Consider the following 144,179-nt stretch of genomic DNA (forward strand, 5'->3'; position numbering starts at 1 on the left):
TTTTTATTATGGGGTATTGTGTGTAGATTGGTGATAAAAAAATGTTTTAATCCATTTTAGATTAAGGCTGCAATGTATAAAAAGGTGAAGGGGTCTGAATACTTTCTGAATGCACTGTATAGCAATAATTACAAAGCAAAAATATAAGAAGAAAGATGTGTTTAAATGTACTGAACAGGATTGGTTAATTGGACCCAGATGCTTTGTTTAGAAATCAGCATAAGATATCAAGCTATGAAAAAGCTCGGCAGAAAATGCCAGAAATTTTCATCCTAATTCAGGATATTTTTTTTTTTCAAAAACACTTTTTCCAGCAGAACACTAGGATTTATTTGGGAAGTGTGGGCGTTATAATGAGGTATTTGCAGGATGGTTGATAGTACAAGAACATAGAGGTACATTGTTGAAAAGAATAGGTTTCAGAATAGTTGTGTGATGATTTAGCAACAGAAAGCAACTAACTAATGAAAGCAATGCATCAAAACACGCAAATGGTAGTTAAATTTATTGAGCAAACAGCATCAAGATACTGAAAGCAAGCATCGAGATTCTGAGAGCAAGGACTGTCAAGATTTTTCTTTACCTGCACTCTCACAGTTTTTAAGTCATTGTATGGCATCCATTTATTTCCTCGTTAGGGATTTAAGTACAGCTGTTGAAAACATTACAGCAAGAGTCTCACATTCTCTTCCTCCAGCTAAAATTCTTCTCCATTTTGTTCATTCCCTTATGCAAGCTGGCACTAATTTCAATAAAACGGAGGGGTGTTGTTACACCAAGACATAAAAGTACACAGCATTAAACACTTCATTACCAGATTTCTTTAAGTGGGTTGGGGGAGATGAGATGGTGCCAGGAACACATTGAACATGTTCCATAAGAGTATGAACTCATCTCTACAGTTAAATCAGAATATCACAAGTTCAGGGAACTGTGAAGAGAGTGAAACAACATCTCTGGAAGTCAGTCCAAGTATAGTTTTGTGGCTTCTTTTTTCTGTCTGCGTTGGAGCACTTTATACCTTGTAGAGAGCCATCACTGTAAACCGCAATTCATCAGGGTCACGTTGCATAAACTTCTTACAAACTTCTATTGCATCCTAGAAGGTAAATCGATAATTATGTCAGGAAACATTCTGAAACCTCAAGGAACAAAATCACCCTCGCAATGATCGAAAGTTGCACTGACTGAACACAATGATATTTTAATCAAGTTTGTGGCCAGGCAAGAGTGTCATGAGTGAAGTGCAGTAGAGTTGCTGCCTTACAGTGCAAGGGACCGGGTTCGACCCTGACTATAGGTGCTTGTATGTACAGAGTTTGCACGTTCTCCCTGTGACCTGCATGGGTTTTCCCCGGGATATCCGATTCCCCCCACACTCCAAGGACGTACAGGTTTGTAGGTTAATTGGCTTGGTATAATTGTAAATTGTCCCGAGTGTGTGTAGGATAGTGTTAGTGTGCGGGGATCGCCGGTCAGTGCAGATTCGGTGGGCCAAAGGTCCTATTTCCGCTCTGTTTCTCTAAACTAAACTAAGAAAGAAACCTTGATGGCAAACTAAATTGCAACAGTGAAATCATTCCAAAGCATTATCCAAATGTTCATGCCGAGTAATTCTAGTAAAATCGAAAAGGTGTGCTAAAATAAAATCAATACAACATACAGATTGGGAGTAAGAAGGGGCCATTCAGCCCTTTGAGTCTGTTCTGCCTTTCAATAACATCTTGGCTGATCTGGTTGCAACCTCAACTCCATTTTGCCATTTATCCTGGATAATCTTCCACCCAATCCTCTTGCTTATCCCACTACCACGACCCGTTGAATAATTGTTCCAAAAAAATGTCTGACAAAAGGTGGCACCTTGGCACAAATCGAGCTGTGCCCTACAGCTTCAATGACACAAATGTAATCCTGATTTTTGGTGCCATCTGCCTGGAGGTCTGCACATTTTTCCTATGCTATCATACACCGCAATCTCCGATATGGTGTGTACCGTACCTATTTGTGCTGCTTCAAGGAAGAATTTCATTGTTCCCTTTTGAAACCTATGACAATTAAACACACTGGACTTGTGATTGTGTGGTTTTCCTCCAGCTGCTCTGTATGCCTCCCACCTCCCAAAACGTGCAGGTTAGTGATAGAGTCTTACAGCAGGGAAAGAGATCCTTCAGTTCAAACCATCCACGCCAGCCAAAATGCCCTAACCAAGCTAGTCCCATAGAGAACATCTTTACTACAAGGATTAATAAATAATAATTAAAAAAACATTGAGTAAACTGAGTAAAACAACTAAAACTGCCAATGATAACCATCGTTCCAGCTAATGCTGTCCTAGAAATTTGAATGGTTCCAATTTCAGCCTCATATTGACAGCATGTCCAAAATAACATTATGTTCATTTTTAATTGTTAGTGTCTTTTGGGTTCATCTATCGGGAGTGGCTTTACCGATAACTGTGGGTTTTTTTTTAATAAAGTATGTAGATTTCTGAAGTATCCACGTCATTTGGAGTCCATCTCCATAATCTCAATAATTATTTTTTATTAATTCATTATTCATTTATTCATTCCATCTCCATTGACACAAACAAGGCTACTCTTACCCCAAGCAAGCTGTCAACGGTCGTGTCTCCATGATTTATGGGAAATGGTTTGCGTCCATCTGGTTAGGAAAAGAGATATGAAACAAAATGTAAATAATGGCACAGAGAGACTTGCATTTATATTATACCTTTCATGACATCCTTAGAAGAAGTTAGTGAATGAAGTAGTTTTCCAATGTAGAAAACACAGCTGCCAGTTTTCCCCACAGCAAGCTCCTGCAACAGCAATGACTAGATCATCAGGTGGACACAAAATACTGGAGTAACTCAGCGGGACAGGCAGCATCTCTGGAGAGAAGGAATGGGTGACGTTTTGGGTTGAGACCCTTCTTCCGACTGATGTCAGGGGAGTGGGCAGTGTAGAGATAAGCGAGAGAATCAGTTTCTGAGTGAGAGTTTTGACATGGAGAGCAAGGGCAAGGTCTGGTACTTCTTCACGTTGGCTCCTCTGGGCATGTTCATCTGACAGGACTGTATGATCCATCCCCCAAGATGAAAATGCAGCACTCTCCTGGTACTGGAGATGAGCACTAGCCCAGCCTCTGCTGCTAGGTTTGAGCCCATAACCGTTTAGACTGGCGTGGGCTACCCAACAAGCTACAGCTGCTGCACCTGCAATCAACACTATGATCCATTAACTGATTTACTGATCAACTACGAAGGGAAAAAGTCTATGTTTTCTGGTTTCACCCTGCTATGGTCAGCAAGAAATTACCTTTTTATAATTATCGGCTCTGACACCCAGGTTGACATTGAGTTGAGTTGGTCATAAGGTCTTACAGCATGGAAACAAGCCCTATGAATCAACACATCCATGCCAACCAAGATGCCCATCTACGCTAATCCCATTTGCTTCATGCTCCTCCAAACATCTCCTATTAATGTATAGATCCAAATGCCTTTTAATGTTGTCATTGTACCTGCCTCAACCCGTTCCTCTGGCAAGTTGTTCCAAATATGTACAGTCCTCCGTATTAGAAAGCCGTTTCTCAGGCTCCTTTTAAATCTTCTCCCTCTCACCAGGTGCCAGTTGCTATTGGGAACCACGTCTGGGTGGACTTCTTGCACATGATTCTGCAGATCATTCTACCATCTTATAGTGCACAGGGGACATACCTTGCCACACAGGGGACATGCAAGCTTCTTCAGTACACCACCCAGCCTGCCAAATTGCAGGAAGAGAAGACGGAGTTGGCAGCCGCCCCCCACACCCAGAGGTAGTGAAGCAACATTAGATGTGCTTCTGAAAGCAGCCAAAGTCATTGGGTGCTTCTGAGCAGGATGTGCAACAGTAAAGCATGGCAGGGTGGAAGGAACTGCCTGTGGCCTAACTTGCAACCTTGGTGCTGACATTCTTAATGGTTGCAGAGGGCCGGCAAGGTATAGAAGCAGAGCAGGCGTCCGACTGGGGTTGCCAAGGTGGCTTGTGTGGGACGGACAGGCTGCATAGACCTGGTGTGGTGAACGCAGAGGGAGGTGGGCCCCGAGTATAGTCCACAGTCACCACACGCCAGCTGCTGCTGTGGTGATTGAGCGCGAGTCTGCATTATCTGTGCTATAGCACTGTCCCCCTTCCATTTATTAAGAGCCAACAACAATATCAATTACTGCGGTAAAGCTCTGATCATCCGCTGGCTTTTCAGAAGTCTCCACAGATTGTCATCTGGCTCACTAGTGGTGATGGCTGCCGTGCTGCCTATTCATCCATTAAACTGGCTGATGTCTCATTTCCCTGCACTCCCTTTAAACTAACTGGGTTAATTAAACGGAACAATACAGCACAGGAACCAGCTCTTTATCTCACAATCTCTATGCCAAACATGATGCCAAGTTAAACTAATCTCTTCTGCCTGCACATGATCTATTTCCCTCCATTTTCTGCAAAGGAAAAATTATAATTCTGGAGAGATATAATTTATCTTCCTCCACCTTCTGCTCATCACTCACCCTTACACTCTCCAGGTCCCCCATTCCCCCCTCCTCATCTGCCCACCATCCCTCCATTTCACTCCTTGTCTTACTTTATCAGATTCCACATCTGCAGCCTTTGTATCTTCATCGACGTCAACCTCAGTCGTTATCGCCACTCTTCTTCCCTCCACCTGGCTCATCTGCCGCACACCCCCTCCTTATCTGGATCCACCCATCGTTCGTCAACTCTTGCCGCACTAGCCACCAGGATAAGCCTGAGACCACCAGTGCCTCCTCTCAAGGCAAGGGTGAAGTGCAGGGAGAAGCCTGAGATCGCCATGCCCCCTCCTCCTCCTCCTTTGAGACCAGGACTGAGCTGACGGGACAAGCCCTAGATCGCCAGCTGCACTGCACATGCGCACTGACGACGAGTCACAGCGTCCCTATGCAGTCCTTGACTTCCTTATCACTGTAAATAAACCATATCATGCGAGTTCACTCCACTAGGGGTGCCAGTGTGGTAATTGCCAAAGCCCGTGTCATCCCCGACACCACTATCTATATTACTAAAAGTCTGTTCTTGACCGCTTTTGGCCATCTTTGCTGTGATTTCCGAGAGAATGCTGCCACCTACGGCCGTCATTTTTGGCCACCTTGCTCTGAGCCCCCCTCCGCCGCATGTGTGCTGAGGATTTTTCCCGTCGATTAAAAATGACAGAGATATTAATGTTTTTACAAAATTCCCCATTCTCTCTGCTGCCCCCGCTGGCGGCAGGGGGAGGGACTATAAAACCAGGAAGTGGTGTGCCTCACTCACTCTTCAAGATGAAGGAAGGCAGAGGGTCACGTTTCTCTGGGCTGTGAATAACACTGAACACATGTACACTCAAATGTAAGTGTCCTTAGTGGTTCTAATAATGCTTGCAGAATGTGTCTATTGGTTCTAAAATGTTTGCAAAAAGTGTCTCTTTTGGTTCTACAATGCAGAATGTGTCTATTGGTTCTAAAGCTTGCAAAAAAAGTCTATTGGTTCTAAAGCTTGCAAAAAAATGTCTATTGGTTCTAAAGCTTGCAAAATAAATGTCTATTGGTTCTAAAGCTTGCAAAAAAATGTCTATTGGTTCTAAAGCTTGCAAAAAGTGTCTATTGGTTCTAAAGCTGTTAAAACAATGACTATTGGTTCTAAAGCTTGGGTGTGGCTTGAAGTTGAAAGGCACTACTTACTGCAGATGGGGGCATGGGTGCATTAGCTTGAAGTTGAAAGGCACTACTTACTGCAAATTGTGGCTTGAAGTTGAAAGGCAATACTTACTGCAAATGGTGGCATGAAGTTGAAAGGCACTACTTATTGCAAATGGTGGCTTGGGTGCTTTGGCTTGAAGTTGAAAGGCACCTCTTACTGCAAATGGTGGCATGAAGTTGAAAGGCACTACTTACTGCAAATGGTGGCTTGGGAGCTTTGGCTTGAAGTTGAAAGGCACTATTACTGCAAATGGTGGCTTGGTTGCTTTGGCTTGAAGTTGAAAGGCACTACTTCCTGCAGATGGTGGCTTGGGTGCTTTGGCTTGAAGTTGAAAGGCACTACTTACTGCAAATGGTGGCTTGGTTGCTTTGGCTTGAAGTTGAAAGGCACTACTTACTGCAAATGGTGGCTTGGTTGCTTTGAAGTTGAAAGGCACTACTTACGGCAAATGATGGCTTGGGTGTGGCTTGAAGTTGAAAGACACCACTTACTGCAAATGATGGCTTGGGTGTGGCTTGGGTGTGGCTTGAAGTTGAAAGACACCACTTACTGCAAATGGTGGCATGAAGTTGAAAGGCACTACTTACTGCAAATGGTGGCTTGGGAGCTTTGGCTTGGTTGAAAGGCACTATTACTGCAAATGGTGGCTTGGTTGCTTTGGCTTGAAGTTGAAAGGCACTACTTCCTGCCGATGGTGGCTTGGGTGCTTTGGCTTGAAGTTGAAAGGCACCTCTTACTGCTAATGGTGGCTTGGGTGTGGTTTGAAGTTGAAAGCCACTACTTACTGCAAACGGTGGCTTGGATGCAATGGCTTGAAGTTAAAAGGCATTACTTACTGCAAATGGCGGCTTGGGTGCATTGGCTTGAAGTTGAAATGCACCACTTACTGCAAATGGTGGCATGGAGTTGAAATGCACTACTGACTGCAAATGGTGGCGTGGGTGCATTGGCTTGAAGTTGAAAAGCACTACTGTAAATGCACTTACTTCCTGTTTGCACTGTATATTGATTTTAGATAAAACGCTACCACTTACGGCTGTGATTTTTGGCCATCTTACTCAGTCCCCCCTCCGCTGAGCAGATGCAGGGAATTCTTCCCATCAATGAAAAATAAAAGTGTTCTTAGTTTAAATTTTTTTTTGAGAATCTCTCTCCTGTCAATCACGCCATGAAAGCCACACCTTTTCCGGTGGGGGGGGGGGGGGGGGGAGGGGTTATAAAACCCGGAAATGTGGGTGTGGCTCAGTCTCTGCAAGATGGAGGAGGGAGAGGTCACGACTCGCTGTCTTTAGTGGCTTTGCACCCTACTTCAAATGGTATGAAACTGCACTTGAATTTGGTGGCCTTGCACCCTGCTAGAAGTGGTAGGAAACTGCACTTGAATTTGGTGGCCTTATAGAAACATAGAAATTAGGTGCAGGAGTAGGCCATTATACCCTGCTTGAAATAGAATTTCAAGGATTAGCCGTGAGTCAACTACCAGCCCACCAGCCGTGAGTGAGTGAGTTGCCAGCACAACAGGCTTGATTGACTGAGACGCCAGCCCAAGAATCCATTTGGCGCACAATTTGCATACTAGCCCTCTGGAAACCAGTCCCTTCAGCCCACAACACCCATACTAGCGCTCCAGAAAGCCCCCCCCCCCCAAACTGGCCACCAATATTAGAATTGGTGGAGAGGTGGAATATTGCGTTGGATGACCAGCTCTCCTGTGTGATGCTGGGACCCAACAGGTCCCACTTAGTCTAGTATCTATATATATATATATATATATCAAGTACAGATGAGCTCTATCCCTGTACTCTTGCCGCCAGTGGCATATCTCAACGCCTCAATGGGGTGGGAGATTGCAACCTTCAAGTGGTCCGCCCTGTTTCGACGAATGCAATCAACCTGGCGTGCACAATCAAATAACCTCAAATAGAACAAGTTGTCCTTTGTGCACATCATACGCAAGAAGAAGAAGAATTCTCAATGAATTATTGGCTCAAAATCTAGGTAGGCAACGAAATAGACATATTCACAATGGTCACATGCTTTCAGCTTGACCAGCACCCTTCAAATATTGCAGCTTTACTGATCAAGGATTATGTGGTTTGGTACAGTGAGAAATACACTATGTGCCAGTCCATTCCTAAGCTCACAAAATGGGTAGGAAGGAACTACAGATGCTGGTTTAAATCAAAGATAGGCACATTCATTTGTTCTTTATTATAGTCTATATCTTTTGTCTCCCTTTCCCGACTCTCAGTCTGAAGAAGGGTCTCTACCCGAAACGTCACCTATTCCTTTCCTCCAAATGATGCCCAACCCGCAGAGTTACTCCCACTTTTTCTGTCTATCTTCAATTCTTAAGCTCATATGTTCTTCAGCTTTAACGGGAATTAAATGTAGATCAATTTTAGATACTTGAAGATAAGCAAATGGTCAATGGGATAATAACTAACTGAAACTTATTACACACTGGGGGAGGAGCAAACTTCATACCATGCACTTTGTATGGGTCAATGACCTCCTGAACAAAATTCAGGCACACGATCATGAGCAGGCTTTGAGGGATGAGACTGCCAGTTATGTTACTGCTTCCTATGATGATGGACTGTGCTAAGCTATGGGAGAGCAATAGAGCACAATTCACTCAACCAACCTAGCCTACCCAATAACAAGCCAGAAAATAAATACTGGCTTTGATTCAATCCAGGGCAGCACCAACAAGGCCTCTCAACAGATCCGCTCCAGAAACCCTCAGGGAAGTATGGTAGATTGAATTGATAGGGATTGATTGAACAAAAGCAGTTCTATTGTTCCAAACTGCAATGGTGCATTCCGATGCCATAAATCATTGTGGTCATGCATTGTCTTTTTATTAAAGCAAAGGAACCAACGGTGCGGCAGCTAAGTGGTACTTCAAGGTAACATTGCCGCTGTATCTTAATCAATAAACCGCTGATCCAGCATTCACGAGGTCACTCAATACAAAACCCCCAAACAAGTACTGGTAATAATTCTTGTTTTCATTTTTCTGTCAGATTTCCTTAGTTTCAGGAATACCAGTTTGATTGCTTCTATTCTTTGCACTTCAACGTGCCTATCTAGAAACCTCTTAAAGCTCATAAGCGATAGGGGTAGAATTAGGCCGTTCGGCCCATCAAGTCTACTCTGCCATTCAATCATGGCTGATCTATCTCTCCCTCCTAACCCCATTCTCCTGCCTTCTCCCCATAACCTCTGGCATCTGTTCTAATCAAGAATCTATCTATCTCTGCCTTAAAAATGTCCACTGACTTGGACTCCACAGTGGCAAAGAATTTCACAGATTCACCACCCTCTGAAAAAATAAATTTCTCCCCATCTCCTTCCTAAAAGAACATCCTTTAATTCTGAGGCTCTGATCTCTAGTCCTAAACATCACTATCGTATCTGCCTCCACCACCACCCCACCCGGGGAAAAGGGAATTAGGGTGGTGAAGAGGGCATTTGACACGCTGGCCTTCATCAGTCAGGACAATGAACACTGGAATTGGGTCATTACGCTGCAATTGCACAGAACATTGGTGAAGCCACACTTGGAGCACCGTGTTCCGTTTTTATCACCCTGCTGTAAGAAATACACCATTAAGCGGGCAAATGCGACTGGGTTAGATGGATGGGTTGGGTCAAAGATAGAAGCATTGGTTGTGAATATCAGTAGCAAGGACAGTATTTTTTGACCCCTCTCTATAATAAACTGATGTGAAGTGAAGGTACTCCTTCCCTGTTCTTGGGAGAGGAGATCTAGGACTTATCTAGGACTGGTAATGAAGGAGCAGTGGTTTATTTCCAAGATAGGCTGGAGTCTGACTTGGAGGGGGATTTGTATTCCAATACATGGTTGCCCCTGGCCTTCCAGGTAGCGGAGCTCACAGGGTTTGACAAAGATTTCATTGATCTAGCAAAGAATTTTAGTTATATTCGAACAAAGCAAAATATACCAGGTTATTGACTTCAGTAATCAATACTAAGGTCATATATGTGAAAAGCTATCATAACGGCATACTGACGGAACAACCAATTGAAATCTTTGGGCTGACAGAACTCTGGTTCTGGTCCGACAGGTCTGATTTGGAAATCCACAGAATGTTTACAGAACACGGTGTCTTCTTTCTGAGAAAGAATGGCCAAGACAGGGTGGAGACGGGCATGTGATTGTGGCTGAAAACAAATTGAGAAAGAGGTACAAAAGAAAGGAAGTAAAGGAAATTTGCAAATGGATTGTCTTTCGATTAAATAAATAAAATTTCTAGCATGGTGATGATTATTATTGTGCATGTTTCTCATAATCAGTTTAGCGCAATGAAATATCAGTCCACCAGTTTGACAATTAACGATTGTGTTCACTATAGGAAGAGCCTGACTAATTTACCTAACCTGTTCAAACAAGCCCAGCAACCAAACTGCAAGCTAACAGTTAAGGCTGTGTTTCACAACATCCCCATTCCCACATCTTGACTTCCAATGGTATGAAATAATGTGTAATGGGAACACACAACTTTTGATTGCATGATCATCATGACATTTGTATGTCATTTACCTAATACTAAGTTGGGTTGCTTATTGTTGAGACCTTTGATTCTAAGTTCCCAGCCAGCCGCCACCAGGTGAGAAATTCCAAAAACAAGATATCATGAGCTCATAGTATTTTGCAATCCATTATGCAAATACAGGTAGTCCTGCTGTTCCTAAGGAACCTAACGTATTAGAAAATCACATAGCAAAAACAATTGTGTCAATGGGAAAAGGGTTAGCCAGCTAGAGAGTTTGCAAACTCGTAAAATCAAAGTTATTTTTTCCGAAAGGATTTTCAAAAATCAAATATTTATAGCCATGTTTATTTCTGTAACTGAAAACTAAAAATATTAAAGGCTGTGTTACATTATTTAACATAGTATCATTGCACAAGAGTCTGTAGTAACAGTTGCTAGTCAATTTCAATGGCCACCTGCAATAAAACTGACAGACTGCAATCCCAAGAGACAATGGTGTCTGATTACTGCAAGGAGATTACATGTAGATGTTTTTCTTCCAACACTTACTTTTTTCCTAAGGTAGGTTTTTTTTCCAGCTTGTCAATTTCCAACACAACCTTTGGAACTCTAGTTCCTGATTGAAATTGCATTATAACCAAATTGGCCATCGTTAAATAGTATTTCCCAATTCATGACCCACTTATATCCCAATTCTCATATGGGAATGCACATTATAGCTGAACCACTCGCACCTGCATCTCAATTAATGTTACCCTATATGCTATCCCTTAAACCCCCCCCTGTGTTATTGTGTTATTGTTCTGTTATGAAGTGCTATTTATGGGGCAAATCAAAGATATCCAACTTTTTCCAAGAGTTAATAACATATTAAGGAGAAAATTTGTTTGTGGGTTCACGGAATAACACAGAACAGATAAAGGACATTCAGCAACCCTCTATCCCTGTCCTTGCTCTTTGAAAGGGCTGGTAATCACCCTCAGTCTCTGATCGTCATGCAGTACATTATCTTGGAGCTGTATCTTACAAAATAAATCTTAATTAAAAAAAGCTCATCGTACTATGGATAGTTTACTAATCAGTTTTGAACAGCATTCTTAGCTGCTGACCTAACTTTGAGAAAAATGGTCCCCAATATATGTATGCAAAACCCTTTATGATTTTAGGCACACCTCCTTTGAGCCTCAAAAAAGGGAATATCTGCAACATCTCTCCTCGAAATGAAAGCCCACTGGCTCTTGTAAATCACATCTCCCCTTTCACCAAATCCATGCAATTGTTTATAAAGCTCTTTTTTTTTTAAAACAATGAACAGTACAAATTCCACAAATCGGCAGATTTCACTGCATTGATGTGTTTCTTTGGACAATGTTTCAAGGAGAAAAATATGTTTCTTTGTTTTCAATAAGATAGAAGGAGGGAACATTAAGGTCAGTTAATAGAACAATATTTCAACTGATAGTTCAAACAACCTCAGTCTTGTGGTCAATTCCATCAAACATCAGTCACTTACCCAGTTCATAAAGATGTCCGTCAACGTTTACAAAACTTATAAAATGCAAGTCTACTTTCTCATCTAAACTTGGAGCCTGAAAGGGAACAAAATTGATACAAAATGTTTAAAGGTTCGAGAACATATTGATATTACAGCCATGTATGCACACCATGCTTCGGTAATTTTGCTTTCCAAAATATTTATTCTATCAAATTACAAAAAAAATAATTTTAAATTAGGCAAACAATAATCCCAAAGAACCACATCTTAACAGAAACAAAAGTGCCAAGAAGTTCCAGTGATCATGAATTAGAGTTGGTGAACAGGTACAACAAAAGCCACATAAATGAATCATCAGTGAGGTTGAGATGAGGTTCCGCTTAGAATAACAGAAAGCATGGCATTCTGTGGTCATGTGGACTTTGATGAGGCATGAGCAATGGGTCAGTTTTGCCTATTTAGCAAAAAGGACATACGAGTTGATGCCTGGGGTTGAAGGGATCGCCTGAGAGGAAATTGAAGTGCAAAGGGACTTTATTTTCTTAAATATCTTTGAAACAAATGCCCAAATATACCACAGCGAAAATGCCAAGAAGCTTCTTCCCCAGACTAAATGGCTGAAAACAGGTCAATCTCAAATATTGATGGCAGGCAAATAAGTCTTAGTGTGCAAGGCTTGAAAATTGATATTAATAAATCTAGCTATAGTGGGGGAAAATGGTATGTTAAAAAGATATCATACACCAGACACATTTAAAAATGACATGCCAATCTGATAAAAAAATTACAACACAGGACTATCAGCCAGAATGAAGATAGCAAAATAATGCAAAGATTAGATTGGAAGTAATAAATATGAAGAGTTTTTAAAGATAATTTAATTATATTTTAAAAAGCCTCTAAAAGGCTAAGATTGAAGGTGTTTGGCCTCACACTTAAAGTAAAATTGATTGGCGTGAACGCAACACTGAATACTTAATTATTTCTTCAAATGAGTCCTTTGTGGAATAAAACAAATTGTAAATGCAACTGTAGCATCATTCAGATGTACTGACAAATGCTCCTCTCAGGAAGAATTCCATGTTCGTTCTAGCATCATTCAAGGAAGAATGCATTTTGTACCTAATCAATACAATCTACTTTATAAATAAACTTGGAAACTTTTCAAAGAACAACAGGTTCATTTTATGAAACAAACTTCCCAATTTAGCATGAAACATGCATTTATTGCTAATTTACCTCACAGCTGTGTGGAAGGGGGAGTTGACCTTATCCTAAAACAGGCAACATTGCAAAACACATGTCCCCCTCTGCTCATCTGGTGCTGAGGATTTTTCCCATCGATGAAAAATAGAAGAGTTATTAGTGTTTAAAAAATGTTGAGATTATCTCCCCTGAAGGCCACGCCCTTCCGGAGGGACTATAAAACCCGGAAGTGTGGAGGTGCCTCAGTTCTCTACAAGATGGGGGGAGCGAGAGGTCGCAATTCTCCGTCTGAGCCGTGAATAACACTGAACACATGTCTACTAAACTGTGGGTACACAAAATTACTGGAGGCCCTCATATTCCGCCTGGGGACCTTACGTCTGGATGGCATTAACATTGAATTCTCCCAATTTTGCTAGCCCTTGCTGTCTTCTCCCCTTCCTTAACCCTCTAGCTGTCTCCTCCCACCCTCCCATCCGCCCGCCCTCGGGCTCCTCCTCCTCCTCCCCTTTTCCTTCCTTCTCCCCCCCACCCCCCATCAGTCTGAAGAAGGGTTTCAGCCCGAAATGTCGCCTATTTCCTTCGCTCCATAGATGCTGCTGCACCCGCTGAGTTTCTCCAGCAATTTTGTGTACCTTCGATCTTCCAGCATCTGCAGTTCCTTCTTGAACACTTTGTCTACTAAACTGTGAGTGGTTTTACTGACCTGTCAGTGCCCTTAGTGTGGTTTGAAAATGTAGTTTGAAAATGCTAAAGTGTGTTTTTGTTTGAAAGTGCTAAAGCTGTGTTGCCTTTGGTTTTGAAAGTGCTAAAGCAAGCTGTGTTGCCTTTGGTTTTGAAAGTGCTAAAGTAAGCTGCGTTGCCTTTGGTTTTGAAAGTGCCTTCCTTCTGCCTCATTCTAAGTCTGCATCTAAGAGGCAGCACCTCAGACAGTGCAGGACTCTTCCAATAATATATTTAAATACTAGCATGGATTTTGGTGCTTGGATCTCTGGAATAGGACTTGAAGACTTCTGGTTCAGAGGTATGTGCTATCAAATGAACATCGCTAACACCTGTTAATAAGTGACCATCTGCTTTTGGGAACAAAGCAGAAATCCAGGAGGCATTATTGGCAGCCTTCGGAGTTCAGTAAAATGTAACTTGAAAGAAATCATGCGCCCACAACAAATACACACTCATAAACACTGGCAATTCCTTGCTTAAAATCTTATTCTTGCATGAAATGAGATCACAGGAATTTCAAACAGATCTGTTAATATGCCCAAGGACAGTGTAAATCAACAGTGAACTGAATAAACATACCTCAGTTTGGCCTTCTTGTGCACTGAACTCATGTGTAACACGAATACTCTGAAAAGAACAAACACAAAGCACTTCTTTTTGTCTCCATCCCCATTCACAAACAAACAGCATTTTAATCTCAAACTCATTAACATCTGTGTAGATCCTTTCATATTATTTACTGTAGTTTGTTAGACTACCACGTATGTTGCAAGTATACAGTCTTTACAAAAATAACACGTGTTTATGTTGTCCCTTAAAATATAACATCCCTCAAAGGAGCATAACCAAACAAAATTCAACACAGCTTCTTCAGGAGATCAAAAAGAGAAAGTCGAGAATCTAAAGACTTTTAGTAAATACTTTAAAGGAGAAGGTGTTGGAGAAGTTTAATGGGTAGCACTTTCCACAGTTGATGCAAAGTCACCAATGGTAAGAATTAAATCTAGAGATAATTTTGGAGCTCAATTGAGGGAAATGTTGTGAGGTAGCATGTTACCACCAGACTGATTCCTGGGATGGCAGGACTTTCATATGAAGAAAGACTGGATAGACTCGGCTTGTACTCGCTAGAATTTAGGAGATTGAGGGGGGATCTTATAGAAACTTACAACATTCTTAAGGGGTTGGACAGGCTAGATGCAGGAAGATTGTTCCCGATGTTGGGGAAGTCCAGAACAAGGGGTCACAGTTTAAGGATAAAGGGAAAATCCTTTAGGACCGAGATGAGAAAAACATTTTTCACACAGAGAGTGGTGAATCTCTGGAACTCTCTGCCACAGAAGGTAGTTGAGGCCAGTTCATTGGCTATATTTAAGAGGGAGTTAGATGTGGCCCTTGTGGCTAAAGGGATCAGGGGGTATGGAGAGAAGGCAGGTACAGGATACTGAGTTGGATGATCAGCCATGATCATATTGAATTGGAGCTCAGAATTGAGGGAAATGTTGTGAGGTAGCATGTTACAGAAGTAGGGAGAAGAGAGAGATTTGAAAATTAGGATGAGAAATTTAGGGGAAGAAAAAAGGTATTATTTAACCAGGACTTTGATGATTTATGGTTTATCTGTTATAATCTGTTATAAATGAATTTCTGATATGTACATTAATTTACTGTACAATATGAAAAAGTGAGAAAAAATAAAATCACCTCATCTTTTTCCAGGTATTTTCCTTTATCTTCAGGACTTAAGTTGGCTGAATCCTCCAAAAACCTTTTCATAACTGAATTGCATTCTAGAAAAGCAACACAAACTTATTACTACATTAAAAATGGCATCCATTCAAATGATTACAACAGTCTTTCTAGTGATAATGATGCGAGAACCATCAACGTTCCATCATCATCGTTACTCTGCAAAACTGACAGCAACTTGTACAGAAAGCAACTATGCAGCTAAGGGCTGAATTCCTGCAGTTACCCCCAGTGAATCCCTCGCATTCACCACCAATGCGTGAAGAGTGGTTGTGGTGGAGTGTGACTAAATGCGTCTCCTTATAAAATGAAAAAGGACCAGGAAGCAGCAAGAGTACCAACAAGATAGCAAATGGTGCAGGTTATAACAACCCAGGAGAGCACCTCGCAATTCAGGTCATGCACTCTGAATAAAATTGCAAAATGGAGATGAGGGTGGCACTTTTCTGTCCCAATACTTGAAAACTGGTAAACATAACATTGAATAATGGTGAATCTGTGGAATTCATTGCCACAGACGGTGGTGGAGGCCAAGTCAATGGATATTTTTAAGGCGGAGATTGATAGATTCTTGTTTAGTAAGGGTGTCAAGGGTTATGGGGAGAAGGCAGGAGAATAGGATTGAGAGGGCAAGAAAGATCAGCCATGATTGAATGGCGGAGTGGTCGTGATGGGCCAAATTACCTAATCTTGCCCCTTGAACATGAATTTATGAATATAATTCATACCATTGATTTTGCATGTTATACCGAAATGAAAATTAAACTTAAAGTTCAGTTAAAATATTTAATCTTACATGTCTTTGACTCTCTGCACATGACTTACAAATGAGAATAAGTTTCTACTAAGCCTCACTTAAAAACTGTAAAGCAAGAACCGGCAATAGGGACCATCTTATTGACAGTGGTACAAATGATTAATTCTACAAAATATACGCCAACAAACTGAGAATTACCTTCTGCTCTTCGAAATTACCTTCTGCTCTTAGAAATATATTAGTTGAGACAAATTATAAGATTAGCTAACTAATGAAAAGTTCATAAGCCATAGGAGCAGTATAAGGCCATTCAGCCCCTTGAGTCTACTCCATTCAATCACGACTGATATATCTTTATCTCACTACCCCATTCTCCCCTTAGAATCTTTCTTGCTCTTTGGGATGAAAATATCCTGCATCTTAATTTAGTTTAGTTTATTATTGTCACATGCACTGAAGTACATTAAAAAAGCTTTGTGTTGCGTGCTATCCAGTCAATGGTTATACATGATTACAATCAATCAAGCCATTCACGGTGTACTGATACAGGATAAAAGGGCAGAACATTTAGTACACGATAAAGTCCATAAAAGACAGTTTCAAGGTCTTCAATTAGGTAGATGGGAGGTCAGGACCGCACTCTAGCTGGTGTGAGAAAATAAACTGTCAATGAATCTATGCATTTTCCAACTTCTGTAATTCTTGCCTGATTGGAGGGGGGAGGGGGGGAGAAGAGGGAGGGACTGTGGTGAGACCGTTCATTGATTATGCTGTGCCCCTGCTGAGGCAGCGTGAAATGCAGATGGAGTTCACGGAAGGGAAGTTGGTTTGCGAGATGATCTGGGCTGCATCCACAACTCTCTACAATTTCCTGCCGTCATGGATGGAACTGTTCCCAAACCATGCTGTGATGCATCTCGATAAAATATTTTCTGTGGCGCATCTGTAGACATTGGTGATGGTTCTTGGAGACATGTCTAACTTCCTCAGCGTTCTAAGGAAATAGAGGCATTAGTGTGTTTTCTTGGCCTCTGCATCGATGTTTCTGAATAACTCCCAGAAACTCCTGTCTTTGTTGATAACAGTCTTCGCTATCTACGATACTACCCACTTAAGTGTGATCTGCAAATTTATTAATAATGCCTTCTACATTCTCACCTAAATCATTGGTATAAACCACAGCCATTGGCCCAGCATTGATCCCCGAGGTACACCACTAGTCACAGGTCTCTAGCCCGAAAAATAACTTTCCACCCTCTTCCTCCTTCCATGTAGTCAATTCTCATGTGATATCATGCTTTGCCCTCATCAACATTTTTGGTTATTTCTTTAAAAAAAATCATATTTGTCAGACACTTTCTCCCACGTAGAAAACACTGCCGACCATCCCTTATCAGCTCCCGTCTATTCAAATGCATATAGATATCTTATTCTTCAGAACACTCTCCAGTAAGTTGCCTGCCACAGATGTTGGGCTCACAGACCTATAGTTCCCTGGCAGGCAAAAGTGCGGGAGCGAAGGAAATAGGCAAGGTTTTGGGCCGAAACCCTTCTTTAGACTCATTGGCTTTCTTTGCAGCTCTTCTTAAATAGAGGCACAACGTTAGCCACCCTCCAGCCTCCACCCTCCGGCACCTCATCCATATCTAATGATAATTCGTATACCTCAGCCAGGATGCCTGTAATTTCTTCTCTAGCTTCCCACAGTGGCCTTGGATATTACATAGTAACAGAACAATAAACCTGCTAAGTTTTAAGAGACCACGGGAGGCAGTGACCTGCTGAGTAGACATTGCAAACATCCCCTGGTGAGCCATATGCCAAATTATTGGATTTCTAAATGTCGCACAGCAGATTGATTGCAGTCTTATTGTACTATTTGTATATTTAATTGCTCTATCAGTGGTGCCAGTGCCTTTAGCTTCTGAGTGTCTTGGCTCTTATATTTCCCTCCCCAAACCTTTCTATCTCTCAACATAGAAACATAGGTGCAGGAGTAGGCCATTCGGCCCTTTGAGCCAGCACCGCATTCAATATAATCATGGCTGATCATCTAAAATCAGTACCCCGTTCCTGCTTTTTCCCCTATTTCCCTTGATTCCTTTAGCCCCAAGAGCTAAATCTAACTCTCTTTTGAAAACATCCATGAATTAGCCGCCACTGTCGTCTGAAGCAGAGAATTCCACAGATTCACAACTCTTTGGGTGAAAACCTTGTTACCTCTTTAAGATCTTGCTCGAAATCTATCTATTTGATCAAGCGTTTAGTCGTTATCCCATATCTCGGCATCAAGCTTTCTTTGATGATGCTCCATTGCAGAGTCTTGTTACATTACAAGGCACTACAGCAAATCAAGTTATTATCGTAACCAATCTTTATCCTATTGCAAGTTTGTATCTTAATAGGAAAACTAGGCAGCAAACAAAAATAAAAAATAAATGGTTCAGTTTATTTTCTTAATGACTGAATTGCTAGATGACTTTGTTCCTGTTATGATTTTGTTTTAATGCATGGGTGCTTTCTTTGTACTTAATTACTCTCCCCGTTCTTTTCAGTCCTTTTCTAATTTTTGGTTATTAACATTTGTGTTCACAGGGGCAATATCACAAACATATGCAAAAAGGAGGAAATATTTGTTTGACATTCCCACGGCAGTCAAGGCTTCAACCCCAATGTAGATTTTACTCACAAACACTCACCAAATCCCAATTTATCTTGATTGTTCGCCAGTGCATGTATTAGCCCAATAGTCCCACAGGCATTACTGATGGTTTGTTTCATGAAATAAACACGTGGGTTGACTTTTTGCCCTTCAGCTTTTATTTTTGCTTCCTCTTCTTGTTTGTAGGCTTCATACTGGAGAGAAAAAAGAATCATGAACCAACAGTTTCTAAAACGTGGGCTTCCATTTGCAAATCGAATAAAATTTCTGAAGGTAGACACAAAATGCTGGAGTAACTCAGCGGGACAGGCAGCATCTTTGGAGAGAAGAAATGGATGACGTTTTGGGCCGAGAGCATTCATCAGACGTCAGATATAGAAGATGATGTAGAGAGAGATATAGAACAAATGAATGAAAGATATGCTAAAAAGTAGTGATGATAAAGTAAATAGCTGTTTGCTAAGTGAGAACAAGAAGCTGGTGCGACTAGGGTGGGGGAAGGATGGAGAGAGAGGGAGTGCAGGGGTTACTTGAAGTTGGAGAAATCAATATTCACACCACTGGGTTGCAAGGTGCCCAAGCAAAATATGAGATGCTGTTCCTCCAATTTGCGTTTAGCCTCACTCTGACAATGGAGGAGCCCTAGGACAGAAAGGTCTGAGGGAATGGGAATGGGAATTAAAGTGTTTGGCAATCAGATCATTTAGGTCTAGGTGGACTGTACGAAGGTGTTCAGTGAAACGATTGCCCAGTCCAGGTTTGGTCTCAATGCTAACTTCTATTTGCCTCTTGGATTCCTTTAGCTTTGGTCTGCAGAAGGCAATGTTCTGTCTTACACATTCACTTTGGGATGTGCCTGTTACAACCAAAGATATAACATAGGAAAAGCACCAGGTAATAAGATGATCAGATCCAAGCAAAGTCTCAGATCCTCTATAGTTTTCACTTTGTCCATTATCTCAGATAAACTTACCATCATATATACCAAGGAGCAATAAAATTCCTCATTCACATGAAACATATGAAGTAAACAGTATTCATAGCAATGACAAATTAAACAATAAATATGACAGTGCAAAATAGCTGAACAGTGTAAAGATTGTAGTGTAAAAAATACTGAAGTGCAATAGCAGAATGGGGTAGAATAATATGGCAACACCTCTGTGAAGAGGGTGTGAAAGAGGTGATTGATTCAGAATGCTGCTATCAGTGGGGAAGAGGCTTTTCTGGATGTCCGAGCTTTCAAGTAACTATATCTACTTCCAGAAGGTAGAAGGGAGAGCAGGGAATGGCCAGGGAAGCAGGCATCTTTCACAATGCGAATGACATACATTTTAAAGTACGATTAGCAGTGTAATGTCAGACATGTGGTGCCCAATGGGAGTCAGGGGTTATGGAGAGAAAGACAGGAGAATGCGGTTAGGAGGGAGAGTTATGGGCCTATCCCACTGAGTCGATTTTTTGGGCGACTACAGGCGACTGCCGCAAAAATTTCAACATGTTAGCGTCAATTTTTGCTGTCATAGGTTGTCGTAGGTTGACGTGTCATAGGTTAGTTCCATTAAAACTAGTCCCTGGCAGTCGCCTAAAAAGTCACCTAAGTGGGCAGGCCCATTAGATCAGGCAAGATTGAATGGCGGAGTAGACTTGATGGGCCAAATGGCATCATTCTGCTCTTATTACTTATGACCTTATGTCCAACCTGTGCATAGCAAACTCCCAGAAACAGTAAATTATGATATCCAGATAATCTATTTTAGGCAGTATTGTCCAAGTGGTTAATGCTGCTCAGGACATCAGGGAGAATTTACCTGCTTTTTTAAAGGACAGAATTGATGTTGTGGTAAATTATAGATTATTTAAGTTGGAGGAGGTCTGTAGTTACTTTGATTTGCAAGTGCCTCCATGTTCAGTTATCTGTCATTACACTTCTCTTTCACACAACTTGTTCCCACGGATAATATTCTAAACAATAAATTCCTATTGCCTTAAGCATAATAAAGGCTAAATGCAAATGTGTCAACATTGCATAGCTCATGTTCCCACTTGCATTCAACTAGAACTGGAGGAATATTTACGCAACATTCTGGTTCTTTTACAAATACTAGAATTAGTATCTTGCAGCAAGACAACATCTCAAATGCTGAGGAAGGGTCAGAAGAAAGGTTCTGATCTGAAACTTCACTTATCCATGTTCTCCTGAGATGCTGTCTGGCCCGCTGAATTACTCCAGGCACTTTGACTCTTTAAAAAAAATCTCAAATGCTTCATGGACAAAACATGATACCAAGGCATGCCATGATTTATTTCTGCAGATAACTAAATTCTGAGTCAAATTCAGTCAAAAGAGAGAGATGATGGTTAAGAGGTCTAGTAAAGGGATTCTAAGTCAACCTAGAAAGGAATCTTTGCCTCATATGCTCATCATTACCGTTCAGTGTTCCATATTTAACGGCATCCTAAATACTGTTTTGGACTATCCTTTGCGAGTAACTGCAATGCATTTTGAGACTGGCACAAACTGCAACCACTGTGCGACAGAATCATCGAGGGTGCTCGATGAGGAAATATCAGGCATATTTGTCCTGGACAGCATTGGGCTTCAAGCATTGTTGGAACTGCACTCGCCCAGGCAAGTACAGAATGTTCCAACACTCTCCTAACATGTACCTTGTAGGTAGCAGAAAGGCTTTGAGGTGTTGGGAGTTGCGTTATTCACCACAAGATAGCCTTTGATCTGATCTTGTTGCCACCATATTTATGAGCTGTATAAAATCATAAGAATAGATAGATGGGTGGATGCACATTCGTTTACCCAGGGTAGGACAATCAAGAAGCAAGGATTACATGTTTAAGTGAGAGGGACAATATTTATAAGGAACCTGAGGGGAAATTCTTTCACTCAGAGGGTGGTGGGTATTTAAAAGACACTTGGACAGGTACATGGATAGGAAAGATCATCTTTGTTGGCACGGATAAGTTGGGCCAATTAGTCTGTTTCCGTGTTGCGTGACTCTACGACAGGTCCCATCGTCTTCTGATCAGTGACGATCTCGAAGATGTTAATAATCAGGGATTCCATCATGTACCTGAACCAACACTCTCAAGATGATTCTAGTCATTTTTACTAGGGTCTGTCAGTGGGACAAGTGTAACCCTACAATTCAACATGGCTGTGTTTTATGCAAATCTGACTCAGATCTGATCAGCCAAAGCAGCAACCTGACACCTGTAGCCAGACAAATGCTGGCTTGCTGATCTGAACCATTCCCAAGCTGTGCTCTCCCATCAAACAGTGTGTGGCCCAAACCCAGATCTTCACTATCGCCATGGGTGATACATTTGGGATGGTATCCAACCTGCCCAAATGTATCTAAATGGTTCATCTGTCTGGGTGGTTGAGCCAAAGGTAGGGGTGAGAAACACATCTGTTCGCACAGCTATCTTTTAAGGTAGGAAATTCATTCCATGCACTAATGGTCATTTGAAATGTCAACTTTGAAAGGAGGTTAGATGGTTTAAACCAATTTTATCAGATCAAATTTCAAAACTAGCTTAACTATAAAATGACAAAAAATACATTTTTGCCACCTCCAACGGGATCCCACCACCGGACACATCTTCCCATCTCCTCCCCTTTCGGCTTTCCGCAAAGATCGATCCCCCCGTGACTCCCTGGTCCATGTGTCCCTCCCCCCTCGACTCCATCCAAGGACCCAAGCAGTCTTTACAGATGAGGAAGAGGTTCACCTGCACCTCCTCCAAACTCATCTATTGCATCCGCTGTTCTAGATGTCAACTGCTTTACATCAGTGAGACCAAGCGTAGGCTTGGGGATCGCTTCGCCCAACACCTCCGCTCAGTTTGCATTAACCAACCTGAACTCCTGGTGGCTCAGCACTTCAACTCCCCCTCCCATTCCGAATCCGACCTTTCTGTCCTGGGCCTCCTCCATGGCCAGAGTGAGTCCCACTGCAAGTTGGAGGAGCAGCACCTCATATTTTGCTTGGGTAGTTTACACCCCAGCGGTATGAACATTGCCTTCTCCAATTTCAGGTAGTCCTTGCTTTCTCCCTCCTTCCCGCCTTCCCAGCTCTCCCACAACCTACTGTCTCCTCCTCTTCCTTTCTTCTCCCTCCTCCGCCCCCCCACCCCCACATCAGACTGATGATGGGTCTCGACCTGAAACGTGACCTATTCTTTCGCTCCATAGATGCTGCCTCACCTGCTGAGTTTCTCCAGCATTTTTGTCTCCCTTCAATTTTTCCAGCATCTGCAGTTCTTTCTTAAAAATATTCTGAGAATCATCTAATCCATAACACATGCAAATCAGGGGTGTGCTTTGAAGAAGAAAAGAACAGGGAAAATTGTCACAATGTTTGTTCACTTTGTTCAGTATCAGTCTGATGGCTCTTATACCTGTGGTAGAGCGGTTGAAGTAGAAAAAAAAGTTGAGTCAGGTTAAAATATGTAGACAGTTTCATCATTTAAACTGTCTGGGAATGGCAAGTTCCTGATGTGTTGAAAGGCCAAGTTTTTTTCCCCCATGTAGAATGCGGAGCCAGACAGACTCTCAACAAATCAACTAGCCCAAGGACATCAACAAGACTTAAAATGCACGTGCACACAAATCAAAGACCTCCCAACCCCATAATCTTCCTATAGTTTCATAAACATCAGTGATAGATCCTCAATGTTCTAAAAACATTCTGACTTTGACACAGCATATAAACATGACAGACTAATTTCTTTTCTTAAACTTACAATTTAAACAACAGACGACAAGCGCCTGTGACCTGTCTTTGCGTTTAAAGACAGACCTCAAACAAGTTCATACAACCCAACACTTAACATTTTCAAAACAGATTGAAGCTTCATTCTTTCCCCCATTTATAATTATTGAGACTTGTTAACTGTTTTTAAAGTTCCACTTTGCTTTCCCCCCACCTCTTCAAGAATGTCATTCTTCCAGAATTTCCATTCTTGAAACATCTTTAATGTATCAAAGTATTTTTTCAAACTCAATAAAATGGTACCAGGCGACTTAAGGAGACACTAGTTCAATTTCACATTTATTGTCACATGCACCAATTAAGGTACGGTGATACTTGAGTTACCTTACAGCCATACAAGTAAAAAACACAATAAATTTAACAGAAACATCCACCACAGTGGAATCCACATTCCTCACTGTGATGGAAGTTAATAAAGTTCAGTCATCTTCCTCCTTTGTTCACCCGTGGTCGGGGTCTTTGAACCCTCTGCAGTTTGCCGCTGCTGATGGTCTGATGTTCAAGCCATCTTGTCAGGATGATTGAAACTCCGGCGTTGGGATCAAAGATCTTATAGAATAGAATAGAATGCTATTTATTGTCATTCAAACCTAGGTTTGAACGAAATTTCATTTCTACAGATTTTTACATTACAAAACAATCCAAGACCCACACTTAACACAGTTTACATAAACAACCATCACAGTGAGTCTCTAACATCTCCTCACTGTGATGGAAGGCAAAGTCTTTATCTCTTCCCTTTGTTCCTTCTCCCGCGGTTCAGCAGTCCAACTGCAGTGTTGAGGCTCCAATGTTAAAGCCCCCGGCGGGCGATGGTAAGTCCTGAGGCCGTTTAAGCCACGCCGGGCGATGTTAGGCCCCGGCTCCATGTCCTTAAACCCGCGATTCCAGCGGGAGTAGTCGCCGTTGCGGAGCTCGGAAAAGCGGTCTCCCACCAGGGACCTGCGAGCTCCCGATGTTCCCGTCCACCGGGTTTGCTGATGGCGTCTCCGAACTCCAAAAGTCGGGTCGCAGCCGCACGCCACCACAGCTCTTCCCGCTCCGAAGTTGGCCAGCTCCGCGATGTCAGTTCCGCAGGCTCTGCAACTGGAGCCCTCAGGTTAGTCCCGGCCGGAGGTCGCCGCCGGCTCCACGATGTTAGGCCCAACGACATCCGAGACCCGACAGGGAATAGTCGGGTCCCCGCACAGGGAAGAGATTTAAACGGTTTCCCCCACAGCCCCCCCCACCACCCCCCACATATACTCAGCTAAAAAAAGAATAAAAACTAACTCAAAGACATACATTTGACAAGACAAAAAAAAAAAAAAAAAAAAAAAAAAAAAAAAGACAGTCGACTGTAGTCGAGCCGTTGCCGTTAGGCGCCGCCACTCCCATATAGCAGAGCAAGATGGCCTACTCTCACACAAACACGTAGTACGGTCATGGGCAGATTCATGGGTGATTATAGGACCCATTTTAGCAACCAGCCTCCGCCATCTTGTTCCGCCATCTTGCTTCGCCATCTTGTTTCGCCATCTTGCTTCCGGCCAAAGATCGGATCTTTGCTTCCGCCTCCGCTCCCGTATCTTCACAAGTCTTTGACTTGGGCGGGGAGAAGGGGGGGTGCGGGGCCCGGGGAGAGGAGGGGTGCGCGGCCCGGGGAGAGGGGGGGTGCGCGGCCTGGGGAGAGGGGGGGTGCGCGGCCCGGGGAGAGGGGGGGTGGGCGGCCCGGGGAGAGGGGGGGTGCGCGGCCCGGGGAGGGGGGGGTGCGCGGCCCGGGGAGGGGGGGGGGTGCGCGGCCCGGGGAGGGGGGGGGGGTGCGCGGCCCGGGGAGGGGGGGTGCGGCTCGGGGAGGGGGGGGTGCGCGGCACGGGGAGGAGGGGGGGGTTGCGCGGCACGGGGAGGGGGGGGTGAGTGGCCCGGGGAGGGGGGGGTGCGCGGCACGGGGAGGGGGGGGTGCGCGGCCCGGGGAGGGGGGGGGTGTGGGGCCCGGGGAGGGGGGGGGGGTGTGGGGCCCGGGGAGGGGGGGGGGGTGGGGGGCCCGGGGAGGGGGGGGTTTTTGATAGGGGGGGGTATAGGATCTTTGGTTGGGATGGATCAAAACACTCTGTGGCATGGAGTACCCGAGTCGGCCTCTTCTTACCGGAGACCGCGGTTTCACGGTGTTAAAGTCCACTGGCCCCGGGGTCAGAGCACTTCCACAGTGATCCTCGGCAAACGATCGCTCACTCCACGATGGTAACTCCGTGCCGTGCTTGCGGCTTGAAGCTCTGGACCGGTCCTCAGGAAAGGCCGCACCACTCCACGTTGTAGACCGCAAGGGGGGGAAACAATAGACAATAGGTGCAGGAGTAGGCCATAAGGCCTTTCAAGCCAGCACCGCTATTCAATGTGATCATGGCTGATCATCCACAATCAATACCCCGTTCCTGCTGTCTCCCCACTATCTTTTCAAGTCCTATCTAGCTCTCTCTTGAAAGTATCAAGAGAACCGGCCTCCACGACCCTCTGAGGCAGAGAATTCCAGACTCACAACTCTCTGTGTGTAAAAGTGTTTCCTCATCTCCATCGTAAATGGCTTACCCCTTATTCTTAAACTGTGGCCCCTGGTTCTGGACTCCCCCAACATCAGGAACATGTTTCCTGCCTCTAGCGTGTTCAAACCCTTAATAATCTTATATGTTTCAATCACACCCGCTCTCATCCTTCTAAACTCCAGAGTGTACAAGCCCAGCCGATCCATTCTCTCAGCATACGACAGTCCCGCCATCCCGGGAATTAACCTCGTGAACCTACCCTGCGCACTGTCAACAGCAAGAATGTCCTTCCTCAAATTTGGGGACCAAAACTGCACACAATACTCCAGGTGTGGTCTTGCTAGGGCCCTGTACAACTGCAGAATGAATAATCTCTTTGCTCCTATACTCAACTCCTCTTGTTATGAAGACCAACATGCCATTCGCTTTCTTCACTGCCTGCTGTACCTGCCTGCTTACTTTCAATGACTGATGAACAAGGACCCCCAGATCCCATTGTACTTCCCTTTTCCCAATTTGACACCATTTAGATACTAATCTGCCTTCCTGTTTTTGCTACTAAAGTGGATAACCTCCCATTGATCCACTAATCTGCCCACTCACCCGACCTGTCCAAGTCACCCTGCATTCTCATAGCATCCTCCTCACAGTTCACACTGCCACCTAGCTTTGTGTCATCTGCAAATTTGCTAATGTTACTTTGAATCCCTTCATCTAAATCATTGATGTATATTGTAAATAGCTGTGGTCCCAGCACCGAACCTTGCGGTACCCCTCTAGTCACTGCCTGCCATTCTGAAAGGGACTTGTTTATCCCTGCTCTTTGCGAAAGATCACATCTCCATCGAGGTAAGTGACTGAGAAAGGTTTCCCACTATTCCCCCCCCCCGGGCAGGTTGTGTTGATCTTTAATTTGCGTCAGGTGATATAAATCACAGCAATTATGGTGCTCTGCAATGGCTTACCCGGAGATTCTTCTTTGGACTGCTGTCCATTACACCATCACCATCCATCCATAGGTTGGATCATGCCTGACAAGGCCCACATCTCAAGCTTACTCTCCACCAGGGCTGCACAAACCTTCTGTGACTCCACACATCCAATCAATCTGCAGACCTCAACACTGTAGTCACCTCACCAGCAATTAGGCAACAGGAACGGGACTCCCGAGGCCCTACCCCTGACCACACTAAAACCCCGTTGAGCCGTCAAAGGCCTTCTTCACTCTTTCAAAACATCTCAAATGATTTAGTTTAGTTTACTTCAGAGATACAGCGCGAGAACAGGCTCTTCAGCCCACCTAGTCCACTCCGGCCAGCGATCCCCGCATACTAACACTTTCCTACATACACTAGGGACAACTTACATTTTTATACAAAGCCAATTAACCTACAAACCTGTACGTCTTTGGAGTGTGGGAGGAAACCAAAGATCTTGGAGGAAACCCAGGCGGTCACGGGGAGAACGTACAAACTCCGTACAGACCGCACCTTTAGTCGGGATTGAACCTGGGTCTCTGACGCTGAAAGTGCTGTAAGGCAGCAACTCTACCGCGTCGCCACCGTGCCACCCAATCAGACTCATTTAAAAACAATTGATATATATATATATATATATATACACATATTAAATGAAACTTAGGAACATTTTTAACATTACGTCTGGTAAATAAAATTGTTGAAGAAAGTAATCACTTAATGCTTTTCAATCCAGGTTGGCGCTTCTATTTAATAAACGGGACCATGCTCTATAAAGAGGTGGCTAGATGTGAATGCATCTGGCCTCTTGTCTCAGCCCCTAGATTCAGTATTGAGTCCAGTGGAAGCGCAGAGGTCAGCTGTGCTGGCATCTAACCTCCAGCACATCTTTAACCGCTCATTACGGCACAGAAGTCAGAGAAGCTAGGAAAATACTGACCTGCAAAGGGCCAGTGTCATCCGAGCTGAGAGCAAAAGGCAAGTTTTTGGCCCCATATTTCAACACTGACCACTACCGACATGCAAGAAGGCTGAAGTGTACAAGAGTCAGGAAACAGTGAATCTGGCCCTGTTCTGACTGTTACATTTCAGAATCTGCCGAATACCAGTTCAATCCTCAGTAATTTGCTGACCTTCCATACAAAAATCACACTCATTACAAAGCAGAAGATGAAACAACAATCAGGAGAAACAAGGATGGAATATTCACATCTACATAATTGAAGGATATGTAATACAGGAATTGAAGGAATATGTAATAATGTGCCTCAGTTCGAAAGCCCCACATTTTTGATTGGTAAACTTACTATTTTATTTTCTAAACATACCTTTTCTGTCACTGGGAAGAGCAGGAGAATTGAGCAGACAGGTCTTGGCACCAGGCTGAGAAGTTCAGGATCCATTCCAAAGACGTCGCCAAACTGCCAGGTGGGAATCAATCCGAGCTGCTGCAGGAACTGGTGGGAAAATACCACGGGTCAGTTCTGTAAGTGAAATCTTCCTTCCACACTCATCAAACACACAATTAAAGGGACTGGGCAGAAACAAGGCTGCATAGCTGACACACAAAGGTAGATGATTTTAAATCGAGCATCTTCAAGGGTGCAAGGAAGTGAGAAACAGGTACAGAAATGGGCCATCTGGTCGCTTTAACCTAATTTGTCATTTTGCCGAGTCAAGTTTGTTCATCTACCTCAATATTATTTTCTTGCTTTGTCCTGCAATTATCCATAAATGAAACAATTTCTGCATTCAGAAAGGAATATATTAAACCACCACAAAATTCTTTGGACAACAAAGAATTGTTTTGATATTATAAATCATACATAGCCACATGCATATCTCAAGATTAAAGTGTAGTCACCTCTGTCATGGTGGAAATATGGCAACCAATTTGGCTACAGCAAAGTCCCACTAACCAAAACGTTATAACCCCATTGTTGGTCAACGGATACAAACCTGCACATCTTTGGACTATAGGAGGAAACCGGAGCAGCCAGGGAAAACCCATGCAGTAACAGGGAGAACATCCAAACTCCTACAGACAGGGTGGCACATTGGTTTAGTTTAGTTAAGAGATACAGTGCGGAAACAGGCCCTTCGGCCCACCGAGTCCGCGCCGACCAGTGATCCTCACACATTAGCACTATTCTACACACACTAGGGACAATTTACACATACACCAAGCCAATTAACCTACATCGCTGTATGTCTTTGGAGTGTGGGAGAAACCGAAGATCTCGGAGAAAACCCACGCAGTCTCGGGAAGAACGTACAAACTCTGTATAGACAGTACCGGTAGTCAGGATCAAACCTGGGTCTCTGGCGCTGCAAGGCAGCAACTCTGTTTTTGTTCATTTCCGACTTACGAAAAGATCAAGTTAATGTATGGTTCAGGTACGGAACCGTCATAACTGGGGACATAGAAACATAGAAAATAGGTGCAGGAGTAGGCCATTCGGCCTTTCGATTCAGCACCGCCATTCAATATGGTCATGGTTATCATCCAAAATCAGTACCCGTTCCTGTTTTTCCCCCCATATCTCTTGATTCCATTAGCACCAAGAGCTAAATCTAGCTCTCTCTTGTAAACATCCAGTGAATTGGCCTCCACTGCCTTCTGTGTTGGGAAAAGGCAGGGAAATGGTATTGATGTAGGAGGTCAATGTTAACCGCACAGAACAGTGGATCAGGACTAAATAGCTTATTCCTGTTCCTATAAGACATATCCTTTTGTCTTTTGTTTTCAGCTATGAAAATGCTCCAACCAAGCTTCTGCTCATCTGCTCTACCATTTACTAGAATGTTATTTCCTTCGAGAATTTGTCAAATTCTGTTGACGGTCCGGTGAAGCACCTTGGAGAGATTTTCAATGATTAACGTGCTTTACACGTACACCAACTTCGTACTGGTGAGCTTTCCCTGTGCCTACAACTGTCTGGCTCAAACAGGAGTCACTCACCCAAGAAAGGATAAGTAACAAGTAATCTTTTTTTTTTAAACACCGAAAATTTTATCCAAATTTCTGTATCTGTTACTAACCATCAACTATCTTTCAATTTCCAACTGGTGTTCAAACAGTATAAAAGGTCAACTCTTACCCGATTCTAAGAAGGTTTTATACATTGGATGCCAAGAGGCATGGGGTTAGGTTAGGCAATGGGGTTAGGTTAGGTAAGGGAGAGGTACAGCGAGACCTGGGTATCCTTGTACACCGGTCACTGAAAGTTGGCGTGCAGGTACAGCAGGCAGTGAAGAAAGCTAATGGCCTTCATAACAAGAGGATTTCAGTATAGGAGGTTCTTCTGCAGTTGTATAGGGCTCTGGTAAGACCACATCTGGAGTATTGCGTACAGTTTTGGTCTCCTAATTTGAGGAAGGACATCCTTGTGATTGAGGCAGTGCAGCGTAGGTTCACAAGATTGATTCCTGGGATGGCGGGACTGTCATATGAGGAAAGATTGAAAAGACTAGGCTTGTATTCACTGGAGTTTAGAAGGATGAGGGGGATCTTATAGAAACATATAAAATTATAAAAGGACTGGACAAGCTAGATGCAGGAAAAATGTTCCCAATGTTGGGCGAGTCCAGATCCAGGGGCCACAGTCTTAGAATAAAGGGGAGGCCATTTAAGACCGAAGTGAGAAAAAACTTTTTCACCCAGAGAGTTGTGAATTTGTGGAATTCCCTGCCACAGAGGACAGTGGAGGCCAAATCACTGGATGGATTTAGGAGAGAGTTAGATAGAGCTCTAGGGGCTAGTGGAGTCAAAGGATATGGGGAGAAGGCAGGCACGGGTTATTGATAGGGGACGATCAGCCATGATCACAATGAATGGCGGTGCTGACTCCAAGGGCCAAATGGCCTCCTCCAGCACCTATTTTCTATGTAGGCCACTTGCTCAGGCTGGATCAACCAGAGCAGGGAGTGGGAGATAAGGGGGCAGAGTCCCCGCACAGTAACATGTCAAACATTTGCTATCCAGCTAGAATCATAGTGATAAAGTGTGCAAATAGGCCCTTCGGCCCAACTTGCCCAACCAGCCAACATGTCCCAGCTACACTAATCCCAACTGCCTGCGCTTGGTCCATATCCCTCCAAAGCTGTCCTATACATGTACATGTCTAACTGTTTCTTAGATTTTGGGATAGTCCCAGCCTCATGTACCTCCTCTGGCAGTTTGTTCCATACACCCACCACCCTTTGTGTGAAAAAATTACCCCTTGAACCGATGTCCTCTGATCCTCGATTCCCCTACTCTGGGCAAGAGATTCTGTGCATCTGTTTGGATATTTATGACGATAGACACAAAAAGCTGGAGTAACTCAGCGGGTCTCGACCCGAAATGTCACCTGTTCTTTTTCTCCAGAGATGCTGCCTGACCCGCAGAATTACTCCAAAATGTTGTGTCTGCCTTTAGTGTAAATCAGCATCTGCAGTTCCTTCCTGCACATTTTTGGATATTATGTCAGTTCAGCAACTGACTCGGTGAACACTTGCCTTAAACTCACCAAGTTCTGTTTTTCACACTCCCATGAAACTTACAAAAGCCTGTTTTCCAGTGCTCGCTTGAAACTTCCCATGGTCACTGGAACATGTGATGCTCTATGTATCATTTAATAAAACAGTGAATTAAAAGTGATTTGGAGTGTTAATTTTAGTCTGGACTATCTACTAATGCAGCACCAAAGGGCCAAGCATGCCAGAGTGATGGAGATTTACTGTGTGAAGGAGTCAGCTGCTTAGAACCAACGTAAAGAGAACACTAAAGGTACACAAAATTGCTGGGGAAACTCAGCGGGTGCAGCAGCATCTATGGAGCGAAGGAAATAGGCGACGTTTCGGGCCGAAACCCTTCTTCTAAAGAGAACACTAGCTTACTCGAGGGATTTACATATTTGGAATTCCCTATCCTATCGGACAGTAGATATCATCCCAATCCATTCAAGGCCAAAATTAAGAGACTTTTGGAGATGGGGAAAGAAAAATATCAAGCGACATAGGAAAACACACAGACTTGGATTTGAGCCTCTGATCTTATCAACTGATGCAGAAAAGTCAAGGGGACATTTGACCCATCATCTCTTCCATTTTGTTCATTCGACAATCACTCAGCACTGTCTGGTGAAATTAATGCTTACGGTTAAAGTACCCTTGTTTAAGCATCCCTATCTTATCGAATAGCTGTCATATGTTTAAGGCGTTGTGGCAAAATCCTCTTCTGTTGTTATTCCAAGATGACATGAAATGACAGGTTAACACTGCCACCTTGTGTTTGTTAATGAAACAACTGTGCTGCCGACTACTAATGCCAAATGATGCATTCCACAACTCTACTCTCAAAACTATGTCGGAAAGAACTGCAGAAGCTGGTTTAAATCGACAGTGGTCGCAAAATGTTGGAGTAACTCAGCGGGACAGGCAGCATCTATGGAGAGACCCTTCTCGACCCGAAACGTCACCCATTCGTTCTCTCCATAGATGCTGCCTGTCCCGCTGAGTTACTCCAGCATTTTGTGTCTATTAAAGATCTACTCTCAAAACTCCCTTCAAGGCCAAAGCACCACTTTAGCTAGAAAATGGTGCAGACCAGAATTATTGGTGGGGTGTTTTCAAACCAAGAAGTCGTCACACCCAGCAATGTGTGGGATAATGCTGGAAACACCCAACAGGTCAGGAGGGAGCTGTGGGGTGAGAAAGAGCTTGTACCCCAGGTGAAAAACCTTTCTTCAGAACTAGTAAAGGGAGGAAATAACTTTCAAGTAGGGGAGGGATGTATAGGGTAGAGCTCTCTGAGGGATTGGGATTGAGATTGGCCAAGTGATTCTGCTGAATACAGAGTCATTTGTTTGATAAACAAATCCATTTGGAAAGTGAGAAAATAAACACACAACAAAGTTTGGAGCCGTTGCCGAAACCTGAAATCAAAATGGGAATGTTGAAAATTCACAATAGATCAGGCAGAGTCTGTGGAGAGAAAATCTGGCCTTTTATTACATTTAGTTAGACAGCTTTACATTAAAGCTGTAGGAAGGAACTGCAGATGTTGGTTGAAACCGAAGATAGACATAAAATGCTGCAGCCACTCAGAGGGACAGGCAAGCATCTCTGGATAGAACGAATCGGTGAAGTTTCAGGTTGAGAACCTTCTTCAGACAGTTCAGACAGAGTTTGAAGAAGGGTCTTGGCCCGAAATAGTTATGGACGGTTCAGGGATGGAACCGTCATAACTGGGGACATAGAAACATAGAAAATAGCTGGAGTAGGCCAATTGGCCCTTCGAGCCAGCACAGCCATTCAACATGATCATGGCTGATCGTCTAAACACGTACCCCGTTTCTGCTTTTTCCCCATATTCCTTAATTCCTTTAGCCCCAAGAGCTAAATCTAAAGCCCGTCCCACTTACGTGTCCTTGGCATGCTAATTACGCGACCTCGTCGTCTCATTGAGGAGCGACGGTCCCACGAAGGTCGCGCGCGTTTTCATGCGTCCGCACAGCTCTCTGGAGCGTGTGACTTTATTTGAAGATGGACACAAAATGCTGGAGTAACTTAGCGGGACAGGCAGCATCTCTGGAGAGAAGGAATGGATGTTTCGGGTCGAGACTCTTCTTCAGTCTGAAAGAAGGGTCTTGACCCGAAATGTCATCCATTGCTTCTCTCCAGAGATGCTGCCGGTCCCGCTGAGTTACTCCTGCATTCTGTGTCTATCTTCAATTTTCTTGGCCTCGCTCTGGGAGTAGAAGTGGGGGCAGATCCGGATCAGCAACGGCCGTGAGCCCCAGACCGAGTTCAACGATCGTTTGCCTGCTTCTGCTGCTGTTGGAGGTGAGACGTTGCGTTGCGCCGCGCCAGGGTCTTGGGCCTGTCCCACTTTGGCCGTCAGTTACGCGACAGGCCAGTGACGCGCGAAGATTTTGTTCGGTACAAAATCCCGGAGCGCCGCGCGATACGGCGCACAACTCCATACCCCTCCGCGCTTCTCAGTGAGACCGGCCCCGCGCGGCCACACGATGCCCGTGCGCCTCAATGCGACGACGAGGTCGCGTAATTTGCGTGCCAAGGACACTAAGTTGGACAGGGCCTTAACTCTCTCTTGATAACATCCAGTGAGTTGACCTCCGGTGCCTTCTGTGGCAGAGAATTCCACAGATTCACAATTATCTGGGTGATAAGGCCTATCCCTTTATCTTAAACTGTGACTCCTAGTTCTGGACTCACCCAACATCGGAAACATTTTTCCTGCATCTAGCCTGTCCAATCCTTTAAGAATTTTATGTTTCTATAAGATACCCTCTCATCCTTTCAAATTCCAATGAATACAAGCCAGTCGAACCATTCTTTCACATGTCAGTCCCGCCATCCCGGGAATTAACCTGGTGAACCTACGCTGCACTCCCTCAATAGCAATAATGTCCTTCCTCAAATTAGACTAAAATTGCACACAATACTCCGAGGTGTGGTCTCACCAGGGCTCTGTACAACTGCAGTAGGACGTCCTTGCTCCTGAACTCAAATCCTCTCGCAATGAAGGATAACATGCCATTAGCTTTCTCTTTCACTGCCTGCTGTACCTGCATGTTTACTTTCAGTACAAGCACACCCAGGTCTCATTGCACATCCCCCTTTTCAAATTTGACAGCATTCAAACTATAATCTGCCTTCCTGTTCTTGCCACCAAAGTGGATAACCTCACATTTATCCAAATTATACCGCATCTGCCATTTAACCAACCTATCCAAGTCACCCTGCAGCCTCATAGCATCCTCCTCGCAACTTACACTGCCACACAGCTATGTGTCATCCTCAAACATGGAGATGTTACATTTAATTCCTTCATCTAAATCGTTAATATATATTGTAAATAACTGGGGTCCCAGCACTGAGCCTTGCACTACCCATTCTTTCTATCCAGAGATGCTGCCTATCCCGCTGAGTTACTCCAGAATTTTGTGTCTATCTTACATTATAGCTGGCCAGTTCTGATAGAGAAACCACACAATTGTTCAATTCCATCTTGTCCTAAAAATGTTAACTTGCCCAGTCGGAATATGGGGTACTGTTCCTCAAGCTTATGTTAGGTCCCATTGGAACGAGGCAGCAAGTCAGAAAAGTCAGAGAGTGAGTGGAAGGCAAATTAGAGTGACAAGCAGTATAATGTGGATAAGTGTGAGGTTATCCACTTTGGTGGCAAGAACGGGAAGGCAGATTATTATCTGAATGGTGTCAGGTTAGGAAAAGGGGAAGTACAACAAGACCTTGGTGTCCTTGTACATCAGTCACTGAAAGTAAGCATGCAGGTACAGCATTCATAATGGCCTTCATAATGGGAGGAGTTGAGTATAGGAGCAAAGAGGTCCTTCTGCAGTTGTACAGGGCCCAGGTGAGACCACACCTGGAGTATTGTGTGCAGTTTTGGTCTCCTAATTTGAGGAAGGACATTATCACTATTGAGGGAGTGCAGCGTAGGTTCACGAGGTTAATTCCCAGGATGGCGGGACTGTCATAAGTTGAAAGAATGAAGTGACTGGGCTTGTATTCACAGGAATTTAGGAGAGGGGATCTTATACGGATATAAGATTATTAAGGAATTGGACACGCTAGATGCAGGAAACATGTTCCCGATGAGGGAGTCCAGAACCAGGGGGCACAGTTTAAGAATAAGGGATAGGTCATTTAGAACTGAGATGAGAAAAAACTTTTTCACACAGAGTTGTGAATTTGTGGAATTCTCTGCCACAGAAGGCAGTGATGGTCGATTCACTGGATGCGTTCAAAAGAGAGTTAGATAGAGCTCTTAGCGCTAGTGGATTCAATGGATATGAGGAGAAGGCAGGAATGGGGTACCGATTGTGGATGATCAGCCATGATCACATTGAATGGCGGTGCTGGCTCGAAGGGCCAAATGGCCTACTCCTGCACCTATTCTCTATATATCTATGAAGCGCAGGGATCGAGAATATGCAAGTGAACCACCAGGCATATCTTCCCTCTCCTCCCTTTCAGCCTCCTGAAGAAATTATTTCCTTTGCTGGTTTTCCAGCTCTACCCAACTCTTCACTTGGTGTTTTCCCATGCAATAACTCTGTGACTCTAACAGGAGATGCAAACTCTGTCCCTTCACCTCATCCCTTTTCCACATCTGGGGATCCACATATTATTTCCAGATGATCCAGCATTTCACTATAGACCATGGGCCGAGGTGCCTTTTCGTTTTATGTTGTGAACCCACATCCCATATCTACCTGCATTTATAACATATCGTGTAAAAATATTATAGAAATTATATCTGAAACTCATCAAGAACAAAACCTGCACATATTTTTAACATATGGAAAAAGCCTCCAAACTTTTTTCAATTTTCCAAGTAGTAATTGTCCAATCAAAGTACGTTTGACATTGAGTTGGACGCAATTGACCAATCACGCACTTAGTTTCAGGCTAGCTAGGCAGGGAGCCCACTGGGATCATGGCGGAGAGTATTTCGTCTGATGCTCGTGTGACGGAAGATTCTGTGCAATACATGTCGTCGAAACCCATAGCAAGGTCATTGCATTTACTGAGAAAAGCTTTAAGAAGTCTGAAGAATATGCAGCTAAGTGGATAGAAGTGGAAGAAAGTCTGGGATGCAAAGTCGCTGCAACACAAACACGACAGCCAAGGCGTGGGACCAGTGAAACTTGCGGACAAAGTCCATGCAGTTTCAGGGGATGATGATGATGATGATGATGATAGCCATTCTCATGGACATTGTGAAGCAACTGGAACTGGAAGGTATGATCTAACGTCAAAATTTATGAAAATTAACCCAATCGTGACAACTAGTATCATTGATGCATCTTATAATATGAGATACGAGATCTTGAAGCTGAAGTTGTGGACTTAAACTTTGTCTTTCTTGAACAAATTAAATTAAATGTTGTCACTAATGTAGCTATCATTTTATGAATCCACTGGGCTCAACTCGTAAAAGAACTTTCAAAACGCCTCTGCCCCATCACTCTTCAGAGCCCTATACACATTCATACACGTGTTGTGTGTGAACATGCACTGAGCCATATAATGAACACTAATCTGATCATTTGCTGACTTGCCATCCCATCAACCTGGACATGCGTACAGGTATATTGTTCCAGTGATATATGGATTTTACTCCCTTACACATTTTATCTTCAATTATAGGAGGCAGCAGAAAATCAGAAATTGACTGACAGTCTGAAATGTTCTATTATAAATTTCTAGTGTATATTTTCACATATTCTAACAGAGAAAAGGTCCCTTAAACTTAGTTAGGCCAATGGCACATCTGTCAATGTATGCTTTGAAGTCAGTATTGTATAGAATGATGTATTAATTTTATCTTTGTAAAGTTATGATGATGTGAATTGTGAAATAAAAATGATCAATAAAGAGGTAGAGCTCATCAAGCGTTAAGTATGCTTACATACATTTCACTATATGAAATAAAATGTAACACTAGAATTTCTAGTTACAGAAATTATGTCAAAAGATCAATGTTATGTGTGAAATTTGTGTCCCTATTAAAAGCTTTTAAACATCAACTGGGGCATAGTGACCAAGGTTCATGTAAATAAAAATTTTAACAAATATGCTATATGCACTTAAATGTAGTTTTGGATGATGCTCAACGTTTGTTACTAATAGCCTTGAAATATATGATAGGACTCAATCAACATTTATTTGTATTTATGGTCATATTCTGTTGTTTTGTACAATGACATTTTATTTGAGGATGTTGAATTATTTTACTTCTCTTCCATTGTCTGTTTTCTTTTTTCTCTTCTAATTTTGTTCAATCCAGACGCTGAAAAGTCTAAAGCAGGTGAATCCCCTCAAGAAGCAGTTCCTGATGGCGAACCACATGAGCCGGCCCCAAAGAGACTGTTTCGGTCCATGACAAGTGATGGTCAACAAACAGCTACTGTCGAGTAGCCTGACCGCAAGCATGTCCGACCAGTGCATTGCATCATCCGTAAAGGCTTAAAGTACATCAAAGAACAAGTCACGGGTAAAGGAAAAGTAGAGAAATTAGTACGATGTGAAACAAAACATGGGGGGCAGTTACTAACTGCTGCTATCATGAAGCAAGATGAAGCATTGCTCCTACACATAAGTGATAGCGATCTTGTAGCTATTGAAGCAAGATACCATAAATTATGCTACCTTAGATACACTAAAGTTGTAACAAGATAATCAGCAGCAGGTGTATGAGAAGTCCTACTCTAGTTTCTGCAAGAGAGTCGTCGAGGAGAGAATCATCCGTGGCAAAGAGATCTTAAAACTTGCAAAACTTAACCAACCTCATCAAAGAGGTTCGAGAAGTTGAGGGCTTGGATGCATCATCTCACAAGGCAGTCTGCTTGAAAGCAAGGTTGAAGAGATCCCATCTTGTCTTATGTTTTACAAGGCCTTAGAGGCAAGTAGAAAGTGATATTGTATTCGTAGAATCACTTGCTGTTGAAGAGCTGGTTGTAGGTGTTGTAGAAGATAATTCAAGTGAGGACAGTGAGAGCAGCGAAATTGTCGATGAAAATCAACAAGGAGGATCATCGTCCCATCACCTCAGAGACATGCTTCATGCAGCCCAGATTGTGGAGAACAGCATTGTCAACTCACCAAACCCCATCCAATGGCCCCCAACTTCTGAAGACGCAACATTAGATCAGGCTGAAGAGATTGTTCCAGCTGAACTGTACAGCTTTTTGGCATGGACCACCAGAGCGAGCAGTCAGCCCAAAGAATCTGGGAAAGATGATTTGCCTGATGAGCTGCATCATCGTCTGCTGTCAGTTGCCCAGGATGTCATGTACCTGAAAGCCAAAGTTGGAATCTGATGAAGAAGATTCAGATGAAGAGTAGATGGTTCCTTGACATAACTTAGTCATGAATATTATTTTCTTTGATACCACTGAGCTTTTACATCAGTATAGATAGAAGATCTATTAATCAGCTTAATTAATTAGTGCACAACGTTTTGCACTGACGAGTTATGAATACCAGTGATGGGTCACAATCGTTAAAATCTAGACCCAATTTGGGTGTACGGCCCACGGTCTACTAGGACTTTTCCAGTCCAGTTTACGGTGCTTGGTGTTCGCAATGTGGTCGCCTCTACAAACCAAAGAATGGACGATTGCTTTGTGCAACGCTAGTGTTCAGTCCATAGGGGCAACCTTGAGCTGACATTTGCCTGCCACATTAATTTGCTAACCCGCTCTGACGAGCTATCTGTAGCCTCTTGCACTATTCCAATGATGGCAACGTTTTCCACCTGAGTTTATTGTAGTCATCCGGGTCGGTATACAAGTCAATGATATCAGATAACTTGCAGTAAGGATATCCATCTCTAGTAAATGCACAGCTTTCCTTGCTCTGCATGGTATTTTCACCAGGATAAGAGAGTCTAAAACAAAAGAGTACTTGACTAAGTGGGACCCGTTGGGTCCCAGCATCACACAGGAGGGCTGGTCATCCAACGCAATATTCCACCTATCCACCAATTCTAATATTGGTGGCCAGTTGGGGGGGGCGCTTTCTGGAGCGCTAGTATGGGTGTTGTGGGCTGAAGGGACTGGTTTCCAGAGGGCTAGTATGCAAATTGTGCGCCAAATGGATTCTTGGGCTGGCGTCTCAGTCAATCAAGCCTGTTGTGCTGGCAACTCACTCACTCACGGCTGGTGGGCTGGTAGTTGACTCACGGCTAATCCTTGAAATTCTATTTCAAGCAGGGTATAATGGCCTACTCCTGCACCTAATTTCTATGTTTCTATAAGGCCACCAAATTCAAGTGCAGTTTCCTACCACTTCTAGCATGGTGCAAGGCCACCAAATTCAAGTGCAGTTTCATACCATTTGAAGTAGGGTGCAAAGCCACTAAAGACAGCGAGTCGTGACCTCTCCCTCCTCCATCTTGCAGAGACTGAGCCACACCCACATTTCCGGGTTTTATAACCCCCTCCCCCCCACCGGAAAAGGTGTGGCTTTCATGGCGTGATTGACAGGAGAGAGATTCTCAACATTTAAAAAAAACTAATAACACTTTTATTTTTCATTGATGGGAAGAATTCTCTGCATCTGCTCAGCGGAGGGGGGACTGAGTAAGATGGCCAAAAATCACAGCCGTAAGTGGTAGCGTTTTATCTAAAATCAATATACAGTGCAAACAGGAATTAAGTGCATTTACAGTAGTGCCTTTCAACTTCAAGCCAATGCACCCACGGCACCATTTGCAGTAACTAGAGCATTTCAACTTCATGCCACCATTTGCAGGAAGTGGTGCCTTTCAACTTCAAGCCAATGCACCCAAGCTACCATTTGCAGTAAGTAGTGCCTTTTAACTTCAAGCCATTGCATCCAAGCCACCATTTGCAGTAAGTAGTGGCTTTCAACTTCAAACCACACCCAAGCCACCATTAGCAGTAAGAGGTGCCTTTCAACTTCAAGCCAAAGCAACCAAGCCACCATTTGCAGTAATAGTGCCTTTCAACTTCAAGCCAAAGCTCCCAAGCCACCATTTGCAGTAAGTAGTGCCTTTCAATTTCATGCCACCATTTGCAGTAAGTGGTGTCTTTCAAGTTCAAGCCACACCCAAGCCATCATTTGCAGTAAGTAGTGCCTTTCAACTTCAAGCCACACCCAAGCCATCATTTGCAGTAAGTGGTCTTTCAACTTCAAGCCACACCCAAGCCATCATTTGCAGTAAGTAGTGCCTTTCAACTTCAAACCAACCAAGCCACCATTTGCAGTAAGGAGTGCCTTTCAACTTCAAGCCAAAGCAACTAAGCCACCATTTGCAGTAAGTAGTGCCTTTCAACTTCAAGCCACCATTTGCAGTAAGAGGTGCCTTTCAACTTCACGCCAGAGCACCCAAGCCACCATCTACAGGAAGTAGTGCCTTTCAACTTCAAGCCAACGCACCCATGCCCCCATTTGCAGTAAGTAATGCATTTTAACTTCATGCCACCATTTGCAGTAAGTGGTGTCTTTCAACTTCAAGCCACACCCAAGCCACCATTTGCAGTAAGTAATGCCTTTCAACTTCAAGCCAAAGCAACCAAGCCACCATTTGATTTAAGTAAGTAGTGCCTTTCAACTTCAAGCCAAAGCAACCAAGCCACCATTTGCAGTAATAGTGCCTTTCAACTTCAAGCCAAAGCTCCCAAGCCACCATTTGCAGTAAGTAGTGCCTTTCAACTTCATGCCACCATTTGCAGTAAGTATTGCCTTTCAACTTCAAGCCACAATTTGCAGTAAGTAATGCATTTTAACTTCAAGCCACACCCAAGCTTTAGAACCAATAGTCATTTTTTGCCAGCTTTAGAACCAATAGACACTTTTTGCAAGCTTTAGAACCAATAGACATTTTTTTGCACGCTTTAGAACCAATAGACATTTTTTTGCACGCTTTAGAACCGATAGACATTTTTTTGCACGCTTTAGAACCAATAGACATTTTTTTGCAAGCTTTAGAACCAATAGACATTTGTTTGCAAGCTTTAGAACCAATAGACATATTTTTGCCAGCTTTAGAACCAATAGACATATTTTTGCCAGCTTTAGAACCAATAGACATATTTTTGCCAGCTTTAGAACCTATAGACATATTTTTGCCAGCTTTAGAACCAATAGACATATTTTTGCCAGCTTTAGAACCAATAGACATATTTTTGCAAGCTTTAGAACCGATAGACACATATTGCAAGCATTTTAGAACCACTAAGGACATTTACATTTGAGTAGACATGTGTTCAGTGTTAGTCACAGCTCAGAGAAACGTCACCCTCTGCCTTCCTCCATCTTGAAGAGTGAGTGAGGCACACCACTTCCTGGTTTTATAGTCCCTCCCCCCTGCCGCCATTGGTGGAGAGGTGGAATATTTTGTTGGATGACCAGCCCTCCTGTGTGATGCTGGGACCCAATGGGTCCCACTTAGTCTAGTCTATATTACTAAAAGTCTGTTCATGACCGGTTTTGGCCAGCAGAGAGAATGGGGAATTTTGTAAAAACATTAATATCTCTGTCATTTTTAATCGACGGGAAAAATCCTCGGCACACATGCGGCGGAGGGGGGGCTCAGAGCAAGGTGGCCAAAAATGATGGCCGTAGGTGGCAGCGTTCTCTCGGAAATCGCAGCACAGATGGCCAAAACCGGTCATGAACAGACTTTTAGTAATATAGACTAGACTAAGTGGGACCCGTTGGGTCCCAGCATCACACAGGAGGGCTGGTCATCCAACGCAACATTCTACCTCTCCACCAATTCTAATATTGGTGGCCTGGGGGGGGGGGGGGCTTTCTGGAGCGCTAGTATGGGTGTTGTGGGCTGAAGGGACTGGTTTCCAGAGGGCTAGTATGCAAATTGTGCGTCAAATGGATTCTTGGGCTGGCGTCTCAGTCAATCAAGCCTGTTGTGCTGGCAACTCACTCACTCACGGCTGGTGGGCTGGTAGTTGACTCACGGCTAATCCTTGAAATTCTATTTCAAGCAGGGTATAATGGCCTACTCCTGCACCTAATTTCTACGTTTCTATAAGGCCACCAAATTCAAGTGCAGTTTCCTACCACTTCTAGCAGGGTGCAAGGCCACCAAATTCAAGTGCAGTTTCATACCATTTGAAGTAGGGTGCAAAGCCACTAAAGACAGCGAGTCGTGACCTCTCCCTCCTCCATCTTGCAGAGACTGAGCCACACCCACATTTCCGGGTTTTATAACCCCTCCCCCCCACCGGAAAAGGTGTGGCTTTCATGGCGTGATTGACAGGAGAGAGATTCTCAAATTTTTTTTTTAACTAATAACACTTTTATTTTTCATTGATAGGAAGAATTCTCTGCTTCTGCTCAGCGGAGGGGGGACTGAGTAAGATGGCCAAAAATCACAGCCGTAAGTGGTAGCGTTTTATCTAAAATCAATATACAGTGCAAACAGGAAGTAAGTGCATTTACAGTAGTGCCTTTCAACTTCAAGCCAATGCACACACACCACCATTTGCAGTAAGTAGTACATTTCAACTTCATGCCACCATTTGCAGTAAGTGGTGCCTTTCAACTTCAAGCCATTGCATCCAAGCCACCATTTGCAGTAAGTAGTGGCTTTCAACTTCAAACCACACCCAAGCCACCATTAGCAGTAAGAGGTGCCTTTCAACTTCAAGCCAAAGTACCCAAGCCACCATCTGCAGGAAGTAGTGCCTTACAACTTCAAGCCAAAGCAACCAAGCCACCATTTGCAGTAATAGTGCCATTCAACTTCAAGCCAAAGCTCCCAAGCCACCATTTGCAGTAAATAGTGCCTTTCAACTTCATGCCACCATTTGCAGTAAGTGGTGTCTTTCAAGTTCAAGCCACACCCAAGCCATCATTTGCAGTAAGTAGTGCCTTTCAACTTCAAGCCACACCCAAGCCATCATTTGCAGTAAGTGGTCTTTCAACTACAAGCCACACTCAAGCCATCATTTGCAGTAAGTAGTGCCTTTCAACTTCAAAGCAACCAAGCCACCATTTGCAAAGTAGTGCCTTTCAACTTCAAGCCAAAGCACCCAAGCCACCATCTGCAGGAAGTAGTGCCTTTCAACTTCAAGCCAAAGCAACCAAGCCACCATTTGCAGTAATAGTGTCTTTCAACTTCAAGCCAAAGCTCCCAAGCCACCATTTGCAGTAAATAGTGCCCTTCAACTACATGCCACCATTTGCAGTAAGTGGTGTCTTTCAACTTCAAGCCACACCCAAGCCACCATTTGCAGTAAGTATTGCCTTTCAACTTCAAGCCACAATTTGCAGTAAGTAGTGCCTTTCAACTTCAAGCCAATGCACCCACGCCCCCATTTGCAGTAAGTAATGCATTTTAACTTCAAGCCATTGCACCCAAGCCACCATCTGCAGTAAGTAGTGCCTTTCAACTTCAAGCCACACCCAAGCTTTAGAACCAACAGTCATTTTTTTGCCAGCTTTAGAACCAATAGACACTTTTTGCAAGCTTTAGAACCAATAGACATTTTTTTGCAAGCTTTAGAACCAATAGACATTTTTTTGCAAGCTTTAGAACCAATAGACATTTTTTGCAAGCTTTAGAACCAATAGACATTTTTTTTGCAAGCTTTAGAACCAATAGACATTTTTTTTGCAAGCTTTAGAACCAATAGACATTTTTTTTGCAAGCTTTAGAACCAATAGACATTTTTTTGCCAGCTTTAGAACCAATAGACATATTTTTGCCAGCTTTAGAACCTATAGACATATTTTTGCCAGCTTTAGAACCTATAGACATATTTTTGCCAGCTTTAGAACCAATAGACATATTTTTGCCAGCTTTAGAACCAATAGACACATTCTGCAAGCATTGTAGAACCAAAAGAGACACTTTTTGCAAACATTTTAGAACCAATAGACACATTCTGCAAGCATTTTAGAACCACTAAGGACACTTACATTTTAGTAGACGTGTGTTCAGTGTTATTCACAGCTCAGAGAAACGTGACCCTCTGCCTTCCTCCATCTTGAAGCGTGAGTGAGGCACACCACTTCCTAGTTTTATAGTCCCTCCCCCCTGCCACCAACGGGGGCAGCAGAGAGAATGGGGAATTTTGTAAAAACATTAATATCTCTGTCATTTTTAATCGACGGGAAAAATCCTCGGCACACATGCGGCGGAGGGGGGCTCAGAGCAAGGTGGCCAAAAATGACGGCCGTAGGTGGCAGCGTTCTCTCGGAAATTGCAGCACAGATGGCCAAAACCGGTCATGAACAGACTTTTAGTAATATAGATAGATAGATATGTTTCTATAAGAGCCCCCCCTCATCCTTCTAAACTCCAGTGAATACAAGCCGTCTTTTCAACCTTTCCTCATATGACAGTCCCGCCATCCCAGGGATCAATCTCGTGAACCTACGCTGCACTGCCTCAATCACAAGGATGTCCTTCCTCAAATTAGGAGACCAAAACTGTACACAATACTCCAGATGTTATCTCTCCAGAGCCCTATACAACTGCAGAAGAACCTCTCTACTCCTGGAAACACAACTAGATACATGATGAGTGGAAAGTCCAGGATTTGGGAAGGGCAAAGATTGGGGAAGGGGTGGGGTAGGAGAAGGGGAATCAGTCTATCCCATGACAGAAGGGGGAGGAGTTTGTACAGTATAATGAGGTATATGGGTAGAATTAATTATACCCATATATCTATCCTATATATTATTGGTAGAATGAATTCATGGTGAAATATATTTTCAAGTGATCGGAGCATTTTGCAAATGTCATTTAGAAAATTATTTTTTCTTATTGCTCCTCCCTACTTCCTGCCTCATCCCTGAGTAATGTTAGTCAGCTCTGGAGACATTATTCCAATGATCATCAGGAGCACACGAGTCTTGGCGGTGGTTTGTTGAGAGAGTGTTTTGTCACAAAGCAGATTCTTTAAAAAAAAAAAGGATTCCTTGCATTAGAAAAGTAACACAAAGTGCTGGAGGAACTCGGTGATTCAGGGCAGTAATTGTGGAGGGAAATGGACACAACATTTCGGGTCAGGACCCTGCTTCAGATGCTTTTGGGCCGAGATCTTTCCACTGAATGAATCCAGCATTTGCAGCCTCTTGCATCTCCATGTGCATTAATATTATGCATTTCACTCCTTCAAAAGGTCATAAATGATAGGAATAGAATTAGGCCATTCGGCCCATCAAATCTACTCTGCCATTCAATCATGGCTGATCTATCTCTCTCTCCTAAGACCATTCTCCTGCTTTCACCCCAATAATCTTAAATAACCTTAACCTTAAAAATATCCACTGACTTGGCCTCCACAGCCTTCTGTGGCCTTCTTTCCCAACATATATAAAACAATGAGTCATAGTTGTGCTGAATGCAGTCACAACTGTACTCCTGTAAGTAGCTTATGGGCAGCAAGCTCCCTTCAATGTCAATGTAAGTTGTGGCAGAATAGTGCTGGGTAATGCCCACTTCCAAGAAGATGAAGTTAAAATACTTACCATTGCAACTTTTCAATTGATTTAAACTTATTTTTTAAACCAATCTCTCCCTTTCCACACATATTTATAACAGATTCCTAGGTTGTTCTTACTCGTCCTTGATATATGGGAATCAACAGCAAGTCAGCAGTCAATGCCCACATTTTAATGAACAACTTCTAAAACATTCCCGCTTTCCCCTCCATATCCTGAAGAGTAGTCTCGAAACAGGCTCCTCTTTCATTGAAATAGCAATTGCCTAAAATGCAGAAACACCCTCACTCCTCCAATGCCATGTAAGTGAATTCTCCAGCTAACATCTTAATTGTCTCCGTCTCAGTTTTGTAATTCATTTCTTAATAAACAGGCACTTTAGAAGTGCAAGTTAGAAGAAGTAATGCAATAGTTAAGGTGTGGAGAAGAAATGTCAAAAATATCCCTAAAGTCAAACAAGAAGACTTGGATGGTATCCCAGCTAATTGCAACAAGGAATGGGAATCTTAACCAGTTATGAATTCCCTTCAGCCCCAAGGATCCGACTAGATTGTTTAATACAAAATATCTGCACATTCCTGCAGACACAACACATTGGGCCAAGAGTCAGTGTCTCACATGTGTGTAGATCAACTGCCTTTTAAGTTTACTACTCAGCACATTCCTATTTTGTTATGTAGTTTAAATAAAATAGATTTATTAATATACACACACACACATGATGAATTCCACTCTGTAAGAATACAATTGAATTGATTTCACTTTTGGCTGTGGTCATTGAGATGATGATTCAATTCTCTGAATTTCTACAAAAACCTTCCGAGTGTTTCCCAATCAGAAACCTTGGATGAACGTTGAGATCCGCACTCTTCTGAAGTCCAGACACAGGGCATTCACTTCCAACGATACAGCGGCCTACATGAAGTCCAGATACGACCTTGGTAAGGCCATCAAAAAGGCCAAAAGGGACCTGCTCCAAACTGGAGGATGAGACAGATGTTCGGCAGCTGTGGCGGGGCTTGAATGCAATCACCTCCCAATCACCCCAAGGCGAAACCAGGAGGCAGCTCGAATGTCGGCGAAACATCACTCCCTGACGAGCTCAATGCGTTTTACGCACGCTTTAATAGGGAGAACACTGATGTGCCTTCCCAATCCCCCATTCGCTGTGATGGCATTTCAGTCTCAGTCACAGAGGCCGACGTCAGGAAATCCTTCAGAGGGGTGAACCCCCGAAAAGCACCTGGACCTGATGGTATACCCGGTCATGTTCTAAAAACCTGTGCGGACCAACTGGCTGGAGTTTTTACGGACATTTTCAACCTCTCACTTCTGAGGTCTGAGGTCCCCACCTGCTTTAAAAGGGCATCAATTATACCGGTGCCCAAGAAGAGTAAGGTGACGTGCCTCAATGACTATCGACCAGTGGCACTAACGCCGATGGTGATGAAGTGCTATGAGAGGTTGATCATGGAGCAAATCAACTCCTACCTCGACAAAAACCTGGACCCACTGCAGTTCGCTTACCGCCACAACAGATCAACGGTGGATGCGATCTCGCTGGCCCCCCACTCCGCTCTGGACCACTTGGACAACAAAAACTCATATGTCAGGCTGTTATTCATCGATTACAGCTCGGCATTTAACTCAATCATCCCCTCCAAGCTGGTTACCAAACTCGCAGAACTGGGTCTCTGCGCATCCCTCTGCAATTGGATCCTCGACTTCCTCATTCACAGACCACAGTCTGTTCGTATTGGTGGAAATGTGTCAGCCTCGATAACAATCAGCATGGGAGCACCTCAAGGCTGCGTGCTCAGCCCCCTGCTATACTCACTCTATACTCATGACTGCGTAACCAGTCACAGTGCGAACTCCATCATCAAGTTCGCTGACGGCACCACTGTTGTGGGGCGTATCACTGATGGGGATGAGTGAGACTATAGAAGAGAGATCGAGCAACTGTCCATATGGTGCTAGCGCAATAACCTGGCCCTCAACACCAGCAAAACCAAGGAACTGATTGTGGACTTTGGAAGGAGTAGGAGGGGGACCCACAACCCCATTTATATCAACGGTCGATGGTTGAAAAGGTCAAGAGCTTCAAATTCCTGGGCGTGCACATCTCTGAAGATCTTTCCTGGTCCGAGAACACTAATGCAATTATCAAGAAAGCTCATCAGCGCCTCTACTTCCTGAGAAGATTACGGAGAGTCGGTTTGTCAAGGAAGACTCTCTCTAACTTCTACAGGTGCACAGTAGAGAGCATGCTGGCGGTTGCATCATGGCTTGGTTTGGCAATTTGAGCGCCCTGGAGAGGAAAAGACTTCAAAAAGTAGTAACTGCCCAGTCCATCATCGGCTCTGACCTTCCTTCCATCGAGGGGATTTATCGCAGTCGCCGCCTCAAAAAGGCTGGCAGTATCATCAAAGACCCACACCATCCTGGCCACACACTCATCTCCCTGCTACCTTCAGGTAGAAGGTACAGGAGCCTGAAGACTGCAACAACCAGGTTCAGGAATAGCTACTTCCCCACAGCCATCAGGCTATTAAACCTGGCTCGGACAAAACTCTGATTATTAATAACCCATTTTCTGTTATTTGCACTTTATCAGTTTATTTATTCATGTGTGTATATATTTATATTATGGTATATGGACACTTATCTGTTTTGTAGTAAATGCCTACTATGTTCTGTGCGCTGAAGCAAAGCAAGAATTTCATTGTCCTATACAGGGACACATGACAATAAACTCACTTGAACTTGAGTTTTAAACATGATTTTGATGCTCCAATTTTTACTGCTGCTAAAGGGTAGTCAGGATATGAACTTAGTTGGCAAACATTTTGAATAGTTGTTTTGTTAAAACTTACTGCTAGAACGTTTTTAAACAGAAGAAGTAGAAAAAAATATTTAGGTCAAGTCCTGGAATGCCTTCCTTAAATTTCACGTATCATTTCAATTCATTCCTTAATGCCTTAACCAAGGTATAGGCACTATCAAAGGGTTCAACAGGTATTTATTGTCACATGTACCAATTAAGATACTGTGATACTCGATTTACCATACAGCATACTAAAAAAGGCAACAAGACACACAACTACATAAAAGTTAACATAAACATCCACCACAGCAGATTCCCCATATTCTTCACTGTGATGGAAGGCAATAAAGTCTAATCTTCTTCACTCTTTACTCTTCAATCATATTAAATATAAGGGTGCAAGATAGTAGACCTCACTGAGTCATTATGCAAGAGCCACCATGTTTTAGGTGCCATCCTGTACCTTTCTAGTCTGAAATTTCATTAAGAGCCTTTGGATATTTTGATCTCTATATTCCAGGTTGAATAAAATAATTCTGAGACTTTAAACTAACTGTCTTAGAGAGTCATAGAGTTGTACAGCTCATAAACAAACTCTTCAGGCCAACTCGCACATCACCATTATGCCTACTTGAGCTAGTCTCATTTAGACAATAGGTGCAGGAGTAGGCCATTCGGCCCCTCGAGTCAGCACCGCCATTCAATGTGATCATGACTGATCATCCGCTATCAGTACCCCGCTCCTGCCTTCTCCCCATATCCCTTGACTCTGCTATCTTTGAGCTCTAACTCTCTTGAAAGCATCCAGAGAATTGACCTCCAGTCTTCTGAGGCAGACAATTCCACAGATTCACAACTCTGTGTTTTGCCTGTTTGTTCCATATACTTGTCCTAATGTCTTTTAAATATTGTATTTCTACCTACCTCTACCAGCTATTTCCACATACCCACAACCTTCTGTGTGAAAAGGTTGCTCCTCAGGTTCCCTTGAAATCTTTCCCCTCTCACCTTAAACTATCTATCTATCTATCTATCTATCTTCTATATATCTATGTTCTATCTTCTATCTTACTAAAAGTCTGTTCTTGACCGGTTTTGGCCATCTGTGCTGCAATTTCCGAGAGAACGCTGCCACCTACAGCCATCATTTTTGGCCACCTTGCTCTGAGCCCCCCTCCGCCGCATGTGTGCCGAGGATTTTTCCCGTCGATTAAAAATGACAGAGATATTAATGTTTTTACAAAATTCCCCATTCTCTCTGCTGCCCCTGCTGGCGGCAGGGGGGAGGGACTATAAAACCAGGAAGTGGTGTGCCTCACTCACTCTTCAAGATGGAGGAAGGCAGAGGGTCACGTTTGTCTGAGCTGTGAATAACACTGAACACATGTCTACTCAAATGTAAGTGTCCTTTGTGGTTCTACAATGCTTGCAGAATGTGTCTATTGGTTCTAAAGCTGGCAAAAATATGTCTATTGGTTCTAAAGCTTGCAAAAAGTGTCTCTATTGGTTCTAAAGCTTGCAAAAGGTGTCTCTATTGGTTCTAAAGCTTGGGTGTGGCTTGAAGTTGAAAGACACTACTTACTGCAGATGGTGGCTTGGGTGCAATGGCTTGAAGTTAAAATGCATTACTTACTGCAAATGGGGGCGTGGGTATATTGGCTTGAAGTTGAAAGGCACTACTTACTGCAAATTGTGGCTTGAGTTGAAAGGCAATACTTACTGCAAGTGGTGGCATGAAGTTGAAAGGCACAACTTACTACAAATGGTGGCTTGGGAGCTTTGGCTTGAAGTTGAAAGGTACTACTTACTGCAAATGGTGGCTTGGTTGCTTTGGCTTGAAGTTGAAAGGCATTACTTACTGCAAATTGTGCTTGGGTGTGGCTTGAAGTTGAAAGACACCACTTACTGCAAATGGTGGCATGTAGTTGAAGGGCACTACTTACTACAAATGGTGGATTGGTTCCTTTGGCTTGAAGTTGAAAGGCACTACTTACTGCAAATGGTGGCTTGGGTGCTTTGGCTTGAAGTTGAAAGGCACCTCTTACTGCTAATGGTGGCTTGGGTGTGGTTTGAATTTGAAAGCCACTACTTACTGCAAATGGTGGCTTGGATGCAATGGCTTGAAGTTAAAAGGCACCACTTACTGCAAATGGTGGCATGAAGTTGAAATGCACTACTTACTGCAAATGGTGGTGTGGGTGCATTGGCTTGAAGTTGAAAGGCACTACCGTAAATGCACTTACTTCCTGTTTGCACTGTATATTGATTTTAGATAAAAAGCTGCCACTTACGGCTGTGATTTTTGGCCATCTTACTCCGCTGAGCAGGTTCAGAGAATTCTTCCCATCAATGAAAAATAAGTGTTATTAGTTTAAAAAAAATGTTGAGAATCTTTCTCCTGTCAATCACGCCATGAAAGCCACACCTTTTCCGGGGGGGGGGGAGGGGTTATAAAACCCGGCAATGTGGGTGTGGCTCAGTCTCTGCAAGATGGAGGTGGGAGAGGTCACGACTCGCTGTCTTTAGTGGCTTTGCACCCTACTTCAAATGGCATGAAACTGCACTTGAATTTGGTGGCCTTATAGAAACATAGAAATTAGGTGCAGGAGTAGGCCATTATACCCTGCTTGAAATAGAATTTCAAGGATTAGCCGTGAGTCAACTACCAGCCCACCAGCCGTGAGTGAGTGAGTTGCCAGCACAACAGGCTTGATTGACTGAGACGCCAGCCCAAGAATCCATTTGGCGCACAATTTGCATACTAGCCCTCTGGAAACCAGTCCCTTCAGCCCACAACACCCATACTAGCGCTCCAGAAAGCCCTCCCCCCCCCAAACTGGCCACCAATATTAGAATTGGTGGAGAGGTGGAATGTTGCGTTGGATGACCAGCCCTCCTGTGTGATGCTGGGACCCAACGGGTCCCACTTACTCTAGTAAAATTATAAAAGGCAAACCACAGTTCTGTAAAAAGGTCTTGTGGACAGATGAGACGGATTATCTTCTATCAGGGTGATGGCAAGAGCAAAGTATGGAGCAGAGAAGGAACTGCCCAGGATTCAAAGCATCCCACCTCATCTGTAAAACATAGTGGGGTGTTATGGCGTGGGCACGTATGGCTGCTGAAGGTACTGGTTTACTTAGCTTCATTGAAGATACAACTGCTGATGGTGGCAGCATAATGAATTCTGCAGTGTATTGACACATCCTATCTGCTCAAGTTCAAACAAATGCCTCAAAACTCATTGGTTGGCAGTTAATTCTACAGCAAGACAATGATCCCAAACATACCGCTAAAGCAACAAAGGAGTCTTTCAAAGCTAAAAAAGGGTCAATTCTTGAGTGTCCAAGTCAATCACCCGATCTGAACCCAATTGAGCAGCCTTTAATATACTGAAGAGAAAACTGAAGGGGACTAAACAAGCATAAGCTAAAGATGGCTGCAATACAGACCTGGCAGAGCATCACCAGAGAAGACACCCAGCAACTGATGTCCATGAATCACAGACTTCAAGCAGTCATTGTGTGCAAAGGATATGCAACATGATACTAAACATGACAATTTTCATGACATTGCTGTGTCCAAAACATTATGGTGCCCTGAAATGAGGAGGGGAGGGGGGGAGGGGGGAGGACTATGTATAAACACTGCTGTAATTTCTACATGGTGAAGCCAAAATGTATAAAAATGGCCTTTATTAAAATCTGACAATGTGCACTTTAACCACGTGTAATTTTTTTCTATTACAAATCTCAAATTGTGGAATACAGAGGCATATAAATAAATGATTGGTATTTGTCCCAAACATTATGGAGGGCACTGTGAATTATTATGTAACCTAAAGTGCATCTGAAGAAAGATTACACCATATAATCGTCATAATAAATGTGGCACCTTTTCCACAAATACTTTAGCAAACACCAAGCGATTAAATACCATCATGGAGTATGTCATTTGTGGATGATAAGTGGGATGCGGCTCTTGCTATGCTTTGTTACTTCATTCATGACTACAGCCTCCTGGAATCTGAAAACTGATAAATATTATCAGTAAACATTCTACTTTGTAGAACGAAGATTCAGAATTGCTAGATCAAAAACTTCACTTGGCAAATGAACAAAGTATCCAAACATTTTACACATTGGTTATACTGCCTTCAAAAAGAAATGCCGCTATTCAATTAGAAAATCGTACTTAAAGTTTGTGTCATGTGGACATTTCCACAATTCAAACCTGGCACCAATGTTGGATCTTAAAATAACTGTCGCCCATTTTGCGAGTTATTGAATTCATCAACAATTCCAGCATTGTGCGTAGAAAGACAGGCGTATATTCTACAAAAAAAATCCTCATAAGTTCTCCCGAAACGATGGGCAAGAGCAGACGAACACTTCTTTACCATCTTTGCAGTCCCAGTAACTCACCTGGTTCACGACCTAGGGGCAAAAGAATGAAAGAGAAAACGGATTAATCGGCATGAAAGAGAGTTGTCACATGCATTTTACAGTGTTCATTTTAAAGGATGCAACAAGGCTCGTACATCAGGATTGGCTTCCAGCGGCAACCAACGTGGGCAATTCATTCTTTAGTACAATTTGGCGCGACCCTCAGTCCTCCGTTACAGCTGCTGTTCTTTCTCTTCCTCCCTCAGATCCTGCTTCCGTCTAGTTCCGTCTGAGACAACTTGCAGTACAGATGGGGGAGGAAGAAACATCCTACAGGGACTTAAACTCGTCGCAGCTTCTGGTGCATTTAATCAATGCGCGTATGACTCAAGCAGCGACTTGTACAACAGGGCAAGTGGACGCAGCGACATTTTTAAAGTAGTTGGTGCAGTGAAAAGAGGGTGAGACATAACAGTGCAACTCCCTGAAAGTGTGCTGATGGTTGATGCGGTCAGAGGGTAGCCAGGGCAGCCAATCGCTGCGGGCCGCCGGCCTGGGAAACCCCGGCGCGCGCCCGTCAACGTCATCCGACAGAACGTTGCAACCAAAGAGACTAGAACTCTACGACAGTGTTTGGAACGCGGAGACAATGCGAGGGGCGGGGCCAGGCGAGCGGGGCGGAAGTGTAGTGGTGGACATGGCTGGTCCAGAGTTGCAGCTGGGTGTCGGATGGGCTGGTGAGTGATATTAGTGGCCTCATCGTCCACACCCTCCCCAGAAACGGAGCACTGGGTACTGTATAATGTGATTGTGAATTTGAAAGGAAAATCCTTTTGTGCTTCACAGTTTGACCACACTTCGTCTGCCAAGTAGGACAGACTGTAAACAGTTTGTGTGGGAAGGAACTGCAGATGCTGGTTAACGGTCTGTGATGTTAGCTTGAAGACTCCAAGTGTAAAGACAGACACAAAGTGCCGGAGTAACTCAGCGGGCTGGGCAGCATCTCTGGAGAAAAAGGATAGGTCACGTTTCGGGTCGGGACCCTTCTTCAGACTGGAGGGGGAGGGGGGAGAGAGGTGTAGGCGAAAAAAAGACCATGACCAAGCAGGGTCAGTCACAAATGAGGGCCACCCTCTGGCTGGGTGGGTGGCCGGCCTGATAGGCCCATTGTTGGTGAGGGAACTCAAGAGGGATACTGGGGAGAGCTGAGGACCTGGCTAAAAAAACTTTGTGGGGGTGGGGGGGGGGCAGTAGTAGGCACTTCGAGCCAGCACTGCCATTCACTATGATCATGGCTGGTCATCTAAAATCAGTACCCCATTCCTGCTTTTTTCCCCATATCCCTTGATTCAGGGATTGGATCCCAGACTGCAGTGTCTCTTTCCCATTCTGTCAATGTCAATCTCTTTGAAGGCACTTGTTGAGTCACAGCCTGAGAATGCATGCAGTCCAAGTAATGCTAAGCAGTATTCTGAGGAGGACTGCTTTGCAAAATGGGTGACATCTAATAGCCTTTGCCTGTTGCCTCTCCCTGTGTCAAAGACCACTGTCGTGTCTTGAATGCTGTTTGCATAGTTAAGCAATATGAAAAAGATATTGCTGTCTGGGCTTTTGACTTGTACATGGTCATATCCTTGCTCTTTGCCATAGTTGCAGTATAGGATGACTCGCGAGTCTGTTTCTTCTTGGTTTGACTTCAGGGATTGAATCTCAGGCTGCAGTGTCTCTTTCCCATTCTGAGAAGTAAGAAGTGTGGCCTCTCCTTCCTTAATGAAGATCACCTTCCTTCCATGTAGCCTCTTTACCACGTCATGCTCACTCGACACATCAAGAAGAAGTTCAATGAGCTGTTTCTCGTTCTCATCATTGGTCAAGAACTGCTTTCAATCTCTTGGTTTTTTGGTCTTTCCTCTGATTATTCTCTTCTCCGCACACCCATGCCATGTCCGTAGGACAATGACATTCTTGCTTTGCTTCAGCACAACAGAACATAGTAGGCATGGACTACAAAAACAGATCAGTGTGTCCATATACCATTATATAAATATATACACACATGAATAAATAAACTGATAAAGTGCAAATAACAGATAATGGGCTATTAATGTTCAGAGTTTTGTCCGAGCCAAGTTTAATAGCCTGATGGCTGTGGGGAAGTAGCTATTCCTGAACCTGGTCGTTGCAGTCTTCAGGCTCCTGTACTTTCTACCTGAAAGTAGCAGGGAGATGAGTGTGTGGCCAGGATGGTGTGGGTCCTTGAGGATACTGCCAGCCTTTTTGAGGCAGCGACTGCGATAGATCCCCTCGATGGAAGGGAGGTCAGAGCCGATGATGGACTGGGCAGTGTTTACTACCTTTTGTAGTCTTTTCCTCTCCAGGGCGCTCAAGTTGCCGAACCAAGCCACGATGCAACCGGTCAGCATGCTCTCTACTGTGCACCTGTAGAAGTTAGAGAGAGTCCTCCTTGATAAAACGACTCTCCGTAATCTTCTCAGGAAGTAGAGGTGCTGATGTGCTTTCTTGATAATTGCATTAGTGTTCTTGGACCAGGAAAGATCTTCAGAGATGTGCACGCCCAGGAATTTGAAGCTCTTGACCCATTCAACCATCGACCCATTGATATAAACGGGACTGTGGGTCCCCATCCTACTCCTTCCAAAGTCCACAATCAGTTTTGCTGGTGTTGAGGGCCAGGTTGTTGTGCTGGCACCATATGGACAGTCGCTCGATCTCTATTCTATACTCTGACTCATCCCCATCAGTGATACGTCCCACAACAGTGGTGTCATCAGTGAACTTGATGATGGAGTTCGAACTATGACCGGCTACGCAATCATGAGTATAGAGTGAGTACAGCAGGGGGCTGAGCACGCAGCCTTGATGTGCTCCCCTGCTGATTGTTATCGAGTCTGACACATTTCCACCAATGCGAACAGACTGTGGTCTGTGAATGAGGAAGTCGAGGGTCCAATTGCAGAGGGATGCGCAGAGACCCAGTTCTGCGAGTTTGGTAACCAGCTTAGAGGGTTACATTAAATGCCGAGCTGTAATCAATGAATAACAGCCTGACATATTAGTTTTTGTTGTCCAAGTGGTCCAGAGCGGAGTGGAGGGCCAACGAGATTGCATCCACCGTTGATCTGTTGTGGCGGTAGGCAAACTGCAGTGGGTCCAGGTTTTTGTCGAGGTAGGAGTTGATTTGCGCCATGATCAACCTCTCAAAGCACTTCATCGCCACAGGCGTTAGTGCCACTGGTCGATAGTCATTGAGGCACATCACCTTGCTCTTCTTGGGCACCGGAATAATTGATGCCCTTTTAATGAAGGTGGGAAAGGCCCAGGACAAAAAGGTCAGTATGGGAATGGGAAGGGGAGTTGAAATGGGTGGCAACTGGGAGAACCCGTAGGCCTTGGTGGACCGAGCGTGAGTGTTCAACAAAATGATCGCTGACCTTGTTGTGTCTGAGGGATGAGGAGTGAGAGCAGATCTAGGGGATACAGAGGAGACACTCTGACAGGGGTGAATCCACTTTCCCTGATGAATGAGGACATCTCAGATGTCCTAGTATGGAACATCTCATCTTGGAGCAGATGTGGCGGAGACAGAGGATTTGAGAGTAGGGAATATTGTGTGTTGGTTACAGGCCATGAGCACAGAAGAAGAAATTCTTCTGGAGATCACATATACAATGTAAAGTTAAAGTGAAGCAATTGTACGTTTTCTGCAGCAATTTGCACCATGCCTCACTTTAAAGGTTATTGCCAATGACCTGTAACAGTGAAGAAGGAAGTAGAGGCTATCACCAGTGTGCCAAAGCTAGATTACATTGCAGGGTTAAAGTTGTTCTGAGGGATGCTGCGATATTATGCCCAATTCCAAACTTTACAACTGTCTGCTGTGTTAATACTGGATATATCACTTCTGGAAAGGATGTGAAATGTAAAGGGTAGATTAATGACAAGTGTACAAACTAAATCTAAAAAAATGTTTATCAAATTGAAGTCCCCTTGCTCTTTAGGATGCAAGGTAAAGATGGTATGTGATGTGTCAAGTTACGATATAGTTACAATACCAAATCAAGCCAATGATGATGAAGAAAATCCTATTGCTTTTATTTCTTGCACCCTCGCGAAGAGTGAGCACAGTTCTTCATGCTTGAAGAGGGAACATTTGGAATCAACAAATTCCGTTAGTATTTGCTAGGTGGGCATTTTGCCTGACCTTTTACTTTAAAGATACAGAAACAGCATGGAAACAGACCCTTCAGCCCACCGAGTCCATGCCGATCAGCGATCACCCCGTAGACTAGTACTACCCTACACACTAGTGACAATGTACAATTTTACAGAAGCCAATTAACCTACAAACGTGCACGCCTTTTGAGTGGCACAGTGGGGCAGCAACTCTACTGCTGCCCCACTGTGCCATCCCCAGTCACCTGCTGAGTCTTTTCAGCATCTTCTATATTTATTTTAGGTTTCCGTCACCTGCATTTTTCTTTTAAGCCAAGCCTTTCATTTTGGTCCGTCTGGTAAGGGAGGAGCTACATCTAATGCCATGGCATGTTTGTTAAGATGGGTCTCGACCCGAAACGTCACCCATTCCTTCTCTCCAGAGATGCTGACTGTCCCGCTGAGTTACTCCAGCATTTTGTGTCTACCTTGAAATAAGGAAGTGACCGACCGCTATTAATTCCATATTTTTTGTGCAAGATACATTGTTCACCTTTACTTAATTGCAGGTTTTGAAAACTCAATCGAAAGCATCAGTAAATTGCCCCAAGATTTATTTGCAGAGGTGGTATGTATTAATTTGTGAGCCACAATGGCAACTTTAATGTAAAAATGAAAATGTAAAATGGTTTGTGGTGATGTAAAACATAAAGTGCTGGAGGTCTTCAGTAGGTCAGGGAGCATCTGTCAGACCTGACCGCCGAGTTCCCCGAACACTTTGAGTAGCAATGTTACAAAATTTTGAGATTTAAAAGATCAAGTCTGTAATTTATCCCATCAGATAAAGCATAAAAAGAAGTTTAATTTGACACCTAATTCACTTTCATATCTCAAGTATTTAAAAAGTTATGGCCATTTTCATACTCGGAAATTAGCATCTTGTTCCCTATTGATTTTCTATGGACATAACAAAAAAGCTGTGATCGTGTGCAGTCAAAAGCCCATAACCTTCTTAAAAATTAAGAGAACTGAATGAAATTTTCAGTTATCGTAGATTGAACCATTCTGAAACAAATATAAAATAATCTTACTTGGATGACCTGAAATTAAAGCATATAATTAGTTAGTTACCCAAGTGTAGCTAATTTCAAACTTCAATTACTAGATCTAAACATCTATCCATTTCTTAATAAATGATTAACATTTTTAAATAGCCTAAGTGTCCAAATAATATTCATAAATAATTCACAATAAAACATGATTTTTAAATCTCATTTACATTAATTTATAGGCCAAATGGAAGGAATTTAGTGTTTAATTGCTGTAAATTAAAGTCCATTTTAAAACAGCTTTCTAGTGGGATCCTATGAACGCGCTGGTTTAGAACGTTCACATTGCGCTAGATTTGTGCCCTCAAATGCCCAGAAAAATACTGCGGGATATAATGGGCCCAAAATGAGCTACTCGCAATATTAAACTTTGTATAAAGGGATCTTAAGAAGCCCTTTTTAATGTAAAAATAAGCAGCATACCTTCAGTTATTTGCTCTATGAGACCCTGACAGCTGCCGGTGGTCGCGGGTTTAGAGATTGATTTTTAAACTACTATAACTATTATACGAGGCCTTTAAAACTAATAATAGCTTTTGCGACGGGGTTCAGCGATTTTTCGTTAATAATTAACTAGGCTGAACATCTTCGATTTGAACAGCCTAGAGAAAATCGCGTTTTAAACCCGCCCCCCTCTAAACGGCGCCAAAATCGCGCACACCCGCAGCGACAGATTTTCAGCGACGCTTCAGGTAGGCTTTGCAACATACCTACTTTGAGTTTTGGCCCAGGAATGAGTAGGTTATCCTATGATGAGCGTTTGTTGGTACTGGGCCTGTACTCGCTGGAGTTTAGAAGAATGAGGGGGAACCTCATTTAAACATACTGAATAGTGAAAGGCTTGGATAGAGTTGATGTGGAGAGGATGTTTCCACTAGTGGGAGAGTCTAGGACTAGAGGTCATATCCTCTGAATTAAAGGACATTCTTTTAGGAAGGAGATGAGGAGAAATTTCTTTAGTCAGAGGGTTGTGAATCTGTGGAATTCTTTGCCACAGAAGGCTGTGGAGGCATCAGTGGATATTTTTAAGGCAGAGATAGATAGATTCTTGATTAGTACAGGTGTCAGAGGTTATGGGAAGAAGGCAAAAGAATGGGGTTAGGAGGGAGAGATAGATCAGACATGATTGAATGGCGGAGTAGACTTGACGTGCCGAATGGCCCAATTGGACTCCTATCACATATGACATTATTCTGTTATCTGCAGTTTCTTTGTGGTGACAATAGACAATAGGTGCAGGCATAGGCCATTTGTCCCTTCGAGCCAGCACCACCATTCAATGTGATCATTGCTAATCATCCACAATCAGTACCCCGTTCCTGCCTTCTCCCCACATCCCTGACTCCGCTATCTTTAAGAGCTCTATCTAACTCTCTTGAAAGTGTCCAGAGAACCGGCCTCCACCGCCCTCTGAGGCAGAGAATTCCACAGACTCACAACACTCTGTGAAAAAGTATTTCCTCAACTCCGTTCTAATGGCTTACCCCTTATTCTTGAACTGTGGCCCCTGGTTCTGGACTCTCCCAACATCGGGAACATGTTTCCTGCCTCTAGCGTGTCCAAACCCTTAATAATCTTACATGTTTCAATAAGATCCCCTCAACCTTCTAAATTCCAGACTATACAAGCCCAGCCGCTCCATTTTATCAACGTAAAACAGTCCCGCCGTCCCAGGAATTAACCTTGCGAACCTGCACTGCACTTCCTCAATAGCAAGAATGTCCTTCCTCAAATTTGGAGGCCAAAACTGCACACAATACTCCAGCCGTGGTCTCACTAGGGCCCTGTACACCTGCAGAAGGACTCGTATACTCAAATACTCATATACTCAACTCCTCTTGTTATGAAGGCCAACATGCCATTCGCTTTCTTCACTGCCTGCCTGATGTATGCAGAATCTTATAGAATTTTTTGAGGATGTAACTAGTAGATGGATAAGGGAGAACCAGTGGATGTGTTATATCTGGACTTTCAGAAGGCTTTCGACAAGATCCCACATAAGAGATTAGTATGCAAACTTAAAGCACACGGTATTGGGGGTTCTGTATTGATGTGGATAGAGAACTGGCTGGCAGACAGGAAGTAAAGAGTAGAAGTAAACGGGTCCTTTTCAGAATGGCAGGCAGTGACTAGTGGGGTACCGCAAGGCTCAGTGCTGGGTCCCCAGTTATTTACAATATATATTAATGATCTGGATGAGGGAATTGAATGCAACATCTCCAATTTTGCGGATGACACGAAGCTGGGGGGCAGTGTTAGCTGTGAGGAGGATGCTAGGAGGCTGCAAGGTGACTTGGATAGGTTGGGTGAGTGGGCAAATACATGGCAGATGCAGTATAATGTGGATAAATGTGAGGTTATCCACTTTGGTGGCAAAAACAGGAAAGTAGACTTTTATTAGAATGGTGGCCGATTAGGAAAAGGGGAGATGCAACAAGACCTGGGTGTCATGATACACCAGTCATTGAAAGTCATACGGACGCAAGGTCCCCAGACGGAAAGGGTTTCGGCCCGAAACGTCGCCTATTTCCTTCGCTCCATAGATGCTGCTGCACCCGCTGAGTTTCCCCAGCAATTCTGTGTACCTATTGAAAGTAGGCATGCAGGTGCAGCAGGCAGTGAAGAAAGCAAATGGTATGTTAGCATTCATAGCAAAAGGATTTGAGTATAAGAGCAGGGAGGTTCTACTGCAGTTGTACAGGGTCTTGGTGAGACCACACCTGGGGTATTGCGTACAGTTTTGGTCTAATTTGAGGAAGGACATTATTGCTATTGAGGGAGTGCAGCGTAGGTTAACCAGGTTAATTCCCGGGATGGCGGGACTGACATGTGAAAGAATGGGTCGACTGGGCATGTATTCATTGGAATTTGAAAGGATGAAAGGGAATCTTATAGAAACATAAAATTCTTAAGAGCAGGGAGGTTCTACTGCAGTTGTACAGGGTCTTGGTGAGACCTCACCTGGAGTACTGCGTACAGTTTTGGTCTCCTAATCTGAGGAAAGACATTCTTGCCATAGAGGGAATACAGAGAAGGTTCACCAGACTGATTCCTGGGATGGCAGGACTTTCATATGAAGAAAGACTGGATAGACTCGGCTTGTACACGCTAGAATTTAGAAGATTGAGGGGGGATCTTATAGAAACTTACAAAATTCTTAAGGGGTTGGACAGGCTAGATGCAGGAAGATTATTCCCGATGTTGGGGAAGTCCAGAACTAGGGGTCACAATTTAAGGATAAGGGGGAAGTCTTTTAGGACCGAGATGAGAAAGTCATTTTTTACACAGAGTGTGGTGAATCTGTGGAATTCTCTGCCACAGAAGGTAGTTGAGGCCAGTTCATTGGCTATATTTAAGAGGGAGTTAGATGTGGCCCTTGTGGCTAAAGGGATCAGGGGGTATGGAGAGAAGGCAGGGATGGGATACTGAGTTGGATGATCAGCCATGATCATATTGAAGGACTAAATGGCCTACTCCTACATCTATGTTTCTATTAAACTATCCTTTTTAAAATTGTAGATGCTTATATTGATACTTGGTTATATCTACTAAACCAACAAAATTGTACATTGATATTGGGGGAAAGTATCATTCATTCGTTCATATTTTTGGTAACAGTTTGTCCAACGTTTCGCCATTGAATCTACAATCTGATTTACCAGGAAAATTGAACTTCTTCCAATGAAACCATACACAGATATATAAAAATAAAGCAATAATTAAACGTTGTGTATGTGTGCTATACAAGTGCATTTCTGAAAAGTGACAGTTTAGTTTAGAGATACAGCATGGAACCGGCCCTTTGGTCCACTGAGTCCACACCGTCCATTGATCAATGGACTGAATGATCTGAAGAAGGTTCTCGACCTGAAACGTCACCCATTCCTCTCCAGAGATGCTGTCTGTCCCGCTGAGTTACTCCAGCATTTTGTGTCTACTGTCCATTAATCACCGTCCACACAAGTTCTGTGTTATCCCATTTTCTCATCCACTCCCTGCACATTAGGGGCAATTTATAGAGGCCAATTAACCAACAAACCCACATGTATTTGGGTTGTGGGAGGAAACCAGAGCACCCGGAGGAAACCTGCACGGTCACAGGGAGAACGTATAAATACCACGCAGACAGCACCTGTAGTCAGGATCAAAGCCACTTGAGGCAGCAGCTCTACCCACTCTGCCACTTGTGCAACTGGATTTGACCCATTCTCTGTTGTATATTTTTACAAAACATTACAGATCTAATAACAATTATGTCTTAAAAATATGCTCATCGAGGGAATTTAATTGAAGCAAAAAGTTTAAAATTTTGGACCTTTTGATCATTGATGTATCATGAATCCATTGGCTGCAGTCATATATTCATTGTTAAATTGGGAACAAAAATAATTTTCTAATCATCTCTTGAAATTTTATGTTTCTGTTTCTGTCATATGTTTTTTTAATTTGCAATAGTGCCAGCAGATCATGTTATACCTGCAATGCAAAACTCCTGGCGTGAATACACTTGAATTGGCTGAAGTAAGTTTATGAGTTTTTTAATTTTAATTTTAAATATAATCGTACATTTGTGTCTTCAGTCTTCTTTTATGTTAGATTTTTGGGCACCTCCTGAAATTTTTTTATTTTTGAACAGAGACTTCAAAATGCTGGTGTTGAACTGGATGCGGAAGCTACTAAGGAGATAGTTCATGTTATCTCCTTGATTTTCAGGTAACAACCTTGCAAACATCTCCCATTGATGAAATATGTTGCCAACACTTTTAGTACAAAAAGACGCACGTATTGATTTTTTTTCCTCTATCATTATTTGAACCTGGCAATGAATTAATTTGATAGCTTCTCCCTATGAAAATCAATCACAGTGATTTATAAACATAATTTCCCTTTTCTGACTGTCCCATGTGCCTGTAATGCTTTTTTACATCTTAGAAATGGGCAGCATGCTTTGGTACAAAACTGAGTATGTTTAGTAAACACAAGGGTGGCGCGGTGGTAGAGTTGCTGCCTTACAGCGCTTGCAGCATTGGAGACAGGGATAGATCCCGACTATGAATGCAGTCCGTACAGAGTTTGTACGTTCTCCCCGTGACCGTGTGGGTATTCTCCTAGATCTTCGGTTTCCTCCCACACTCCAAAGATGCACAGGTTTGTAGGTTAATTGGCTTGATGTATGTGTAAATTGTCCCTAGTGTGAGTAGGATAGTGTTGATGTGCGGAGATCGCTGGTCGGTGCGGACTCGGTGGGCCAAAAGGCTTGTTTCCGCACTGTATCTCTAATCTAAAACTAAACTAAACCAATCAAGAAATCTGGTCGTTTATTCGTGAAGTTCAGTAAAAATCCCGAATATATACATTGTTAATTATACCACTATGAAAATGAAATAACTGGCTGTGTGGTTTTATTTTCAAGTAGAATCTCTGCAATTTATTTTTTGTAGCTGAGAATATTTTCCAATTTGAATACTGCAAACTATCCAAATGAACAATGGCATCCAACATTCCCCCAGATCATTCAATTGATCAGAATTATGTGTTGTTTTGAGTATTCATTTGTTTTTTGATTAATATCATTATTTAGTACTGACAATATTTCAATAATTTCAACAATGTGAAAATAGAATTAGTGTGTGATTCAATATAATTTGATTGAAATGTTTTGTTTATTGGTGCATTCATGGGGCAGAGAGACTCTCTGGTACATTAATGTGGATCCGGTGTTACATACTGGATGGCAGCTTTTGTTTCCTTAATCTTATGATTGGACTTTCTCCTGCCTTCTATGAGATAGAAAGAGGCCATTTGGCCTATTGGGTCTATGCTGGCTTGTGACGTGATGTTCATATTTTCTTCGGACATAAGAGGAGGCCACTAAGTCCATGTTAACTGTTACAGCAATCTCATAGTCATAGAGGGATAGAGCATGGAAACAGGCCCTTCGGTCCAACTTGCCCACACCGGCCAACGTCCCAGCTCCACTAGTCCCACCTGCCTGTGTTTAGCCCGTATCCCTCCAAACCTGTCCTACCTGACTAACTATTTCCTGAACGTTGGAATAGTCCCAGCCTCAACTACCTCTCAGGCTCCTGTTAAATCTATTCCCCTTCACCTTAAACTCATGTCCTCTGGTCCTCGATTCACCTACTCTGGGCAAGATACTCTATATCTACCACTTTGCACATTTTTTCCCTGCAACATTTTTTTTGTTCTTGCATACCATCAACTCTCCCTGAATCTCCTGCCTCTCATCTATCCAGGGATGATCGGCCAATTAGCCTACCCTTGGGCCGAGGAAGGAGACCAGAGCCCCTGGGGGAAATCCTTGTAATTACAGGGAGAACATGCAAACTACACCGACAGCACCCAATGTCAGGATCCAACCTCAATCACCATAGCCACGATATTGTGGCACAATCTACTGTGCCACCAATCTCATTAACTCTCTTCTGAAAACATTAGTCGGAATGGCCATCTTCCATATTAGTGCAACCACCTATTGTTGCTCCTCTCCTCCCTGCTCACTGACAGCTGAGGTGCCATTTTCTTTTCCCAGTCTCTATGGACCTTTGCCGTGTGGGGAATTTCTATGCCTAGTGTCCTACGGCTAGAGATGGGGAAATGCTTTGAGGTGGTGTATCTATATGTAGGTTAAACTTTGAATTCTGATTTTATTACATTGCATTTCACCAATTTTCCTGCTCTCTTCCCTCAGTAGGGCGGCTGCACAGAGCTGTATGTCAGCTGAGGAACTCGTTACAAAGCTGGCAGGCAGCAGCAGTAAGTGGTCTAAGCAAGCACTTCAAGCCATCCGTCATGTGTGGAATGAACAGGGCAAACTCGTGGTGACTGCAGAAGATGCTAAGCACATGTTAACAGTAGGACAGGTGAGTTGGCCACTCTGTGATTTGATTTTGCAAACTCAAAGCTCGTTGTTATTACTTCAGCAAGGCAAAAATCAAAATTGTTGTCATTTAACTTCCAATAATTAATCAACTTGAAATATTAACTTTAGTTTAGTTTAGAGATATAGTGCGGAAACAGACCCTTTGGTCCACTGAGTCTGCACCGACCAGCAATCCCCGCACATTAACACTGTCCTACTCACACTAAGGACATTTTTTTACATTTTTGTTATACCAAGCCAATTAACCTACATACCTGTACATCTCTGGAGTGTGGTAGGAAACTGAAGATCTCGGAGAAAACCCACGCAGTTCATGGGCAAAACGTACAAACTCCATACAGACAAGCCAGGATCGAACCCGTGGATCTGGAGCCGTAAGGCAGTAGCTCTACCGCTACTCCACCGTGCCTCCCTCTGTTTTACTTTTGAGAATTAGAGTTGCTCCAAGAGAAAATTCTTTGAATAGATACGCAGCTTGGTTGGTGTCTTTTACTTGGGGGAGATGGTGGGCATTGATGCTGTGCTGTGTTTCTTTTTACTAAATAATCCCAGACATGGTCCGTGGCAGCAGTTGCTGTGTATGTGTCATAATTGGATAGTATATGGATGGGAAAGGAATGGAGGGTTATGGTCTGAGCGCAGGTATATGGGACTAGGGGAGATTATGTGTTCGGCACGGACTAGAAGGGTCGAGATGGCCTGTTTCCGTGCTGTAATTGTTATATGGTTATATGGTTAACAGGACAGTTTAAAAGCTGCACATTTCTCGCTGCTCTCGTCAACTTTTTTAAGCCCTATCCTGCCATAGACGTTGCTCTGCTGAAGACAATGCCACCATTTGTTCCAATTATATCCAGGCACTTCCTCTTGGTCAAGACCAATTCCAAATGTCTTCCCCCCACCCCCCCCTTGTATCTTTACAGTACAGCTTGTTGCATTTTTTGTTCTTGTATCATCTGATGGTTCCACTGACCACATCTGCTCCACATAATTGTCTCCATGTGAGCAAGGCAGTCGTGTTTGGTAAAGTTTGCCCTTTGGAACCACAATTGCACAGGTTTTTCAATCGTGCCATTTAGTGTTACAGAGGGTAAGCAGCACAGCCAGAAGCTACTTAACTTTAATGCGTAAGCTGTCCATGCTCCACCGACAGTAAGCTAGACTACTAAGTGCACAAAATTTGTACACTTGCATTTTGATCTCAGTGATGAGTTTGGAGTTGTTTACTGAAGCATCAGTTTTCCAATACAGATGTTAAATTTTTCATCCTGTGAAAGGCTAGTCGTGCCTATATAATACAAAAGTACTGTCCAATCCATCTTTCCTCTTGCAGACATTGGACTTTGTCTCCGGTACTGGCGCTAATGCTAACTACTATATATTTGGCACTCTGCATCTTCCCCTTTTGCTCTTCCTATTGTACTTGATTGTATTATCTTAGCTGATTGCATGCAAAACAAAGCTTTTCACTATAGCTTGGTATGTGTGACAATAATAAACCTAAATCAAAAACCCAGATAGCTTGACCTTTCATAGAATCATAGAATCATAGAAGATAGGTGCAGGAGTAGGCCATTCGGCCCTTCGAGCCTGCACCGCCATTCAATATGATCATGGCTGATCATCCAACTCAGTATCCTGTACATGCCTTCTCTCCATACCCCCTGATCCCTTTAGCCACAAGGGCCACATCTAACTCCTTCTTAAATATAGCCAATGAGCTGGCCTCAACTACCTTCTGTGGCAGAGAGTTCCAGAGATTCACCACTCTCTGTGTGAAAAATGCTTTTCTCATCTCGGTCCCAAAGGATTTCCCCTTTATCCTTAAACTGTGACCCCTTGTCCTGGACTTCCCCAACATCGGGAACAATCTTCCTGCATCTAGCCTGTCCAACCCTTTAAGAATTTTGTAAGTTTCCATAAGATCCCCCCTCAATCTCCTAAATTCTAGCGAGTACAAGCCGAGTCTATCCAGTCTTTCTTCATATGAAAGTCCTGACATCCCAGGAATCAGTCTGGTGAACCTTCTCTGTACTCCCTCTATGGCAAGAATGTCTTTCCTCAGATTTGGAGACCAAAACTGTATGCAATACTCCAGGTGTGGTCTCACCAAGACCCTGTACAACTACAGTAGAACCTCCCTGCTCCTATACTCAAATCCTTTTGCTATGAATGCTAACATACCATTCGCCTTCTTCACTGCCTGCTGCACGACTGAGCGACTTTGAGCGACTCTTAACCTGTTGTGGTTTTGATTGACCGATTGTGAACTCCCTGTCCAAGTAAAACTTTTTGTTATGTTGATGATGAGAACAAATGCCTTTGAATTTGGGCCAAAGACTCAAAGTTTTAAGTTTCATTATATCTAGACATTCAATATATAGCAGTTCCAACCAAAAATCCATGACATTTGTACAACAATACTGCTTCCAAAGTCATAAACGTATTGTTTTTTGCTTTTCCTTTAAGCTTGTGGACTTGCAATGGAAACTTGGAATGGCGATGAGTTCTGATGGCTGCAGGTCTCTGAATTACCTGTATGTGACCATGGTGCTGAAAGTAGCCAATCCCTCGGGTGACATAATCAGGAGGTCGTTTGAAATGACCATCCCTCAGTTTCAGGTCAGTAGACTGAATACTCAACCCACGAGCGTCATTATTTTTCCGCTTTCTTGAAAGGGAGATTAATGGGTACAAAATTGTGAGCATTGTTGGCAAAGCAGCAGTCCTGTGGTGAGTGTTTTTCACGGAAGTGTCACTGAGAATGGTGTAAAGATTGGTGTAATGGTGTAATGAATGGTGTCAGGAGCACACTGCCATTTGGAACATCTCTCGGGTACAAAGGGTCATCTTGCTCAGCCCACTCCATCCAATACTGTTGGGGCAAGCAGGGATCATGAGGAACAGAAGATAGATACAAAATGCTGGCGAAACTCAGTGGGACAATGCGGCCTGTCCCGCTGAGTTACTCCAGCATTTTGTGTCTATCTTCGATTTAAACCAGCCCAAATCTGTCCTGTTATGGTTTAAAACCGTTCCCTATTCTCTCATGGAAGATCAACCGGAAATGTTAAGATTCCACCGGTTGTGCTCGGGATGTACAACATTACCCAAGAGACTAATGAAGAGTGTACTCGCTGTGTGTGGCTTGTATCCTTATTATCCTCTCATATCGTCTTACAATATTGAAGGTGGTCATTCAGCTCATTGAGTCTATGCTGGTTCTCCAGAGCATTCCAGTGAGCCCCTATTCCCCCATTTACATCCCCGTAATGTATTCTCTCTCATAGGTCCATCAACTCCCCCAAAATTAGGTCATTTGTTAACCTAATAGCCAGCAGGTCTTTGGGATATGAATAGAAATTAACACACCCGTGGTAAACCATGTTTTCACAGCAAGAAATTGGCAACACCAGATTAGAGCACCTGATATCAGGATTGAACCTGGGACAGTGGAGCTATTGTGGCAGCCTTTGTGCTGCTCATTATGTTCAGTGAACAACTAAGAGATTAGTATTCTCCACCCAGGTGGTTCTGTTATTATGTGTGCTTTCATAACACTAATTGAATGTAACACGAGTGGTGAATTAGGGTACACTATCTGCATGACCAGGCCAAATTGGTTATATCATGATTTCAATTGGGTAGTCATGAAATGGACAAGTAATTGTTTCTATTGAGAACTGTGCAATGACACTCTATTCGACAATGTAACCTACAGCAATTGATACTTTTTGCTTGCAGTAACAAAAGTAAATTTGGTATTGAAAAGCCCTTTAATTCACTGCCAGAAAAATAGCCTTGTTATGGTGAGATGGAAACTCTCTTGTTCATAAAACCCCTTTCCCCACTTATGCAATTCTTTCAATAGTGAGATTTTCTATAATGCAAGGTTTCTGTGGAACACATCTGTCTCATCACAGCAGAACCACCTGTAATAAAGATTCAAGTCAGACTTTATTGCAATTATTTTGTTCTTTAATGTCAAGCTACCAAACATAAAAAGTAGCAAGTAGAGATGGTGGAACGTGGGAAGTGTGATTTACTTGGAAATTATTCAAGGTTTATGTGTGCGCAAGTGAAACGAGGGAGGGAGTATATGTAAATGTCGGAGAAAGGAATCAAAGGTGTGTTGAAATGAACTGGGATAGGAGACGACTGCTGTAAACACTAGCAGCGAGGCCAAGTATTAAAATCTGTAAGAGTTTGTCAACACGGCTTGTAATCAGTTTGTTTGCCTAAATGAATAGGCGCGGTGACCAAATTGATCGCAAGGACATAATGTAATTAAAAGAGACAAACTGAGTTTATTGGTTAAGATCCTCTGATCCATGCTGGGACCATCATTAAAATAACTTATTTCTGCATCTCTATAGAACTTCTCCAAGCAGTTCCGGGAGCTGGCAGCTGTCCTTGAAATGGTCTGATGTTGTTTGTGTTCTGACATCCTCTATCTCCGAGCCCTGGTCTGGCTTCACAGATGGATTTCTACGAGAGCGAAGAAAATGCTGTATGCAGCTGTTGATGTACATGCTGGATTACTTTTTTTCCTTTTTCCGCCCATAATGTCACAGTTGTTGGACAAATGCACATTTTTGGTTCATTAATGAATGCACTGTGTAGGCAGAGCAGAACGACGTGCCCAAATATAAAACAAAATACATTGAAACCCGAATTTATAATTGGATTGGTGGAACAGGAGGAATGGAGGTTGGCTATTGACAAAGGGTCTATATGATAGAGACACCATTTATTTTGCCCCTTGTGTGAATCCAAATCTATCTCATCCTAAAACCAATGTACACCACTTCTAATGACTCATGGAACAAGTTAACAGAGTTCTGGCAATCCAATTGAAACCTTTGCTAGTTGACAATGTTACGGAAGGCTCAGTAACTAGGATTACTAGAGGGCAGTATCCTGCCTGTGTCATCTTGTAAGTGGATTGACAAAAGGAAGAGCTATCCATCAGTTAATCGGGCAACTTTGCGTCATTACTTGGTGCTACAGGATTCCGGTTCCTTGGGCTAATATCTCTTCAGGACTTATTGAACAGAGATACAAGGTATTACTTGTAGCATATACATTTGTATACACTGCTATGCTTGGTTTATGTATGTAATCAGTGTTTATTTGGATGGTGATCTTCTGAATGCGGTTCTACCCCGACACAAGGGGTGTGCTAATGAAGTGGTAATGAAATGGATGCGGTGATAATAACATTGATTCTTGTGAACTGATTGCAAGTTTCGGTTTCAGGGGTACTGCCTCTTGAGGCTACTCCGTCCATGTTTCAGCACTTGACTACCTTCGCACTGAACCTTGCACACATTGTGTGAATCAATCAGTAGTGTGTGTGTGTCAGTAACCAAACAATGTCCATTAGAAGTTACAGCAATATTAATATTAAGAATTAGCAGTGCCTCTGGAAAGTTTCACACTTCCTGTTTAGTTCAGAAAACTCCACTGAAGAAAGCTGTATTCATTTCAAGACAATTTCCTGTCGTGGATTGTATTTTTTTTTAATTTATCTGCAGATGATGAAAATGTTGATTTGTTTTTGTATATGTAATGCTATGATCAGGGGGATGTAATCTTTTGCTGATGAAGGATAGTTGAAAATACATCTACTTAAGTGGTATAGACATTTCCTTTTTCAGCAGTTATTGTTTTGGAATATCAGCAGTCCATTTAATCCTTTCCCTTAAAGTTGTTGCAAAGTCACCAGCATTTCCTGCCACTGTGTCCTGGTGAAATTGTGGAAAAAAACCCCAATGAATTACCATACTCATTTGATTCCTTGTAAGTAATAAACATAAATTTGCAAACTACAGAATATATTGTTGCGTGGCATATTTACGTGCTTAATTTTTATGAAATTTGGATAGAATTGCAGGTCAAAGTGTTTGACATTTCTGAATATTCTTAATCATTCAACACAAGCCTGATTTATGTTGCAAATTTTATAACATAAAATGTATTATTAGAAATGTACCGTGCCTTGGCTTTCAACACAGTTGTTCAAAGTTCTCCCATTTTTGTCAGTTTAAACTGATGATAAGAGACAGAATGTTCCATCTCTCAAACATGTGCATCTTTCAGATCGATTGCTGGGATCTATTCTAGAGCTTTGTTCATGATTTAAACTTTATTTCTCATTTAGCCTGCAGTATTTACTTCAGAACACAAGATGGCGATCACGGAGCAAGTTCCAGTGCAGTTTGCAGTTTATCACCCTTGTTGAGACTATTAAAACTCTCCCATAATGTAAAGTAAATTAATTCATGCTAGTTTATCAGTGGGGAATAAATATAGGTTTTCTTTATTACCAACATCTAAATTGAAAAGATAAAAATAAATGAAATTATTGTAAGATTAACATTGTAACAGGAGCCATTTCTAAGCAAATTTGATAACTCAGACGCTCAATACTGCCACAGCATTGATTTACAACCAACACCAGGATTCGGCCTCAAGGCTTTTCTCTCTATTGCTTTTATTGTTTGATTGTTTTACTTGAGTCTGGTGACAATAAGTGGAATGTGGTATCACTAGCACAAGCAGATAGAAGAATAAGTAGGCCCCTTGAACCACGCATCACCAAACAATTTGGTCTCAACTCCTCTGCTGTTCCGGTTGCAAAGAGCCCTTAATTCCTTGATCTTTCAAAAAAATCACCTCTTTTAATTATCCCCGATGATCTAGCATGGGATAAAGAATTCCAGGAATTCACCACCCTCTCTGATAAGCAATTCCTACACACCTTTGTTTTAAATGATTTGTCCTTTAGCTTGTAGTTACACTTGCTTGTTCAATGAGTGGTAATCTCTCAACATGTACCTTATCATGTCCCCTTTGGATCTGGCATGGTTCAATAAGATCACCCGTCAGTGTTCTAAAATCCAATGAGTACAGGTTGGATTTTTTTAAACTGTATGTGATATGACAATCTTCTCACCCAGAAAGTAAGCTGGGGAATTTCTACTGGACTGCCTCCAATGCTAATGTATATTTTCTTAAATAGAGGAACCAAAACTGTACACAATAACAGTGGGCCTCAGCACAGCCCTTCGCAATGTAACTATGGTTCCCTCCTTTTAATCACACCCCAGTAATAAAGGTCAATATGCACTTTGTTTTCTTATCTACTTATAACACCTGCTTATTTATCTTTAATGATTCATGCACAAGAACACATTAATCATGTGTAGGAAAGAACTGCAGATGCTGGTTTAAATCGAAGGTGGACACAAAATACTGGAGTAACTCAGCGGGTCAGGCAACATCTCTGGAGATAAGGAATGCAGATAGACTGAAGGATATCGACCCGAAACGTCACCCATTCTCTTTCTCTCCAGAGATGCTGCCTGACCCGCTGAGTTACTCCAGTATTTTGTGTCTATCAACACATTAATTAGCAATGTTACAAAATTTTGAGATTTTAAAAATCAAGTCTGTAATTTATCCCATCAGATAAAGCATAAAAATAAGTTTAATTTGACATCTAATTCACTTTCATATCTCAAGTATTTAAAAAGTTATGGCCATTTTCATACTCGGAAATGAGCATCTTGTTCCCTATTGATTTTCTATGGACATAACAATAAAGTTGTGATCGTGAACAGTCAAAAGCCCATAACTTTCTTAAAAATTAAGAGAACTGAATGAAATTTTCAGTTATCATAGATTGAAGCATTCTGAAACAAATATAAAATAATCTTACTTGGATGACCTGAAATTAAAGCATATAATTAGTTAGTTACCTAATTGTAGCTAATTTCAGACTTCAATTACTAGATCTAAACATCTATCCATTTCTTAATAAATGATTAACATTTTTAAATAGCCTAAATGTCCAAATAATATTCACAAATAATTCACAATAAAACATGATTTTTAAATCTCATTTACATTAATTTATAGGCCAAATGGAAGGAATTCAGTGTTCAATTGCTGTAAATAAATGCCCATTTAAATCAGCTTTCCAGTGGGTCCCTGTGGAACGCGCTGGTTTAGAACGTTCACATTGCGGTAGATTTGTGCCTCAAATGCCGAGAAAAATACTGCGCGATATAATGGGCCCAAATTGAGCTACTCGCAATATTAAATTTTGTATAAAAGGATCTTTAGAAGCCCTTTTGAATGTAAAAATATACAACCTACCTTCTGCTATTTTCTTTATGAGACCCTGCGGTTGCTGACGGTCGCGGGTTTAAAGATTGATTTTTAAACTATAACTATAACTATTATTCAAGGCCTTTAAACCTAATAATAGCTTTTGCGACGGGGTCTATCAGCGATTTTTCGTTAATTAACTAGGCTGAACATTTTCGATTGGAACAGCTTAGAGAAAATCGCGTTTTAAACCCGCCCCCTCTAAACGGCGCCAAAATCGCGCACAACCTCAGCGGCAGATCTTCAACGACGCTTCAGGTAGGCTTTGCAACATACCTACATTAATCACTTTGTATTCCATCCATTTGCAATCTCTTCATTTAGATAATAATGGCATTAATATTGTCCTATCTACTGAGAAACACATGACAATAATAAACCAATATCAAAACGTTGTTTTGCGTGTTATCCAGTTAAATCGTGCTATACATGAGTACTATCAAACCATAGACAAGAATTGCAGGTGGAGCAAAGAAAGAAAATAACTAGTATATAGTGTTACAAATGCAGTGAAAATGCCATCTTTTCCTTGTAACTTGCAAGGTGAGCAGCTATGCTTCTACAAACAATGATGGGACAACAAGCCAACTTCATACAAAGCATGTAGGAAGGAACTGCAGATGCTGGTTTACACCGAAGATTGACACAAAAAAGCTGGAGTAACAGCGGGTCAGGCTGCGTCTGGAGAAAAGGAATAGGTGACATTTTGGGTCGATATCCTTCAGTCTATTCAACTTTATATGAACACAGGTTACTGTTAAGGAGTAAATGGTTAAAAACAACTATCCCAGTATAGATAGTTTTCAGTTAGAACATGCCACAGGCAAGGATAGTTAATAGTCTGAAGTTCTCTAAGAATACTGAGAGAATTGATAACTGTTTCACTGAAGGAGTGCTCTCCAATACTGATTGATCACAGCATTGTAAATTGGGCGTTGTTGCGAGAAGCTGGCTGTGTTAAGTAAACTGAGGTATTGACTAAAATCAGACCTTCCTGACATAAGCAAACAGAGTTGCCGAGCAACAATGGCTCGCTCTCCTTGTTCTCAATGGGAGTGTGTAGGAAGGAACTGCATCTGCTGGTTTACACCAAAGATAGACTCAAAATGCTGGAGTAACTCAGTGGGCAGGCAGCATCTGTGGAGAGAAGGAATGGGTGTCTGCCTCAAAGTCTCAGTCACTTAAAACATTGAAAACAACACTATGTTGACAATTTGGTTGTGGTATGATAAGAAAGCCCTAAGCATCTCCCACGCTATCAATGGTCACAATAACGGTGGAAGGGTTTGTTGTCGCTACGGTGATAAGAGATAAACAGAAGCCTAGTTTAAAAAGTGAAATATCTAGGTGGGAATTCTTGGACACATGACAAATGAGAAAACTCAGGAGCAATCTCACCCTGTGTTGGGGTTTAAGAAATATGAAAGATTGGTGTACGCCTCATTCAGCTATAATACAATAGTGATGTTTCAAGGAAACCCCATGTTAAAAAAATTGCATTATATGAATAATTGGGTTAGTGAGGAAAAAGAGATTAGGGGCTAGAAAGTTTTAGATCCGCAATACAACGTTTTTTTTCCGTGCAAGATAATTAAAAATAAAGGTTTTAATAGCGATAAGTTTATTTTTGTGCTTTCAAACTAAAATTACCGAAGGCTTTATGTTACAGAATTTAGACTCATATTCTCAGGCTTCCATAAAATGACCAATCAGTTGGTCCATACCCATTACAAGATGCACTTCTGCACATGAAAGCAGAAGCATTAGAAGCAGGAATTCACCATCTGGTCCCTCAAGTCTTTCTCCTATTCAAAACATCATAGCTGAACCCGATGCCTGAAGACAATCTTAGCACCCAATGTTCACATCACATCTTTTGCATTCAAAGCAAAAGGATTTGAGTATAGGAGCAGGGAGGTTCTACTGCAATTGTACAGGGTCTTGGTGAGACCACACCTGGAGTATTGCGTACAGTTTTGGTCTAATCTGAGGAAAGACATTCTTGCCATAGAGGGCGTACAGAGAAGGTTCACCAGACTGATTCCTGGGATGTCAGGACTTTCATATGAAGGAAGACTGGATAGACTCGGCTTGTACTCGCTAGATTTTAGAAGATTGAGGGGGAATCTTATAGAAACTTACAAAATTCTTAAGGGGTTGGACAGGCTAGATGCAGGAAGATTGTTCCCGATGTTGGGGAAGTCCAGAACAAGGGGTCACAGTTTAAGGATAAGGGGGAAATCTTTTAGGACTGAGATGAGAAAAACATTTTTCACACAGAGAGTGGTGAATCTGTGGAATTCTCTGCCACAGAAGGTAGTTGAGGCCTGTTCATTGGCTATATTTAAGAGGGAGTTAGATGTGGCCCTTTGTGGCTAAAGGGATCAGGGGGTATGGAAAGAAGGCAGGTACGGGATACTGAGTTGTATGATCAGCCATGATCATATTGAATGGCGGTGCAGGCTCGAAGGGCCGAATGGCCTACTCCTGCACCTATTTTCTATGTTTCTATGTTTCATTCCTTGTACTCCCTGTAGGGGAAGGAGATTAGAAGAATAAACCTTCGGTGACTCATCTGCAAGTTTAGTCAGGAAGCACATTTAGAGACACAAGCAGCTTTATCCCTTGCTGAATAACACCTGGCTTGGAAGATGCAGAGCAAGCAGAAAAATACAATTGATTCACGTGTGAGGAAAAAAGAGAACATATTCAAGGGTTTCTGCACGGTCCGCTTAAAGATTCACTCTAATTTACTTCTATTCAACTTTTTTCTAATCAGCTTCAACAGATCGCATCAACAAATCTTTTACTTTGGGTCTTGAAAATATGAATGCACTCTAAATGCCCTCAATTTTCATTTGCTGTTCGACTGTTATAATTACCTAATTACCAGAAAACTTGGTTAGTCTCCCTCCGAACTCAGTGCCAGAACTCCCCAAAGTTCTCGAAACAGAAGAAGATTCAGACCTGATTTTCTCACGTTTTTGCCAGCTGAAGTTATAAAATTTGCTTGTTGCAAAAAAAAAAACCAACTCCAGTCCTATCTTAAAATAACAAGATGCAACACATTTTTCATCTTTACAACGGTGGACCGAATTAATCTCGATGAGCAATCTTTCTATAGTTATGCAGTCATGTTTTGACATATAAAAGATTTATGGCCTTGTGTTTGGACATGTCTGTTCTTCCTACTTTATTGCATTTTGATTACTGCTAATTTCTTATTTCAACAAGAAACATCATGGAAATTCTGAGTTATATGTTTGATCACGAAAGATGTCCAAATCACGGGACATTCACTGTAAGTGAGGTTGGGTTAGTTGGAAATCTCTAAAGCTACTTTGATTTTTCTTAGGCAAGGGTCTATGGTGGCAGGGAGGAGGAATTCCATAGCCAAGATGTGTAGACAATAGAGTTAAGATGCAACTTAGCTAAGGTCTCTGTGCATCCCTCTGCAACTGGATCCTCAACTTCCTCATCAACAGAACACAATCAGTTTACCTCAGTACCACCTTGAGCACTATCTGCATATTCCACAATCCCTTTAATGCCTAGAAAGCTATCACTCCGTCCTAAAATTGAACTGAGTGATTGAGCCTCCACAGCCTTTGGGGTACAGAATCCAAAAGGTTCAGCAACCTAAGAGTGAAGACATGTCTCCTCATCTCAGTCCTAAACAACCTGCCTCTTTTTCTGAATGTGCTACCTGAATCCAGATTCTACCACAAGGGGAAACATTATCCCTACATCTCACATGTCAAGTCCTTTAAGACATCTATAAGTTTCAATTAAATCTTTTCTCATTCTTCTAAACACTAGAAAATGCAGTGGTATTCAGTCTCTGCTTATATGGCAACCCCGTCGACTCTGGAACCAGTTGGGTCAATCAATGCAACACTGCCCCGAAGGCAAGTACATCCTATTTTAGGTAAAACAACCAAACCTCTAGATGATATCTTACCAAGGCCTTATACAATTATGGTAAGACTCCCTTACTCCTGTATTCAAATCCTTTCATAATACACGCTAACACCAATTGGCTTCCCAATCACTTACTGCTCGTTGGTCTTCAATGACTTGTGTGTAAGCACATCATAACCACATTTCATTATCAACTCCACTCAAACTATCAGAGTCACAGAGTCGAATAGCGCGGAAACAGCTATTCGGCCCAATTCATCAATGCCATCATCCATGTAAATCCGAATGGTCTGAATTTAACCCAATTTGCTCAAATAATCTCTCACCATTTAAAGAAACACCCTGCTTTTCTACCATGTGCTTTGGGGTGGGTGACCTCAGACCTTCCTGCATTATGCCAAACTTACCATCTGTAATATTTTTGTCCACTCACTCAGCTTGTCTATATCCTGTTTGCACCTTTCCCTAAGCTCACAATCCCACTTAATTCACAATTGTCAGCTTACTTAGAAATGTGACTTTTGGGTTCCCATGCCAAATCGATGTTGTGAAATGTTGAGTCCAAACCCCAATCCCTGCACCACCCCAGCTTTTGCATCCTGGCAACCTGTCACGCTGTCTCTTTTACCATTCCTGTCAGAAGGAACTGCAGATGCTGGATAACACCAAAGATAGACACAAAATGCTGAAGTAACTCAGCAGGACAGACAGCATCTCTGGACAGGAATGGGTGATGTTTCGGGTCAAGACCCTGCTTCAGACTTCGTCAGGTCTGAAGAAGGATCTCGACCCAAAGCGTCACCCATTCCTTCACTCCAGAGATGCTGCCTGACCCGCTGAGTTAGTCCGGCATTTTGTATCTATCTTTTACCCTTTGTATTGGTCTGATCTCTGAACAATCTCTTCATGTGAAACTCTTCATGTCTCTCTATTTGCCTCGACTAAAGCTATTGTTAGTTTAAAGTCATCCAGAATTAAAATAAGATGACCTGAATCATGCACAGTTAGGATCGGTGAGGATAGCTTCACACTTCAGCATAGATGAAAACCAAAGTGGCCACAGTGGCACAGCGATAGTTACTGCCTTGCAGCGCTTGGAACACCAGAGACCCGGGTTCGATCCTGACTACGGGTGCTGTCTGTACGGAGTTTGTACATTCTCCCTGTGACTGCGTGGGTTTTCTCCGAGAACTTCAGTTTCTTCCCACACTCCAAAGACGTACAGGTATGTAGGTTAATTGGCTTGGTGAATGTGTAAGTTGTCCCTTGTGTGTGTAGGGTGGTGTTAATGTGCGAGGATCACTGGTCGGTGCGGACTTGGGCCGAAGGGCCTGTTTCCGTGCTGTATCTCTAAACTAAACTAGGCTAAACTAAAGGTGAAAGGACAGTAGGTTCACTACCTGTGCCATCTATTCCCCATATCACCAGCAGTCATCAAAATATTGGTCTCCCCAAGCTATGAATGTGTAATGGAAAAAATACATTTGCCAATAAAAAAAATATCTCTTAGCTTCCACATTGACACGTGGAAAGCAGTCATTGCTACAAGCTTTTGGCAGTGCTACTCCACGTTGTTACTCTTTGGTCTCTTTCCTGGCAAATGCCAATAACTAGAACAGCTGCCTGCTACGTTGAATAATACACCAGAACTGGAAGTTTAGTTTAGTTTAGTTTATTGTCACGTGTATTGAGATATAGTGAAATGCTTTTGTTGAGTGCTCACCAGTCAGCGGAAAGACAATACATGATCACAATCGAGCCATCCGCAGTGTACAGATACATGATAAAGGGAATCATGTGAATAATGTTTAGTGCAAGATAAAACCAGTAAAGTCCGATCAAAGGTAGTCCGAGGGTCTCTAATGAGGCGGATAGTAGACACAGTCATCATGAATGAGTGAAGGACTGCAAGAAATTGAATTGTAATAATTGAGTGCTAGCTCTAGACTATGCAGAAGCTCTTTGTAAAATAGCAATGGTCTCCCAAGCCTGGAGATTCATATCCCCACTAAACACAAAGCAGGCTAGATATGTTGCACTGCAGAACTTGTAACGTGCCAGTTGGGATTTTAAGGTATCCAGACAGATCCTCATTTTTTGACTGAATACGCAACATTGCACCAGCTTTATCAGCACATGAAATTTCCTTGTGGCAGTTTGAGGCTGTCATAAGGGAAATGGTGCAAGACCGAGGGCTTGTCAGAAAAAGATTCTTCTTACTCCATCCCAAACTGTGACAACTGTGATTCTTGCAATCTCACCAATCCAACTGCTATGAAGTTTTGCAGCTGCAAAAAAGTCTCGATGCAAATTAATGTGGAAAATCGGTTGTTGTTGAAACCCGCTTGAAAATAAGATAATCGTTGACAAAGATGTCATTTTTTATTAATTATAAATGACACAATGACTGTGCACAAATCTTTCATAAACAAGCACCAGCTCAATAGATTATTTCTGTCTGCAATTTCATTGGGTGCTAAGAGAAATTAAAGTTGGTCTGACCAAAATTTGTATTTTCAGCCAGATGAAGTAGAGCAAAAATTGGACTTTATCTGGTCAAAGACAGAATGAAGGTTAATTCATATAGTAGCGTAGTTTAGTTTAGTTTATTATTGTCACGTGTACCGAGATACAGTGAAAAGCTTTTGTTTAACATAGAAACATAGAAAATAGGTGCAGGAGGAGGCCATTCGGCCCTTCAAGCCAGCACCGCCATTCATTGTGATCATGGCTGATCGTCCCCAATCAATAACCCGTGCCTGCCTTCTCCCCATATCCCTTGATTCCATCTAACTCTCTCTTAAAGCCATCCAGTGATTTGGCAGCCGTCAGTACTCATCGCCATTCCAAGTTTCCATTGCAAGTCTACAAGCTTAAAGGAAAAGTAAAAAACAATACGTTTATGACTGGAAGCAGTATTGTTGTACAAATGTAATGGATTTTTTGTTGGAACTGCTATATATTGAATGTCTTGATATAATGAAACTTTAAACTTTGAGTCTTTGGCCCAAATTCAAAGGCATTTTGTTCTCATCATCAGCATAACAAATAGTTTTACTTGGACAGGGAGTTCACCATCGGTCAATCAAAACAACAACAGGTTAAGAGTCGCTCAAAGGTCAAGCTATCTGGATTTTTGATTTAGGTTTATTATTGTCACACATACCAAGCTATAGTGAAAAGCTTTGTTTTGCATGCAATCAGCTAAGATAATACAATCAAGTACAATAGGAAGAGCAAAAGGGGAAGATGCAGAGTGCCGAATGTACAGTAGTTAGCATTAGCGCCAGTACCGGAGACAAAGTCCAATGTCCGCAAGTTGAAAGATGGATTGGACAGTACTTTTGTATTATATAGGCACGACTAGCCTTTCACAGGATGAAAAATTTAACATCTGTATTGGAAAGCTGATGCTTCAGTAAACAACTCCAAACTCATCACTGAGATCAAAATGCGAGTGTACATATTTTGTGCACTTAGTAGTCTAGCTTACTGTCGGTGGAGCATGGACAGCTTACGCATTAAAGTTAAGTAGCTTCTGGCTGTGCTGCTTACCCTCTGTAATACTAAATGGCACGATTGAAAAACCTGTGCAATTGTGGTTCCAAAGGGCAAACTTTACCAAACACGACTGCCTTGCTCACATGGAGACAATTATGTGGAGTAGATGTGGTCAGTGGAACCATCAGATGATACAAGAACAATAAATGCAACAAGCTGTACTGTAAAGATACAGGGGGTAAGTGCCTGGAAATAATTGAAACAAATGGAGGCATTGTCTTAGAAACATATAACCATATAACCATATAACCATATAACAATTACAGCACGGAAACAGGCCATCTCGGCCCTACAAGTCCGCGCCGAACAATTTTTTTCCCTTAGTCCCACCTGCCTGCACTCATACCATAACCCTCCATTCCCTTCTCATCCATATGCCTATCCAATTTATTCTTAAATGATACCAATGAACCTGCCGCCACCACTTCCACTGGAAGCTCATTCCACACCGCTACCACTCTCTGAGTAAAGAAGTTCCCCCTCATGTTACCCCTAAACTTCTGTCCCTTAATTCTGAAGTCATGTCCTCTTGTTTGAATCTTCCCTATTCTCAAAGGGAAAAGCTTGATCACATCAACTCTGTCTATCCCTCTCATCATTTTAAAGACCTCTATCAAGTCCCCCCTTAACCTTCTGCGCTCCAGAGAATAAAGACCTAACTTATTCAACCTATCTCTGTAACTTAGTTGTTGAAACCCAGGCAACTAGTAAATCTCCTCTGTACTCTCTCTATTTTGTTGACATCCTTCCTATAATTGGGCGACCAAAATTGTACACCATACTCCAGATTTGGTCTCACCAATGCCTTGTACAATTTTAACATTACATCCCAGCTTCTATACTCAATGCTCTGATTTATAAAGGCTAGCATACCAAAAGCTTTCTTTACCACCCTATCTATATGAGATTCCACCTTCAAGGAACTATGCACGGTTATTCCCAGATCCCTCTGTTCAACTGTATTCTTCAATTCCCTACCATTTATCATGTACGTCCTATTTTGATTTGTCCTGCCAAGGTGTAACACCTCACATTTATCAGCATTAAACTCCATCTGCCATCTTTCAGCCCATTTTTCCAAATGGCCTAAATCACTCTGTAGACTTTGGAAATCCTCTTCATTATCCACAACACCACCTATCTTAGTATCATCTACATACTTACTAATCCAATTTACCACCCCTTCATCCAGATCATTGATGTACATGACAAACAACAAAGGACCCAACACAGATCCCTGAGGCACCCCACTAGTCACCTGCCTCCAACCCGACAAACAGCCATCCACCATTACCCTCTGGCTTCTCCCATTCAGCCACTGCTGAATCCATCTTGCTATTCCTGCATTTATACCCAACAGTTTAACCTTCTTAACCAACCTTCCATGAGGAACCTTGTCAAAGGCCTTACTAAAGTCCATATAGACAACATCCACTGCTTTACCCTCGTCAATTTCCCTAGTAACCTCTTCAAAAAATTCAAGAAGATTAGTCAAACATGACCTTCCAGGCACAAATCCATGTTGACTGTTCCTAATCAGACCCTGTTTATCCAGATGCTTATATATATTATCTCTAAGTATCTTTTCCATTAATTTGCCCACCACTGAAGTCAAACTAACAGGTCTATAATTGCTAGGTTTACTCTTAGAACCCTTTTTAAACAATGGAACAACATGCGCAGTACGCCAATCCTCGGGGACTATTCCCGTTTCTAATGACATTTGAAATATTTCTGTCATAGCCCCGGCTATTTCTACACTAACTTCCCTCAATGTCCTAGGGAATATCCTGTCAGGACCTGGAGACTTATCCACTTTTATATTTTTCAAAAGTGTCAGTACTTCTTTTACTTTGAAACTCATAGTATCCATAACTACTCTACTCGTTTCCCTTACCTCACATAATTCAATATCCTTCTCCTTGGTGAATACCGAAGAAAAGAAATTGTTCAATATCTCCCCCATCTCTTTTGGCTCTGCAGATAGCTGCCCACTCTGTTTCTCCAATGGACCAATTTTATCCCTCGTTATCCTTTTGCTATTAATATAGCTGTAGAAACCCTTTGGATTTACTTTCACCTTACTTGCCAAAGCAACCTCATATCTTCTTTTAGCTTTTCTAATTTCTTTCTTAAGATTCTTTTTACATTCCTTGTACTCCACAAGCACCTCATTTACTTCATGCTGCCTATAATTATTGTAGATCTCCCTCTTTTTCCGAACAAGATGTCCAATTTCCCTTGAAAACCAGGGCTCTTTCCAATTTTTACTGTTTCCTTTCAACCGAACAGGAACATAAAGATTCTGTACTCTTAAAATTTCCCCTTTAAATGTCCACCATTTCTCTTCTACATCTTTCCCATAAAACAAAATGTCCCAGTCCACTCCTTTTAAATCTTCTCGCATCTCATCAAAGTTAGCCTTTCTCCAATCAAATATCTCAACCCTAGGTCCAGTTCTGACCTTCTCCATAATTATATTGAAACTAATGGTATTGTGATCACTGGACCCGAAGTGCTCCCCAACGCATACCTCCGCCACCTGTCCCGTCTCATTTCCTAACAGGAGGTCCAGCACTGCCCCTCCTCTAGTAGGTACCTCTATGTATTGCTGCAAAAAACTATCCTGCACACATTTTACAAACTCCAAACCATCCAGCCCATTTACAGAATGTGTTTCCCAGTCTATGTGTGGAAAGTTGAAATCTCTATACATTTCTATAAACATAGAAAATAGGTGCAGGAGGAGGCCATTCGGTCCTTCGAGCGAGCACCGCCATTCATTGTGATCATGGCTGTTCGTCCTCTATCAATAATCCATGCCTGCCTTCTCCCCATACCCCTTGACTCCACAAGCCCCTAGAGCTCTATCTAACTCTCTCTTAAATCCATCCAGTGATTTTGCCTCCACTGCCCTCTGTGGCAGGGAATTCCATAAATTCACAACTCTCTAGGTGAAAAAGTTTTTTCTCACCTCAGTCTTAAATGACCTCCCCTTTATTCTAAGACTGTGGCCCTGGTTCTGGACTCGCCCAACATTGGGAACTAATTCCTGCATTTTTCCTGCATCTAGCTTGTCCAGTCCTTTTATAATTTTATAATGTTTCTATAAGATCCCCCTCATCCTTCTAAACTCCAGTGAATGCAAGCCTAGTCTTTTCAATCTTTCCTCATATGACAGTCCCGCCATCCCAGGGATCAATCTCATGAACCTATGCTGCACTGCCTCAATCACAAGGATGTCAAATTAGGAGACCAAAACTGTACACAATACTCCAGATGTGGTCTTACCAGAGCCCTATACAACTGCAGAAGAACCTCTTTACTCCTATACTGAAATCCTCTAGTTATGAAGGCCAACATTCCATTAGCTTTCTTCACTGCCTGCTGTACCTGCACGCCAACTTTCAGTGACTGGGTGTACAAGGACACCCAGGTCTCGCTGTACCTTCCCCTTACCTAACCTAACCCCATTGAGATAATAATCTGCCCCCTTGTTTTTGCCGTCAAAGTGGATAACCTCATATATTTCTATATTATACTGCATCTGCCACGCATCTGCCCACTCATTCAACCTGTCCAGGTGTTTGTGTGCTATCCAGTCAAAGGAAAGACAATACATGAATATAATTAAGCCATCGACAATGCATTGATAAAATATAAAGGGTACAGTATTTGGTGCACGATATAACATTGAAGTCTGATAAAGCGATTAAAGATAGTTCAATATTCCAATATCCCAAAGATTTTCCAAATCAATGGAATAGTTTTTAAGTATGGTCAATGCAGTAATGTGGAGAATTTGGCTGATAATTTGTAAGTTGGACAAGGTCAGACAATAGACGATAGACAATAGGAGCTGGTCAGGAGTAGGCCATTCGGCACCGAGCCAGCACCGCCATTCAATATGATCATGGCTGATCATCCATAATCAGTTCCTACCTTTTCGCCACATCCCCTGACTCCGCTATCTTTAAGAGCTCTATCTAACTTGAAAGCATCCAGAGAATTGGCCTCCACTGCCCTCTGAGGCAGAGAATTCCACAGATTCACAAAGTTTTTCCTCATCTCCGTTCTAAATGGCTTACCCCTTATTCTTAAACTGTGGCTCCTGGTTCTGGACTCCCCCAACATCGGGAACATGTTTCCTGCCTCTAATGTGTCCAAACCCTTAATAATCTTATATGTTTCAATAAGATTCCCTCTCATCCTTCTAAGTTCCAGAGTATACAAGCCCAGATGCTTCATTGTGGTGCAGCTCCAGAGGTGCAGCTAGTACAGCCGCTGTCTCACACTGCCAGTGACCCAAGATTAATTTGCCAGTGTAAATTACCAAGTGTGTAGGTGAGGAGAGGAATCTGAGCGAAATAGATAAGAATGTGAGAAGAATTTTTTTTTATTGGACTATTGTAGTTTTACTATAAATGGGTGGTTGATAGTTGACATGGATTTGGATGGCTAAAGGGTCTGTTTGCATCTTGTATCTCTCTATGACTCGGTGATGCTCACAAGCAGTTACGTACTAATGTCAATGATCCGTGTTGGTGGTTCATGATAAAGATTAGCAGGCATCCTGGGGAGAATTACCCTTTTTATTAGATGCAAAGTGAGGATAGATAAGACTTCAGTTTTTTTTAAATATATCTGAAGAGGCAACAACTAAAGCGGCAGTAACATTTTTTTTTTTTTCATTTAAAAAAAAAGAATAATATTTTTATTAGAAGTACAATAAAGTACAGTAATACACATCACATATATCTTATTACATTTGTTGTACCATTACATTTTTTGAGCTTTAAGAAATAAAAGAAGTAAGGAAAGTGAAAAAGAGTCGTGAAGGTGCAGGAAAGTGTTGGGAAAAGAAAGCCCCTTAGAAAAGAAGTTAGAGAAGGAAGTAAAGAAAGGAAATAGACCCTAGAAAAGAAAGAAAGAAAAAAAAAGAGAAACAATCGCTCTATTATAACGCAAAACTCCGCAAAAAAGGATATACCAACCGTATTTTTTACCCCCTGTTACCAGATCCTGGCACCATTTATTTTTTAAATTACTATTGCACCTTATGCTGGCAGTAACATTTTAACTTACAGTAATACTGCAAGGGAGTATTTCACTGGATTATGTGGTTAAAAGCCTGGAGAGAGTTCTGACCCCACAACTCCCTATTCCATGAAATGGTTGTAGTCCACACACCCAAAGTTGACTTCAATGGAACATTCTATTGCTTGGAAAATGGCACCATTTATCGGACCATGACACCTTGACTTGAAAGATCAATCATACTATTTGTTTCCAAAGCCAAATATTGCAATTTTCTGCCAAAGACACGTAATTAAGTGTAGGATGGACCTGCAGATACTGGTTTATACCGAAGATAGACATAAAATGCTGGAGTGACTCAGCGGGTCAGGCAGCATCTCTGGAGAAAAAGAATAGGTGATGTTTTGGGTTGAGACCCTTCTTCAGGTAGTGTCTCTACCAGAAACGTCACCTATTCCTTTTGAACAAAAATGCTGCCTCACCCGCTGAGTCACTCCAGCATTTTGAGTCTCTCTTCGAACTTAATTACGTCATTGTTGTATCTTCATGGATGTATCAGCTTGTGCCATGGCAGACCTCTTCAAACAGTTACCATTCAGAATCATGGTCTTGAATGAACCACCCTTCAAAAGTGTCTACAGTCAGTGTAGCAGAAACATGAAGTAGCAGCATCACCCTTCTCTGACTAATTCTTGATCAGTTACCACACTAGTTTGTAGGGAGCAACTTATTGCCCATTGCTAAATATGTTTCTAAATCTTTCTCCCAGAGAATAATGAGACACAGAAAGTGACTGGTTGACCCAAGTCCAGCTTCTTTCACCTAAGGAAGCTGGCAAAGGTGAAGCCCATTCTCGAGCGGCAGCATTTTGAAACAGTAATCCATGCCTTTATTACATCTAGGCTGGATTACTGTAACGCACTCTACTCTGGAGTCGCACGAGCTTCATTGGCTCGTCTCCAGCTTGTTCAAAATGCTGCCGCTCGCCTTTTGACCGGAACTCGAAAGAGGGAGCACATTACGCCAATTTTGGCCTCCCTTCACTGGCTCCCAGTGCACTTTCGAGTTCATTTCAAAATTATTTTATTTGTTTTTAAATCGTTGAATGGGCTCGCCCCGCCTTACCTCTCTGAGCTGCTCCACCTATATGCTCCTGCCCGGTGCCTCAGGTCAGCTGATCAGCTGCTCCTTGAGGTACCAAGGTCTAAGCGGAAGCTCAGAGGGGATAGAGCCTTTTCTGTTGCTGCTCCGGCACTCTGGAACACCTTGCCGCTGCACATCAGACAGGCCCCCTCACTGTCCATCTTCAAATCCTCCCTAAAAACACATTTTTATTCTTTGGCTTTCGACACTGGCTGAGGCATTGCTCCTGTTTTTAGTGCTTTTAATGTCTTTTAATTTTTAGTGTGTTTTTATAGTCCTTCGTTTTACGGTTTTTAATGGTTTTTAATTGTTTGTAATAGCTTTTTGTTCATGAGTTCTCATGTACAGCACTTTGTGGCAACTGCAGTTGTTTAAAGTGCTTTATAAATAAAGTTATTATTATTATTATTATTATTATTTTAAGTGTCTTTGGAACTGCCTTCTCATTTGTCCCTTGCCACCACTGCTTGTAAGCCACAGTCATAGAGTGATGAAGCACTAAAACAGGCCCGACAGCCCATTGAATCCGCACCCACCATCACTCATAATCCTGCAAAATCTCTCTTTTTTTTTTATTCTCCACGTTGGCAACATGTCTGGCCAGGTTCTATCACTCACTTGCGTACAAGTGCCCAATCAACCTAACAACCCACAACATGTTTGAGTTGTGCAAGGAAACCTGAATACTGGGAGGTCTCATGGTCACATAGTCTCAGTGAGAACATGCAAACTCCACATGGATAGGACACAAAGTTGGCCTTGAACCCAGGTACCTGGCGCTGTGAAGCAGCAGCTCTAGTGGCTACACTACTGTGCTGTCCTGTAAATGTTGCCTTCATCAACAAAAAAGGTAATGCCCTTTAAATGGTTATGATTCATCCTGTCTCCATCAGCCCTTCAGGCAATGCACTTCAGATCATGTTTGTTTAGTTTAAAAAATTGATTAAATTTCTGTGTTCTACCACCTAGCATTCTATTTTTCTCTCCCCTATCAAACCATGATGTGATTTTAAAGTCTCCCTTTAACCTGCTTTGTGTTATAGAAAATATCCTGTAATAAATGAGGGTAGACAAAAATGCTGGAGAAATTCAGCGGGTGAGGCAGCATCAGCCACTGTTTCTCCAGCATTATTGTTTACCTTCGATTTTTCCAGCATCTGCAGTTCTTTCTTAAACAACTGTAATAAATGAGTTAGTACTCGGCACACAAGGAATACACATCCATAAGAAGGATTAAGCAATAGCGAAAGACTTTTCCACTGGAAAAGGGAAAATGACGGGGGGGGTGGGGGTCCCTCTGGTCAACTGAGTGACTGAGTTACATCAAACACAACATGTAAGCCCAAGGAAGAGGAAGCAGAAAGGAAAAAGAGAACTGAAAAATCTATACATATAGATCCCTTTCCAAAATATGGTGTGCTCATGTCAGGACAGATGGGACATTATTAATGTCAACGTTAAATCTTGATTTCTATATTAATAAGTGTGCTTTAATAATTTAGCAGTGTTTGTGTACTTTAGTGGATATACTGATAAATGGCAGTGTTGTTGCACACCTAGTGGTGGCTTGGGGTTATGCGAACCCTCGGTATTGGCTTGTGCCATCACGTGATCGTGGGTGTTTTTCGCGGGCCTTTGCTCCTCAGTCGACAGCGCTCCTCCCGTGTAGCAGGAGCTGTTATATATTTGGCTGACCCAGAACGCGGTTTTCGAGTACTGCCTATTCCAAATAAATGCTTTACTCAACCTGCCTGTCTCGCCAAAGTGGTGACCCTGCCAGTCCGACTGTGATTTCGGATCCCGACCATAAACGCCACCAAAAACCTCGACGCCCAGCCAGCCCAGCAAAACACAGTGGCCCTGAAACTGCCCGTTTTCTGGGCACTACAGCCTCAAGTGTGGTTCACCCACATTGAGGCCCAATTTGAGCTCCGCAATATAATTGCGGCGCCACTCGCTACTTTTACGTGGTTGGGGCGCTCAGTCAGGAGACTGCCACTCGATTGTTGTCGTACCTGCAGAATCCGCCCGCGTTCGGTAAATACGAGGGCCTCAAGGCGCTGCTGCTCCGCACTTTCAGGCTCAGTCGACGCGATTGCGCCGCCCGCCTTCTGCATATGGATGGCCTTGGTGATCGCAAGCCGTCTGCCCTGATGAGTGAGATGCTCACACTGAAGGATGGCCATCAGCGCTGCCTGCTGTTTGAACAGGGTTTCCTCGAGCAGATGCCCGACGACATCTGCCTGCTCCTCGCTGGATCGGTTTTGCCGACCCCCTGCAGCTCGCTGAATGGGCTGACGAGCTGTGGCTCGCCAAGCAGCAGGACAGTGGATCCATCAGCTGGATGTCCGCGCCCTCGCACAAGCAGCCTCGCAGGGACGCCCAGCCCTCCGCTGCCATCGCCGCACCACAGCCGCCCGCCGGAGACCACGGTAAGTGCCAGTGGTGCAACTATCACCAACGCAGGGGTGCAGAGGCCTGTCGATGCCGCACCCCCTGCTCGTTTCCGGGAAATGCCTCGGCCGATCGCCAGTGGAGGCTATTGCCTTGGGACTCGCACCGGACTTCGCTGCAGCAGACTTATGAAGGTCCTTTCCCGGTGTTGCTCCCCGGCGTCGCGACTTTTCTCTTGGATGTCGGTGGTAAGCAGGAAATCGTTTCGGTGGCTCGCCTCAAGTCCGCCCACCTGGATATCAATAGCCCAGTGTTGGTGGCTCAACCCCGTCTCGTCCGCTGGCCGTTCCTGTTGCATCTGTTGTGCCTGTTTCCCCTGTGACTTTGCCGATCGCTGGCTCTGTTCCGCCAGTTTCGCCTGTACCACTGGTTGTGCCTGTTCCTCTCGTTTCCACTCGGTCCGGTCGCCTAATTCGGCCTCCCGCTCGGTTCCTTACCTCGGGTTCTGGGGAGGGGGGTCTTGTAGCGGCACCTAGTGGTGGCTTTGGGAAATCCGAACCCTCGCTATTGTCTGGCACCATCACGTGATCGCGGGTGTGTTTTTCGTGGGCTTTTGCTCCTCAGTCGACAGCAATTATATATTTGGCTGACCCAGAACGCGGTTTTCGAGTACTGCCTTTTGTTTGTTTACTCCAAATAACAATTTGTTTTACTCAACCTGGCTGTCTCGCCAAAGTGTAATGTTAAACTTTTGTACACCATCATTGTAGAACTGTGTTGGTTGATGGGAATTAACCAGCATATGCTTTACTGTAACACTGATTAACTGGCAGGAAACAAATTTGGGATAAATAGGTCAATGGTGATTAAGGAGAAGGGTAATGGGACTGATAGTTTGACTGGTTAAAACATAGAACATAGAACACTAATGGGAGATCTAGGATCAGAGGTCATAGAATTCAGGATCAGGACCAGAGGTCAGAATTAAAGTGCGTTCCTTTAAGAAGGAGATGAGGAGGAATTTCTTTACTCAGAGGGTGGTGAATCTCTGGAATTAATTGCCACAGAAGGCTGTGGAGGCCAAGTCAATGGATATTTTTAAGGCAGAGATAGATAGATTCTTGATTAGTATGTGTGTCAGGAATTATGGGGAGAAGTCAGGCGAATGGAGTTTGGAGGGAGAGATACATCAGCCTTGATTGAACGGCGGAGTAGACTTCATGGGCCAAATGGTCTAATTCTGTTCCTATCACATGAACTTATGGACATAGAACGTAGAACAATAGCCCGTAGGAACAGGCACTTTGATTCACGATGTCCATGTCAAATTAAACTAATCTCCTCTACCTTTGTATGATCCATAAACCACCATTGCCTATAAATTTGTGTCTAAAAGCCTCTTAAATGCCACTATCATAGCTGCCTCCACCATCACCCTAGACAATGCATTCCTAGCACCCACCATTGTGTAAAAACTAGCCTTGCACATCTTCTTCCAATTTTGCCACTCTACCTGAAAGCTATGCCTCTTGTATTTGACATTCCTACCATGAGAAAAAGGATTTGACTGTCTACCCTATCAATGCCTCACATAATTTTATATATTTCTATCAAGACTCCTCTCAACCTCTGATGTTCCAGAGAAAACATATTGGACCAACTCTCCTTATAGCTAATACCCTCTAATCCAGCCATCGTTCTGGACCCTCTTTAATGCCTCCATGTTGCTTTCCTGCAATGGGACAATCAGAACTGCACACAATATTCCAAATGTGGCCCAACTAAAGTCACATAAAGTTGCCACTTGACTTGGATAGAGTGGATGTGGAGAGGATGTTTCCATTAGTGGGAGAATCTAGCACTAGAGGCCACAGCCTCAGAATTAGACGTTCTTTTAGGAAAGAGATGAGGAGAAATTTCTTTGGTCAGAGGATGGTTCTTATACTGATGAGGCAAGCATACCAAACGCTTTCTTTATTATTTTAGCATTGGACCCAATGGGCTAAATATCCTCCTTCTGTATTGCAATGATTAAGACTCCAAAGGTAAGCCCAATGGTCAATTCTCTTTGATAAAGGAAAATTGTTACAATGGCAGATTTTTAATATTTATTTTTGTTTGTAATTAATATTTTTAATAAGTTACTAGACCAAGTGGGATCGGGATCACCAGCGAGGAAAATGAGTCACGATTCCCCGAGTCCCTGCGATCGACGGAGGAATCTCAGGTCTCCGTAGATGGCCTCTCCCAGAGGGAGTAATGGCCGCCATGGCCACCTTCCCATCGCGCTGCCCCACGCCCGCGCGGCGATAATGACTGCCACCGCCACACGTTCTGGAACTTCAAGGAGCCCAGCAGAGCACGCAGCACGACCTGAGTAGCAGTTTAAAAAAGCTAAGTGACGGATTGAAAGAAGTAAAAGTTAAGAACCCAAGAAGTACAGAAGGCAGAACAGGGGTGACATCACTCGCAGAGCGAGCAGCGGCAGGCAGTCAGATCATCAGCGAAACCATCTCGTTTATTTTCTAAGTTATTTGAATTTTTTGAACATTTTCATAAATAACTCGAGAAATAATGCATGAAGTTTTCAGATAAGGCGATATTTGACATCATGGCGTAAATCTCTACCGGAATATGTAAACATTTCACCGTTAGCGCGTCGTGTTTTCGAAGAGATGTGAAATGCACATGAACGTCACACAAATAAATACACATCCAAGATCAGAGTTTTATAAGTATAGAGATAATTCAACAATTAGTTCTAATGTAATTTGCAGTATAACCTGTAATGGCATATTTTAAGGTAAATAAGTTTAAAACACAGAATTATCAGGAATATCTGATTTTGTTTCTTCACAGTTTTTTTCCATTACTGTCTGTGGGCTCTTTAATGTTGCTGACAAAAGAGCACAACACAGGCACAGCTGGCAATGTACGTCATGCATTAAAGCAGTCTGTTTAACAATAGTGACTGGTGCAAACACGTATCAAATGTCATACCACAATTTACCCTCATGCTAAACCAACGGCTCTTCCCAACGTGGTTTTTGCCTCGCTTTGTGAAGCACTTGCTTCAGTCCCCAGGGGTAACGCTGAGTTTCTGGTTGTTTGTACTTTAATTCCCCATCCCATTCCCACTCTGACCAATCTGTCTGTGACCTCTTGTGGTATTATAACAAAACCCAATGAAAGTTTGAGAAACAACAACTCAACTTCCATCGGGTCAAGTTGAACCATCCCTTCTCAATATGGAATCCTCCAACTATAGATAGGCCGCTGGTTTCATTTACTGTTGATAACCATTTACACCTTGCTTAGAATTTTTAAACTAATTCAAAGGATTGAAACGCTCTGTACTCAAATATACACACTGGGCTTGTACTCGCTGAAGTTTAGAAGAATGAGGGGGGACCTCATTGAAACACACAGAATAGTGAACGCCTTGGATAGAGTGGATGTGGAGAGGATGTTTCCACTAGTGGGAGAGTCGAAGAATAGAGGTCATAGCCTCAGAATTAAAGGATGTTCTTTTAGGAAGGAGATGAGGAGAAATTTATTTAGTCAGAGGGTGGTGAATCTGTGGAATTATTTGCCACAGAAGGTTGTGGAGGCCAAGTCAGTGGATATTTTTAAGGCAGAGATAGATAGGTTCCCGATTAGTACAGGTTATGGGGAGAAGGCAGGCGAATGCGTTCAGAGGGAGAGATAGATCAGCCGTGATTGAATGGTGGAGTAGACTTGATGGGCTGAGTGGCCTAATTCTACACCTATCACATGACCTTATGAACTAATTGGGCAGACAATGGTACCTTATTACAAATACCCAAATTGGCCAAAGACGTGATTAGGAAGAGATATCCTCTAGTTACCTTGCTGCAAATATCCCATAAAAATGGAACCATTCGTTTAATTTCCCAATGAACTTAAATTGAAAAAGTTGGGAGAAAGGGAGATTATAAGGATTGGGAGGGGGGTGAAAAATTGGAAAGCTAGGGAGGGAAGATGATGGGAGATCAAAAGGAAAGATAGAGGGAGTTCGGAAGCCGTCTAGGAGAGGAAGTGGAGGAAGACTGAAAGGATCGGCGAGATGAGTTGGAAAGAGAACAAAACAGTTAAAGAGATGGGGTGGAGGGAGATTAGAAGGGTCAGGGAAAGGAAGTGCAGGGAGATCGAAAGGGCTGGGGAATGGAGGTGGAGAAAGATTGAAAGGGTTGGGGAGAGGAGCAGGGGGTAAATTAGAAAGGTCAGGGAAGAGAGATGGGAACAGGAGGTCAGAGAGAGGAGGGGGAATATAGACATGAGGGGATGAGATAAATATTGCATCCACCATGTGCATTAGAACTTTGTGAAACCTTATCTGTATTGTTTGTGTTGACCCGGGGTCAAATCACCCGGCGCAGGGGAGCTAAGCTCCCCCCCCCCCCCCGACGCAGGTGCTTGATCGCCCTGATGCGAGGGCCCAAACGCCGCCGGCTACAGGAACCAAGATCGCCCGGCATTGGAAGGCTCGTGGCCCCCAACCGAGAACAAAGAAGGGAAGAGATTTAACTTTTTTTCGCCTTCCATCACAGTGAGGAATGTGGAGGAGTGACTGTGGTGGATGTTTATGTTAAAATATATTTTGTGTGTTCTGTTGCTTTTTATTGGTATGACTGTATGGCAAATGAAATTTCTCCTATGTTGCAAAACATACTTGGCTAATAAAGTATGTTTATGATTATGATTATTGTCTTCTAATGATTCACCGAGGGCAATAAAATAACAAAAAGATCAATATGAATGAAATAGTAGAACGTTGATTGGTTTTCCCTGTTAACATATATAATGGTGAAAATATTTGTTGAAATGTGAAAATAGTAATGAATTAGTGGCTCGACCAGCTCCCTTTTATTTATTTAAAAATGCTTATCTTATTATTCCAGTGAGTTGTGTATGTGTTTCCAATTCTTTATCCCTACTACAATAGAGAGCATGTGATCACATTAAATGTAGCTGACACCTGACAATCCCATGTATATTGGAGGAGCCATCTTGGTGAACGGCTGCTAGCCAGCAGCCGTCCGTTTTAAATCCGTTTTTTTTATAGTTTTTAGTGAGTCCTGTTTTTTGTTTGTAGGGGATATGGTCTTTTTAATGTGGGGGGTAGGTGTAAACTTAATTTCTAGGTCCCTACCTGGTCGGTGAGGCAGCTTCTTCTCCGGGCTGCCCGTCGATCCGTCCTCGTGGCCTACCTGCGGGCTTGGAGCGCCGTTTCCTGGCGGGAACCGCCCGGCACCTCGGCCTCGGCGGCGGCACAGCATTGGAGCGCTGGAGCGGAGCGGGCGATCCCTTGCCTGGGTCGCCGTGCTGGAGCGACGCGCTGGAGCTTGGCGAGCTGGACCGCCGAGAGCAACAACTCCGGGCTGCGGGTCTGCGGAGCGGAGAGACGGCGCCGACTTTGTCATCGGGAGCCTGGGAGCTCCAAACCGGCGCGGCCTTGTCGGCTTCGGCAGCCGCGGGCTCCAACCAAGAAGCGGCCGTTCCAGGTGGCCCAGCCGCCGAAAGGACTCTCCCGACGCCGGGGCAAGACCACCCGGTGAGAACGGCCAGGGACATCGGGCCTCCGTAGAGGCAATTGCGGTGGCCTCAATAGGCCTGACTTTGGGGTGAACACGGGGTGGGGACTGGACATTGTGCCTTCCCCCACAGTGCTATCCACTGTGGGGGGATGATTTTTTGGTCTATTTGTAGTCCTGTAGGTCTGTGTCCAAGATGGCTGCCGTGAAGAGAGAGTGAACGCTGGCGCGCTTTGGCTGCCGCTGCTCCCTCTTCACACTGTGTTTTTGATTTTCTGTTTTTGGATTGAATCCTGTTTTTAATTTGTGTCTCTGTGATGTCTTTACTGTTATATTCCGATTATATGTTATTCCGATATACTATGTAAGGTGTCCTTGAGATGTTTGAAAGGCGCCCATTAAATAAAATTTATTATTATTATTATTATTATTGTGTAGTAATTATTTTGCCATCAGGTAATGTTGGCTTAGATGGTGCACACTCACAATTCAGATTTTTTTTGTTGCAAATTGTTATGTAACAACTACCTACTCAACTTTCCAATTTGAGATTTAACAAATTTACTGCACCTGTAATTTATGTTTATTATCTAGGCTAGCCTTGGCTGCCACTCACGCCTAGGGTTGCCAACTTTCCCACTCCCAAATAAGGGACAAAAGATTAAAATAAGGGACAAATTCCCAACGGCAATTCGTTGACCGACTCGGCCATGGCTGGGTGAATGATGAGTTGGCCCGGGTGCTGGACTGCACACAAAGCCCAGCCGGCTGGCCAGCTGAGGAGTTTGGCCCAGGCACCGGACTTTGAACGCAACGTCGCGCGAAGTCCTGCACCCCATCCAACTCATGAACCGATGATCGGTCATGAGAAAGAGGGGTGGTGGTATCGGCGGTAAGCGAAGATCCGAAGGCCGGACAGTTGGCTGGGCTACCGACCGATGGGGCCACGGTCGAGGCACTGCTGCTGCACTCTATGGGCTGCACTACGTCGGGATGGGCGAGGCGGGGCCGGATGCGGCGCTCAGACCCGACAGTCCCCTCGACCAGAGTAGTAGCAGTCAAATATGGGACAAGGGCGGTCCTGTATGGGACAAACCAATTTAGCCCAATATACGGGATGTCCCGGCTAACACGGGATAGTTGGCAACCCTGCTCACGCCCGAGTCAGAAGTTTGCAGACCTAAGTCCAATTCAAGATATTAGAGACTTGACCCACAAAAAGGTGGGCTAGATTGCACTTCATTGAGGGATTGATGGAGTCAGGACATGAACCTGAGGTCCTGTCTGCCCTCTTAAAGAAACAATAGATCCTATGATTCTTTTCGAATTGGAGCAAGGAATTCAACCTCAGGTAGTAGACAATTTCTATCCCTTGTCGAAGAACACTAAAGCAGACTGGGGTTGAAATGTGGCCTTTGGGGCAAGCTTAAAATGTACTGGATGCAATCTTTCAATTGACAAACATTTCAGCTCCCCTTCCATTCACATACTTCATCCCTCAGTCTGAAGAAAGGCCTCAACCCAAAACGTCCCCTATTCCTTTTATCCAGAAATGCTGAGTTACTCCAGCATTTTGTATCTATTTTCCCACACTGACCTTTCTGTCCTGGACCTCCTCCACTGTCAGGGTGAGCCCACACGTAAATTGGAGGAACACCACCTCACATTTCGCTTTGGCAGCTTAAGCCACTGTCCCACTTTCCCGAGTTACTCACAAATTCTCCCGAGTTTTCCCTTTGATTCAAGCTCGGAGAATGTCTGTAGCGAGTCCGTAGGGAGTCCGTAGGAGCCTGTAGATATTTCGTAGCAGCTTGTAATGCCAGCCGTAAGTACTCGGGGCATCAGGTAAGTCGGGACGTATTTTCAGCATGTTGAAAAATGTCCACGAGTAAATAAAATAGCCCCGAGTACCAACGGCTGGCATCTCCGAGTTGTGTGCTGAAGCAAAGCAAGAATTTCATTGTCCTATCAGGGACACATGACAATAAACTCACTTGAACTTAAACTTGAATCAAGGGGAAAACTCGGGAGAATTCGTAACTCGGGAAAGTGGGACAGGGCTTTACTACCCAGCGGTATGAATATTGATTTCTTTCATTTCAAATAATGCCTCCATCTCCTCTCCCCACCCTAATCATCCTACCCATTCCACTCTTCCTGTAGTCCTCTCATTATCACCTTTTCCCCAGCCAACAATGGGCCATTATTGGCTCCACCATTCCTTGGTCATCAGTTGATTTGTTCTGGCCTTTCCTACTTCTAGTTCCCCCTCTCTACTTTCAGACTGAAGCAGGGTACCAACCCGAAACGTTACCCATCCTTTTTCTCCAGAGATGCTGCCTGACCCCCTGAGTTGCTCCAGCACTTTGTGTCTATCTTCGAAGAACACAATTGACTCCATTTATGAAATTCAGTCCCATCAAGGCAGTCAAAGTTTGCAAAGCAGAAAGCATTTGCTGCAACATCAAGAACAAATTCTAGTCTACGATAGTCATTACCACATGGCTGTGCAAGTGCTCTGTGCAAATCAGCTGGCATATTTCTTACAGTGCCAAACCAACTATTCTTCACTGGCTGTAAACTTCTTTGCAACAGTATATGTCGACAAAAAATGTGATTTAAACTTCTTCATACTGATCAGTCTGAAGAAGGTTCTCGACCCAAAACGTCACCTATTCCTTCACTCCATAGATGCTGCCTCACCCGCTGAGTTTCTCCAGCATTTTTGTCTACCTTCGATTTTTCCAGCATCTGCAGTTTTTTCTTAAACAGTGTAATAATGATACTTTGCATCTTTAGTGTCGGAGGAAGGACATCATTAGTATTTCAGTGAAGTATAATGGCATAAAGAGTGATGGAGAGGCAGGGAAGGAGGTGTTGGGACAGATGAAGGGGCAGGTATTCAGTCAAATTACCACAGGGGAAAAAGCTGTGGAGATGGAGGTGGCACAGTTGGTTGAGCTGCTGCCGCAACAGCTCCGGTGACCTGAGTTCAATCCTGGTCTCTGGCGCTCACTGTGTGGACATTGCATGTTCTCCCTGTGACCACGTGGTGCCCTGATTTCCTCCTAAACCCCACATTCCAAAGAGATGCAGCCAAGTTGATTAATTAACCAATGTAGAATTTTGTGTTGTGTGGTAAAATAGATGGTAACATTGATGGGCATGTGGGGAAAATAAATTAAGGCGAGATTGTGGAGCCCATAAAAACACCAAAGACAATAACAAGAATATAATTACATAAATGAACCATGGGAAAATATAATGGTGATGTCAAAGATAACGTACATATTGTGCAGAGTTAACCTAATCTGTTTGGATCCATTTACGTCCATCCAGGATGTGCTGAGAGGGACGTAAATATATTGATTAGCCTCATTAATAAGTAATATCCAACCTCCAACCAGGCAGCCCGGGGTGAATGAGGAGAGAGACCAGACACAGACTTTGGTTTGTATTAAGTATCAGCCTCTTGTTTAAAATGACTGCAGGGTGTTTAAAGAAGAAGGAGATAAATGTTGGAAAAATCTTGAGATTGTGGGCTATGGGAAGGAGACGAGGGCAAGACATCAGCCATGATCACACTGAATTGTGAGGCAGGCTTAAGAGGCTGGTCCAATTTCTTATGTGAAGGGCAGATCATTCTTCAATGAACTCTCGCTGCTTACTCACCTGTCTTTGCTCTGCCCTCACGTCATGCCACAGACTGAATGTGAGGGCAGATTACGTCCATGTTGGCACAACCATACCACTGTGCCACTGTGTGCACCAGGCTGGAACAATTGGTCATCTCATAAGTTCATAGGTTCATAACTGATAGGAGCAGAAATATGCCATTTGGCCCATCAAGTCTATTCCGCCATTCAATCATGCCTGGTCAATCCTTCCCTCTCAACTCCATTCTCCTGCCTTCTCCCCATAACCCCTGATGCTCGTACCAATCAAGAATCGATCAATCTCTGCCTTAAAAATATCCACAACCTTCTGGGGCAATGAATTCCACACATTCACCACCCTCTGACTAAAGAAATTCCTCCTCATCTCCTTCCTAAAGGTACATCCTATTATTCCAAGGCTATGGCCTCTGGTCCTAGACTCTCCCACTATGGGAAACCTTTAAGAGACAAACAAACAATGTAATGATCAAAATAAAGTAAATCATAAATAGAGGTCTCATAACAGTAGTCGCTGGATAGGATATTTATCCAACAAATATAATGAACTGTAAAAACATTTAGCCGACTAAGTCACAAGATCACGACAATGTCAGGTTGCTCAGAATAGGTCTAACAATATAAAGGAGTGAATAACAAAGTCAAACAATGCAGGAGATTGCCATGGTACACAAACATGCTGGAGAAACTCAGCGGTGCAGCAGCAAGAGATTGCCATATTTGTTCCCCAATCTGCCGTGTTAACAGTTCCCGACCACAGGGTGGTAATGCTAGCCACAGAACTGCAAGATTAAGGAACAGGCTTCCCTTTCTGTGTATCTAACAATCCTCAGGGGATGACACTTGGTTATCGTGCTGGAATAGTAGTGCAGCCATTTGATGGAGATTCGAGTGGGATTTCACAGTGGGGCAGTGGTAGAGTTGCTTTTTTGCAGCGCCAGAGACCCAGGTTTGATCCTGACTACGGGTGATGTCTGTACAGAGTTTGTACATTGTCCCTATGGCCGCATGGGTTTTCTTCTTGGTGGTCCGGTTTCCTCCCACATCCCAAAGCTATACAGGTATGTAGGTTAATTGGCTTCTGTATACTGTCCCTAGTCTGTGGGATAGAACTATGGTATGGGTGATTGCTGGCCGGCGCAGACTCGGTGAGCCGAAGGGCCTGTTTCCATGCTGTATCTCTAATCAAAACTAAACTAAAATTTCCCATTACTGGTGACAGATGGCCTACCAATATAATATACAGTTTTCATTTCTTCCATTTTGCGCACACTGCTCTCACAGCAAGGAACAAGAAACAACGATAGGGGCCTCCTTGTCATCTTCTTCCATTCGATGTTCAATGGATCATCCTGTCTGCTTTCTGCTACTTTTGCCATAATGCCACCTTCAGAAACATTATCCTCACCCATTTCCTTTCGTCATTCAGAAGCACAAAGGTTATTTTCTACTTATCACCACTCGCCTGAATGTTGTTTAAGTCTTTCTGCAGATGGGCATGTGAGGAGTTGTGGACAGAATCATGCATTCATGAACAAAGATCCCCATTTCTGAATGTATGCTGTAGAGTAGATCCTTAATGAAAGTACTGAAGGTGGTGAGGCTCAGGATAATGCCCTCAGCAGTTCCAACAGTAATGTTCTGTGACTGAGATAACTGACATCCATCAATCGCACACACTGTCTCGCATTATCAGTTGCAACCAGTCACATTATATTTTGTTAACAATGTTGGCAATTCAAACCGAAACTGAACATTGGCCAGTTTGTTTACATTATATTGCATATGCTCATCATTTAAATTGTTAACTTTGACACATCTTGGAAAATAGTTTGCAAAGACCTTTATCAGATGTTTGATGAGTTTTTTGGAGAATAACTAAATTATATTATTTATTTCCATAAAATGTGTAGTACTTTACGGATGCCATTTATCACTATCAGGACTGCAGCTTACAGGAGCGATAACACAGCATGGGACCATTTAACCTGTTCAGTGCCACCCCCGAGTATACTCGGGTCATGGCCAATAGTGAAATGAAAACTTGGCAGTGAGCAGGTTAAATACAGCACTTGGCAGTTCACTTGCGAATGTAAACAAAAACATGCAGCTCAACTGGACCATAGTATTTTGTGATTTTTTTTTTTTAATCCTGTGGTTTATCTTTTTCATATCCCTCCATTATTTTTCACATTTCCACACTAAATAATTCATGTTTTATATCTTTATCAATTAAGGTGCTACAGGGAGCAGTGCTAGGTCTTGGGGTAAAGTACAATCGGTACCAAAGATTTTGATAAGGGATCAAGTGTAATGTGATCAAGTTTCCTGATGATACCAAGCTGGATGGTAATGAGTGATGAGGAGGATACTAAATTTAAGGGATATTGATTGGTTAAATGAAGGGGTAAGCAAATGGGAGATGAAATATAAAGTGGAAACATATGATGTAATTGATATTAGTACTGGTTGACCAGCGATCCCCACACATTAACACTATCCTACATACACTAAGGATCATTTACATTTATACCAAGCCAATTAACCTACAAACCGGCACGTCTTTGGGGTGTGGGAGGAAAACGAAGATCTCGGAGAAAACCCACGCAGGTCACGGGGAGAACGTGCAGCCAGCACCCGTAGTCAGGATCAAACCCGGGTCTCTGGCACTGTAAGGCAGCAACTCTACCACTGTGCCACCATGCCGTCCAAGAGTCGGAACCTTTTTGAATCGGGACCTTTCTTCAGTCTGGTGAAGAAGCTATTCTTGAATCTTAGGTCGTGTGGTTTCAAGTTTTTGTATCATGTCATCCATTCTGGGTGAAAAAAATGTGAAAATCTGAGTGTTTTCTCATAGGTGTGAGATGAAAGAGTGTTGATGTCCAGAGGGACATGTGTCCTTAAGTACAGTAACTGATAATTATCATGCAGGTCCATCAAGTAATTCAGAATGCCAGCAATATATTGGCTTTAGTTGTAAGAAAATGTGAGCACCATGGCAGAGAAGTCTTTCTCCAGTGCCTTTCTCTGAGGTTGGAGAATGTTGGGGCCAGTGAATGAATATTCTGTGCTCGAGTGAGTGCAAAAAGCTGGATATGCGTGGAAACTAAATGTGTTCTAGCAGTTACAACAAAGTCCATTAAAGAACAAGGTTATTGGAAAAGTTTGCGAAATCCATCAACATTCTTGCATTGTACAAACGTTGATGCAGATTATTTTCTAAACTGAACTGAATGATCTTGTGAAGGGTGCGTAGAACAATAGAATTACCTTTACTGTGCTTGGTCAGGTGAGTAACTTGGTGATAAAAACACAAGCAAAGTCAAGGGCGAGGAAAGGTCCTTCTTTGCAGAGGCTTTTCCTTCATTTTGACAGCTTTGGGATAGAAAGGGTTAAACTCGCTATCTGGTTGGTCCTGATTTGATTTCACGTGACCGGGAATGAAGTTAGTATGGGTGGATAAGGTAGTGAAAAACAGTAACAGGCCTCCCCTTTGTGGTGGAATAGACATCCTATGCAAAATATCTGGATTTACCCAGGTTTATCTAGATTGGACCAGAAACTGTGATCTGGGCAGCAATATCCCTCGGGGCTAATTCACAAGAAGATGCACAATGGGGAGAACATTTTAAAAAATCAAAAGAATAATAACCATGTTTATTTTTTTAAATTGCCAATTGAACCCGTCCTGTGATAAGCCATTTCTCATTTGTTTATCTTGTTGCCTTCATTTAATAATGACATTGATTGTTTGAGTTGCAATGTTTTAAAGTGGAACATATTAAAAAACACAACAGTTGTCAAAAATCTATCTTGATCGCTTGGGCAGGTGGGCTGAGGAATGGTTGATGGAATTTAATACAGAGAAATGTGAAGTGCTGCATTTGGGAAGTATAACATAGGCCGTACCTACATAGTGAACGGTAGGGCTCTGGGGAGTTTTGTAGAGCAGAGGGATCTAGGAGTGTAGGTACATAGTTCCTTGAAAATGGCATCATAGGGTGGTCAAAACGGCTTTCGGCACATTGGTCTGTACTAGTCAGAGTATTGAGAATAGAAGTTGGGAGGTGATGTTGCAGTTATATAAGACATTAGCGAGGCCACATTTAGAGTTTTGCGTTCAGCTTTGGCCACCATGTTATAAGAAAGATGTTGTCAGGCTGGAAAGGGTGCAGAGAAGATTTACGAAGATGTTGCCAGGACCCGAGGGCCTGAGCTACGGGGAGAGATTGAGGAGGCTCGGACTATATTCCTTGGAGCGCAGGAGGATGAGGGGTGATCTTATAGAGGTGTACAAAATCATGAAAGGAATAGATCGGGTAAATACACAGAGTCTCTTGACCAGAGTAGGGTAAAATAAAAATCAGAGGGCATAGGTTTATGGTGAGGGGGGACAGATTTAATAAGAACCTGAGTGGTAACTTTTCTACACAAAGGGCAGTAGGTGTATGGAATAAGCTGTCAGAGGAGGTAGTTGAGGCAGGTACTTCTGCAACTTTTAAGAAACATTTAGACAGGCACATGGATAGGATAGGTTTAGAGGGACATTTTGGTTGGTATGGGCAAGTTGGGCCAAATGGCCTGTTTCCACGTTGTGTGACTATGACAAGCTAATTTTCACTTTTGGAGGCCTCTAGTTGGCCTTTTTATGTGATCCTCCAAACATTAGGTTAACAAATTAATGAATTCAGCTGTGACTCATCAAGAATCAGACTTGCAAATGGGTCTGAATCGTGTAGATTTAAATTCCACTGGTGGGATGAATCCAAAATCTCAGTTCTCATAAAGAAATGTTAACCCTGTTTCACTCTCCACAGATATGGCCTGATCATCAGTTCCTATTTTTTACCCCCAAAATCTAATTTACCGCTCATAGGTTCATAGGTTAATAAGTCACTGCAAATTGTTCCTTGTGTGTAGTGAGTTGATGAAAAAGTGGAATAATATAGAACTTGTGAGAATGGACATGGAAGTTGGCATGGACTCGGTGGGTCAAAGAGCCTATGTTATACCTCAAAGACTAAAAGTAATGGTCAGATGAGATCACAAGTAAAGGTCTCTCAGGTAAAAAAATCCCATGTCATTGAAATTGTAGAATGGCTACAGCATAGAAAAAGACTATACCTTGACCCTCCAATCTGTCATCACAATTGTAGTGCTTTATCCTTCTCATCAATCTTTACTGGCCCATTTTAATAATTTCATACCCTCATTTCCCCAATATACTAACTAACCTGTCCAATATCAAGCAAGAAGATGTTCAAAAAGGAACTGCAGATGCTGGAAGATCGAAGGTACACAAAATTGCTGGAGAAACTCAGCGGGTGCAGCAGCATCTATGGAGCGAAGGAAATAGGCGACGTTTCGGACGAGTCTGAAGAAGGGTTTCGGCCCGAAACGTCGCCTATTTCCTTCGCTCCATAGATGCTGCTGCACCCGCTGAGTTTCTCCAGCAATTTTGTGTACCTTCAAGCAAGAAGATGTCTGATGAAGCTGCTGTTGAGGTCCATATACATTTAGAAACATAGAAACATAGAAAATAGGTACAGGAGTAGGCCATTCGGCCCTTCTAGCCTGCACCACCATTCAATATGATCATGGCTGATCATACAACTCAGTATCCTGTACCTGCCTCTCTCCATACCCCCTGATCCCTTTAGCCACAAGGGCCACATCTAACTCCCTCTTAAATATGGCCAATGAACTGGCCTCAACTACCTTCTGTGGCAGAGAATTCCACAGATTCACCACTCTCTGTGTGAAAAATGTTTTTGTCATCTCGGTCCTAAAAGACTTCCCCCTTATCCTTAAACTGTGACCCCTTGTTCTGGACTTCCCCAACATCGGGAACAATCTTCCTGCATATAGCCTGTCCAACCCCTTAAGAATTTTGCAAGTTTCTATAAGATCCCCCCTCAATCTTCTAAATTCTAGCGAATTGTCTGTCAGTCATTATTTGTCTGTCATCCAGTGTTTAGTCGACCTTTGACTTTGGTGCCTGTGCACTGCCAAGCAGAAATCAGAAACACTTTAAAGACAAGGGCCTGTCCTCCCACTCTCCTGCTGGACCCACTGCCAAACCTAATGGCTAATCTGAGGGGCACTGAGCTAGAGGGGTGGAGTTCTCCATTGGTCCCTTAACTTTATATCAGTCATGGTTAGTGTTAGATTGATGGCCCTCTCACTTAAGTGAGATTGCCAACCTTCTTTAAAAAGATAAAAGCAAGATAAGTTTTTCATTTGATTTTCTTTATTTCACTTTGCATTTAGGTTTTAATTAATCCACAGTAATTTAATGCATTTTCTAGAGCAATATCAATACATAATATGATACGATAGAACTTTATTTATCCCAGGAGGGAAATTGGTCTGCCAACAGTCATAAAACACAACAAGATACATGAAACATGAATTTAAAGTGATGAGTGGAAAGTCCAGGATTGGGGTTGTGCAAAGATTGGGGAGGGGGGAGGGGAAGGGGAAAGGGAGTCAGTCTACCCAATGACAGAAAGGGAAGGAGTTGTACAGTTTAATAGCCACAGGGAAAAATGATCGCCTGTGATGTTCTGTGCTGCAATCAAACAAATAAACAAATGAAGAGAGAGATGAAGAGATGATCTGATCATTGTTGCATGGCTATCGATGGGAGTTTGCTCTCTGCAAATTGCAACAGTGAATGCACTTCAAAAGCCAATAGGGCCTTATTGGTTGAAAAGCATAATCAAAATCCTAAGAGCACCCAAGGCACTACACACATAGTAAGAACTACAGATGGTGGAATTCTGATATTAAAAGTAATCTGAATGTTAGAATTATTTAGCAGGTTAAACGTTATATGTGAAAGAGAGCTGATATTTCCTGCTGCTGATTGTCATCTGAACTGCCCATGCAGTAAGTCTGTATCGTTCTCCTTCAATGCTCCCTGACCTGCTGTGCTTTTTAAGCAATTTCTATTTTTATTGACACATGACAAGCCCCTTTCAACTTTTCTGATGAAGTCAATTGCTTACTTAAGTGGCTTTTTCACGGGGCGACTTGACGCAAGAGTGAACCAGAGTTTAACATCGTGGGAACCTCGTGCGATAACAGTACGGCATTCGTGGACCACCGTGGACCACCGTGGCGCTAACGGCAGGTAGTCGTGTAACTTGGTCACTCGGGAGAAAATTCAAGAAAGTTTGAATTTCTCCAAGAGTGACTTGTACACTTGTGGTTGAGCATTGCAACATTATATGAACGTAGTGGCCAGTGCGACATCCGTGCGATATCCGTAATAACTCTTGCGGGTACCGTGGGAACTCCTGCGAACGGTGAGTAACTGAGCAGTTTGATTGTCAGTGCTTGTTTTACCTCATTGTTAAATAAATATATTTTTTACTATCAGATTGATGTCTGCAATTCTTCATTAACACATCACTACAAGATGAATGTCTCTAATGTTATAATCCCTCTCATGCTGAAACACAAAATAGTTGAAGGGAGGTGAAATAATCACATTTTCATTCTTTTTCATTTTTGAGTGTTCAGGTACCTCACTTGCTGAGCTATTTTACTCCAGCAGTTTGTGTCTCTTTTTGTCTAAAGCAGTTTCTAAGACTGTAGGAACTCCGCGGGCCAGGCAGCATCTACGGAGGGAAATGGACAGGCGACCCTTTCTTCAGGCTGCCTTATCTCTCTCTCCCCTCCCCCCCTCCCCCCTACTCCCACCCACACACACAAATGCTGGAGAAACTCAGTGGGTGCAGCAGCATCTATGGAACGAAGGAAATAGGCAACGTTTCGATTTTCCAGCATCTGCAGTTCCTTCTTAAACACAAATGCACCGAGTTCCTCCAGCATTTCGTGTTTTGCTCAGTATTCCAGCATCCGCTGTCTCCCGCGTCTCCAATAAAACAAAACTACTGTCAAAAGGGTGAAGAATAGGGGCAGAGATAGATACATTCCTGATTAGTGCGGCTGTCAGGAGGTTATGGGGAGAAGGCAAGAGAATGTGGTTCAGAGGGAGAGATAGATCAGCCGCGATTGAATGGCGGAGTGGACTTAATGGACCGAATGGCCTAATTTTGCTCCTATAACTAACAAAGATAGTAATTGTTAGGGAAATGTAGTTATTAAAGACGAGGGGGAGCAGAAATGGGCAGTCTGGGATGGCTCGCGAGATACTTGCATAGAGGCACAAAAGTTAAAGAAAGGGCAGATAAACAGAGAGGGGGGGGACTTCCCTCAGTGCCCATCTGTTACCATTAATTGGACAGTTCGGTCTGTGAAACGCAACACGCCAGCCCCGACATCCAGCCCAGTGGTCAGTCCTTTGAAGATAGACACCAGTTGCTTGGAGCAACTCAGCCGGACAGGCAGCAAATCTGGAGAGAAGGAACGGGTGGCGTTTCGGGTCGAGAGCCTTCTTCAGACTGAGGTCAATCACCTGCATGGATAACAGGAGTCCCAGCCAACACGACAATCGCCCGCTGCACAGTCTCGGAGCTTCCACTGCGAAAACGGTGCCTACATTTGAGCACTTATGTAACTGAACCATCCTAACACCAACCACAGAGCATTCCTGAACTACTACCTGCCTCATTCGAGGCCCTCGGACTATCTTAGATCGTATACTCACTGGCTTTATCGAGTTACAGTGTGGAAACCGGCCCTTCGGCTCAACTTGCCCATACCGGCCAAAATGTCCCATCGAAACTAGTCCCATCTGCCTGCGTCTGGTCCATATCCCTCCCAACCTGTCTTATCCATGTACCTGTCTAAATGTTTCTTAAATGTAGGGATGGACCCAGCCTCAACTACCTCCTCTGGCAGCTTGTTCCATACACCCACCACCCTTTGTGCGAAAATGTTACCCCTCACTCAGATTCCTATTAGATCTTCCCCCCTCACCTTGAACCTATGCCCTCTGGTCCTCGAATCCCCTCTGTGGGCAAAGGACATATATTACCCTGGACTCTGTCTATTTCCCTGCCTGTTCGTCTCATGGTTTTGTACACCTCTCAGCCTCTGTCCCCAGTGTGGAGTTAAGGGCTTGTTTATGGGCGCCCTGGGCTGAGAACTCTGGAGGATGGGTTTTAGACTTTATCGGGAATCGAGATAGACCCCGTAATGCAGGAGCAAAGAATCGCAGACGCTAATCTGCATTGGAAAGACACAATATGCGGGAGTAACTCAGCGCTGAAGAAGAGTCCCGACCTGAAACATCATCTATCCATGTTGTCTAGCGATGCTGCCTGACCCGCTGAGTTGCTCCAGCGCTTTGTGTCTTTCCACTAGACCTGTAATAAGTCTCGGCTGGGTGTTTACTGGGATCTCTGGTGTTTAATAGACGTCCTGATGTTGTTTTTGATCGGGTTTACTACTGACAGTATTTAATCAGATCCATATTAAATAATTCCCCCTTCACCTTAAACCTATGTAATCTGGTCCTCGATTCGCCTACTCTGGGCAAGAGATTGTGCATCTACCCGATCGATTCCTCGCATGATTTTAAACATTATCTTGCACACAGCGTTGTTCCCTTCACCTTGTATACACCATTTATGGCTCGATTGTTACTATTTATTGTCTGTCTACTGACTGGTTAAACGTTTGAAAGTTTCACCTCTCAGTAGATAATAAAATAAGTCAACCATCACGGTCAATGTGAGACAAAGTCTTTATTCCTATTTGACAAAATAAAAAGACGACTTCTTGCACATATTGAGAGAAGGTGCATCACACCAAACAACATTTGTCTAAAAAAAAACAGATTATTCTTCTGCTCATTAAAGAGCTCGGGTGAAATTCTGACAAAGTTTGTGAATGCACTTTTATCCTCTTCGCACAGCACATTAAGCAGCTGATCATATTGTCCAAATTGAGGTCTCTGTTGAAAGATGGGCTTCACCCAGTGAGACTTCCTCTTAATTCTCTTTTTAATTAATCTCACCCTTCTGCCTTCACGCAAGCGTTCTCGATGCACATAGTGGGCTGCTGCATACAGCGCGTCAATGAAAATAACCACCATCCTGTACTTGAAAATACTTAGTATAGGCATGTCTCCAAATGAGCCAATTCAACCAAGGGAGGAATATAGTGTGTGAAAAAAACCTATATAGTGTGTGAAAACAAAGTAACATCATTTGTGCCACGTGATTGACAACACTACAGTTCACGATGTTCATTCAAGATTAACGGGAAAGCTCGGGAGACGGACAAGGCACTCGCACAAATAACAGAAATGCCGAGTACCGTGGGAACTCTTTATCTACCCCCCGTTATATCGTGCGAAACTCGTGCTGGACCACGACCACTTCACTCTGGTGACATCTTGCGTCAACTCGCCCGGTGAAAAAGCCCCATTAGTATTTCACTGAGAGCAAGTCATCAAATGGGTCAACATTCCAAAGGATATTTATGGGTCATTTGAGATCCTCACATCCGAAAGACGGGTTGGGAGGTTAATGGATTCCAATAAATTATACTTTAATCTTAATAGGTATTCAAGAGACTGCAAGTTGCTGGAGTGCAAGAAAATAAGGAGGGTAGGAACCTCTAATGTGGTGAGAGTCGGTATAGATCCAATGGGATATAAGCCCTCTTTCTATGTTGTAACTTTCTTGTAAGTAGTTGTGGACACAAACATGCAGGTATTTCAGACTGCTGTTGGAAATTGCGTTAGGGAAGCCCCAGCCATCTTGACGTTTGTCTTAGGTAGACACAAAATGCTGGAGTAACTCACCGGGTCAGGCAGCATGTCATGAGAAAAGGAAAAGGTGACGTTTTGGGTCGAGATCCTTTTTCAGACAGTCAGGGGAGAGGGAAACCAGAGATATGAAAAGGTACAAAAAACAAATGAATGAAAGGTATGCAAAGAACAAATCAAAGCCAGCCAGATTAAGGAAAGGTGGAGTCCACAATGGTCCATCGTTGGTTGTGGAGAAGGTGATAGCGAATAGATACAAACAATGAAACTATGCAGGACGACAGTTAAACTAGTAGGCCGACTAGGGTGGGGGACAGAGAAAGAGAGAGAATGCCAGGGTTGAAATTGGAGAGATCAATATATTAATACCGCTGGGTTGTAAGCTTCCCAAGCGAAATATGAGGTGTTGTTCCTCCAATTTGCGTTTGGCCTCACTTGGACAGTGGAGGAGGCCAGAGGAAGGGAAAGGTCAGTTTGAGAATGGGACTTTGGCAACCGGGAGATCGCGTTGGCCAATGTGGACTGAGCAAAGCTTGTCAACTGAAGTTCTACTTTCCAACCGAAGGAGAAGGAGAAAGTGGGGAGCCTGTGGCAGGAATAGATGTCATGTTTCAAGCAACTCCCGGCTGCCAGTCAAACGCCATCTGCTCCATCCCGTCCACAGTGCTATGTTTAAAGAGGATAACACTATTGAAATATGGCACTCTAAGAATGATCTTGTTGGATTTTGTGTGTGTTTTGTATATAATGTTATTACAAATTAAGTTTATTTTTGGAAAATAGAAGAAATGCACCAGGACCTGTCAGTCGTTGCAGAGTGAGACTGAAAACTGCAGGCGGCCTGAAAGGTTTGGAATTTATAACCGAGGATTCAGAGCAACCTTTTCCTTCCCTGTTCGGCCTCAATATCCCAATGAGTCGTTTGGGCTCAGTGATCGCTGGTGGGAAAGGGTTCTGGTTTCCTCACCACTTGAGTTACGTTAAATATTATGTGTGCGGATCCAGGCTCTGGTATTCGTACTTAAAAGCAGAAAGGGCTCGGAACACTCACAAGGTCACTCAGCATTTGAGACTTCGGGTCTCTAATCTGAAACGTGAATTATTTTTCCACTGCCTGTCTGATTGAAAGCTTCAAATATTGTCTGCGTTTATTTCAGGTATCCAATATCTACAGTTTATTTAATTTTAAATGTTCACTCGCAATTGCATTACCTTGCAGCCGAATGCAGTGACGGCGGTTCGGGTTTGGCTTTGGGAAGTTACCTTGCCTTCTGCACGGTAACACGGTTGCTTGTCACATTCCTCCTCGCTCCTCCCCTCGCCTCACGCAGCCAGTCCGGCGGCTTTCCCGGCCAACGCTGAGGCAAACCAGCCCTCCTTATCCCCTCCTCCTTCCCACTTGTGGCCGAGCCCAAGCGCTCAAGCAGAGGCAGCTCCCCGGGACACGGCAGCGAGGCAGCAGCCTGCAACCAGCTCTCAAACGGCAGCGTTGGAAATCGACAAGGAAAGACGCAGGGGAAGCCCTGCAATTGACAGGGAATTCCCCCCTCCTCCCGTTCCTCTCCGGGGCTGGATTTACCACCTCCCCGGGACAGGGGGACGGGCTGACCAGGTTCACCAGGAGAGAGAATCTATTTGTGTTTTGAACTCTACAAAGACGGCCACGTTTTCAGTGCATGCTCTTTCAATTTACAAACAAAAGTTAAAATCTTTTTTTCTTGCCTTTTTTTTTGATGCGGAAGAGGATTAAACCCACCATCTGGCTTTAGATGTTAAACTGAGCGATCTGGAAGCAAGATTCACCACCTCCTGTTCAAAACACTCCTCTCATTAATCTAATCCGCATTTCCACTGGATGGACACGGGTGGTTGGTTCGAGATTCGTGCATTTGACTTTATTTTGAATATATGAAACATAGTGATTGGGTCAAAATTCGCAAGGATATTGGCGTTTGTGGATCGTTATGTAATCGGAAGCGATAAATGCACGAAGTGGCTGTCTGAAGAGATAGCAAACATTGACAATATCTGAGAAGGAAGGGGGCGTTTCAGGATATTGACTAGCGAACAGAAATCACGGAAAAAAGTTGGCTTCCAATGTTGTGACAGTGATCCTGCTTTCCTGAATTTGGAAATTGGTCGGATGCACTGGGAGGATTTTTAGTGACGCGATCCTCCCACGTATCAATCCTCAATCGCCGCAACTCGGGTTCAATCTACTGCAAGGATAAGAAATAAATAAGCTGCCCCTTTTCCAGATCTGATCCTGTCAGGATGGAGCAAGAAAATAGCAACCAGCCAGGTCAGGAAGACAAAAGCAGGCCTGATAAGAGGTTTTCCCTGTCGTACATGGGCTGGTCCACACTGGACAGGAGGACCACCATGCCAATGTTACCCTGGCTGATGGCTGAGATCCGCAGGCGCTGTGAGAAGCAGGAGCCAGGATCGTCCTTGGCTGCAAGGGAGGTCCACCTCATTCTCAGCCCACCTCTCATCAGGTGTGTGCCCCAGACCACCAGCAGTGTCTCATCCGTCTTCATCTTCGAGCACAAGGCGCAGCATATCATCAGGTTCATCCACAACAGTCATGACCTCACCTACTTTGCCTATCTCATCAGGACCCAGCCTGACAACCCTGAGGCCGAGATGGCCTGCCATGTTTTCAGAGGCACTGACCCAAATCAGGTAGGTGACTGGTTAACAGAGCAAGTGTGTTAATAACTATTATACATATACCATAGAGATGTCATAAAGTTAGGCTTGTCCATGCTAACCAAGATGCCCCATCTAATCCATTAGCCGCCTTTAGCCAATGTCCCTCTAAATCTTTCCTATCCACTTATCTGCCAAAATGTGTTTTAAATGTTGTTATTGTACTTGCCTCAACTACTTCCTTTGGCAGCTCATTTCTATTACCCACCATCCTCTGTGTGAATAAGTTGCCCCTCCAGTTCCTATGAAGTCTTTTCCCTCTGACCTAAAAATTATTTCCTCCAGTTCTTGATTCCCCTACTCTGGGGAAAAAAGACTGTGCATTCATACTATCTATTCCCCTCTTGATTGTATACATCTTGAAAAGAGGACCCCTTAGAGCCCAGCACTTCAAGGAATAATGTCTTAGCCTGCACAAGCACCTCCTGTAGCTCAAGATGTTGAGTCCAGGCAACATCCTTGTAAATCTTCTGTGCATTCTTTTCATAGGATCTTTCTCCTTGCATGGTGACCAAAACTGATTCCAATACTCCAAGTGCTGCCTCACCAACATGTTGTACAACTGTAACATAAAGTCTCAAATTCTATACTCAATTCCCTGACAGATGTTGTTGCAAAAGTCTTGTTCACCACCATATCACTGTGCACTTGACATGTGTTTGCTTGCTGGTAGAATGAATATTCTACTGCAAAACTACACTGTTCAAGGTTTTGAACTTGCAGTTGATATGACATGTTTCTGAGTGGAAATGTTTCAATGTAACTTATTTTAACTCAGCCATAAGTGGAAATCAAATACTTAATTGCCATGGGAAGATAATAAAGGTCAAGTGAACTTTAAAGTTTCAGTGATATAGTATATCTGAAGTGGAGCACTTTCAGTGTGAAAAGTATTGTCTATAAAAGTGTAACAAATCAATACATTGTAACAGTTTCCCTGGCTATTTCACCAAAGGCAAACAAAAATAACCAGTTTGACTGTGTGGTCATTAAATAATCTAATCTAATCTAATCTAATGGTATAGAAATGAAGCTTTGTTCCTTAGTACGTTGGATCAAAACATGTTTGATAATTTTTTTGGATAACATTTAATTTTGCCAAGTATTTGCCAAACAAATATATTCCAAAAACATATCTAAAACTCTTCTGTATAACACAAGGTTATTTGGCAGATTTACAATGTTTATATGTATGTTTACCTCTTGTGTCTAGATATGAATATGTATGTATATTTAAAATGCACTTACAGTGCCTTCCATAATGTTTGGGACAAAGACCCATCATTTATTTATTTGCCTCTGTACTCCACAATTTGAGATTTGTAATAGAAAAAAATCACATGTGGTTAAAGTGCACATTGTCAGATTTTAATTAAATTAAATTTTTATACATTTTGGTTTCACCATGTAGAAATTACAGCTGTGTTTATACCTAGTCCCCCCATTTCAGGGCACCATAGTGTTTGGGACACATGGTTTCACAGGGTAATTGCTCAGATGCGTAATAATTGCCTCCTTAATGCAGGTATAAGAGAGCTCTCAGCACCGAGTCTTTCCTCCAGTCTCTCCATCACCTTTGGAAACTTTTATTACTGTTTATCAACATGAGGACCAAAGTTGTGCCAATGAAAGTCAAAGAAGCCATTATGAAACTGAGAAACAAGAATAAAACTGTTAGAGTCATCAGCCAAACCTTAGGCTTACGAAAATCAACTGTTTGGAACATCAATAAGAAGAAAGAGAGCTCACTAATCGCAAAGGGGCTGGCAGGCCAAGGAAGACCTCCACAGCTGATGACAGAAGAATTCTCTCTATAATGAAGAAAAATCCCTAAACACCTGTCCAACAGATCAGAAACATTCTTCAGGAGTCAGGTGTGGATTTGTCAATGACCACTTTCCGCAGAAGACGTCATGAACAGAAATACAGAGGCTACACTGCAAGATGCAAACCACTGGTTAGCTGCAAAAATAGGATGGTCAGGTTACAGTTTGCCAAGAAGTACTTAAAAGAGCAACCACAGTTCTGGAAAAAGGTCTTGTGGACAGATGAGACGAAGATTAACTTATATCGGAGCAAAGTATTGAGGAGAGAAGGAACTGCCCAAGATCCCAAGCATACCACCTCATCTGTGAAACACGGTGATGGGTGTGTTTTGGCCTGGGCATGTATGGCTGCTGAAGGTGCTGGCTCACTTATCTTCATTGATGTCCCAAACACTAGGGTGCCCTGAAATGGGGGGGGGGGGGGGGGGGGGGGGGGGGACACACAGCAAGACATAAACACTGCTGTAATTTCTACATGGTGAAGCCAAAATGTACAAAAATGGCCTTCATTAAAATCTGACAATGTGCACTTTAACCACATGTGATTTTTTTCTATTACAAATCTCAAATTGTGGAGTACAGAGGCAAATAATTCAATAGAGGGTTTTTGTCCCAAACATTATGGAGGGCACTGTATATATACTCTTTAGGGATAATAAACAAAATAACTCTCCAGCTGGTATTTTATCACTTTATGACAAATGACTGGTGACATATAGTGCTTTTTCAGTAAAAAACTAAAACATACAGATTCATTTTTTTTGTGAACGTTGGAGAAATTAGGAACGGCTAGAGTTCTATGAAATGTCAAGCAAAAGCCAGATATAAAGATAAATTGCTTTGAATAATGTAGCTTTATGTTTGCTGAGGTTCAGTTTTGATAATCACAATTTTTTCACACCAGAAATATTTAACAAGGATCAAATGTACCATGCCTGATTGCAAAACCTCTGTAAAGTTCTGGTATTTTGCACTGAGTTCTCAACTGGGTTTTTTGCATTGAAATTATTTCCAGCAAATGTCTTGGCTTAGAATGATTATATTGTTCAGGAGTTTGCCGTACACTTGGGTTTTAAGCCCATAGCTCAAAATGTGTTTACAGGTGAAAGGTACAGTATATAGCCGGCTTTCTGTATGAAAGGGCATGATAATGGAGTACAGAGGAGTAAGTCTTCATTGCAAGCAGCCAGTGTGAATGGCTGTACTGTGGCTGGATGTGTGAAACTAAATTGAGACAGAGTGCGCTTGTGTGGAAGGTATACCCAGTTGTAACCCAGTTCAATTTGATACTGCTGAATGTAAAATTAAGATGCTAAGAGGTTAGCGTAGTTTTCTTTGTCTATTGGCAGCATTTATTGCAATAGCCAAAGTCCCCACTGTGTAATCCATTAGAATTATCCAAAGTGAAGGGGATCAAGGATCATAGAATAGCAGGGGTAGCACAGTGAAGCATTTTGAGTCCAGCTCTGCAACTGATTCTCACGTTGTATCTAAAATTAGGATCCATCAGTGGCAGCAATGTCAGAATGGAATTCTATGATGTTAGACTATATTTGGAATTGGGATTGCACTAACACTGCCTGTGAAACAATCGAAAGACAGTGGATATTTTTAAGGCAGAGATAGATAGATTCTTGATTAGTACAGGTGTCAGAGGTTATGGGGAGAAGGCAGGAGAATGGGGTTAGGAGGGAGAGATAGATAGCCATGATTGAATGGTGTAGACTTGATGGGCCGAATGGCCTAATTCTACTCCTATTCCTTATGACCTTAAGAATAAGGAATAGGCCATTTGGACTGAAATGAGGAAAAAAATGTCACCCAGAGAGTTGTGAATCTGTGGAATTCTCTGCACAGAAGGCAGTGGAGGCCAATTCACTGGATGGTTCCAAGAGAGAGTTAGATTTAGCTCTTAGGGCTAAAGGAATCAAGGGATTTGGAGAAAAAGCAGGAAATCATTGATTTTAGATGATCAGCTATGATCATATCGAACTCGAAGGGCCGAATGGCCTACTCCTACACCTATTTTTCTATGTTTCTATGAAACATTATTTGTACTTTTTCATTAAAATATGTATACATTTTAGCTCTGCACGTTCTGTTGGTGGCTAGACTTCAAACTCTGCAATGATAAAATGTGGCCTTCAAATGGGCAGAGGACGGGTTTCGCTACCTTAGCGTTTTTATCACAACACCCTTATCTGATATGTTCCACACAAACTTTTTGCCTCTGGTTGAGAAAGCCGAAAGAGATTTTGACCGCTGGTCAGTTTTACCGCTATCCCTCGTGGGCCGGATAAATCTGGTCAAGATGGTCGTCCTACCCAAGTTCCTGTATCTTTTCCAGCACGTCCCTATACTTATCACTAAATCTTTTTTTGATAAATTAGAAAGGACAATATCTAAATTTTTATGGGGTAGCAAACCGGCTAGAATCCGAAAGGCGATACCTGTACTGCAGTCTCCTAAGAGTGACGGCGGTTTGGCACTTCCTGACTTTAGGCGATACTATTGGGCAGCTAACTTGCAAAAACTCCTGTATTGGATGAATGATGATTGCGACCACCTACCGACCTGGGTACACATGGAAAAGGTGAGTTCACGTCTCCCGTTGCGGTCTGTCCTATGCTCCCAACTCCCCCTTCCTATAACATCTGTGGGTGCAGGCCCAATTGCGTCCCTCTCGCTCAAGATATGAAGTCAACTCAGGAAAAACTTTGGTTTACAAGGCCCTTCCATCTTGACCCCACTGCTTAAAAATCACATCTTTAAACCTTCAAGTACAGACCACGCATTCAAAACCTGGCATAGCAACGGTATCAGTAGTATCAAAAACCTATACAAGGATGGCATCTTTTCGTCCTTTGCAGAGCTCTCGTCCAACTACAGCCTCCCAAACTCCCACCTTTTTCGTTTTTTCCAGATTAAGGATTTTGTGAAGAAGACATTCCCCCATTTCCCAAATCGCCCCCCTGAAACCCTGACCGATACCATCTTAGCTCTAGATCCCAACCGGAAGAAATGCATCTCTGTTTTGTATAACTTGTTAGGGTCGGTTATATTGAAACCTCATACCTCATTAAAAGCTGCGTGGGAGGGTGAGCTGAATACGAAACTAACAGACCAGCAATGGGACTCTGCCTTGGATTTGATCCATTCTTCCTCCATATGTGCCCATCATGGCCTAATCCAATGCAAAGTCCACTACACAAATGCAAGATTATCTAGAATTTACCCCGCTGTTAGGGACACCTGCAACAGATGTAATCAATCCCCTGCCAACCATAGCCATATGTTTTGGTCTTGCCCTAAGCTAGGAGCCTTTTGGAGGAGTGCTTTCGACTTGATAAGCAGAGCCTACGGCTAGACTATTCCTCCAAACCCAATGTCAGCCATTTTCGGTACCCCTCCCAAGACCAACCTCTCTGTTGCGGTGAAACGGGTCCTAGCTTTTACAACCCTGTTAGCCCGGAGACTGATCTTGCTTAACTGGAGGCTCACCTGTCCCCCGACACACACCCGCTGGATGAAGGAGGTGCTTTACAATTTAAAGCTTGAAAAACTTAGGTTCTGTCTCAAAGGCTCTACCAAGACATTCCTAGATACATGGAACACTTTCTTGGAACTTGTTAACTCTCTCAACTTGTCCCCGGACTCGGAAGAGGACTGAGTGCTCTCCACAATTGTTCTGCTCTACTGCAGCTGCTCTCCCCTTAACCCCCCCCCCCTCCACACACTTATTTATTTAATTACTTACTTATCTGCTGTTATTAGTGACCCCCTTTTTTTTTCAGTACTTTTTGTTTCGTTTATCTTACCATATTTGTGTGGATGTGTACGTATGTGAGTGTTGTTTGTCCCCGTTTGGTTCCAACCTGATTCGGGTGGGTTGAAGGTGGGTAAGGGTAAGGGCTTTGAGGGTCGCTTACATACTGTTGCACAATTATGCCTTGACTGTCACTGTCTGTTATCATAGTATGTATGCAAATTGCTGTGAAATTCAAATAAAAAGATTTAAATAATAAATGTGGCCTTCTATGTCTTGTACATTTTACATGCAATATTACAAACATTTCTCTTTTTATATGTCAAGCACTTTATATGTCACCAGTTTTGGTGGGATTCAGCAGTGCCGTACAGGTGAAGAGTGCTTGGTCAATAACCACACCTGGATTTCAGTACTATTTGAATGAAGTTAACAAAGATTTGAAATGATCTCTGATCCACAGACCAGGTCAGCATCATCCAGTGGTTTTGTTAATTGGCCAATCCAGTGTAAGTGTGAAGATGGTTCCTGACCCGAAGCACTATCTGCCCATTTCCCTCCACAGATACAACAATACAATACATTACCGTTTATTTGTCATTTGAACCTCACATGAAGTTCAAACGAAATTTGGTTTCTGCAGCCATACAAGAAAAGAACCAAGACACACACCAACACAATTTACACAAACATCTATCACAGTGAATCTCCTCCTCACTGTGATGGAAGGCAAAGTCTTGTCTCTCCCCTGCTCTCCATTCCTCTCCCGGAGTCAAAGTCAAAGCCTCCAGCGGGCGCTAGCAAGTCCGCGGCCATTTAAAGCCGCGCCGGGCGATGTAAGGCCCTGCTCCGGGTCTTGATGTTGGAGCCCCCGGCGGGCGCTAGCAAGTCCGCGGCCATTTAAAGCCGCGCCGGGCGATGTAAGGCCCCGCTCCAGGTCACTCTCAACCCCACAATTCGAGCGGGAGAAGTCGCCGTTGCCGGTGCCCCGCAAAGCGGTCTCCCACCGGGGACCTGCGAGCTCCCAGTGTCACCATCCACCGGAGTCGGGTCGCAGCAGCGCGCCACCGCAGCTCTCCACGCTCCGAAGCCGGCCAGCTCCACGATGGCAGGTCCGCAGCTCCGCAGGCTCCGTGACTTGAGCTGTCGTTCCGGTTGGAGGCCGCTCCACGGTGCGGAGACCCGACTGGGAAAAGGTCGGGTCTCCGTGCAGGGAAGAGATTTAAAGGTTTCCCCCACCCACACCCACCCCCGCCCCCCACACATACACAGTCAAAAACCCACCACAAACTTTATACTCAACAGGACAATAAAATAAAAAAAGACAGATGGACTGCAGAGGCAGCTGCGACGTCGGTCGCGCTGCAAACCTGCTGAGTTGAGCAAGCCGCTGCTCAACTTGCTGAGTTTCTCCAGCAGTTTGTGCTCAAGATTCCAGTATTTGCTCATAATTTTCACAACATATATTTAAATTGGAATGCATTGTGATCGTATTGAATCCACTGATACACAGGATGGAGACGCAAGACATTGCAGATCTCTTGTGAATCCAGTCTGAAGAAGGGTTTCGGCCCGAAACGTCGCCTATTTCCTTCGCTCCATAGATGCTGCTGCACCCGCTGAGTTTCCCCAGCAATTTTGTGTACCTTCTTGTGAATCTATCCTGTGTTTCAATGGGTTCAATATGATCACAATGCATTCCTGTTTAAATGTATCTGTTGGGAACATTTTGCAAAGTATATTGAAGATTGGGCAGCTTTATAAGATGCTATATAAGTTGCCAGGACTCGAGGGCCTGAGCTACAGGGAGAGGTTGAGTAGGCTAGGACGTTATTCCTTGGAGCACAGGAGGATGCGGGGTGATCGTATAAGATCATGAAAAGAATAGATAGGGTAAATACACTGGGTCTTTTACCCAGAGTATAGGAGTCAAGAACCAGAGGAAAGATTTAATAGGATCCTCAGGGTCAATTTTTTACACAAAGTGTGGTGGGTGTATGGAATGAGCTGCCAGAGGTAGTTGAGGCAGGTACTGTCACAACATTTAAAAAACATTTAGATAGGTACATGGATAGGATAGGTTTTTAGAGGTATATGAGCAAAATGCAGGCAGATGGGGCATGTTGGTCGGCATAGGCAAGTTGGGCCGAAGGGCCTGTTAACACGCTGAATGGCTCTACAACTCAATTTAATCAGAAAAAAGTAATATTTATAAATACTACATTTCAGCTATTACAATTTCAGAGTAGCACTTTCTATAACAATTGAATGAGTCACACATTTGACTCGACTGAATGTAAGGCGATTTATAGCTTTTGACATATATGCTGTTTAGAGGACAGATTAATAGTTTACAGTCAAACCAAGTATGGAGTGGAGCATCTGTCCTGACTTGTGTTTAAAATCTCTGGAATGAGACTTGTATCTACAGCCATCTCCATGAGGGGACAAGAGAATGACACTGGCAGCCACGACTGACACTGGGTGAGAACTAATAGGAACTAATACACAAGGGTAGAAACTCTGAATAGTTAATACACATTATGGAAAACATAGAATGCTGGAAACACTCAGCATATCAGGCAGAATCTATGGAGACAGAATAAATGCTTGAGATTGCAATGACTGATCATCAGTAACAGAATTATGAGATTTATCCCTCCTGGAAACAAGAACCTCAAAGCAATCTAGGTTTATTGGAATTTTCCCAGCACAATACAGGAATTGGTCCTGTTTAATATGTATCACCATCGGCATTTATTTTGCTTCTCAGTTGCTGTACAGTCAGGATTTTCCAAAATAGATTATGTTTACCTCTTGCCTTCGCTCCATTGAATTTGTGAACAAGCACACAGTTGTTTTTGGATAAGATCACTTGAAAGATAACTCTTTGTCACTGAAGCACATCCCTGAGGTGTCAATAAGTGAAGAATCTCGATCCAAAATGTCACATATTCCTTTTCTCCAGAGATGCTGCCTGACCCTCTGACTTACTCCACCATGTTGTGGATTGATAAAAATGCTGGAGAAACTCAGCAGGTGTGGCAGCATCTATGAAGGAAAAGGTGACAATTTGGGTTGTGACCTTTCTTCAGACCAATGTGAGGGTTGTGGGGGCGGGAAGAAGAAAGGAAGAGACGGAGACACTGGGCTGTGGGAGAGCTGGGAATGGGAGGGGAAAGAGGGAGAAAGCAAGGACTACCTGAAATTGGATAAGTCAATGTTCATACTGCTGGGATGTAAACTACCCAAACTACAGTGGGACTCACTCTGGCCATGGAAGAGGCCCAGGACAGAAAGGTCGGATTCGGGAGGGGAAGTTGAAGTGCTGAACCACCGGGAGATCAGGTTGGTTATTGCGAACTGAGTGAACTAAACAATTCGTATAGCCTCCGAAAATGTCGGATGAATTTTTTGCACGGTTCATGTATTGTATATATTTATTACCTGAATAAAGTCTATTTTGAAATTAAAAAAAAGAACTGAGCGAAGGTGTTGGGCGAAGCGATCGCCAAATCTGCGCTTCGTTTCACCGATGTAGAGCAGCTGACACCTAGAGCAGCAGATGCAATAGATGAGTTTGGAGGAGGTGCAGGTGAACCTCTGCCGCACCTAGAAAGACTGCTTAGGTCCTTGGATGGAGTCAAGGGGGGAGGTAAAGCGACAAGTGTAGCATTTCCTGCGGTTGCAAGGGAAAGTACCAGGGGAGGGGGTGGTTTGGGTGGGAAGGGACGAATTGACCAGGGAGTAGAGGGGGTGGTTTGGGTGGGAAGGGACAAATTGACCAGGGAGTTACGGAGGGAGTGGCCTCTGCGGAAAGCCGAAAGGGGAGGAGATGGGAAGATGTGGCCAGTGGTGGGATCCTGATAGAGGTGGCGAAAATGTCGGAGGATTATCTGTTGTATGTGACGGCTAGTAGGGTGGAAGGTGAGGACAAGGGGGACTCTGCCCTTGCTATGAGTGGGGGGGTCGGGAGTGAGAGCAGTGTTACGGGGTATAGAAGAGACCCTGGTGAGAGCCTCATCTATAGTCGAAGAGGGGAACCCCCGTTCCCTAACGAATGAGGACATCTCCGATGCCTGGGTTTGGAACTTCATCCTGGGTGCAGATGTGGCGTAGACGGAGGAATTGGGATTAGGGGCTAGAGTCCTTACAGGGAGCAGGGTGGGAAGAAGTGATGAAGCCAGTGATAGTGTTTGAGATAATGGCCTGGTACTCGTCTGTAGGGTCATGGTCCAAAGATAAGTAGGAGGAGGTGTCTGAGAGTTGGCGACTGACCTCAGACTTGCAGAGATCAGCGCGCCAGACTACCACGGCACCTCCCTTGTCGGCAGGTTTGATCACCCAGTCTGGGTTGTTGCAGAGTGAGTGGAGGGCTTTATGTTTAGGGGGGGAGAGGTTAGAGTGAGAAAGGGGAGTGGAGAAGTTAAGGCGGTTGATGTCCCGCCGGCAGTTTAAAATAAAAAGGTCTAAAGCAGGTAGATGGCCATGAGGGGGAGCCCAAGAGGAGGGGGTCTATTGGATTTGGGAGAAGGGGTCATCACTAGGGGGTGAGGACTCCTTTCCATGGAAAATCGCTTGGATGCGGAGGCGACGGAAGAAGAGCTCCACATCGTGGCGGACACGGAACTCATTGAGGTGGGGATGGAGGGGAACAAAGGTGAGGCCTCTGCTGAGGACAGACCGTTCGGTATCAGGGAGGGGGAGGTCAGAGGGGATGCTGAACACATGGCAAGGATGGGGTTTGTGGCCGGAGGAAGGCAGGTGAGTGGACGGTATGCGATGTCTGGTAGGGGGGTGGTGGGTGGTCAGGGAGGAGGGAGGTATGAGGACTATAATGTGGGTGGGGAGGAGCTGGGGGGTCACGGTTTAAGGGGGAAGGGGAAGACCCAGTGGAACGGCCACTGAGGTTCCCTGTGTTGGGGGGGGGGGAGGGAACACTAGGACCCATCACAGTCAGACCTCGTGGTGTGAGTGTCTGCAGCGTGGAGACTTCAGGCCCGGTGCTGAGCCTAGGACTCGGGTAAGGCGACAGCTGCGGCCTGCTGGAGGGTGGTGGAGTGGCGACGGTCGGCAGAGTCAATGGTGGAGGCCCGCTTTGTTCCTGATTTAACAAGGTTTGGGCTGTGCTGGAATTGACCCAATCGGGGTTTCATTGCTACAATGCACTTTGAGATCTTTTTATCCATTATAGAAACATAGAAACATAGAAAATAGGTGCAGGAGTAGGCCATTCGGCCCTTCGAGCCTGCACCGCCATTCAATATGATCATGGCTGATCATCCAACTCAGTATCCTGTACCTGCCTTCTCTCCATACCCCCTGATCCCTTTAGCCACAAAGGCCACATCTAACTCCCTCTTAAATATAGCCAACGAACTGGCCTCATTATGCCAGTTCGTTGGCTATATTTAATAGGGTTAGATTATGGACCATGATCAGAATTCCATTACTTGTCCAACATGTATATGAACACTTATTAAACAAAATACATGCCTGTTGCTCTTGTATAATGACAGGACTGAACATGACTGGGATGCTTTTAACAAGAACCTACTCTGCTGACACGCTTGGCCTCCAAGAGCCCTGTTCCAACGAGGCTTTGTGAGCAATGCAAGGCTGTCTACTCAAAAACATAACCATGCTTGGCATTTGCAATTAAGATTCTGACATTTAGAAAGAACGGCTAGATTTTTCGGTGGAGTAATGTTTACTGACCATGACATTTATTGTCCAATGCTTTTCTGTATTCAACCAAACAATAGGTGCTAATGCTATTGCCAGCGATAGTTTTTTCCTTACTTCTTCGCCCACTTCTGTAGACTGGCTATTTCCCCTGGAACAGAGCAGTACAGCAGAGGAACACGCCCTTTCAGCCGAACAGGAGGCCAGGTTAATCTAAGCTCCTCTGCCTACACGTGATCCAAACCCCTCCATCCCCTACATATTCACGTGCCTATCTAAAACCCTGTTGAATGCCACTTTAGTATCTGTTTCCACCACAACTCATGTTAAAAATCCTCTACTCCTGAAATGTTGACAATCCATTTCCTTCTACTTACAGTATGATGCCCGACCTGTCCAGTTCCTCCAGCTGCTCTCCTTTATTTGCTCTAGATTCTAGCATCCGCAGTCTCTTGTGCCTCCTTGCATAAGTAGTCAGCATGGACTTGATGGGCTGGGTGGCCTCCTTTCAAGCTGTAACAATTCCACAATTCTAATTACAGTAGGCATGACCATCAGTTGAGGCAGATACTATAACAGCATTCAAAATATACTTGGGTAGGTACATGGAACGGTTTAGAGGGAAATGGGCCAAACGTGGGCAAGTGGGACTGGCCTAGATCGGGCATGTTTGTCGAGTTGGGCTGAAGGATACTGTTTCCGTTCCGTATGATTCTACTTAGAATGCATGTCCAGGAAAAATATTTGATTTGATTAAGAATAGGTTTAATGAATTGACTGGAATGAGATGGGAGTTAGATGGGTGGGTTGGTGAATAAATTGATGTGATCGGCTGCATGACCATCTTTGTTTATTTATCTTGTATTTTAGATTGTGTATATTAAGAAATAAATGTGAGCATCTCTGCAATTTTCTGCATCAACTTATAAACAAGTACCTTTGTGCAATCTTGTGCTGCGGCCAATTGTTACAAATGCTGTGTCAGGTTGAGGACAAAATCTACTATCTCACCATGTCTTCATGTTCCCTGCATCACCACTTCCGACTGCCTTGCTGCGCAAGTTTTTGGGATATTTTCCCTTTCCTTTGATATTGTCTCAGAAATAAATCTCTGTTAGCTTCTCTCAGGGCTATTTCATTGGCTTTAGCAATCCACTGCGTGAGAGTTGGCAGCGTTGTGTTTCCACACTGTATGACTATGACTATAACTCTAAACCCAGCAAGGATGATCAAGGAAAGGTGGAGCCTTTTGATGGTCCTTTGATGGCTGTGGAGAAGGTGTTAATGAGTGGATACGAACAGTGAAACTAAGCAGGGCGACAGTGAAACTAGTCGGATGACTAGGGTGGGTGGAGGGACAGAGAGAGAGAGAGAGAGAGGGGATGTAAAGGCTAGTTAGACCATTCAGCCCATTGATTCTGCTCTGCCATACAATCATGGGTTTAATGGCTATGCAGGAAATGGAGCGATATGGATCACGTGCAGGGAGAGGAGATTAGTTTAACTTGGCATCATGATCAGCACGGACTTTGTGAGCCGAAGGGCCTATTCTATGTTCTAATTTCTACCACAGTTTAATGATTCACACCAATTCACCCTGGTCACTCCCTCTTCTTCCCTCTCCCATCAGGGCAAAAGGTATAGAAGTGTGAAAACGCACATATCTAGATTCAGGGACAGTTTCTTCCCAGCAGTTATCAGGCAACTGAACCATCCTACCACAACCAGAGAGGAGTGTCTTTGATCAAACTTTGCTGGCTTCGCCTTGCACTAAACGTTATTCCCTTAACGTATCAATACACTGTAAATGGCTAGATTGCAATTGTGTATTGTCTTTCCGCTGGCTGGTTAGCACGCAACAAAAGCTTTTCACTGTACATCAGTACACATGACAATAAACTATACTGAACTGAACTGCTTGCACTTTATGGGGTATCTTTTCAGCTGACGGATTGACTACATCTTCGGCGTAAGGTGCGTTCGGCCAGTTTTATTCGGCGCAACTTGTCCTGATATATGGGAGCGAGGGAATTCCCAAATTTGGTCAGTTAGGACTAACTTCAGGAAGCCCCGACATTCCCTCTCTTTCTATCCCTCGGTTTAAACCAGCCTCTACAGTTACTTCCTATATATATATATATACACACACACTGAACATTTTTTTCTTGTTTATTATATTATGGACAGTGCTGTGTTTACTCAGTACTACTGCAAGTAGGAATTTCAGGATAGTGTTAGTGTGCAGGGATTGCTCTTCGTCCCCCTTAATGTCCCCTCCCCCTCGCTTCCCTTCCCCCCCAATGTCCCCTCTTCAATGTTCCCTCCCCAGTCCCCTCCCCCTCACCCTCCCCCCCAATGTCACCCCTCTCCCTCAATGTTCCCTCCCCTCCCCTTCAATTTCCCCTTCCCTCCCCATCCGTCTGTAACCCTCTCCCTGTCCCGTCCAGTCCCCCTCCCCACCCCTCCCCCTCAATGTCCTCTCCCCTTCAATGTCCACTCCCCTTCAATGTCCTCTCCCCCTCAATGTCCCCTCCACCTCAGTCCCAACCCCCTCCCCCTCAATGTCCTCTCCCCTCCCCCAGAGCTGCCAACATTGGGTGAGAGTTGGGAGTGAGAAATTGCGAGAAATCTTACCTCTCATTCCTGACCCTGTCCAGTCTTACACCTGACCCCCTATTCTACCCTGATCATAGCTGCTTACCTGCTTAGGTTCCCAGTGCTGAACACCCCTGGTCCCAGCTTTGACTGCACATCTAGTGCTATTCCAGACCTTGACTCGGGATGCACACTTGGCCTTGCTCCTAGCCCCTCTGCACTGACAAATATATTTGGCCCACACATAAAGCCCCATATCTGACCCCCTAGACTTAACCTATTACGTTCAAGTCCACAGGTGCTTATCTAATGCTGTAATCTTTTATGGGGCACTTACGGACCAAGTTTTTTGTCACAAAATTTGCTGCATCCATTGGCTTCCGTGTTATCTAACATGCTAGTTATTTTGTCAAAGAAGTCATCAATTGGTTGAACACAATTTCTCATCCATAAAATTATACTCAATTCAAATTAGCTGTATAAGTATTCTGTTACCATATCCTTCATTTTCCTAACAAACTGTCCTGGTCATTTTCACCCCTAATATTTTCAGTATTTTGCTCTTCCCCTCAGCTTGGAATTTTCCGAAATGCAAAGTCCAATAACAATATATATTTAAGCAATAATATTCTATTTAATGTGATCTTGAGAGTACATAATATTCATAACACAACAATGATAAAAAAAGATCTTTATTTCGATTGCACCTTCAACATGCATACATTATTATATTACAGTTAATATGTTCCAATGCTCCCCATTCCCAATTACCGTCCGCATCTGCCGCCACCGCTGCTTCTGCTTCCAACCCTCCCTCCCTCCGCCCCGGCTCTCCAACCCCCGTGGCACCCGGTTGATATTAGTTTTGAAATTCTCGTTGATCACAGAATTTCTCACGACAGAGCGTGAGAAATTTGTGATCAGAGTGAAAGCGTGAGAATTGGGAATGCGTGATTCTCACACTCAATGCGTGAGAGTTGGCAGCTCTGGTATTGTATAGGTAGCAGAACCAGAAGCAACTTCCTGAACAGTGATAGATTGAGAATGAGAACAGTAAGTGGCTTATCACCAAAATTATAGATTTTCTGATAAAATGCTGTTGCATAGCATCCATAACCATTGCATTGTGCAATTATATTTCCAGTTTATCTAACAAAGGGATATGTTAGAAATCGGAACTAATAACAGAAAGTGCTGGAAATAGTCTGTGGCCCATGGTGTCATCTTTTATTCTGCATGGGTAGCTTACAATCCTGTGGTATGAACACTGAAGTTTACAAACCCAGATGCTCTCTTCCCACACACCTAGCCACCGAGTTTTCTTCTTCATTTGTTAACCATTCTCATCCTCTTCTCTCCGTCCTGCTTCCATCTGCCCATTATTCCTTCCCCATCTGGTTCCACGTATCACTTCCATCTCAATGCCTCTCACCTTCACATTCACTGGTCTGCCCCAACAGCTACTGACAACCTTCTACCGCTGCACCACAGAGAGCATATTAACGTATATGGCATCTCTGTGTGGTATCTCAGCTGCACGGAGGCGGAGAGGAGAGCTCTTCAGCGCATCGTCCACAGAGCGCAGAGGATTATTGGGACACAGCTACCAGCCTTGGAGGGCATCTACCACACACGGTGCCTTAGGAAGGCCGTCAGCATCCATAAAGACTCCTCACACCCTTGTAACGGACGGTTCGAACTACTTCCCTCCGGCAGACGTTACAAGGCCTTCTACGCCCGAACCTCCAGACTCAGAAACAGCTTTATTCCCAGAGCTATAGCGGCTCTGAACCGGCCCTGCTGATTGCCCACCATCCCCCCTGGACTGTCTCCCTCGGATGGTCACGTCACAGTTTATTTATTTATTTATTTATTTTTGACATCGGTTGGAAGCTGCATACTAAATCTCATTGCACTCATGTGCAATGACAATAAAAGATTATTATTATTATTATTATTATTATTATTATTATTATTATTATTATTATTATTATTATTATTATTATTATTATTATTATTATTATTATTATTATTATTATTATTATTATTATTATTATTATTATTATGCTATAGACTGGTAATATTTCCTCTACCCTTTCAACTGGTATTTGACTTCAGTTCCAACAATGCAGCAGACTTTTGCTGCCATCTGAATTGTTCTGAGAAGTTATTTAGTTCTGGGGCCAATTAGGGATGGAGAATAAATGTTAGCCTGATCTGTGATATCTGGATTCCATTAATAAGTTACCATATAAATCAGACTGTATCTCTTGAGATTGAAACAAGAGTTAAACATAGCATCCTTCAGCATTAAAAGTTAACCCAGTTTATTTCTTGGAGGCACAAGAACCTGCAGATGCTGGAACTGTGAGCAAAAACACAAAAGGCTGGAAGAACTCAGCGGGCCAAGCATCATTTGTGGAGGGAAAGGGCAGACAATGTTTTGGGTTTGGAAACATCATCCATCCATTCCCTCCACAGATGTTCAGTGAAAGGCTTTTTGTTGCATGCAGTCAGCAGAAAGACAATACATGATTAGAATCGATCCATTTACAGCGTATGATAATGGAAGAGCCACAAAGAATGTGTTCCTTCAGAGTTTTGTATCTAGCTCCAGTTTCCTTCTTCGTGGCTGCTGTCAAATTAATCGTTTCTTGGAATATTTTAATACTGTGACCAAAACATCCTCTACTTATCCTGTGGGAATGTAATAGGAAGGCGAAGAATCCAGAAAAATATGTCACGTGTGCAAAGAGAGAAATGTTTTCTTTATTTTTAATACTTTTGTCATCTTGAAAAGGAGGCGCAGTCTTCTTTCTTACAGTTTGGCTTTATTCCCAACCAATTGTTCAAGTGCTTTTGATTGCAACATGCGCCTTAATTTAGTTCAACAAAGAAACTGACAAGTTACTAAAGAACTTTGTCTGAAGAATGAACAGTAATTATCAATTGTGTTTGTAGGTCATTTATTCAAGCAAGTTACTTGGACCAAGTTCTTAACAATCTAACTGATTTCCAGCTAGCTCTGCTTGTGTGATTATTTGATTGATCCACCCATTTAATTTAATAACACATTGATATTGATTAATGTTTGGCAATGCCAGAATTCATCTGTGATAAGATAGCAAAAATGATTTAGAAACATAGAAAAATAGGTGCAGGTGTAGGCCATTCGGCGCTTTAAGCCAGCACCGCCATTCAATATGATCATGGCTGATCATCTAAAATCTGTACCCTGTTGCTGCTTTTCCCCCATAGCCCTAGGAACTAAATCTAAAGGGCCTATCCCACTTAGGAGACCTAAACAGCAACCTCTGGTGACCTTACCCGCCACCCAAAAAAAATCAAGGTCGATGTGACCTGCAAACTCCTACCACCTCCCACGCATATGTTGGAAACCTTCCTCGACTATGAAGAAAACCGGCTTCGACTAGACCTGCGACAAAAAAATTATCGATTTTTAATACGGCAACCTATTTTTAGTCGAAGCCGCTTTTAATCATGAAAAAATAGCAGCAACCTAGATGAAGCCTCGACAACGCGGAAACCACTTTCGACCATTAGGGAGAGTGACCAAAACCTCCTGTGACCTCATGGAAACCGTGGGTGGCAGGCAAGGTCACCAGAGGTTGCTGTTTAGGTCTCCTAAGTGGGACAGCCCTTAACTCTCTCTTGAAAACATCCAGTAAATTGGCCTCCACTGCCTTCTGTGGCAGAGAATTCCACAGATTCACAACTCTCTGGGTGAAGATGTTTTTCCTCATTTCAGTCCTAAATGGCCTATCCCCTATTCTTAAACTGTTCTGGACTACCCCAACATCGGGAACCTACGCTGCACGCCCTCAATAGCAATAATGTCCTTCCTCAAATTAGGAGATCAAAATTGCACACAATACTCCAGGTGCAGTCTCACCAGGGCCCTGTACAACACTAGGACCTCCTTGCTCCTAAACTCAAATCCTCCTACAATGAAGGCCGACATGCCATTAGCTTTCTTCACTGTCTGCTGCACCTGCATGCTTACTCTCAGTGACTGATGTACAAGCACACACAGGTCTCATTGCACCTCCTCTTTTCCTAATCTGACACCATTCAGATAATAATCTGCCTTCCTGTTCTTGCCACCAAAGTGGATAACCTCACATTTATCCACATTATACTGCAGTTGCCATGTATCTGCCCACCTACCCAACCTATCCGTCACCCTGCAGCCTCATAGCCTCCTCCTCGCAGCTCACACTGCCACCCGGCTTTGTGTCATCCACAAACTTGGAGATGTCACATTTAATTCCCTCGTCTAATTCGTTAATATATTGCAAATAATTGGGGTCCCAGCATCGAGCCTAGCTGCACCCCACTAGTCATTTCCTGCCATTCTAAAAAGGACCCGTTAATTCCTACTCTTTGCTTCCTGTCTACCAACCAGTACTCTATCCATTTCAATACCCCACCCCCAATATCATGTGTTCTAATTTTGCACGCTAATCTCTTGTGTGGGACCTTGTCGGTCTTTTTGAAATGCTTTTTGAAAGGCTTTTTGAAAGGCTTTTAGAGAGTCCACTGGCTCTCCCTTATCCATTCTACTTGTTACATCCTCAAAAAATTCCAAAAGATTAGTCGAGCATGATTTCCTCTTCATAAATCCATACTGACTTTGACTGATTCTGTCACTGCTTTCCAAATGTGCTGCTATAACATCTTTATAATCGACTCAAGCATCTTCCCTACTACCGATGTAAGGCAAACTGGTCTATAATACCCCATTTTCTCTCTCCCTCCCTCGTTTCTTAAAAATTGGCTACCCTCCAGTCCACAGGAACTGATCCAGAGTCGAGAGAACATTATGAGGATTATGAGAATGATCCCAGGGATAATTGGGTTAATGCATGAGGAGCATTTGATAGCTCTGTGTCTGTGCTCACTGGAGTTTAGACGAATGAGGGGGAGTCTCATTGAAACCTACTGGATAATGAAAGGCCTAGATAGAGTGGATGTGGAAATGATGTTTCCAGTAGTGGCAGAGTCTAGAACCAGAGGGCATAGCCTCAGAATAAACGGATCTGTCTTTAGAATGGAAATGAGGAGAAATTTCTTTAGCCAGTGGTGGTCATTGGGCATTTTTAAAGCAGAGATTGATAGGTTCTTGATTAGTAAAAATGTCAAAGGTTACAGGGAATGGAAGAATAATGGGGTTGAGAGGGAAACATAGATAAGCCATCAAATTTTAGAGGAGACTTGATGGGCCGAATGGCTTAATTCTGCTCCTATGTCATATGGTCCTATGTGGTCTTATAAATAATGATTATATGTAAGGAACATAAGTAGCTAGCTTCTGTGGAGGAGCATACAGGTCCACAGAGGCTACTGTTAAATGGCTCTGAGCAAATCTAGTGGGGGAAGTTAATGGATTTGGTCATTTCAGCCAACTTCACACGTCAGAATGGTATTGCTGGAATAAACTTGGCAGCATGTATGTAGTTCACAGCTAGGCTTCACAAGCAGAGAGCTGGATTAATCAATTAATGGTGGGATCTTAGTGCTGCAGTTGACACAGATGACCTGAACAAAAGTGTGCCTTTTCTTGAAAGAAAATAACCTTTTGCTCTCTAAGGAGAATTTGTGGTTGTTAGCACTTTTTACACCCCAGGATTCTCCAAAGTGCTTAATAGTCAATGCTGTAATTTGCAGCTCGTTGTTGTAATTTGGGGATTAACGGTGGCGTGTTTCCACTGCGGTTTTGTGGGGTCTGAGTTACTTCATAGGTGACTGTGAGCATCGATGTGGGATCTGCTGATTCTGTGACACGTGAGGCAGATGGTACATGATGGTGCAGGTGAGCGGGTGAGTAATATGGAAGGTTTATATATGTAGGTAGCTGAGTGGCAGGCTTTGGGGGGAATTGATGTGATGTGGATTGGTAGTATAACATGGGATAGGTGTAGGCTTACTGTAAATTGGGAATTGATGGTCATTGTAGAGTCAGTGGGCCAAAGGGCCATCCACCATTTCCACTGCTTTTGCTTGCTCCTATCGCAGTAGCTGCATGGATGCTCTATTTTGAGCTGTCATAAGCCAGGGATTTTCATGTGTTGGTGATGATGTTATAGTTTTTCCGAGGAAGCTTTGACAACTTATTTGAATCAATTTCTCTATTCTCCTGCTCCTCTCTTGCCATGATAGAGCTCAAAGTCAGGTACTTGGTGTCAGGCCTGATGCTAAATTAATATCATGCTCCACCTCTCATGCTTTCTTCAATGATTTGCATACTCAGAGATACACCCAACAGAACTGTGGCCTCAAGGCTCCAAAGACCTTGGTTCATTCCTGACTTCAGGTGCTCTCTGGGTTTGCATGTCCCTCCTGTGGCTATGGTAATTTCCTCATGGTTCTCCTTTTCCTTCCACATATCAAGGATATGCAGGTTGGTAGGTTAATTGGCCACTGTAAATATCCCTGATCATGTAGCTGGGTGGCGGAATTTAGGGGGGATTAATGTAAATGTTGGTCGAATAAAATGGGATTAGTGTAGGATTAATGTAAATGGGTGATTGATGGTCATTGCAGACTCAGTGGGCCAACACCGTGCTTTAAGCCGCTTGTCTGACTTCCCAAATTTAGTCGTACAATTATTCTACGTGTTTTAGTACGGTATCGCTGACTTTATAAATAGAGCATCAGAATATAGAAAGTATGCTAAACACTTGTAGATGAATGGTGAAAATGCAACTCTATGCTAGAGGCAAGTGTCCACACTTTACCTGAGCAGTGATGTTCTCCTTTATGTGGGGAGGACTTTAGAAATGCAGATTCTCGCAATTATGTAAATTAATGTGAACTCACGGCAGCCAAATTAATTTTTTTCTTGCAACATTGCCAAACAAGTTTTAGATGAGATGCATAGATAAAGAAGTGTAAGGTGTAAGAGCAGGACAAAGGGAATGAAGATCAAGGAAAATGTTGTATAGATCATTGTTAGCTAGGAGGTGGTATAAACAAAGCAAACAGAGATTTTAAAGAACTAGATGATATATCAAAACTAAAAATAATCCTTGGCGAAGGAAATACGGCACATCTTGGTGCACAATACGTAACAGCATGCCATAACCTGAGAGACGGTGAATGACCAACATGCACATATGTACGCACACACTAATCGACATTAACTAACGCTAAGAAATTAATATTGAATTGCTAAACTTGCTATTGTGTTGTACTGCTTACAGCTACAAGAACGTGTAGCAATCAATAAAGGGCTATCGGCCTATTGCAAGTTTATGTACAGGGACATATCTATCCATGCACTGTATACTTGTATTTATACTTATGCATTTCAAATATGTATGTCATGTTTTATACTTTGGCAATATAACAATGTTTTTTTATCATGCCAATAAAGTTTTTTTTAATTGAAAATTAAAAATTGATAAAATTTAGTTAGAGGCAGTAAAACTGGTTGGAGAACTGGGAAGGGGGAGCGATGTAGAGAGAGGGAAAGCAAGGGTTACTTGAAGTTAGAGAAGTCGGTTCATACCTCTGGAGTGTAAGCTGCCCAAGAGAAATGTGAGGTGCATTTCCTAATCCCTGTATCTCCCTCTTCCCTGACAACAGTCTGAAGATGGGTCTTGACCCAAAACATCGCCCATTTCTTCTCCCCAGAAATGCTGCCTGTCCCACTGAGTTACTACAGCATTTTGTGCCTATCTTCAGTTTAAACCAGCATCTGTAGTTATTTTCCTACACATCCCTCAGCACAATGGTGATTACACTGCAACAGTGGTTCATTGGCTGTAAAGTGCTTTAGAGCGTCCTGATATGGTGAATTGCGCTATAGAGGTGCTAATTTCTCTTTTCTTTCACAGTCTAGGCTTTCCTGGGTTGTTTTGTAAATCTGTCGTGGCAATAACTTGGTTTCTATTCATTGCACCAATTATACAAGAAAGGGGAAATTGGATTCTTGTTGGCAGAGCTCTCCGTTCTCAGCAGGATTCCTTGTTCCCTGAGTTGGTTTTGTGATCATTGAGGTTTAGATTTAGGTTTATTATTGTCATTTACTGAGATCATAATCCTAATCATAATAAACATAATCGTAATTTATTAGCCAAGTATGTTTTGCAACATACGAGGAATTTGATTTGCCATACAGTCATAGCAAAAAAAAACAACCCATCCAATCAAATACTATATATAATACTATATATAAATTCAAACAAGCCCAACTCAAGTGCAATAGGCACTGCAATGGAAAAGGTATAGAGTGAAGAATATATCAGCATGGCAGGACAACAGTTTGAGAGACAAAGTCCAATGTTCCCAAAGAGGTGGAGGGGAATAGAACTGTATCCTAGTTTATGGAAGGACCATTCAGAAGCCTGATAACAGAGGAAGAAGCTGTTCCTGAGTCTGGTGGTGCGTGCTTTCAAGCTTCTGTATCTTCGCCCCAACTGAAGCAGGGAGAAGAAGGAATGACCGGGTGGAGTTGGACTATGATTGTGTTAATTACTTATCTGAAGCGGCAGGAAGTGTAAATGATGTCAGTGGTGGGGAGTCTAGTCTGTCTGTGTGATGGACTGTGTCCTACAATGGCACAATGATGCAACTGATAGAACCGCTGCCGCACAGCGCCAGAGACCCGGGTTTTCTCCTAACCTCGGGTGGTGTAGCCGTGGAGTTTGTACGTTTTCCCTGCAAATGCGTGGGTTTCCTCCTGGTGCTCCGGTTTCCTCCCACATCGCAAAGATGTGCAGGTTTGCAAATTAATTGGCCTCTGTAAATTGCCCCAAGTGTAGGGTGTGGAGGCGAAAGTGGAATAACAGAGAGGTAGTGTGAACAGCTGATCAATGGTTAGCGTGGACTCAATGGGCTGAAAGGGCTGTATCTCTAAATTAAACTAAACTCTGCAATTTCTTGCAGTTGCAGGCAGAGCTGCTCCCAAACCAAACTGAGATGCAACCCAGCATGCTGTCTATAGCGCATCCGTAGAAGTTTGTAAGAATCATTCGTCCAGATCCTTTTTGTCATCAAGCATATCTCCACTATCAAATGTTCCCTGTGACAATGTCAGTAGGAAAGCAAATTTTATTTTTTAACACCGTCTGTTTTATAATAAAGTAGTTTCACACAAGAATCGTCCTTCTTTGCAGTAACAATAAATATATTTTATGCTGTCTGGTAATCAAGCATGTTGAAGCTCGGAACTAGTTGTAGACCAATACAATACAATACAATACAATACAATTTATTTGTCATTTGAACCTCATTGAGGTTCAAACGAAATGTTGTTTCTGCAGTCATACACACAAGAAAAAGAACCAAGATACAACACAATTTACACAAACAACCATCACAGCGCATCTCCTCCTCGCTGTGATGGAAGGCAAAGACTTATCTCTCCCCTGCACTCCCCATTCCCCTCCCGATGTCAGAGTTAAAGCCCCCGGCGGGCGATGGCAAGTGTCCCGCGGTCATTAAAGCTGCGCCGGGCGATGATGTAAGGCCCCGCTCCAGGCACTCTTCAACCCCGCAACTCGGGCGGGAGAAGTCGCCGTTGCGGAAGCCCCGAAAAGCGGTCTCCCAGCAGGGACCCGCGGGCTCCCGGTGTTACTGTCCACCAGAACTGCGGTAAGCCTCCGAATCTCCGGGGTCGGGTCGCAGCAGCGCGCCACCACAGCTCCTCCCGCTCCGAACTCGGCCAGCTCCACGATGGTAAGTAGGTCCGCAGCTCCGCGACTGGAGCCCCAGGTCGTTCCGGTTGGAGGCCGCTCCACGGTGCTCGGCCCCAACGACAACGGAGACCCGACAGAGAAAAGGCCGGGTTCTCCTTACAGGGAAAAGATTTTAAAAGTTTCCCCCACCCCCCGCCCCCCACACACATACACAAAAAAATAATAATAAAAACTACATTCAAACGAGACAAAAAATAATAAAAAGACAGACGGACTGCAGAAGCCGCTGCAACGTGAGTCGCGCCGCCCACCGGGACCAGGACACAAATTTGTTTACATGTGACAAATAAAGTAGCATTATAAACCATTGTAATGAAGATGAAAGGAAGAATAATAGCTATTGACTAACATGAGGCTGGGAAGTGACCTTTAATTTTGCTTTCACCTAGTCCCTTTAAATGGCCTGCATTTTATGTATCAAGATCCTCAACCCATGCATGATGTTCACTAGTGATATGTGTTGTCCGTTCTGGTAACCATAGGAGCACTGCTGATGTATCTGTATCATAGAGACTCACAGGAGTTCTTTTCCCAAATAAACCAGGTTAGAAGTTTATTCCTGCCTGCATGCGCTAAATAGTGTGATCGTATCCCCCAGTTCTGATGGTAAGGCTGTTGGCCTGAAACGCTAAGTCTGTTCCTTTCACCATGGATGTTGACCGTATTTCTAGTCTGCTCAGTTAGTATTAGCAATATTCATTTAACTCTTTCACTAGTATTGAGTACTTGTGTAGGAAGGAACTGCAGATGCTGGTTCGAGCAACTGTCCATATGGTGCCAGCGCAATAACCTGGCCCTCAACACCAGCAAAACCAAGGAACTGATTGTGGACTTTGGAAGGAGTAGGAGGGGGACCCACAGCCCCATTTATATCAACGGGTCGATGGTTGAAAGGGTCAAGAGCTTCAAATTCCTGGGCGTGCACATCTCTGAAGATCTTTCCTGGTCCGAGAACACTAATGCAATCATCAAGAAAGCTCATCAGCGCCTCTACTTCCTGAGAAGATTACGGAGAGTCGGATTGTCAAGGAAGACTCTCTCTAACTTCTACAGGTGCACAGTCGAGAGCATGCTGACCGGTTGCATCGTGGCTTGGTTCGGCAATTTGAGCGCCCTGGAGAGGAAAAGACTACAAAAAGTAGTAAACACTGCCCAGTCCATCATCGGCTCTGACCTTCCTTCCATCGAGGGGATTTATCGCAGTCGCTGCCTCAAAAAGGCTGGCAGTATCATCAAAGACCCACACCATCCTGGCCACACACTCATCTCCCTGCTACCTTCAGGTAGAAGGTACAGGAGCCTGAAGACTGCAACAACCAGGTTCAGGAATAGCTACTTCCCCTCAGCCATCAGGCTATGAAACCTGGCTCGGACAAAACTCTGATTATTAACAACCACTTTCTGTTATTTGTACTTTATTTGCAGTTTATTTATTCATGTGTGTATATATTTATATCATGGTATATGGACACATTTATCTGTACTGTAGTAAATGCCTTACTATTTTTCTGTGTGCTTAAGCAAAGCAAGAATTTCATTGTCCTATACAGGGACACATGACAATAAACTCACTTGAACTTGAACTTGTTTTAAACCAAAGATAAATGCAAAATGCTGGAGTAACTCAGCGGGACAGGAAGCATCACTGGGGAGCATCATTGGGCAGCTTACACCCCAGCGTTCCTTCTCTATCCATCCCTCCCCCTTCCCAGTTCTCCGACCAGTCTGACTGTCCCTGATTACATTTTATCTCTGTTTGCTTTGTTGTTACCTTCTCCCAGCTAACAATGATCTATTCTCCATTTTCCTTGACCTCTGCCCCCTTTGATCTCATTCTCACACCTTACACTTCCTTATCTCTGTATCTCCCCCTCCCCCTCCCCTGACTCTCAATCTGAAGAAGGGTCTCAACCCGAAACATCACCCATTCCTTCTCTCCAGAGATGCTGCATGTCCTGCTGAGTTACTCCAGCATTTTGTGTCTATCTTCAGTATTGAGTACTTGGCAGGTTGGGCATTGAACACATTATGAAGGCAGTTTGTTCACTGAGATAGCTGGCATGCTTATTTTAATTCTGCACTCTATCTCTCCCTTTACTCTTCTTCTTGTACTTGAGTTTGACCTGATTGTATTCAGGATAGTATTATGTGCCTTGATAGGATAGCATGCAAAACAAAGGCTTTCTCTGTCCCTCGGTACAAATGGCAATAATAAAACCTAAAACTAAATCTAATTCCTGTTGGAGTGGCTGGTTGCTGCCTTAAACAAATTAAGCTTCATAAACCTAAGCTCATGAACAGGATCTTTGATGGAACTGTCAGCTGGGATATCATGTGGCTCATGTTCTCAGTTCAATCAGACAGCCTCTTGATTTTAGAGTTTTGATAGTGAAAGCTCTCCTTGTTACATTTTGTCTTCAGGACGTCTTCCTCCAGTCAGATTATATTTCTCATAATGAGCCATGAATACCTTCGAAGGCCATCAAGCAGAAATAGCATCTTAATCTATAGAGGCAATTTGAAGTTTCATAAAATCCACTCTTTCTCAATTATCACCTGTGTGTTTACCTGTACATGGTTTTGGAATGTAGCTCTTCCTTTTTATTGAAGGTCTCTAAATACTGTGCACAACACATCCTCTACACCTTGCATGGACTTTGCCCTGATTGTATCTATCCCACGTTCTTGAACTGGGCTTTGGGGTGTGTGAGTTGTTTTTAATTTTAACGGGAGTGCTTGTGCATTTATTTGTACGCTGTGTATAGTCAGAGTTACGATGAGTGAAGCAGCAGGTTCAACTTTGAATGGCATAATCGATGCTATCCAAGGCCACAGCTGTTGGCTTTCTCCCTGTGTTGCTGTTGTACTGCATTTGCCGATATCAGGTTATGTGCCTTTCTTTGCGGACTAGGAATAAAGAAGTTAAAGGAGTAAAAGAAAGCATAAAACATATTCCAACAATTTGTAAAACCATGTAAAAACAATCGCTGATACAGAAGTAAGATGGGTGTAGGTCAAGAAGAAAATTACAATTTTTTTGTCCCACTGTATGACTTTGGTTTGGAGGCATTTTTTTCCAAGCTGTATGACTCTGACTCTATGATGGAACAAGTGCAAGGCGTCATACGACTGACTAGCTCTACATCATGTATAAATATCTTCTACAAATTTGGGCTATGAGGTGGATTTATTTTTTTAAGTGATTTTCTTTTTCAGAGCATCTTAAGGGTGCTTTAGTGGGACAGTGATATAAAATCATTTTGATTTCAGCTTTACTAAACCTTTATTACAGTACATGGGTACATATTTGTAGTTTTTGGCTTATTCTTAAAGATTGGCTTTACAGAGGACACGGACCAACTGAAATACATTAAAGAACTGGAGCCTGGATAAGATGCTGATTATTATTTGACTAGTAATCCATTGGTGTGAACAGGTGATCTAAATTCATATCTCACCAGGACAATAACATTTATTTAGTTTAATAAACCTGGAATAAAAAGTATGTCAGTAATCTGTGTCAGTGACTGGATAGTAAAACCCCATCTGTTTCATTACCAGCCATCTAGAATGGAATAGTTCTATATTTGACTCCTCTCCCACCGCAATGATGTCTTCTTGATGTTTTCAAGAGATAGTTGGATATAGCTTAAGGGATATGGGGAGAAAGCAGGTACGGGGTGCTGCTTCTGGATGATCAGCCATGATCATATTGAATGGCGGTGCTGGATCAAAAGGCCGAATGGCCTACTCCTGTACCTATTTTCTATGTTTCTATGTCTACTGATTGCAGCCACCGCCCTTTATGCAAGCAATGACTCCAACTATTGAAATGTTTTCCCTCAAAATGTACGGAAAGAAAAAGACATCACCTCTGCGCAAGAGGAAATGTACAGTGACCAATTATCCTACCAATTAGCCCCCTGAGTTCTCTGGTTTCTTTCCACATCTTTGGAACATGGGAGGAAACCAAAGCCCTCAAGGGGTAACTCAAGGAGTCACAGGGAGAACATGCAAAATCTGCACAGACTGCACCCGAGGTCAGGATTGGACCCGGATTTTTGGTGTCAAGGAGCAGCAGTTCTCCGAATTGCGCCACTGCACCACCAATCCTTTGCAGAGTTTGCATCTAGCACTCTTTGGCAGTACTTTGTGTCAACAATGATCCATATTAAAATGTAATTGCAATGGTAGATTTTCCACATGGGTCCTGTGGTGCAGAGCAACTGACAGGTCTGACCTTTCCCATGAGAGAACATTATTTGGGCATCTCACATTTATAACTACCTTTAACATAAAGTTGCTCTGAGAAGGTATTATTAAACAAAAACTGAGAGAGACCCACACAAGAGGGCTTGAAGTCAGGTAACCAATATCTATCTGCTCACCCTCCATTGACCCATACAAGTTTCTAACAAATGAATTTTAAACTTCTCATCTGTGTTTCAAATCCTTACCTGGTGACACTCATTCTCCACTTTGGTAATCTACAACAGTCCTGCAAACCTTTGAGATATTTGATCATCATTGGTCCTGGATGTTCTGCCACCTTCAACCTGCATTCTGAAATTCTATCCCTAAATCTTTTTTGCCTCTGGAACTCTTAGAACAGTTGTTAAAATCTATCTCTTTGACCACTTTGTCTCAATATATTAGTACTAGATAAAGTGGGACCCGTTGGGTCCCATGTTCACACGGGAGGGCTGGTCCTCCAACGCAATATTCCACCTCTCCACCAATTCCAATATTGGTGCTTTCTGGAGCGCTAGTATGGGTGTTGTGGGTTGAAGGGACTGGTTTCCAGAGGGCTAGTATGGACATTGTGGGCGAAATGGATTCTTGAGATGGCAGCTCAGTCACTGAAGCCTGATGTGCTGGCAGCTCACTCACGGCTGGTGGGCTGGCAGTTGACTCACAGCTATTCCTTGAAATTCCATTTCAAGCAGGGTGCAAGGCCGCCAAATTCAAATGCAGTTTCCTACCATTTCAAGCAGGGTGCAAGGCCACCTAATTCAAGTGCAGTTTCTTACCATTTCAAGCAGGGTGCAAGGCCATCAAATTCAGGTGCAGTTTCCTACCACTTCAAGCAAGGTGCAAGGCCACCAAATTCAAGTGCAGTTTCATACCACTTAAGCAGGGTGCAAAGACACCAAATTCAAGTGCAGTTTCATACCACTTCATGCAGGGTACAAGTCCACCAAACTCAAGTGCAGTTTCATACCACTTCAAGCAAGGTGCAAGTCCACCAAACTCAATGGCAGTTTCATACCACTTCAAGCAGGGTGCAAGGCCACCAAATTCAAGTGCAGTTTCCCACCACTTCAAGCTGGGTGCAAGGCCACCGAATTCGTGCAGTTTCATACCACATCAAGCAGGGTGCAAGGCTACCATATTCAAGTGCAGTTTCATACCACTTCAAGCAGGGTGCAAAGACACCAAATTCAAGTGCAGTTTCCTACCACTTCAAGCAGGGTGCAGGGCCACCAAACTCAAGTGCAGTTCCCCACCACTTTAAGCAGGGTGCAAGGCCACCAAATTCAAGTGCAGTTTCATGCCACCAAGCAGGATGCAAAGCCACCAAATCCAAGTGCAGTTTCATACCATTTTATGTAGGGTGCAAGGCCACCACATTCAAATGCAGTTTCATACCATTTCAAGCAGGGTGAAACCACCATAAAACCACACAAAATACCACATAAACACCACACTCACAGTTCATTAGACATTCAGTATGTTCAGTTGATTCACAGCTCAGACAGTCGTGACCTCTCTCTCCCCCATCTTGCAGAGACTGAGCCAAACCCACACTTCCGGGTTTTATAATCCCTCCCCCCTCCCACCGGAAGGGGCATGGCCTTCATGGCATGATTGACAGGAGAGAGATTCTCAACATTTTTAAAACACTAATAACACTTTGATTTTTCATTGATGGGAAGAATCCTTTGCCCCTGGTGAGCGGAGGGGGACTGAGTAAGATGGCCAAAAATCACAGCCGTAAGTGGTAGCGTTTTATCTAAAATCAATATACAGTGCAAACAGGAAGTTGTCAAGTTTAGACTTTTAATCAGTGCTTTAGTTCAAACCAACCACCACCAGCAATTTGCTGTGCTTTAGTTCAAACCAACCACATTTTTATTTTCTAACCACATTAAGGGCACTCAAGGTCAGTAAAACCATACTCACAGTTTAGTAGACATGTGTTCAGCGTTATTCACAGCTCAGAGACGTGACCCTCTCGCTTCCCCCATCTTGCAGAGACTAACTGAGGCACTCAACACTTCTGGGTTTTAGAGTCCCTCCGGAAGGGGCATGGCCTTCAGGAGAGAGAATCTCAACATTTTTTAAACACTAATAACTCTTTTATTTTTCATCGATGGGAAAAATCCTCTTGTCCTGAGCAGTGGAGGGGGACTCTGAATAAGATGGCCAAAAATCACAGCCATAAGTGGCAGTGTTTTTTCTAAAATCAATATACAGAACAACAGGAAGTGGTCAAGATCAGACTTTTAGTAATATAGATAGATGTGACTCCATGTCAAATTCTGTCTGCTGCTCTGCTGGGAGATGCCTTGGTACAGATATTTCAGTTTTGAGGGTGCTTTATCAATGCAATTTTTTTAAATCAGTGTTTCCTGCTATTTGTTATCTAATCTTTTATCTCGGGATGGTGGTTCAATGGAAAAGGTAACTAAAAACACATTGAAATGTACAGGTAGCAAGTGCAGAATCTATGGAAGGGGAGAATATAAAAGCAAAAATTGCCTGACTACATCACTTTGCACATTAAGTAAATATTTACGAAGCAAAAAATTTGTTATTGTCGGCTATTTAAACAGTTGCCATGGTATCATACAGTGATTTGTGAAAGAATCAAGTGAAGGTGATGGGTTTACCACAAACACACAAGCTTAGCGCTTGTCTGAATGATCAGTTAGGAAGCAAGTAGTTTCAGCCTGTTATTTAAGCCTCAAAGTCAGGAGTTCAAGGCCATTTGACTACATAATCAGCAAGTTGTAAAACATCCGCTGACACATGCTTTCACCTCTGGTCAAAACACATCAGTGCATAAAAGAACTGCTTTTTCTTAATTATTTTCTAAAAGCTATGGGACAAATTACGACGCAGTTATCCACCCAAAAAAAATCGCCCAAGTTTGTCCTGTGCACAAATACAAGGCAAATCCAATCCTGCTAATTGTCGCCCAATCATTATACTCCCCAGAACAACTTGGCTCCAGACCCCATGACAAGTTGCCAAACATGGACTAAAGAGTTGAAGCACACTTGCCTTGCTACTTGAGTTGTAGCACAGCTTATTCTTCAAAAGTACATCTCTTTATTTATTTTTTGTTGGATATCAAAGTGTTGCAAGAGTCTTAATTTAGAGGGAATGCTGAAGAAGAAGGAGAAGAATTGCTTATGTTGTTAGTTAAACACATTGAAAGTTTGACTGAAATAAATTTTGAATCTAATACAACTGATTTGTTGGCATTTGCAAGCTAAATCGAAGCCAAGGAGCTGTATTAGCTAATGTGGTTTGAGATGATGCGCTTGTTGATTAAGTTAAGATACATGATTTCATTTCTGTTGGTTTTCCACTTTGCACCAGGAGATCCATGGCACACGGTACAGTGGATGATGTTGCTCAGCGTCATTTAACAGGGAAAGAATTAAGTGAAATATTCTTTTAAGATGAATTTACAGAGAAGCAGACGCAAATTTTTCTTTGCATTGGGGTGTTTCCGTAAATAAGGGTACCAACCTGTGACATAAGTGGCCAAATTTGAGTTATTAAATTATAACTAGAGCCAGGATTTTGCCATAAATGCCATGTGTTTTTTAATGCCTTTATTGATGATTTCACCGGGATAATGAATTTTCATGATCGAGTGCCTAAATCAACCTTTTTTTGTCAATTTGCTAAAATGTTGTGCTATTTTCTCTAATTGTACCGTGATTACAATGACGTTTTCTATGTTAACACGTTAATATTAATGTTATTATTAACGTGTTAACATAGTGTACCTTACAAGAAAATTTCCACCACCGGGGCAAAACCGGGGGCGCTACTCTCGGTCGTCCATTCATTCCTGCCGCTGCCCACTGGTTCAGCCTTCTCCAAGATCTATTTAAGAAGGATGAGAGGGGATCTTATAGAAACATATAAAAATATAAAAGGGGTGGACAAGCT

At 43.2% G+C, this 144,179-nt stretch overlaps 3 protein-coding genes across 7 annotated transcripts in view; 2 read left to right on the top strand and 1 right to left on the bottom strand.

The window, feature by feature from the left end:
- Positions 1 to 488: 488 nt before the first annotated feature.
- uchl3 (ubiquitin C-terminal hydrolase L3) lies at positions 489 to 53,833 on the bottom strand. Of its 2 annotated transcripts, XM_033023000.1 has the most exons (10): positions 53,506 to 53,833; positions 53,390 to 53,401; positions 38,801 to 38,994; positions 28,492 to 28,620; positions 18,912 to 19,068; positions 15,411 to 15,496; positions 14,286 to 14,333; positions 11,793 to 11,868; positions 2,603 to 2,661; positions 489 to 1,099 (listed from the first exon to the last, which is right to left on the bottom strand). In XM_033023000.1, exons 3-10 carry the CDS (start codon positions 38,891 to 38,893, stop codon positions 1,016 to 1,018), a joined length of 732 nt encoding a protein of 243 aa, XP_032878891.1. In that variant the 5' UTR covers positions 38,894 to 38,994; positions 53,390 to 53,401; positions 53,506 to 53,833; the 3' UTR covers positions 489 to 1,015. The 2 variants fall into 2 exon arrangements, with proteins under 2 accessions (XP_032878891.1, XP_032878892.1); XM_033023001.1 differs by lacking the exon at positions 38,801 to 38,994 and having other exon boundaries at positions 53,506 to 53,831.
- A 34-nt stretch (positions 53,834 to 53,867) lies between these two features.
- commd6 (COMM domain containing 6) lies at positions 53,868 to 71,372 on the top strand. 3 transcript variants are annotated; one of them, XM_033023002.1, is made up of 7 exons: positions 53,868 to 54,087; positions 58,093 to 58,151; positions 63,088 to 63,153; positions 63,269 to 63,345; positions 65,345 to 65,516; positions 68,006 to 68,158; positions 69,913 to 71,372. In XM_033023002.1, the coding sequence occupies exons 1-7, from the start codon at positions 54,000 to 54,002 to the stop codon at positions 69,961 to 69,963; spliced, it is 666 nt and encodes a 221-aa protein (XP_032878893.1). In that variant the 5' UTR covers positions 53,868 to 53,999; the 3' UTR covers positions 69,964 to 71,372. The 3 variants fall into 3 exon arrangements, with proteins under 3 accessions (XP_032878893.1, XP_032878895.1, XP_032878896.1); XM_033023004.1 differs by having other exon boundaries at positions 65,348 to 65,516; XM_033023005.1 differs by lacking the exon at positions 53,868 to 54,087 and adding an exon at positions 57,833 to 57,882.
- Positions 71,373 to 111,078: 39,706 nt separating this feature from the next.
- Positions 111,079 to 144,179, top strand: part of tbc1d4 (TBC1 domain family member 4) — a 226,236-nt gene continuing 193,135 nt past the window's right edge. For both annotated transcript variants that reach the window (XM_033023006.1, XM_033023007.1), the window contains exon 1: positions 111,079 to 112,368. In XM_033023006.1, coding sequence (XP_032878897.1) covers positions 111,958 to 112,368 — 411 coding nt within the window. In that variant the 5' untranslated portion in view covers positions 111,079 to 111,957. The remainder of the gene's footprint in view (positions 112,369 to 144,179) is intronic.

This window comes from Amblyraja radiata, chromosome 6 (genome assembly GCF_010909765.2).
Source record: "Amblyraja radiata isolate CabotCenter1 chromosome 6, sAmbRad1.1.pri, whole genome shotgun sequence".
In the NCBI taxonomy this organism is placed as follows: domain Eukaryota; kingdom Metazoa; phylum Chordata; class Chondrichthyes; order Rajiformes; family Rajidae; genus Amblyraja; species Amblyraja radiata.

Coding starts and splice junctions, on each gene's coding strand:
- uchl3 (XM_033023000.1), bottom strand. CDS start 38,893: ATGCCAAAAAGCTGTACAGTTCAGCTGGAACAATCTCTTCAGCCTGAT. Junction 28,621..38,800: donor GGGCCATTGGATGGGGTTTG/GTGAGTTGACAA, acceptor TTTTCCCACCAG/TTCCTGCAGCAGCTCGGATT. Junction 15,497..18,911: donor TCAAGATAAATTGGGATTTG/GTGAGTGTTTGT, acceptor TTGCTTTTCTAG/AATGCAATTCAGTTATGAAA.
- commd6 (XM_033023002.1), top strand. CDS start 54,000: ATGCGAGGGGCGGGGCCAGGCGAGCGGGGCGGAAGTGTAGTGGTGGAC. Junction 58,152..63,087: donor AAGATTTATTTGCAGAGGTG/GTATGTATTAAT, acceptor AATTTGCAATAG/TGCCAGCAGATCATGTTATA. Junction 65,517..68,005: donor ACATGTTAACAGTAGGACAG/GTGAGTTGGCCA, acceptor TTTTCCTTTAAG/CTTGTGGACTTGCAATGGAA.